At 46.8% G+C, this 122,079-nt stretch overlaps 2 protein-coding genes and 1 long non-coding RNA gene across 7 annotated transcripts; 1 reads left to right on the top strand and 2 right to left on the bottom strand.

The window, feature by feature from the left end:
• Positions 1-19,841: 19,841 nt before the first annotated feature.
• On the bottom strand, positions 19,842-21,652 carry LOC147053783 (uncharacterized). Its single transcript, XR_015066862.1, has 3 exons — positions 21,385-21,652; positions 21,204-21,313; positions 19,842-20,662 (listed from the first exon to the last, which is right to left on the bottom strand). It is a non-coding gene; the product is annotated as an uncharacterized LOC147053783 (long non-coding RNA).
• On the top strand, positions 20,598-60,800 carry pou2f2b (POU class 2 homeobox 2b). 3 transcript variants are annotated; one of them, XM_085917781.1, is made up of 16 exons: positions 21,364-21,612; positions 49,276-49,341; positions 49,572-49,606; positions 50,115-50,171; positions 51,269-51,394; positions 51,684-52,010; positions 52,195-52,300; positions 52,380-52,471; positions 52,604-52,750; positions 52,821-52,962; positions 53,044-53,192; positions 53,398-53,595; positions 53,749-53,954; positions 54,020-54,088; positions 54,995-55,068; positions 55,770-60,800. In XM_085917781.1, exons 1-16 carry the CDS (start codon positions 21,513-21,515, stop codon positions 56,063-56,065), a joined length of 2,190 nt encoding a protein of 729 aa, XP_085773907.1. In that variant the 5' UTR covers positions 21,364-21,512; the 3' UTR covers positions 56,066-60,800. The 3 variants fall into 3 exon arrangements, with proteins under 3 accessions (XP_085773908.1, XP_085773909.1, XP_085773907.1); XM_085917782.1 differs by lacking the exons at positions 51,269-51,394; positions 51,684-52,010 and adding an exon at positions 20,598-20,744 and having other exon boundaries at positions 20,818-21,612; positions 50,156-50,171; XM_085917783.1 differs by lacking the exons at positions 51,269-51,394; positions 51,684-52,010 and having other exon boundaries at positions 20,598-21,612; positions 50,156-50,171.
• Positions 60,801-61,361: 561 nt separating this feature from the next.
• Positions 61,362-106,429, bottom strand: erfl3 (Ets2 repressor factor like 3). Of its 3 annotated transcripts, none has more exons than XM_085917784.1 (5): positions 105,852-106,429; positions 76,737-76,971; positions 66,046-66,161; positions 64,804-65,909; positions 61,362-64,578 (listed from the first exon to the last, which is right to left on the bottom strand). In XM_085917784.1, exons 1-5 carry the CDS (start codon positions 105,871-105,873, stop codon positions 63,943-63,945), a joined length of 2,115 nt encoding a protein of 704 aa, XP_085773910.1. In that variant the 5' UTR covers positions 105,874-106,429; the 3' UTR covers positions 61,362-63,942. The 3 variants fall into 3 exon arrangements, with proteins under 3 accessions (XP_085773910.1, XP_085773912.1, XP_085773913.1); XM_085917786.1 differs by lacking the exon at positions 105,852-106,429 and adding an exon at positions 95,445-101,922; XM_085917787.1 differs by lacking the exon at positions 105,852-106,429 and adding an exon at positions 77,512-78,498.
• Between the last annotated feature and the right edge of the window lie 15,650 nt (positions 106,430-122,079).

Below are 122,079 nucleotides of genomic sequence, written 5' to 3'. Positions count from 1 at the left end.
CTCTATCATACTCAACGATGTTGGGGCTGGAGCACAGAGGTCTGCCACTCGAGACTCTGATTCTTAAGTGACAAGCTGAATGAATACCAGTAACGCTAAAGTGCAGGGTGCCAGAAACACTTCAGGAATGAGTAGGTGAGTTTTAATCAAGTAGAAGAATGTGGGTGGTAAAGTGTGACTAATCAACGTGAAACATGAAACTCGTAACTTGTCTCCACAATCTAGAGGAGGATGTTAGGCCCTGAAGAGAATGAAAACCAGTCACGTGAAAGCGCAGGCAGTCGGCTATTTTGGTTTGTAGGTGCCAGAAACACTCTTCAGGAATGAGATTGTGAGTTTTCATCAAGTAGACGAATGTGGCGGTAGTGTGACTAATCAATGTGAAACATGAAACTCGTAACCTGTCTTCACAATCTTGAGGAGGATGTTAGGCCCTGAAGAGATTTACGTACATTTGACTGGATGGACGCGGACTACCTCTGAGGTCTGTTCTTTGACTATTGTTTTTTTTATTGCCCCTTCCCCTCTCCACCCCTCCTGGACAAAAGCTTGGTTGGTGGCAACAGGTGAAGCGAGCTGTTCCTGGAGAGGATTATGTATCGACCAACTGGGACAACAGCCACTGAACGGTGGGCCTGTGAAGACTATTTTGTGATTGCTTTGACAAAGAAAAACAAACTTATCGAGTACATGACTAGTGCCTTGCTCTCCCTCTGCTGTGATGTCTTCATCTTTGCCTGTTTTACATGCTGCTTCTGAAGTGGTATTGTAAATTTATGAGCTACTCTGGCTGGCTGTACAGCCGCTCGACCAGCCCGGTCAAGGAGCTGGCACAATTGTCAAATCGTACAGGGAAGAACCTTGAGTGCATTACGTGAAACATATACGCACACTTGGCTTCATTGTCCTCAAACACCATCAGAGGTGTTCTGCTGTGTGCAAATGACAAACGGACCCGGCGTGAAGCCTTCCACTTGATTCTGCCGTCCGCAGGTGTTCCTCTCACCTCTTTGATTGGATGGACACGTGGCCATCTCGCGGCGTCTCGGGCGCCCAAATCAGCGCGCTATTGAAATGTGTCATCCAAAGCCGATAGACACGATAGGACCCACCGGGACTGGCGTTATTGTGTGTATAATCCGCCGGCCGGGTTTGGTGCTTCTCGTTGATAGCGTCCTGTACCGCCGCTGCGGCTTATTGACGCGCTCCAGTGAAAAGAGCGTGCAGTAGGACAACCTCAAACGACTTCATTATTCCACTTCCCTGAGGGTGCTTGTCAAAAACAGATGTCAGTAAGAAAACTGCATTAGGTTTTGGATGGATTTGGAGTGCTTTTTTAAACAATGCAAGACGGCGGGTGTTTTTGGTTTTTATCGCAAAAAACAAACACATTTTTTTTTCCTTCTGTATTGTTTTTTGTAGATGCTTAATCGATTCTGTATGAAACTTAGAGATATATACTGTGGTGGGCAAACAATAACTGTAAAAAATATAAAAGAACCAACAAAATTGTATGGCGTCCACTTCACGCCTCTTTATATTCTGGTCTCTTTGATGAATAATTCCACTTGTCTGCTACAGGGGGCGCCAAAGGGCAACCACCCCTATCGGCTACAACGGAAGGCCTGCTATTCAAAACTGGAACTCACGTGGCAGGTAGCAGGAAGATCCACGCTGAGTGTGTGACGTCACAAACAGGCGAAAGTTAAATAAGTTTTGTCATGTGTACAAACCACCAACCCCTCCATCCACCTACCTTTTTTCTTTCCTTTCTCTTTGGCCTCCTCAGCACCACAGCCACTGGGTCGCCATAGCAACCGCTGGGCGCCATCCACGTTGAGGATGAGGGATGGAGAAAGAATGGAAGAAGAGGAGGGAGGGGGGTTATAAAAGGATGGGGAGTTACCAATTTCCCCCCCTCTCTGACTACACCCCCTCGCTTTATTGCTGAGCCCCCTATCCAAGCTACACCCCCCCCCCCACACACACACACACACTCACACACCTCTCCTGCCTCCCCATGTACCCCATCATCCTCTCCATCCCCACTGTTGTCCAGACAAGCTGGCTCGCGAGGTGTGGATGGAGACGTACGCCGATTGAAGCACAGGTAGTGTTCTTTTATCATTATTATCATTTAAAAAGTGCCAAAAATGGGAGCATGGGGGGGTGCATGGAATTTCTCCTCTTTTGTCAATGCACCGTTGCAGTGCTCCTCTTCCACGCGGGACCCGTGGGGAGCCCGTGCGTGTTTTTATGCGTGTTACATTGACTCGATAAACGTTGAAAAGCCCACTTTTTCATATGCGCTCCCCACGTGCACCTGTGTAGCCCCCTCAAACCTAGCCCCTGCAAATTACCTGCCATGCACGTGATTGTGCAGGTGCGCGATTTTGCACGCTGCGCATCCTCTTCTCGCGTGATGAGCGCAGCATGCGTGGTCGATATTGCCTCCGAGTTGTAGTAGCAGTGCTGCTGGTGTCTACAATAACACAGCGCGCGTGGAGGGGAAATCAATGGACACACTGAGTTAATTATGGGAAAATCAATTAAAAGGAGGAGGCAAACGTACCATACAAACAGGCCGGCCAGGCGGCTCTCTCTCCCGGGCAGAGGAGAGGAGAAGTGCGGCTGGGCTGCTGCTGCTGCTGCTGCTGCTGCTGCAGCAGCTGGTGGTGGTGGTGGTGGTGGTGGTGGTGGTGGTGGTGGTGGTGGTGGTGGTGGAGACCTCGACCCACTGGGGCTGCGGCCTCGCTCCAGGTGGACTGGCAAAATGCAGTGGTTGTGTCTAATTGTATGTTAAGCCTTAAAAGCTGTTTATTTATCTATTCATTGAAGTGTGAGTGCATGGGACTCTCCGTGTAGTGTCATTTTTGCTCAACTTTGTAGTGTAACTCGGTCTTTGTGTGTTTTCTTTGGGAGGGGGGGTATTCATGTAAACAACGTACGTTCAATAACGAAAAGAGAAGTAGAAAAATATTATTATTAGACACTTTACATACACCGGCACCTTCCAATACGAGTTCTGACTTGTTACAAAGACGAATGCTCCTTAAGTACAACTACTTAATTGATAAATGAGATTTTTTTTTGGGGGGGGGTTGTGCGTTTGTCTCACTAAAGTTGTGAATGGTGCTCATAGTGGAGTCCAGTTATAGAATGTTAATAAACTCGTGCGCGTGTGTGCACGTTTTCATTAGCATTATTAACAACGACATTTTTGCTCGTTTGCTGCAAAAAAGAGAACTATAAAGAATCCACTCATTGGAGCATTCAGCTGCGTCGTCCCACCGTCAACAAATGTGCCTTTACAAACGCTTATTTGAATGGAGTGCATATTAACGTATACGTATTGGTAATTAAATGACACATAATTGAGCTTTATAACGTTTTAAGGCTCATTTTATAGATTGGACCCAATTCGACAATTTGCAGGTGTACCTAATAAAGTGGCTTGTTATCGTATTTTATTTTACAAGCTGGATCATCAATTCCTAAAAAAACAAAATCGCATTTATAATAATAGTAATATTTAGACTGAGAATATTATCAACATTGAGCCGTAGTTGTTTTATGTGCAACAGATCTTTTAAAGGCCAATACGCGTAATATTTAAAAGCACTCGCAAATGAAGGCTCAATTAATTAATTTGCCATACAACCCAAGAGTAAATAATAATATTCCATGTTTGAATATATATATTTTAATATAACTTTCCCCCGTGTTTAAGTGTTACATACCTTTCTAAATTTGCATAAAATATTTAAATAGATGAAAATATATTTCACCAATTTTTGTCGTGTTTTTATAATTGCTTGTTATCCCAATTAAGCAATCACATTTGGACATGACCATTCATTTAAAATGTCAAGCTTGTAACTATTAACTTGTAGAATTGAGTTCGCATTAATATTAGCTTCATTCAGTTGCATTAATTCAACATTTCGTTGTTGTTGAAATTTAAGTGCACTACCATGTAGCAAAAATTTAAAACTAAATTTGTGGATTCAAAACCATTAAAATGCACGGAGCGTTTAGAATTTCACGTTCACTTGCAATCCTGCGCTCGTACGGTTTGAAAATGGAAATGTGCAAAATTAATGACAATTAAAAAAAAACACGTTTGCCAATTACGTCGTTAAATGTCGTCGGGAAAGTCACCCAAAACGGATTTTGTGACGTGAAGCTTTGCGCGTTGACCCTTCCTGTAACCAATACTTGAAACATCAATAGGCTCTGTGAGGTGATGCTATTTGTGCTCCACTTTAGCAATCGTTGCACGGATTATAAGGAAAAAAAAAACAATAGCATAAAAACAACTTAAGCAGACTGCAAATGTTGGACCTTATCACACGTGTACACAATGCATTTTTTTTTGAGATTCTTAAACGTTTTTCTACGTGGGATTAATACAGAAAAAAACATTTACTCCATAAATCCTTTCACATTTATTTTTCCAAATAGTACAACAAGGAACAAAATGAATCTATTTTGTGTGCACGACGACCCCCACCTTCCAAATGTCCCCTAGCCCTTTCTAGCCCGCTGCACAATGCGGTAATGACCTGCGGGGTTCAAAGTTCGCTCGGCCAGCTTCTCAATTAATACGAGAGATTGCGCGTGCGAGAAAGCCAGCAGTGGCCGCCAACCTGCTGTATGGCTAAAACACACTAGTCGCGTTATTAGGTTCACTTGCACAACAACGCGCGCACACGCACGCACGCTCACGCACATACACACACTCACACACACACACACACACACACACACACACACACACACACACACACACACACACACACACACACACATATACAAACCTTTGATAATTAAGGTACAGTGGTTATTATCAAAATACATTTCACTCCCTCAATAAACATTTGAACTACTTCTGTTTTAGCCTCCTGGCCATGCAGTAGCTATGCGCAAACAATATGTTAGTTGATCTGGCTAAAAAGAAAAATATTCAAAAAAGTTAAAGCACACCCCAACTCCCTCAACATTTTTAGACTCACCCCTGGTACCATATGCAAATGCATAAATGATTAATGAAATAAATAAACGCTTCCTCCTTAATGATGCAGATACTTCCCCCATTTCATCTTGTTAAAAAAAATATTTGCAAAATTTAAAGATTAGCAGACTCTTTGATTAAGTCAATAAACGCCTTCTGGCTACCATATAAGGAAATACATGTTACTCGACATAATCCATTTGCAACATTTACAACCCTCCCCCCTAATAAACACAACAAATGACTAATTGATGCTTAGTAACTTCCTGTAGTTTCCTAATAAACACCTTCTTACTGAATGAGAAAAACGTTATTTAACGTTGGTATGAAAATGCATCAATTAAAGGCCTCGCATCCTGAACCAAGTGGACACCTGCTCTCCTCTGCAGCCACTATTTGAGAAAGTGCGCTGGTCGCAGCTTTGTGCCACATAGTGGCTACTGAATAGAATCAACAATCAATTTCTGATCATGGCCGTATTGATTAGCTGATAAATGGCGCTCGAATCTGCGCCGGGTCAAGATGGCCGAGTGTGGCTGCAAGGCAAAATGGCGGCGGTCAAGCCTGCGACGGCGGTCAGTGCTTTGGCCGAGCCACGCCGACGAGGTGATAAATTGATCCCAAACAGCGGCGGTGCATGGCCATTATGGAATAGTGTCTGCCGCCTTTGTGCTCGGAATACATTGAGGCCTGGGGGGTGTCAGAGGTCGGGCTTCATCCCAGACTGATGACCCCGCAGACGGGACGACCTTTTTGGGGTCCGCGAGCCACTGTGGTGTGAAAAGGGGGAGGGAAGACAAGAAAAGAGGGGTGATGATGTAGGCTCAATCGGAAAGGAATAAAAGATGCGCAACGGGGAGCTTGAGGTCCACATCGGTCTGGACGGAAAGACATTTTGGGGCATTTTCCGAGACCCAATTGTGGGATTTGTTGATCCCATCTGAGAGATTATTCTGAGCAATTAGCACGTCAAGTGAGCTGTGGTATTGTTACGTTGCTGTTTCTGATCACCGTTTGTGATCAAAACCTGTTGCTTAAAGCGTTCTAAAGAACACAATTGTCAATGCCTACCTCTAGCATGATTGTTAGCATTGACCTAAGCGGCCTTTTCCTAGTATTTGCTCGTTTTTAAAGGCACCGCTGTTCTGACACTGTAGTTGGCCAATCAATACAACTATACTAACCTCCCCCCACTTTCTTCACAGTCCAGACTTTCACGCTGCACCCACACTCGCCAGATTAGCAAGCATCCTATCTATTTTACCCGCACACAAATGCAACCTACCGCACGACCTGTCCCAAGTGTGTGTGTGTGTGTGTGTGTGTGTATGCGCGTGCGTGCAACTGTAACACTGACTTGACTAACGCAAGCAAAGGCTCACAGCATAACCTAATACCACAAGTATAAAATACTGTGTTTTATTTGAATAATTTTTTAATTGTATTATATTTTTTAATAGATAAAACTACCACTTTGTAGTAGTGATAATAATGAATTATCACTAAAATTAAGTACAACATAAATATTTACAAAATATCTCATACATATTAATTAACTCCCTCCCCACCTGTTTTATAATATAAACCTCACGTTAACAAATAATTCCTTTAAAATATTAATGGCCACTTCTATTTTTTTAATAATGTCATTGAATATTATAATTATTGGAGCGTCCTTTGGTTCCACAAATACCAGTTGGCTGTTCTTATGGGAGTGAGTCACCAACATGGCGCAGCTCAAAATTATTGATGAAGACAACCTGCTTCTCTCCTTTACATTTTTCCCTCTGAATGCCCGGCAGCGCGTCAACTCTTAATTCCGTCTGCTGTTCTCGTGCGACGAACAAGACAATTGGAGGACCATTTTAGTCCCCCCACCAATGGATTGGCCTGCGTGCAGTGATCTGCTGTCCACCTGCGGAGGGCAGCAAAGAGCAATGGACGCTCTTGCTGTTCATGAGGGGACACATACCGTTTTGTCACATTGAGGACGGGTGTGGACAAAACTCAGTTGAATTTTGTGTCATGGACGGTTCCCACCTTTCACTTTGTGGCACGGCCGCTCTCGCAGCAGTAGCGGCAATAGCAGCAGCGGCGGCAGCATCAGCAGCAGCACCTCTAATCCTGCTCTGCTTCTTTTTTAGCCCACACTCATTGCCTAATCCCAAATCTCTTCCTCGATTTTTTTGGGTGCACCTGGTTCTCTCCCTCCGACTCTTTCTTCCTCTATCGCTTCTGAACAGGCCACCTTTATGTCTAACCCTTTTATACTTAATTTTCTACGCCATCATCTCAATTTTAATGGCTCTCTCCAATGCTAATTTTGTTTAATGTTATTTGTGATTTGTTATACTGTTTATATATATATATATATATATATATATATATATATATATATATATATATATACATACATACATACATACATGTATATTATTATTTATATATATTATATATTTTTATATATAATATATTGCATTTGTATATATATATATATATATATATATATATATATATATATATATATATATATTAGGGTTGTGTGTTGGTGAATTATTTCAAAATAATACAATAAATGCAAATATGATCTTGGTCATGAATTCATAACTATTATGTTATTTGATCAGGGTTCTTTAGGTTTCTCAAAATAGCTTTAGATATTTGGGGGGTATTATTTATTTATTGATCTATTTATTTATGTTTTTGTTATAATTTAACATTTTTTTTGTTTCAACACAGATGCTATGCACAGATCAATGCAAAATGAGGGCAGATTATTTTTAAACGTTATGTTTTATTTATTCTAATACCGATATTACATTTTACATTTTTCATACTTATGATCCTAGTAGGTATTATTCTTTATCTGTTTTTGGAAAAATGTAAAATAATCTGTAAATTTAAAAGATATATTGAGTACATGACTGAAAATATTCTATATGTATATTGATTCTGTATTTTATCAAGCACATGACCATTTCATAGGGACGGAGGATATAATGAAATACAAAGAAATACATACAAGCGTAAATGAATAAGTGGAGGGTCTTGGAAAGTAGGAGGCTTTTGGCAGGGCAGTAATGTGTTGCTAAGTGCTTGGTGCAGAATCATTTGTCACAAGTGCAGCATTTTCATCCATCCATCCATCCATTCATCCATTCATCCATCCCTTTACACCTGCTGTTTATCGTCTTGTGTCTCAAGCTAGCTCGCCGTTTGTTTTTTCTCCTGCTTTTGTCACCGCAGCCGTTTTGTGGGATGCGATCAATTTTCTGTGATTTTCCACCCGTCATTGTGAGGTGCCACTGATGCCACATTGCTCCTCGATTATTTTTGTGTGTGGCTTAAGGAGGAATATGATGTAGACACCCCCCCCCCCCACACACACACACACACAATCAAACCTTTTTTTTTCTTTTCAATCAATTCTCTTGTTCATTACGGTGGTGGTGGGGAAACTGTTGGTTGTGGCAGATCAGGGCTCTAATTTCAGGCACGCCTGGTGACAAACGGCGCCTCCTCGGCGGCTCCTATTATTCGTCGTATCAAGAAAGCTGCAAAATATGATATGTTTTCCTAATCTGCCAATAGTCGCGTGGTCTTGAAAGGCTTCATTTCGGATGAGCCGTGAAAGGCTCAAAAAAGAAGGAGCTTGGGGGTGGGCGGGGGATGGCGCATCAATATGGCTGAGCGGGATAAGAGGGAAAAGAGCCGTATTCCGAGGCCGTATCACACTGCCGCCGCCCATATCCTCCCCATTTGCGCGCATATTGGCTTTAGAGAGGCGAGAAATCGGGACTCGCCCCTCCAATAGGAAGGTTATCCGGAACCCGAGCGACCCGGCCCGGCCTCGGCCATAAAGCCCATTGCTCAACTTTTCCGGCGTGAGGTGTCGATTATGGGCCCACATGCAGAGTCGAAGTGTGACTCATTGCGTGGAAATGAAGTGCATGTTGCACGACCGAGAGAAGATGGCCACAAATCCACTCAGCTGCCCTTTTTTCCCATTTTGGGGATCGGACACGCTATGATGCGCATGGAAACAAAACACATGCATGCGCTTTTCCGCGGTCTGACAGGATTTGAAGGCTTTTCTACAGTCACTCAAACATCTTTGGGGAGTACATTGTGCTATTGCTGCCATCTTTGTAGAGTGTTGCCGCCATCTTGGCGGAATATATTCCATTGTGGCTCGCATGTTGGTGCAGTGGATGTCTCAGCAAGCGTAATTGCGGCGTGTTGTCCGCCATCTTTGTGGACGCTGCTGCATGACGCTGTCTTTGTGAAGTGTTTTTGTATCCGCCAGAGTGAGCTCCAACTTGTCCGTTAGCCAGTTGTTTGTGTGGCGGTGTGTCTGCCACCATCTTCTGCGGCTGCCATGTTTGTAGGCTTTTTATCTGTGCATCACAGTCCCACGAAAGGAGCCTTGGGCTTTTTGCACAAGCCGAGGGGATTTTAAAGCTGTTTGCAGCTTTACATGACTGCACTGCTGCCCGGAGTAACTGTCAGACAAAAAGATTCACATTTCCAGGCCTTTCATTTTTTTCGTTACACAAGGGGAGGAAATGAGGAAGAACGAACCTAACGTATGAAAAGTCAAACATGAGAGAGCCAGCGGAGAGAGGGGGTGGAAACAGAGGAAGTAGCAAAAACAAGGCGGCTTTCAAAAGTGCAGGATGAAAGCTGCAGTCTGGCACCTCCTAATAATTATTTTATCTTCTCGGCAAGGCAGTACAAGCTCTTTTAATTTTGTCTACACTACAAAGATGTTTGCTTGAACCAAAGAGCACTGATTTTCCTATTGTGGCGATTTCAGCGGCCCGCACGCATGTGGACAAGCAGGTGAAATTTGGAGTCAGCAAAAGCCTGATGAGTGGCCGTCTCTGAAAGATGATCCTGTGCCGCATCATGGCTTGATGTCGCGCTCACCGACACATTTGTGCACTGCCATGTATGCAGTTTGCTGTTAAATGAAACCAACAGTCAGATCTATTTCCAAATTGGCCACTACTAGGCCACGTCCCTCAAAGGCACACACCAAGACTGCCATCCTTTTTGGGCGCCAAGGAGCCAAATGCTTCCTCCCATTTTTAGTGAGATGTCTGGAGCATCCCTCCGATTTTTGTATCGGAATGCGTCTTCAACACGTGTCCCCCGTATCAATAGGTTAATAGCCCAGATGTCAGTTTCACTGACTGGCTGATTAGTTGTGTGTTCACTAATCCACACTGGGGCGGGGAACTATTGGCTTTGTCATTGATTTTTAGCCTTGTGAGCAGCAAGAAGATAGAGAGAGGGGAGATCTATTGATTGACCCCAAATTAGCCCCCCCCACCCGCCTCTACACACACACACACACACACACACACACACACACACACACACACACACACCACCCACCGAGCATCCAATCAATGATGTTGTTTCCCTCCAGCCCTCAGCTGGAGCATTCTCATTGGCTGCTGACGAACGTCACGTATGATCGCAAAGGCGAAACGTGTTGATGTGATGGAATTTCTGGATGGCTTTGAAATGAGCGGTTAGTCACTAAGTAATAAGTCACAACATCAGGAACCTTTTTAGAAATTCGGTTATGATCTTTTTTTCATTTTTCTTTCAAAAAAAGACCTGACCTGATAAAAGGTTTTTATCAAATTTGCGGCAATGTTTACGTTTTCTTTTGTTTTACCTTTTGGCTTTGATGACTGGCTAATAAGCAAATTTGTCGAGGCAAATATGTGCTGCCGAGGGTGGCCTCGTCGGAATGATTTTTGTTGGTGATGACGTTCTCCCATGCAGGATAGAACGGCTTTCCCTTTTCCCCGTGACCGTCCCGCTATTGCTCCTTCATCTCCCTCCCTCCCTCCCTCCCTCCCTCCCTCCCTCCCTCCCTCCCTCCCTCCCTCCCTCCCTCCCTCCCTCCCTCCCTCCCTCCCCCTTTAATTCCTCTTGGGTCGGTTAAGCCAGGGAGCTTTCCCCTGCTGAGCCCTTTCCTTCCCATACATCACTCCATCTCATCCCTCTCCCGCTCTCCGTATAGCTCCTTCAGGTTCAGCCTGGCTCCCCCCTCCTCTTGGCCCTCTTTGGTGCGTCTGCGAGGTTGTTAAACATTTTTCTTGCCTCTTAATTGTTTTGACTGGTCCGATTGGCATCCCGATTAGGCCCATTGATTTCCTGGCGCTAAGTGCATTGATTTTTAAATTTCGTATTGATTCCTCGCTCTAAATCACCTGCACTCTCACTCACAGTCTGACTGTTTTGCCGCGGCGGGAAAAAGGGCTGAGGGAAGACTGCGGCGAACAGGGAAGGCTGGCGGCGGCAGGGAAATCAAACTATGGCCATACAAACGTGTTTGGCACATGTCCCACTTGATTGCGTCTTACAAATCATGCACTTGCGTACATGCTCAGAACGCAAGTGGAAGTACCAAACAACCTGATTTGGGAGGTTTTTAAAATAAATACTGCAAGAAAGGGATGCGAGAAGCCACTTAGGCAATTAAAGAACCAAGAAAAAAAACAGTGCTAAGCTTATTTACTTTGGGGCGTTGAAATATTTTCCATGAATGTGAGTTCAAGAACAAGAAAGCTGACAAAACATACTATGGCGTCAATTGGACCAATTTATTGACACATTTTGCGGTGGGATCGCCACAGTGTATTGGTAAATCTAAAACCTATTGCCAGGGAGACATGGCTTGTCACCATGGTGAGAAAAATGCAAAACTGTGTACTGTGTACACTTTTACTTGCACACATCTCTGGATAACATACAAAACATGTACGTACTGTGGCAAATTGTACACAGTATAATAAGAATGTCCTGGCGTTACTTCCAGGAATCCGTCAGGCCCAATTTTCAAAATGTCTGCTGCTGATTTGAGAGGATTGTGGCGGCGGATCAATAATTGAGTAATTATGAGCCGGATCAACGGGGGAGGGGTGGGGGGGGGGGGGGGGGTCTGATAGCGGGCAGCGTGATGCGGCCATGTTGATGGAGCGCATGTTTATGTGTGCGGCCCTGCAATGAGTCACTTGATGGCTGACGCTGGTTTTATCAGGGATGGACAGAGATTGGAAATGTCAGAGATGGAATGCGCTGTTTTGTCTTTGTCTTATTATTTCGCATGCTGTGTGCATGTGTGCGTGTGTGCACGTGTGCGTGTGTTGTTTCTGCCTCATGACTGTTAGGTTTTGGAGACCCGCTGGACTCCAAGTCTTACATGCCCACTGGTGTTTCTCTGAAGGTTGTGCATGGGCCTAATTGGCTATATCCTCTTGTGTGTGTGCATGTGTGCGCGTGAGCTTGTGTGCGTGTGTCCGTGTGTGCGTGCGTGCAAGTGTGTGCGTGTACGATCGTGTGACTGTTTTCATGCATGCATGAACAGCATCATAAAGTGCTGCCGTGTGAGCAAAAGTGTGCATGAAACCCAAACTTTGCTCTGATATAGCCAGCATGATGTTAGTGTGTTTCAGCGAGCATAAAGCTGTGAGAGCGGCGACATGTTTCTTGATGTTAGCCCAACATTTGTAGTTAGTTATCCGTTACTTCGAAAAAACGCGCCTGTCGATGCTAACCATTAGCATTTCTGTGGCATTTTACGTCTACATTACCATACCAGGGCATCCTAAGGCTTTCGTTTATTTTTTTTATTTTTTTTTTAGTATATTCAGTGTTGGATTTGTTAAAACAAAAATTGGGGGGCACATCAACACACTAAGACGGAGATACTCGAGTTTCAACTCACGATTGGTTTTAGTGTTGGAAAAACGTTTCAATGGTTTTGCAAGTGCTTTAATGAGTTACAAGCATGTGGGCAGGTCGCAAGTACAAAATCTTCAGCAACTTTATCATCTTCATTCTTTATCACCTGCTGTACAACAAATGGGGCTTCACTGTGAGCGACGGTACCGTCATCTGTACTGGCCGACCGTCATTGGCTTGCGCAGGTGCGCCTCATGTATTGTCCAGTAAGTTTTTGCGCAAATGTGACAACGTCTCTCAACGCGTCGTACAAGTGTGCTGAGGTGTTGACGAGTGTCAAGGCGTGTATTCCTATTATTGTTCCTCCGCTGACCAAATTGCCCTAACCTTTTCCCCAAGTCATTTGCTGCCCACCATTGTTTGACTATTGTGCAGTGGAGCGCCGCTGCCACCGCACAATGGACCGTGCGTCCGGTGGCCCCACACTGCCATTACAATATACACTCTTGTGCGAACGGCCTCTTAAGATGAGTGCTTTTAAATGGCCCCGCAGATGAGAGCGAGGAGAAGAAGGGAGCACGAGCGACAAACCCATCGGTTGGCTTTTTCAAACACTTGCTGAGACGCACAGGCTGTTCTTGGCTCCTGTCCGTGCTGGCTGCAGCACAGAGGCCATATCAAATACGCTATTCACCCGGGGATAGCAAGTGAGCACGACAGCAAATGGTAAACCTCCAGGAATAATTGACCAAAATGATTACGAGTGCCTCGACATGAAAATCCCAATTGGCTCCTAAATCATGTGTTACGAATACAGCGGTGCTTTGAAATGCAATGAAAGTGACTCTGATGCAAGCCATCATTTGGCCCGTCCTTCACAAGTCGAGATTTTTAACATTCATTCAGCTTGTCCTCACAAGGGTGGCAAACGTGTTGGAGTTGGAATGGACACTGTTTAGGTCCTGAATACATGAAAGCAATTACAATGGAATCTAAAACAATATATCTATATATGTCTGCTGGTTCGGCTTGATGAGTTAGTTGAGTCCAGAGACGGGGAAGCAGCACTTAGCAGTTGTGCTGCAGGCAAATGGGAGAAGCTGCCAACAGAAGTGAAGTCAGCCCCAAGTGTAAATACTCGGAAAGCCAGATGAAAAAAAAAAACGCCTTCCCGTTCCATCCTGTTGCCCTTGATTTCCCTCCAAAAAAACATGTTATACAAAAAACAACAAAGAAAAGGGAAAGAGAATCTACTTTTTATTTTTTCCTTCAACTCTTTTGTCTGCAAATCTGTTGAAATGTTGCACACGTTGATGCGTATCGAATTATCTTGCGTATGAAAGGTGCCATGTAAAGCGGCCTTGCCTCACCTCACTTTTAATTCACCTCTCAATGGCGTCTCAAACGCCTACCCGTTATAGAAGCCATTGAATAACACAATAAAAGGCAGCGGTGCACACCATACATCATCTGCGGCGCTTTATGATCAATATTTATGGATTAACATGACAAAAGCATAAAATAATCCAATCAAATGTCACTCTGTTCAGGAACGTGTATGGTTCGCTACAGACGTGTGGCGCTCGCCAAGGTTGGCCGTAGCAAGTTTTGTTGTGATGAACCAAGCGGAGGATGTCAAGGGCCAGTCATCCGGCCCTGTGAGGATGAATTTCAAATTTGACCGCTTAAAGAAACACTCCTGTCGCAAAAGTGGTCTCAGTCTAAGCGTGCCCAATTGTGACAGCAATGCATCAAAATGCGATGGAGGCGGCAGAGCAAATACGCAAGAGGTTTCAAGTTCAATTCACGGTTACGAGGTCATTTGGGACTTCATCTTCAACAAATTGGTGTAAAGTTTGAAGGTGTTAATTAAATAATCAGCTTTGAAGTGAATGAATCCTCATTTGGATTTTCAACCTCTCTCCCTTTGTTTTTCCGTCATGTGTGTCTCCCACTTTTACGACATTTTGACTGTTTTGTGAGCAGCCCAGGAGCTCCGCACGCAGAAATCACCTAATTTGGCTTTTCCTGACTGAACAGCAGGCTTCTAACCTGCTAATGTTCGGTCCTGTTATTGCGCTTGGTGCTTGAAAGATTTTGAAAGGAAGTCAGTGCACCCAAACAGCACTACGAACATCGGCGTAGCTTGTCCTTGGACGGATCCGAGGCGTCCGGCTTTGCCTCGACCCACTCACCTTCTCTCTGCCTCATTCATCCTTAATTCCTCATCCTCATCATCATTAATTAAGAGCCCCCCACACCAATCCCCAATTAACTTGTCGGGCAGGTGCAATGTGGAGCAAAAGCAGACGACAGTAGCGGCGGCAGCAGCGGCCGGATGATGAATTTCTCTGTCAAAGACAAATTCGAAATAAATCTTTTGCCTCGGACTTCCAGCGCATGTCGCACTCTGATAATTTCCACAATATCCTCTGCAACCCCCCGAGAGCCGATATTTTTATTTATTTATTTTATTTCCCATATTCCCACTACCCCCCTTTCCTCCACATCTCTGTCTCTTCGTCTCTCCGCCCTGTTTGTTTCCATCCTTGTAAAATGCTGCTTGCTTTGCTGAAATACTGCAGTGCTTTATCAGCCCACTTTTTTAGCCCCTTCTCCTGGACAAGCCGCCTTCCCCCCCTCTCTTTTTTTTTTAGTTGTTGTGTAGTACGCTTGCTTGTTGGAGGGTGGAGTGTGTGTGTGTGTGTGTGTGTGTGTGTGTGTGTGTGTGTGTGTGTGTGTGTGTGTGTGCGTGCGTGTGTGTGAGGGGGTAAAGGGTGAGGCAGTGGGAGGGGTCGCGAGCAGACGTGGGTGCGACATGTAACCGCGGCGCAGGAGAGGAAATCAATACGTGAAAGGATGAGGAGCACTGGGGTGGATTACCGTCTGGAGGGAGATAGGGGGGGCTGTAGATGAGGCCTGGGGGGTTGCCGTGCACTAGTGTGTGTCTATGTGGAGGCCAAGCGCATTGTCCACTCCCGTCCCCACCCTCCCTCCCCACACTGACTTGAATCTTGACCCCCCCCCGTCAGCTCACATACACACAGCGTAAACACACATTACCAGGCACAAATGGAGTGAATGTGTGGACGCTTATGGCCGCCGTGCGCTGATAACCTTAGACTATCTGGACGGGCGAATAATGGCCAGATATTACCAGTGTAAATTAAAGAGCTCCGGTGAGACTGCGCCTGTGCGGATGTGTGTGTGTTTATGTGCATCTGCCACCTAGCCCGATAATAAATATCTATAATAAATATCATCATTATTGGGACAAACGCTACCCCCACCCCCAATAAGCCAGCTGTTGTGAAAGATGGCACAGGGGACTTAGGTGGATATTGGCAATATATCAGCATTGATTATTGAGAGTGCTGACAAAAGAGAGGCAAAGTTAATAAAAACTAATAAAAGAACAAAAAAAAACAGATAGAAGACTGCCTCCCATTCAGCGGGATCCAATGTTTGTAAAGGAACGACCAAGCGTGCGTACATATGATGTGTCACTATGATTTGTTAGGGAGGCGATGTGATTGGCCGTTCGAGATGTCACGGTCGCAATCGAGCAAAACCCGATTTGCTCTCACGTACCCCTTTCTACGCTTCAGGACGCGGCACCGTCAGCTAAATATTTCGTTTTACTTCATCTTGACGGCACTAATTTGAGATATGATTGCCGTTTGGCGACAGTAACCAGAAGAAAAATATTTGAACAAAAAGGGTACAGTGATACATGTAGACGGACAATATGAGTACTCATACTTCTTTATCCTGTCAGAAGAAAGACGAAATGACCCCCACTAAAGCTCTTGGTGGGAAACACCCCACTGCATCATGATTGGTTGCTGCATCCATGTAGGAAAGCAAGTGTGAAGCATGAATTGGCCTCTATAGTGCCTCCAGGTGGCCAAGGTTGCCATACCCGAATACAAGGTGTTATGAATTCCATGTGAAAATGGAAGGGAAAGTCACAGACCTCCAAGTTTTCCCCTTCATGTAAGGTGGCCTGAGAGTGACCTGGGGTGGCCACCTCTTGCCACCACCAAGTTCCACTTCTAAGCGATGACTGGTTTGTCCTAGGCGTGGTAACACTTATGGGGACCTGCTTCAGTGTATCGTCTTGACAAACGTATACATCATGTCGCCATGTGTCTTTGTGTGAGAATTGCACCGTACTGCGTTCTTGTCGTGCATGCAACCAGAATATGACAGTGGGGGGGGGGGGGTTCATTGTAATGGGGTTAGGCCACCCCAGCTATCGATTGACGAGCGGCGGTGTTATTGATGAGCGACAATTTAATTCCGCCGCCTCGTTTGTCAGCGTGACGCGACCGTTTAACGAGCGAGCGTGCCACTGACATGCGGTGACAGCAATGGTGTCGACTTGAGTGCTAGCTTTCGCGAGTAGTCAAATGCAAGCAGGGCCGGCGAGCGCACGTGACTTTGGTGCAAGGCCTTGTTTATAACTAATGGGTGGCCTGAAGAAACTTCAACCTCCTTCTGATTGGATAAATATTTCATGCCACACTCTGACCTGCTGCACATGCAGCGTAAACACGCAGCAGCGCTCGACAAATTTTCCTCCGTGAATAACGTTGTTTTATTTTGTGGTCCTATAACGTAAGAAAAGCACTTAAAGAGCCATCGTTCGCCGGCTGAGGATAAAACAGCGTGTGGCGAACTTGCATTTAACTTTTATATTAACTTCCATATTCTCACTAGGAACCATACATATTAGCTAAAACAAAAGAGCAAAGAGGATAAATCATCATTTGCAGTGAGCTTTCGTTGTTGAATAATAAAGAATTAAATCTACGTTTACTACAATGACTCAAGTTTGTGTGTGTGTGTGGGGGGGTGAAAGGTTGAAAAGCAACCTGACGGCGATTGTGACTTCAATCCAAATCAGTTTAGCATGCCCAATGTATTGAGAGAAGACAAGCACGATCCTTTCCGTTGACTGAAATCGTTTATTTTGTGTGAAGTTGGGATGAGACGGGGCTCTGGAACCTGCGATGCCGCTCGTTATGCTTTGTGGACGCGTGCTTCCGGGTCATTTTACCGTAATCATCTGTAATCGCCGGTGAGCCACCATTACGTCCATTAGCGCTAGCAAAGGTGCGCTGGTCTATTTGCGGCAGCCTCGCTTGCACCGTATTGAGGCTTTGGCCGTTGCCTTGGTCCCCGCTGACAGCGGCCGTTGTTGCTTGCTCGCTGGCTGGGTCTGACTGTCAGTTGGTCTGTGCACAGGCCCTTGGGTCTTGCACGTTCCCCAGAGAGCAGAAACCTCTGTTGGGGCAAACATACACTGTGGGGGCCCTTTTGGCAGCAATTTTGCTGGACAACATCAAGGCACGAGAAGGCTTTCTTTCCAAGTTTGGATGTGTTGCCGAGACACGTGAGGGTCCTTGTTTTAGTTTGACAACCCCCGGAAAAAGAAATCGGCAGCTCATATACGTGTCTGATTCCCATATGGAAGAGCAAGGTGGGCGGCCTGCTCCCTATTCCCTATCTGCTGTGTCTGGAGCGCCAATTACAGTTAAAGTCCCAATGATTATTGTCACACACACTTTTGGGTGTGGTGAAATTTGTCCTCTGCATTTAACTTATCCCCATGTGATTTTAATCCATCCCCTGGGGGAGAGAGGAGCAGTGAGCAGCAGCGGTGCCACGCTCGGGAATCATTTGGTAAACTAACCCCCCAATTCCAACACTTAATGCTGAGTGCCAAGCAGGGAGGGAATGGGTCCCATTTTTATAGTTTTTGGTATGACATGGCCGGGGTTTGAACCCACAACCATCCAGTCTCAGGACGGACACTTTACTACTAGACCACTGAGCTACCCTGAACAGGATCTCGAAAATAGAAGAATATTTTCTGCAGAAAAATAGGGCCTTTTTATTCCAACGGGGAGCCAGGCAGCGGCCACCCGTCACCCTCGCCGCCGTTTATTTACATTCACCCAAAGTCAAACGTAGTTCAATGTTCTCAAGGTGTGGGTGGATGCTGTAAAGGTGTAGACCGCACCACCTCCCGAACCGCTTGTGTGCCCCCTCCCCCCAATCTTGCCATCCCTCCCTCACACACACGCACAAGCCACTACATTCTTCAAGAAATAATTGCTTTTGTCTGGAAGGAGTGCACGAGGGAGGGAGGGAGGGAGGGATGGAAAGGGGGTGCTCGCACTCCCCCTGTGGAGGAAAAAGGGGGCCTTTGAAGGACAACCGGTCACTTACACCCCCCCCCCCCCTCCCGTCCTCATTGGATGTCATATGTCATACATGACGCTCGGGGAGAGCCGCCATCAAGCCCGCTTGTCCACTGCGGGACATTTTTCTTCATTAAGGCCGCTTTAGCTCGCAGCGCATCCGCAGCGGCCTTGATGAGGAAATGCGGCGAGCGCGGGCTCGCTAGCTCTTCTTTTGGTAGAGTCCTCCTCCATGATGTTTTTGTGAAAAGCGTACCATTATCACCCTGAAGCGTCGTTGAAGGTAGAAATCGGAAGCCTGCGGGAAGGACACCGTTGGACCGGACGGGCACTCGCGGGGTTCGGGCCGCAGCGCGCTGCCTCATTCCTATTGATTCTCCCCGTATTGACTGCCATGTTTAAAGTATCGATTTTTCTATTTAAAAATCTATACGGACAATAATCTGCCGTGTAAGCGCCTGGCGTTGACTGATGCTGGCCAGTAATTGATGGCGCGTAAGGTGGCAGGCGAGGGCAGAAGGAGGGAAGGAGAAGGCTGCCGATGCAAGAGGAGACGATTCGGGTGGTGACCTCCATCGAGGAACAGCGTTTTTGGGGCGTTCGACCGACACAGATTTTTTGGAGGTGGTTTGGCGGGATGAAATTATGATTACTGATTAATCAGCCGATTCATTTCAAAATAAATAATGACTGAAATAGCGTAAATTAGCCAATTTTTGTTGATTTTTAAATATTGCCAGTCAAATATTTTATAACGGTAAAATATATAATAATATAAAAAATAATGAAATCCAATTTTGTGCATATGTTAAATATATAATCAATTTGTCAATAAAATACAGGTTAGAACTTTTATAGTTCATAAAAAGAATCTGACATGATTGGAGCAATTTCTTTTATTTCAACCTAAAAATTCAAATTAAAAGATAATTTATAAAATCTATACATACAGTCTACACAAACAGATGTAGTGTATATATGAATCTTTTTTTAATCCATTCATGATCTAATGCACATTTATGGTGATTCAAATTTGTCTAACCTACATCTCTTTATTACAAATAATGATGCATTTGCATGAAAAAAAATTGTTAGTTGGCAAGCACATTTCAGTCCTTATTACATGTACTATTTTAAAAAATATATGCCATTTTATACATTAAATAAAGGTTGGCAAACCTGTGGTCCATCCATATACCTTTCCACCTTAACTCACAAATACGCCAAACAAATAATTATCATCATCATCATAAATGCTGCATCCACTGACTCAATGTCTCCCAGCCTGCCTCTCTGGTGGCTTATTATACAGCGGCGGCGATGAGATGAGTTAATTGCGCCGCATGCTGTGGTTTTAGCCCTGAAGCATCACCATGAATTCCCTGTTCCGGGCTAGCCTATCCTCTTTTTTCCCCTTTCCAAATGCACTGATCAGGGCTGGCATCATTATAGCCTGTATTATTAAGAGTCGTAGAGAGAGAGGGGGGGGGGGGGCAAAAATCGATACAGGATACCTTTTGCAGCGCTAGTCAAAACGAGGGAGATGGAGGGGAGGGGTGGTGGTGGGTGGGGGTGTGGAGGAGGGTAAGGGGGTGGTGGTGGTGGGTGGTGATGTGTGAGTAGTAGCGGCTCCTGAGCTGCCTCAATGTTGCAGGCAGCCTGGTGTGGCAGATCGCTACAATCGTGCGAGGGAGGCGGGTCGGGTGAGCTGGCTGCTGCATACCGGGGTGGGGGGCTTCCCAAAAAAGAAACAAAAAGAGAAAAAAAACTAAACAAATAAGACCCGAAAGAGACATACACAGGCGGATGGACGAAGTGTAAGTTGTTTTTCCCTCGGGTCGATCTGCCCGTTGTTTGTTTATCTATCGATTGATTGCGTTTTAATTACAGGAGAAGTGGGGCGGAGAGTCGGATACGAGCGCGCGGCTGTGTGTGTGTGTGTAAGTGTATGTTTATGCGCGCCTGCGTACGGACGCGCTCTCGAGTGCGTGCCTTTTAATTAACCAACTCGTGCGTTTCTCTACGTTTGTCTTTTTATTCTTAAAGCAAGCTTGTTATTACCGAAGGTATTTTGATGCAAATGTACGTACGCCATAAATAGCGCCAAACCAAATATAACCAACAAGACATTTCCCCCCAGTTGTAATTATTACCCTTTCGAATGCTGTTTTCGTGCCGTCTTTCGTCTTTATTCAAGCTAATAACCAAAGCTAACCCCTTAAGCACGGTAGCGACTGTTCACGCTCTTTTTGTAATATTAGCGTGACGGTATTCACCTCCAGGGGCCTCCATGTTATCTTATTTCTTCCCCCAGAAAGAGCAGTCCTCGTCGTCTCGACCTAACTTTTCCACTCGTCAATCCGTCTGTGTGGGGTCGTAACAGGTTCTATGCACATTCACGCCGGTTAAAGTCAATAAAAGTGCCGAAACGGGGGCGGGGGCTACATGTGTACGCACCAAGCGGCGAGCTGTCCACGCCGAACCGCCTCCCGAAGAACAAGCGCCGAGACTCCGGCGGGGACCGCGCTCGCCCCGGCTCCTGCTCATTCGCACCCGAAGCCAAAGAAAGAAGCCGGAGGAAGATCATGTTTGTTCCCTTGCCGGTGCCGTTCGTCTTTCAGAGAGCTGCCCCTGACCTCAGCGCCTGGCGTATCAAGTCCCCCCTGGCTCTCCGCTCCAACTCCGGTAAGACGTGTTCACTTGTTTCCCTCAACCGCAAGCCAGCCCAGCCCTCCCCGCGGTTGAGACCTGCGCCCCGCCTCGGTGGCTCTTCCTTCCTTCCTTCCTTCCTTCCTTCCTTCCTTCCTTCCTTCCTTCCTTCCTTCCTTCCTTCCTTCCTTCCTTCCTTCCTTCCTTCCTTCCTTCCTTCCTTCCTTCCTTCCTTGTCCGGGCGTCGCTTTGTTTCCGTTCGCCTCTCCTGGAGAAGCGTGTCCGTCCTTTCCCTCTCCTCCACTGCCTCAGCCTGCGCGTCTCTCCCCGACTAGACTCTCGGCAGGCAGGGAATATTCATGCCAACTTATCGATCCTCGCGGAGATCGATTCCTCGGGCCGCTGGAAGCGAGCGCGAGGGGGAGATGGGAAAGGGGAGCGCGGAGGAGTAAGGCAGGGGAGCAAATGTCTTCTTTGCCTCTTCTGATGTGTTTCATGTAACTCTGGTAACGTTGTGTGCAAGCTGTAATCGACTTTTCGGCTCGATGGCTGACGGCATCATTGCTCAGCTACCCGGATGCGACGCCGGGGATGAGAGCTTGAAGGCTGGAGTCAGGCTGTTGGTATGCTGGTGTTTGTAGGCTGGAGCTCCATGAAAGGCACATGGGGGAAGAGGTCACAGAGCGTGTCCCTCAACTGGGGATGCTTAAGTGTTTTTTTTTTTTTTTAATGTATGCCAAAAACGTTTGAATGCATTCTGAGCATTTTTGACTGATAAATGGTCTGTAAATGATCCAATGGTGTGTTTATGAGAGTTTCTTGTCTCAAGTGTACCCCGCCTCCTCCCATTATGTGCCTCCGGCTTACCTGTGACCCCGAACGAGGATGTTGGAAAAGGGAAGTTGTTATTTATAAAGAATTGATGGTTGGGCCGGATCTAATGCTCTGATGGTCGTCTTTGGCCCGCACGTTGAAGGTTGCGCATCATTCACCTTAGTGTTAGCGTCACGGGTGGTCCTTGGTTTACGACAGTCCAAACATTCCGAGGTTCCAAAGGGTGCTCGAATATGTCGTCATGCGGCACAAGAAGGCACACTCGGTGACTGCCGTACTTGCCACTCTCTGAGACATAGCGTTTTTTACCGTAATCAGGATATTTTGAGGTGATGAAGGATGCAGTCATAATACGTGCTCACGTGGCAGAAGGCACGCGCAGTTACTGCCGTACTTTGTGTTTTTATATACCGTAATTTTCGGACTATAAGTCGCTTCGGAGTATAAGTTGCACCAGCCATAAAATGCACAATAAAGTGAAAAAAAAACATATATAAGTCGCACCGGAGTATAAGTCGCACTTTTGGGGCAAATTTATTTGTCAAAATCCAACACCAAAAACAGACCTGAACCAGCAACAACAGGCTAAACGATACGGTATGCTAATGTGACATACACACTAACGAGGAGCTGAGAACGGGCCTGACGTAACATTCAGAGTTATTCAAGTAAGTATTACATAAGTAACACGTTTATCAAACCATCTGTGTCACTCCAATTCATTAAATCCATCGATCGTGCTTTATGTAAACAATGCCGCGTATGCGCCGCATATGCTGACGTCGGACCCGTTGTAAGTTGCATTTCTAATTATTCCACTGACCCATATAACGATATATAAAGTATCTTTCAAATAACTATCACATTATAACAGTATTATCAAACCATCTGTGTCACTCCAAATCATTAAATCCATCGATCAAATTCCTCGTTCTTTATGTCAACAACGCCGCGCGTGCGCTGCAGAGATCTAGTATATAACTATATTGTAGCGTTAACAAAGTACCTGGAAAGACGTGGGTTTGGTAAACGGCTCTTTATTTAACAAAACAATAGTTCAACGAGCCAACAACTACTGAACTTCCAGCCACGGAGGCGGAAGAGAGCTCCATAGAATAGGAGCGGGCGTGCGTAAAAGCCATGTCCGAGCCCCATCCACCGTCCCCCGACAGCCACCCGGTCGAGCGCCGGCCCCCGACTTCCATCCACGGAGGTGAAAGAGAGCTCCCGTTGAGAAGGACCGGGCGTGGGTAAAAGCCATAATAGTTTTTCAAACCTTCTGTGTCACTCCGAATCATTAAATCCTTCAAACTCTTCGTCCTCCGTGTCACTTACAAACAAAGCCGCTAATGATGCCGGTAGTACGTGGGGCCCTTGGTCATCTTCGTCATCCCGTGATCGAATCCTTTGCCCTTTATGTAAACAACCGCCGCGCAGCACGGGTGACGTCACTTGCAGTTCAAATGACAGTAATCCCTTGCTACATCGCGGTTCGTTTATCGCGGTTTCACTACATCGCGGATTCTTGAATTTTGAAAATTTGTGAAAAAATCACATATAAGTCGCGCCTGAGTATAAGTCGCCCCCCCCACCCAAACTATGACAAAAACCGCAACTTATAGTCAGAAAATTACGCTATTTATGTCCCACAACTGAATTTTACACCAATAGTTTCAGTAGTTCTGACAATTTACTGTAGTTTGTGCAGCAGGCTAAGAATACTGTGGAGACAAGCTCAGTCACAGCCGTACTTGCTGCGTTTTTGTTTGATTGTTTCATGGTAACTGTCTGACCCAGTAGCAGGAGCATAAGAACATGCTGTGACGAGGCGCAAGAAAATCTCACTAAGCGCTCTCCTCTGGGTTTTTCATTTGCTGCTTTGTATTTATGGCCACGGGTTGTTGCATATTTATGACAGGTCAAGGAAGAACTTTTTTGAACAGTGGCGTAAGAGCAGGTCATTAAGTGCCACAAGGAGGCCTGTCTGCTTAATTTCCAATTTTATCTTTGGGTTTGCATGCCCGAGATGTACCATACCATATTACCATAATTTGGTCTTTACTAACTGTGTTAACATGGCCACGTGTAACATACACTTTTATAGTAGCGTGGTGTCAAATAAATGTTAGCTAGAGATGCTGGGCTCTTAAAGGCACCCAGCTGAATCCTGCCTCCGGCGCCGAACCCCACCTCTCATTTTCAAATCACTTCAAGCATATTTGATCGGTAGCGCAGCGGGCATCACTGCTGTTCCCGCATGCGACAGTGATGAAATCGCTCGCCGGGGCCTGGTGGTTCCATAGCTGGGGCCATACGAATGGGGGGGGGGGGCATACACGATCAGGCGAAAGGCGCAATAACCGGCCGAGCAGGAGGAATTTTGCTGCTGAAAAATTACAAATGTCAGAAGCAGATAAAAAATATGCGGGCCAAGAGAGAAGAGGAGCGGGAGAAAGTACGAGCGTGTGACAAGGCGAAAACGAGGAAGGGCGGAAAACTCGCCTTGAGGTGGGGAGGGAAGCGCCGGGTGAAGCGTTCCGTCTGGCCCGCCATTGGAACAAGGGGGCCAAGTGACGCGTCGACGACGGGATAACGGAGGCGTGCGAGCTATGCCAATTTGGGAACGCACAACAAGTTCGACTTTGGCGCCAGAAAACGCAGGCCAAAAGTGGCTCCTCCCGTTTGTCGCCGTCTTCCCTCAGCTGAACTTGATTTAATAGCAGCCACAGCTGCCTATCAAGAGAAACAATAAAAATATCTCTAAAGAAAAGTTTTAAGGATGGACAGAGATGTTTCGAGGTAGGTCCTGCTTTGGCGAAACAGCTTTGCAATTCAGTCTCACTTGTCTGTCCAAAAACATGCCACCCACAAATGCTCAGCATGTCCATTTGTGGCAGCCTTGTCCTTCCGAAATACAGTTCGGCCCTCGGAGGACTTTGCGCCCCTTCCCCACTTTTGGACAGAGGATCAATTCCATTTCTCTGTGATGCACCTGTGCCCACTTTAGCGGCTATTTGTGTACAAGCGACAGCCCACGTGGCCAATGAACAAGGATCACTCCATCGGGGGTGGGGGGGTCCATGCCAGTTGCAGTGTTAACATGATTGCAAATGACAGAATGTCAACCTGGGTTTGTTAGCGACATAATGGTGAATCAATAGACGTGAGAAAGATGTCAATACTACATGCTTTATTGCATTAAGCTACCTCTCTCCTTCTGTGTAGGCCCCCCCACCCCTCCGCCCTCGCTCACCCCAGTCTCGCTCGCTGTCACAATACGATTCTCTCCCTGCTAGAATTAGATTGTGGAATATGACTACGGGAGCGGAGCGATGGCGGAACGCTCTGGTGGCTAACGAGCTTTTGGTTCTGCTCTTTGCGTACATTAGGATGCGATATCGATGTACTGCTTGAGGCCGGACTTGCTGATGTGGACTTTAGCTTCTGCCTGCCCTGTATCCATCTTCCATTTGCAAGATGTGCTCGAGCATACATTAGGACACAAATTAAGATTGAAACATTTTGGGGGAAGGGGGCGGGGTCAAGTTAACATTGGGGAAAATACCCTCAGCATCGAATATGTAGTCTGGTCTCTGGAATTTGCCCCTTGCTTGAAAGTGGCTCTGTCATTGGCGGCAGAGAGATCTGGAAATGGTTTGTACCACTGTTTGCGTTCACATCATTTGACTCTTGTGTGGTCTAAGTGCATTTTTGGTGGCTGGGGTCCATTTCATTGTCAACGGCTTATACGAATGATGATTTTCTTTCTTTCTTTCTTTCTTTCTTTCTTTCTTTCTTTCTTTCTTTCTTTCTTTCTTTCTTTCTTTCTTTCTTTCTTTCTTTCTTCATGCATGTATAATTATTCCTCAGGCCTGGCTGGATTGATTGGATATTATTTTTATTTGTTTGATGCCCATATTGATTAGGAGATTTGGTAGAATCAAATGCCAATAACCGATTGATTAGCCGATTAGTCCCAAAAAAATAAGGTCCGCTTCTGCCCGCACAATATGTCGCCTGTGTGTTGATATGTAATTGACAGTCTGTTGATTGAATCGATTCACGTGTGGTGCTGTGTCGGTGGACAGTTACTCGCTCTTGCTGCCGCGCTGTTTGCGTTCACTTGGGTATGTATACGCATGGTGGGACATATATGGAAATGGAATGCTTGCGCCGCAGTGTGTGGCTAATGTAGTATTCATGGTGATGAGGTCCCGCGGCTCATTAGCCCAGGACGCCATTATCGAGTCTCTTCAGACCACATCAACCACGCGCATATGAATAACCATTAGCAAGCGCTGACCTTTTGCACAAATACTTGACAGTGGCAAAGAGAGCCGCACAGAATCCCAATTGGGCAAACATTGCAATGGATTTGCTTAGCTTCATCCATTGAAATACGGGCCGCCATTAGTCCTAATCATGGCCCACTTCATCAGACCTCTCACCTGTAGAGCGCACGCACAGGGCCCCAAATGGACTCTGTGTGTGTGTGTGTGTGTGTGTGTGTGTGTGTGTGTGTGTGTGTGTGTGTGTGTGTAGTTGCAGGCAGTTAATCAACACATCAGCGGGAATCAACACATTCAAAGCGCTTGGCCGGCTGGCTCCATTGCACGTATTGATTGATAGCGTTTCCTTCCCTCGCAGTCTCTCGTCTTCACTCGTCCAGATGACGTGGACGTACGGAGAACTGGAGCGTCCTTGACCTCTGCGGGGGGGACATCATGTTATGTTGTGCGTGTGCGCGTGGACGCGTGGACGCCTGGTCGGCAATGACCCGGCCTGATCAGGACCTTGAGTGGTCTTCGCCCCTGGCAATCAGCAGCTGCAAAAACAGGTTGTGAGCTCCTGTTGATTATTGACCAGTCCCGTAGTTGATTTTGTCACTTCTTTCCGCCACTGCGAGAAGGCTTTGCTTGCTGGTTAGCAGGATCACGCCACAACAAATGCTTGATGCTACTTCTATGGACAAACAGCGAGGAAGTTTTTTTTCATGGTACAATATTTCCTTGTAGCATTTTGCTTGTCCACAGTCTCGCCTTTCTCAACTTTTTTGACATATGACAAACTTCTGTCTCTTTATTCTCGACCTAATTGCAGCGGGGTAGGTTTTGGATGGTTTTGTTTCGAACTCCAAGTTCCAGAATTTGACTTTGGCCCAGATTTGATCATCTGCACACAAACTAGTGTGTGTATTATTTCCCATCGAGTGATTCTCTTGCTGTATACGACTTTCAGTAGCATCCACATTCTTCCCGTCTATGGGACTTGATTCGTTTGTTGCTAACAAAAGCTGAAGGTCCCGGACGCCGAATTTGCCGACAGCGCGCTCATAAACGTGCCAACAATCAGTTTTACTGGCCTCATGTCTTTTTTTTTTAATCTTTTTTTTTAAGTTGTTGATTGCAGGAGGCTGTCACCTCTGGCATCAAGCTCATGTGCAAGTACATTTAGCTAATAAAAAAGACCAATAAAAAGCAGAGGTTTGATTGGGTGTCTCCCCTTAGCCCGGCAGAGCGGACGGCTAAATCAAGGGTCCTTCGCCGACAGCCCCCCAACCCCATTTCATTTAGCTGATAAGATTTATGGTAATGAAGGCGTTCTATTAACCTCTGCTTTCCACCGCTGTCCTTCACGCCGACGGTGGATGAGTCATGTTTGGCCATCGTAGCGAAGCCAGCTAACATGTCCTCTCTTGAGACGCACAATGTGCGCGTGCGCGTGCGCACACACACACGCACGCACGCATGCGCACACTCACACACACACACACACACACACACACACACACACACACACACACACACACACACACACACAAATAACCGCCAAAAGCAGCTCAGGCCTTTTGAGAGGGTTGAATACATGTTTAATCTCCTTGCGCTGGTCATTCAATCCGTTTCTTTATCCCCTCGATCCTTCCTGCTCTCCATCCTCCTTTGCGGTAGGAGGCCTCTGTTCTGAAATTAATCTGCTGTACTCGACCTACTAATTCTCTTGTTCGGGCTCCATCACGGCCTTTTGTTGGCCGTCGCCGCCCTCGCTTAGAAAAAAAATCCGACTTCAGCAGGGTGCGTCCCAAAACATTTTGAAGATCTTAACAGACTGCATAAGATAACCGAATGTGTGTCCTCAATAGCCTCGAAGATGACCGCGTACATTTCTGACCCAAAATCGAGAAGGCACAGTTTGGCCTAGTACCTGCATTGATCAGTGAGACATAGCAGTGGCACCCAGATTGGCGAGAAAAAAAAAAAGCCGAGCCATAAGTTTTCCTTTATGTTTACGCGACGGTTAATTTTTTTTTGTAAAAATGCAAATGTTGCCAATTTAGTTTGAATGCTGAAAACAAATTCTGCACATAGCAGGTATTGGGCCATATTTGAAGGTATATCGTACTCGCGGAGCCCGCCCATACTAGACATGGATAATTGAGGCAAAAAGAAAACGTGACAGGAAGTCCTCATCAGCAGTAGTTGGCGCTATACTGTGACAGAATGACTCCTCAGAAACTCATCTGTGTCAGACAGAAAGGACTTTGTCATTGGCAAAAAAATAAATTTTATCCATCAAAATCATTAGCTATTGTAGGAGTGCAACTATGTTGTTGACAATTGTTTTTCGTGCTTCACAACTTTTCTTTCACTGTTTCATCCAACCCAACAACACCATATTGACACGTTACATTTATGTACAAAAATAGGGAGGGGGGGTGGACAACCCTCCCACTTTTGTACAAGGGCTGCAACCCTCTGTCCCTTTGTGTGCTTGTAAAGAGGGACAAGAGAAGGAATGATGGAATGACTTAGTGACCCCTCTCTCCCCACTTTTGACGCGCGCATGTTTTGTCCATTTCACTGTAGCGCCTCCCCTTCTTACTCCTTCTTTCATCCTATTCGGTTGGCCCTTTTTTCAGGCTGGTTAAGTTGCCATGGCTGTTGGCCTCACACGTCCTGCCCCCTCCCTCCCGCCCTCCTCCATAGCCTCCTCGCGTCCTCCACAGTAGCTGTCTGCTTGCCAAAGTATCTGTAAGATGCATTAAGGCCCATAAAAGCCTAGTTTGCCGTGGCACCAGTCAGAGGTAGTGTACAAAAGTGACTTTAAATGAGCCGGTGATTACCCGGGACCATGGCAGAGAGACGACCAAGTGGCCTGGAGAGTGTGAGACAAGGCCACAGTGGCTTCTTCTCGCCAGTCTCTTCAAGGAAAATGGACCAAGAACTAATATTTGTTTGTCTCTCCCTAAGAGCTAAAAAGCCGACTTGAGTGCAGGCGTGGCGACGCAAAAGTTGCAAACCTAAATTTGCTGCGACACCCGCCACCCTCCCCTTGCTGTCACCCCTCCGCCTAATTGGCCACATGCTGCCTTGAGTGACATGTGTAATCATCAGTCAAATTATAAGAGGGCGGGTGGGGGAGGCAGCAGAAGGTGGTGTCTGAAAGGAAGTGCTTTGATCAAAGCTAAAGATGGAGGAGTGGGAGTCCAAACAAACGGACAGAGCTACATGGAAACCCGCTGTCCACACACCTGCTGCAACATTAGCGGCACGTCGCTGGCACCGTGCTCGCTGCTAATGGCGCAAAATCCATCGATTGGCTTTCTCATGGAAATGGCATTGAAGTTGCTTTGCTCCACCCCTTTCGCAAGGCGGCCCATCGGCGCAAGTAAATAAAATATGGCACATAGAATCACTTGACAAAATTTGGTGGAGTTCTTTATTATATCCTGGATAAAAACGGTTCTATATTAATATCAAGCTTCCTATTTTGTCACGCGACTTGCCTTCTTTGGGTCATTGCCAAGATTGGTCAAATTGGCCAATTTCGGCTGAATTGTTGCTACGATGCCATTCTTTTTTTTTTTTTTTGCAGATTGCATAATTGTCTGCAAAAATATCTGTGAAAATATCTCCGTACCTAAAATTGCGCTATGTTTCTATTTGGACACACATTGTTAACGAGAGCAGACGCTATAGTTTGCTGGCGTGCTAACGAGGTTTACAGTAATTAGTAGCGTTGATGAAGAAGTGCTTTGATTCCCCGGCTGTGGCGGCGCGCTCATTAGCGGCGGGCTAGCCGCAGCCCCAGTCACATCCCATTAGGCGGCTCAGTGTACACTCTGAATCGGGAGCGGGAGATTAAGCCCAGATGAAAACGTGCACGCACGCACACACACGCACACGCACACGCACACAGATAAAGAAGGTATAGTCCAAATGCTCTCACTACTATAATAAAGTTTGTAAAAGTTTAACCATAGCTTTGAAAAAACAAAAGAAATATCCTAATTAGCGTGTTACATGGAGTGTGATGTTTCTCCCAAGAAATAGTAATTTCCAATTCACTTTTCAGCAGAGTAAAGCTGTTCACCTCATGACGCCCAGGGGCCAGCCCATCAGGCCCTGCCTCTTAAAGGCTCACACATCAATGCAGACGTTTTGTGCTTGTGGTTTGTTAGTGTACAAAATACATTTTTCACGGGTGAAGGATGGGTAAAAAACGAACACTACTACTGTAGCGAGAGCTGTGCCCAACCAGGATTTTGTTCTATTTTGTTGATTATTTTTGAGGAAAAAAAAAAAGCTTATTTTTGTTAAACCTGTAACGTTTTTCCACTTTTGTGTCATTACCTGTCTCTCTCGCTCTCGTTCTCTGTCTTGAGCCATCTTTTGCGTGATGGAGTGATAATTGAGGACGTGGCTTCCGTGTTTAGTGCCGCTTGATGAAGTCCGCTTTTGTCCGTCTGCGCTAACCTGTCGCATCCGGGACAGCGCTTATAGCAAAATCAATACGCGCAAGTCGAAGAGTGAGCCAACCTGGAAAAGGACAAGACACGAAGAAGACTGTGTGTCTGCGTGTGCGTGTGTGCGTATGTGTGTATATGAATGTGTGTGTGTGTGTATGTGCGTGTGTAAAAAAATCGAGAATCAGAATTTCATTCTGCCAAATATTAGAATTGGCATTGGCTTTAAAATAATGTATCGCTCAGACTGTCGTGTACATTTGACACACTACAGAGACGAGTGTTGTTCGCGACGAGAAAGTCAAATTTGCTCTCCGATGCTGCGGCCGTTGCTACTGAACTCTCAATCAAATACAACCTGGAAAAACCCATGCCACATTTATACGTTTCACTTTTACAGGGTCTTTAGAAATGAGTGTGGACTCAATCATGGAGAAACACTGGTCTAAGAGTGTAAAGTGGTGCCAAGATGACTGGCAGCAGAAGGTGGGACACGGGGAAGGAGTCGAGTAGTAGAGGGGGTTGGTTGTATGAGAGAAGCACAGCTGGGAAATGAGAAATGCAAACCTCGGCACCCCCCCCCCCCCCCCCCCACCTCACCATCCAGCCTTCTATCCATCCGTGCACCTCACACACACACACACACACACACACACACACACACAATCCCCACCTCTTTATCCTCCCCTCAGGAAAGAAGGGGTGGCGGTGGGATAGGAAGAGACGAAGAAGGGGACAGATAGCTGCATTAAAATTCATGTTTTGCCCCCCCCCCCCCCCTCTCTCCCTGACTTTTTTTTTTTTTTTCCCTGCTGAAAATCAATAGTGTTTACTATGAATGAGTGCAAGAGTGGACAACAGCGGTGCCAGGGGACAGAGAGACAGTCGGAAGAAGAGGAGATGCAGCAGCAGAAGGAGGATGGGCGAATTTATTGCAACGGGCAGAAGCACCAGAGGCCAAGGTTAAAGACCAGCTGGGCCAGTGAGACAGAACAAGAGACGCACTAAGTAAATTCAGCTGTCTTATAAAACAGACATAGTACCCCTGTAAATGCATATCACGCCATTGGCCTATCATCACAACGGAATATCAATGTCAGTCCAACCCGCCTCGTAATTACCCGCACCGTTAATAGCCCAACTTTTCCGCCTCTCAGGAGAGACGTGGCCCTATTTTGAAAATAAGAAACAAACGCCACGCGTTTTTTAGATTTCACACTTGGTTACATGCGGAATGTGTGCTGAACCCCCCCGCCTCTGTATTGTGTTCACCACCCAAGTACCAGTGAGTAGTTTTGCTCTCCCGCCGTCACACGCTCATTGTTGAGCTCCGTGTTTGTGACGCTCATGAGCAGGCAAGCAGGCTCGGGCCTTGTCCTTGCGCGTGGTAAGCTACATATGCGAGCGAGCAGCTCATGCATTATGGAGAGCGCAGGTGAGCGAGAGCGAGCGGCCGCTACGAGCCAAGGGTGCGGGGCCAATCTGGGCTGCGGCCCTTTATTTTTTTATTAGCATAGTATCTCCATTTCAAATCGGCCCGTCAAAAGCCAACGGCATGTTTTATTCAGCGGCTGATATTGATCATGTTATGCATACGTACAAATCCATCGTGCATACCCCGAGCCGAACCTTTGTTATGCTAATCGTGCCACTCGCGTAACCGCGGCCGAGCCGCTTTAGGAAGCGTCTTGATGTCAAAATATTTCCATATATACTAAAGAGTTCTGAAAAGTGACGTTCAGAATTGTGTGACAATTGTATGAAGAAGCAACCAGTGGCGCCACAATCGGCAACGGTGACATTTCACCTGGGCCTGGGCAATTTGTCCAAATTTGATTGTGATCATTCAAAATAAAAAACATTGTGTGCATGCATATGCAAGTTCCTGCGTTGTGAAAGGACCCTTACTGAGGTCAAGCCCCCTCAAATCGATCTTTGAGCGTCTCGTCCATAGATGACCTCCTCCTGCCTCTGCCCGTTAAGAGCCGATGCTTCACTTTAAGAGCTTTTCTTGGCCATCGACATGTTTTCAGCCATCAATATTTCTCACTGTGTTAACTGAAAGCCGAGGTCGACTCCGCTTATGCCTCCCTTTTTTTGTTGGCATTGTTGTTAACTGGAGCCGATGTGCTAAATCTCCTGGAGTCCTTGAGAGGTCGCAGCATCCGTGTGGGGGAGGACTGCATGCAATGTGGATGTGAAGGAGCGCCCTTTTTCGTCCCATCTTTCCCCAATGGGACACCAGTAAGGGAAGAAAATGACTTGCCCTTCCGATTTCGGTTTTGATCAGCCCTTCATCAACAGTCTTAAGTCTCAGATTTCCCCCGCTCCTGTCTAGCCATCTCCCACTAGAGCTGTTCCCTGACGACCATTTCCAAGGTGCCCATTCCCAAGGCCACAAGGGTCCGGCGATGTCACGCGTGCATAACTCCACACCTGTAATTCATCCTTCCCCCCTCCTGTGTCCCCCAAAACCCCCAAGCCTTTTTTGAAAATGGAGCCCCCAAAATATGTTTCACTTCACCGCATGAAATTTGGTAGGCGTGTCCACATTGAGCAGCTCCACCAAAAAGTAATTCCAGAAAGACCTTGTGTGTTTTGCTTGAAAGCGGCCATTTTAGAATAATTTGGGCTATTTCCTGCCAGGGGTCCTACATAAGCAAACTTGCCTGAGAGAGTTTAGCTACCAAACTAACTTGAGACTTTTTTTAATAGAAAATAAAAAAACGTTGACAAAACCATAGGGAGCAGGCACAGAAAGTCTGCCGTTTTGGTCCGAAGCGACTGTTTTAGGGTCACTTTGGCCATTTCCAGGTGTACTGTGCCACAAAGACCAAGTCGTCCTACAGATTCACTTCAGTTATGATCTTAGTTTCAAGTTTAGTTTGTTTTGGAGGCCCCCCCCCCCCCCCCCTCGGCCCTCCTCGTCACGGAGGAGCGACGCTTATCTTCTCCCCGGCAGTGTAAGCTTCCCGTGTCCACAGTGTACATGACGCTCTACATCTGCTCCATGTCAAGGTCATTTGTCAATTGTAGCATTTTCTGCCCTTACCAAAGGTTTCCTCAACATCCCTCATCTCCCCATAATTCTGTTTCTCATCTGTTTGTTTGACTTTTGTATCAATCTCGCATCTGTGCCACAACATATAGGGAGAAATGTTGCTGGCTCGATTCGATCGTTGTGTAATGTCCAACACACACAACATGCACACAATATGACGTGCGCCGGGTGCACTGTGCCTTTGTCCGCCTGCCATGAGGTTGCCCGGGTAGCTGACTTCCAGAAATGTCACTTTCAACTGGGAGAGTGCGCACACTCATTGTAGTCAGACTTTGCTAATAATGCATGTTTGTTCTCTTTCTGTGTGGAGGTGGTAATGAAAAATTTAGATGGATTCTGTATGGATAAAGAGAGACACACTCGCTTAGTTTTTTGTTGTTGTTTCATCCATCCATTCAGAGTCCAGCTAGACCCGAAACAGCACAAATGCATAGCGTGGATCAGTTGAACTGTGCAGATCGTCATCATATAGTATGGCGCTCAGCGGTCCTTTTCAATGTTGCAGACAACTGAATGATGAAGACTGACGTCATTTCGTACTAGCTTTCGCGAACGTTTCGTTGGCACCTTCCCCAATGTTGCGTTCAGCATCATGTGGCCCGATTCTGTTTCTTTTGTTGTTACAATACGCGTATTTTGTTTCTCTCACCTCTTTCTTCCTATTGGTCTGTCTCTTCGCTAACTCCGCCCCCCCAACCCTCCCCTGCCCCGCTATTGATCCAGTCATAGTTTTCTCAGTCTTCACAGCGCAGGGCCGCTCTAATCAATACAGATAATTGTCTGCTCTCTGCCCATGCCAAACAGCATCTCTCCCCTTCTCCCCTAGCCCTCCCTTTTTATCAATGAACCCCGGTCTTTTCCTCCTCTGCCCCGCCCTCACGGATGGGAATTCCCCCTCCGCTAATGACGGGAGATAACCTGCTTTCTTTACAGACCCCCACGCCTCACACCTCCCTTTCCTTCCTTGTTCATCGATTAGCGTGAGAATCTGGGACCGGCCCGACTGCCCTACACATGTAAACATGCTCACTGCTCGTGTTGCGGTTTAGTTGCGGTTTGGCTGATCCCCGCCGCCCACATGGCAGCTGTCACTGTCCGCCAAAGACGAACAAACGCCTCGCCTCAAATATGATGAATATTCTCATTGATCCTCTCATTCTCTGAATCAATCGCAGCTGGACGGTTGTGGTTGACTTAGACTTTGGCCTCTGGTGTGAGTGGGCCACATCAGTTCATGCTGCGGGGCTTGGTTAGGAAACTGAGGCAGACGTCCTAACGCTGCATTACTCTTAGGTCACATGATCAAACGCTTTAGAAAACAAAAAACAATCGTGCGGTCCTGAACTACTGGAGGAGATGACAAATTTGCCCAATTCCTGTAAAAGACCAAATTGTGAGCTGCAGTGAATGAAAGCGTTTCAAGAAGCGACTCGAATAAACCCCACACCCGATTGCACTGTAAAGTCGGATTGCATGTGTACGTGTATAATCCTGTGTGTTTAATAATGTATCAGGCCCACAAGGGCCTCCAGGTATTGCGTGTGCGCATGTGTCTTTGTTAGTCTCTGATGTATACGCTATCACTCAAGCCAATGTGGAGCTGCGAGTTAAACCGCCCAAGCAATATCAATGCTGATAGATATGAAGAAAAAAGAGCCCGTGTGCGCACGTGTGTGGTGTGTTTACACAAATATCTCGCATCCCGTATTCACACGTGCTGCAAGTGATGTTTGGTCTTTTCCACAAGGGAAGTAAAGTGAGATGGAAAGAGCCAAGTACTTATCAGCCGCTATGTCGCTCACAATGGAATGATTTGCTCTTGTATGAACAAACGTAAGGGAGGGCGACTGCCAATCATTTGTGGTTCAACTCGGCGCTAGGCTGAGGGCTTCTTTTTGGGTCACCGTCGCCTCTTTCACGCCGGGACCTCGCAAAATTGCCAATTGGTAATAGAAGACCCTGTGTTATCAGCGTAGGCTTTTTTTTTTTAATATAGTTTCAGATTCAAACATCTCGCCGATTGTGGAAAATTGCCTGGTAAACTTTGTCCCCCACATTCCTAGTCGGTGCCGACGTGGGTGGAGGGGAAAAGGTGCAAGTGTGTCATCTGTTGCCTAATGCATGCAGAAAATTGCTCTAACTAAAAGTACCGCGTTGTCTTTGCTTTGTTCATTTATTTTTTTTACCACAGCACTTTTCAAAGACAGACCCTGCAAATTTTCTAGACATTGCTGGCATCAAAGAGACAAAGTGGACCTGGCAATTTCCCACCTCTGGAAGTGATATCAGAGCCGTAACGTGATTTCGGATACGTGTGGTTGCTGCGGAGGCGTATTGTTTTATTTTTGAGACATTCTTACCATCTATTCCATGAGTATTTGAATTCTGGCCTCCGTTATACGGTTCCATCCAGACTCCCATTGTGTGTGATGTTCCACGCAAGCACCTTTCTTTATTAGTTGTACCTTGTTCATTTTGTTTTACTTGTAAATCACTTCACTGGTTCCTTTATCTCAAACAATGTATTTTAGGTTGCATTATCTGACATGTTTCGGCGTGTACTTCCGCCTTCATCAGAGTGTCACTGGTGTGGTTGTGACGCGTCTTTATCAGCTGATGGATGAAGGCGTGGCTCCCCTGTCAGATTTGACAGGTGAGTCACGCCCTCTGCTGAAGAAAATAAACATCAGCGGTGGATCAGGGAGGCCATTGAGATCTGTAAGCGGGGCCCAAGGACCATCAACAGGGACGAGGGAGCCTACATGCTCTCTACCACCTGGAGCAGCATTTTGGAGAGGTGAATGGACAGCAGAGGGCGTGACTCACCTGTCAAATCTGACAGGTGAGCCACACCTTCCTCCATCAGCTGATAAAGACGCGTCACAACCACACCAGTGACACTCTGATGAAGGCGGAAGTACACGCCGAAACATGTCAGGTAATGCAACCTAAAATACATTGTTTGAGATAAAGGAACCAGTGAAGTGACCTTTCTTTAGTGTTTGGCTATTCTGCCTTTCATATTAGCTTAGCAGTTAGCATGGCTTTCGGTTTTCTTTACATACCAACTCCTCATTTTCACTCAGTAATAACGATCTTTGTCACAAGTGCGTTGCATTTGTTGCTATGAAAGTGGAGGAGCAAGTTAGGTTAGCGTCTAGCATTTCCCCAGTCGTCCTCAGATAGTGAGGAAAGCAAGAAGAATGCCTGGTGACCTTGACCTGGTTGAAGAAATGTCAGACTTGCTTGAAGCCATTTTCACACCCAAAGCCGTGCAATGATGTCATCAATAGGCCTGATAGGGATTGATCAATCAAGGAGCTGAAATCTAAACCGGAGGCCAAACATTTACCATCTTCTACACGGCGTGGACGAAATGATGTCATTGATGGGCTCTGTAAAAAAGGATTCTGCTAGCTGGGTGACAGACTGTTGTTATCTGGAGAGTTTTTCAAAGCGAAATCCTGCAGAATTGCACTCACGGATGATATCGCCATATTCATCCGCCTTTGCCTTTTATCCAGCAAAGCAGGATAGACCGCAGATAACAAACATTATCCCCTTTTAGCCAGCCAATGACAACATTTGTCCGCTGTTTTTCTTCTCTTATGCAAAAGGGTAGAAAAGTGGAATAAAGTCAGATTCAGTCTTCAAAGAAACAAAACTGTGAATGAATACAATTTCATCAAACACACACATTCAAACACAAATTTAGCCTGTAAACTTCCGATAGTGTTTTAGGCCAGCAAAGAATTTGTGACCACCCACTGCTGACCCTTTGGCGCCCGCCTTTCTTACTCCGATATTACTGCTGAAGGCAGAAAATTGGAAGTAAGGCGGAAGATTCCGTCTCACCCAGCCAGGCCTTCTCATGTTTGTCGGCGATAGTGTGTTGTTATCTATGTGATTGCCCGCGTCGCACGTACGTGTTTGTTTAAGGAACAAAGGTTTACCCAAGCACTCAAAGGGGGCCGACAGTTGGATGGGCAGTGAAGGGTGGGGGTGAGGCCTCTGGGTGTATTATTGGCGTTCTCCTCCGCCGGGAGACAGAAGGGCTCTTCTCCAGTTCCCCCCTCCATCCCTCTTGGGAGTTGAACCGTCAACCCCCTCACCTTCCTCTCGCCCTCTGGTCGTGGACTTGAACCCTGTCATTGGCCCCACCCTCTCGCCCCCTGATGGACAATCTGTTCTCCTCCTTGGCTCCAGTGCTGTGCATGCCATTAACGGATAAACACCACCACTTTGGGTGTGTGTGTGTGTGTGTGTGTGTGTGTGTGTGTGTGTGTGTGTGTGTGTGTGTGTGTGTGTGTGTGTGTGTGTGCGCGCGTGTGCGCGCATGTGCACGTGCGTGCGTGCGCGCGCGTGTGCGACACATGAGTCAAATGTTTGGTCAGTTGGCTTTGGCGTGGGTTCATGGCCCCGCCTCCTGTTCATCTGCTCATCAAACGGAAACCAAATTTCTTGAAATCGCTGAAACAAAATCCTGGCACGTCATGAGGCAAATCAGAAAGAGCAGCCATCAGGTTGTCTGCCATTTTGTTTGAATGTAGCTACTCACCGAAGCTCTCCTCCTCGGGAATGGGAGAAGGAACGGCCACCGCCGTTTGAAAGGCTTTACTCGTCACAAGTGACGTGTCCATGCTGAGATTGTGCTTTCATTGCGCACATTTGTAACCTTGAGCGAGCAAGAGGAGTTTATTCACCCCTCCAGGTTCAACTGGGAGGCGCTTAAAAGCCCCCCCCTCTCCTTTATTCCTCATGTTTGTGTGTTGTGGCTTATCAGATCCCAGCTCCTCACTCAGAGCGAGAATCCAGACATCCTCTCTCTCGCTCTCTTTTTTTCTGCTAACCTTTGAGAATAAGAGCAATGAATTAGAATTTCTGAGCGAACGAGCGAGTGAGAGGAGGAATCGGCGGGAGGAGTGTGCGTGCAGGCGTGTGTGCACATGGGGGGGGGGGGCGGCTGGCCTGGCTTTTGTTGCGAAGCTCGCCGTCGTTGAGAAAGGCCCCGTTCAGCTCGTCCCGCGGCCTCCCCCCTCCGAGAGGCCCCGATCGATACAAACTCGGAGCAATAAAGCTTTCCCCCTGTCATCTCTGCAGAATACAAAGCAGAATAGAGGGGAGCGAGAAGGAGGGAGAGAGAGAGAGCGAGAGAGGTGAAAAGCTGTTCCGCTAGCCAGACCAATTTCCTAACCCTCCTCCTCGTCCTTCTCTTCCTCCACCACAATCACTAGCAGCACCTCCATCACCCACTTTCTCACCTCCTTCTTGCGCGCCCCCCCAAAAAATAACTGTATTCCTGCATGACTTGTATCTTGCCATAATAAATGCAGCATGAATAAAGTATGCGTAGATTCCCCTGTGCCCCAACTATGTGGGAGTAAAAGTAGCATGTGATAGGAAAGTATGAAAAGGAAGTGTAGCAGGGGGGAAAGATGGACCCGGTGACGCAGAATATTGGCGAGGGGGTCAAACACAAGTCCCGGCCGGGAATTGAAAGCCAATTAGCGTAATTGCAATCAGCATGCAATGCGACGCAGCTCGCAAAAGGCCACCGCTGCTTGACACTGTTCGTGAATTTGCACCTTTCATTCTTCTGCACTTGAATGGTGGTGCGGAAGTCCGCCCGCCTGCCACTCACCAATTGTTTAATATTTCTGAGTGCCAACTTCATATATGTGCGCATGTGTTCCTATATCTCAGACTTTCCATCTCTCACCTCTGTAAATGATGACAAAGGAGGTTCTCAACTTTTGCGTCTCTTTAATGGTGTTCACTCAGGAGCGGTCTATCTGCTCCGTGCATAAACCCCGCGGGACTTAGCAAGATCAACGCAGCATCAAATTACCGTATTGCTCCAACGCATGTGCAACACAGATTGGGAACATTATATGGCATCTCCCCCTTTTTTGTGTTATGTCAGTCATAACAAAACAAAGACTGTTATGCACAGAAAACAGCATCACTCTTCTACAAAAGTACTATGTCAACGAAATTGAGTCAACTCGCAAAATATCAACAGCATGACTTCCGGCTGCACGTGAAACAACGCCATTTGGCATTCCAACATGTCAACAGTCAAAAATCTTGTGGGAACCCCTTTCTTCACTTTCTTCACCAGCCTGTCGACCGGTTTGCACACTCGTCCAAAACGGGTTGGGAAAGCTCACTCCGACACAAAGCAGCAGTATCGTCCTTGTCGTGTTGGTGGAGTGATCGCCTGTCGTCGCGCACTGTTTCTGCTCTGCTAGAACAGACTGGGAAGCTGGTCCCGGCTGTAGGTTCTGTCTAAGCTCAGTCCCATGCAGCGTCCGGATAATGAAAGATCTGGGCGTAGCACTCTCACGTGAAACCATGGCTGGCAGACACCATGACTTCTCGTGATCCAGCTTGGAAAGCACTCGATCTCCCGACTGCAGAGCGGGCAATGTCCTGGCTCAATGGCGACAGTTGAAATAGTGTGCCTGTTTAGCCTTATCTTTCTTGTCCGTTTCCTCCACAGCCGTCCTGCTTAGAAATCAAGTTGCCTAGCGAACTCCTGGAATTCAGCACTTGCAAACTGAGGACCATTGTCACTCTCCACCTCACTTGGGATGCCAAACCTGGCAAAAACTGATTTCAGCTTTTCCACCACCTGCGCACTTGTTGTAGATAGCAGGTGCAATATCTCGATGAATCTCGAGTAGTAATCCAAAACGACCAGGTCTTGTTGTCGGTTGAATTCACAAAGGTCCATAGCTAACCTCTTCCAAGGTTGCTCGGGAAGCAGTGTGGATAAGAGTGGCTCCTTTTGCTGTGTTCTCTTCATTTTGTGGCAAATGTGGCAAATGCTCTCCTTACGGGACGCACCTAAGTCACAATGTTCAGACAGTTCGTATAGAACCCTAATGAATGTTTCCGCATTCTCACCCGGCTGTTGTGTACGCTGGTGGAAGCACTCATGTTCGTGTATAACATTCCTTCGCGGCATGAAATACTCATCAGACTTGCCAAGCACTTGATCAAAGTAATTCCTGTGCCCATCCTCGGCGAAGGTGAACGACCGGTAAATGTTCTCGGACTCATTGCCCATGGCGTAAATCAAGCTGCTCACTTGCACCGCGTCGTCCTCCCCATTGAGCGTTGTAGCTGTCCTAAACCTCACAAAGCACTGCTTCCAGTCAGGCCACTCAGCAGGCTTATCGAAGGGAAAGCTTGTTGGAGGGTTAAACACGCCATCGGCCCAAGTTTACTTCTGACACCACGTAAATGATGACAAAAGGGGTTCTCGACGTTTGGGTCTCTTTTTAATGGCGTTCACTCACATTCACTCAGGAGCAGTCTATCTTCTCCGTGCATAAACTCTGCGGGACTTAGAGAGATCTATGCAACATCAAACTACTGTATTGCTCTAACGCAGGGGTGTCAAACTCATTTGTGTCGCGGGCCGCATCATAGTCATAGTTTCCTTTGGAGTGCCATTACGACTGTCAACACCTTATATTATATACAGAATAGGCTACACACCAAATTGATGAATAACAAGTTTTAAAATTATAGACTCGTAAAAACTATTAAAAAAATAAATAAAAAGATGAATAGTAATACAAATTGATAGCAATTTCATTTTTTTTTCAAAGTGAATACAATTTCTAATTTTAGTATTGACACATGTAGTCAAAAGTCAAAAGTCAAAGTCCGCTTTATTGTCAATTCCTTCACATGCCAGGCACACAAAGAGATCGAAATTACGTTTCCCACCATCCCACGGTGACTAGACAGTACACAACACTCACATCAAATAGCACAAAGAGTAAAAACGAACAGACACGAGCAACGAATAAGTAATAAGCAAATAACCCAAATAATAAACAATAAATAAATAAATAAATAGACAAATAAGAGCAGCAAAATGGAGCAAGCGCGCTAATAGCAGACAGCCAGATCATAGCGCAAAAGAACAGGACGTCATGTAGCAGAGGGTGGAGGGGGGAAGGAATTCAGGATCCGGACAGCTTGGAGCACGAAGCTGTCCCTGAGTCTGGTGGTGCGGGAGCGCAGGCATCTGTATCTCTTCTTAGAGGGCAGAAGTACAAACAAAGAGTGAGCGGGGTGACTCTCATCACACGCAATCGCAGCCGCTTTGCGGGTGAGACGGGAGGCGTAAACTTCCTTCAGGGAGTGGAGCCCCGATGATTTTACTCGCAGTGGACCACATGAAATGATGTGGCGGGCCATAACTGGCCCCCGGGCCATGATTTTGACACCTGTGCTCTAATGCATGCACAACACAGATTGGCAACATTATATGACAACCTTTAACAACCCCCCCCCTCCCTCCGTCTTGGTCTTTCATTCGCTCAGCCAGCAAATCATCCACCTCCCCTCATTACTATCGGTTATGTGGCGCATTCAACGGACATTTGCCTTTTAGGCAGGAACTCCGTTTTCAGAGTCTCAGGATGCTCACAATTGAGATGCAAAAAAAGTCTCGGTTGAGGATAATTTCATCAGTTGGGCCAGTAATCGCCAATCGCCCATTTCAGGTCGATTATGTGACCGCCCGTGAGCATATTTTCTCCATCGGACGCAATCGAGAACATCTCCAGAGTGCTTGGCCGCTTCCCTGTGACAAGATACTCTGAGCATCCGACACTTCCTGGCCGAGAAAAGCACAGTGCTGGAGCCTGGCTTTGTTTCCCATGCCCCCATGGCTCCCAGTTGGCCTGGGATATCTTCCAAAGACACGGACAGACAGATGGATGGACTGTCCCATATAGTTCCTTGTTGCAAAGTGGATATTTCCCACTTTGCTTCGCGTCCTTCGCACCTTAGCCTAGCCTTGCCTCGCCTCGCCTCGCTCCATTCGTCTCTTGCGTCCCCTTTTTTTCGTCCCGTCTCCCTTTCGACATTGTCCCCTCTTGCTTTTTCATCATCATAGGCTCATTTTGTCAACTCGGTGTCTCCCTCCCATCCCTCACCCTTCCTCCCTGCCTCCCCTCACCCCCACCCTGCCGGCTCCCCGGGGAGGTCAGTAATAATGGTAGTGATGGAGCGAGAGAGGGAGGTGCGATTATTGTCTTGTCGGGAGTCAGAGGAATCGATCGGCCCAGAAATATGAGGCGCGAGAAAGAGCCGCTGTGTCAGATACAATAACCACCCACTCCCGGGGGCTTACGCACACACACACAATGAGAACACGTTTATTTGTGGAGACGTTGCAGACAGACATTGGTTTGATTCTTTTTTTATTTTCTTATGACCAAGATACGCTCTTATCCCTCTTGCAAGCAGCCGGCCAATCATCTGCATGCTTTGATCGGAGCTAAACCTCGGGATGCCCGCCGATCATTGCTCATGCACAGATAAAGGGCAAGGCGTGGAAAATGGCTCGTGCACCTTTCACTTGCTATAAACAGTCACACGCACACACACACACACACACATGCACACACACACACACACACACACACACAAACACACACACACACACACCGCAGAGGCATGCACAATCACACTGAGAGACCTTTCACTGCTGTTGCCTGGCAACATGGCCGAATGTCCAATTGGAGGCGAGGAGAGTGGCCGCTGATGTCACAGCTGCTGCTGACCAACATGGTCGAGAGAGGAAGACAGAGCGAGGAGAAGAGAAAGTTTGAATGAGAGGAAGAAAAGGGCAAGATCGCCACAAAAGAAAGATGGGACGCTTGGCCACAAAGCACAGCAAACTCCCAGAAGCCCCATTTTCAGACTTTTTAGTTCAGGCTTCTTTCGGCAGATCGGGATTCTTATATGTATCTTGCTTCTGTTGTAAATCGCTTCAGAGTAATGGGAGAGGAGAACATCCATCTGGAATCAAATATCATTTAGATTATTGAAACTGATATTATGCTGCCATGACTATATGTTTGGAACCAAGCTCCTTCTGTGTTTCCTCTCCTTTTTAAACTTCAGCCGATTTGACATTTTCCCACAAGCCCACCTGGGGTTGTCCACCGTTGTGGTGACGGAAGCTAATGGCCGAGAGTGAAAGTGAACCTCGAGGACACTTGTCACTCACTGGCGCGATTTTATTTTATTTTATTTTTTTTTTTTTCCTGACCTCAACGTATCGCGCCGCGGGGAGATGGCGCGAGGGTCGCTGGGACCCGGCTCCTTGTCGGCCGGCCGCATCAGACATGTAGGTGAGATGTTTGTGTTTCCCGCCACAATATGCTCGTTTCTAAACCTGCCACGACACCCTTGCCCACCCCCTTGACCACCCACCCGCCCGCCGCAACAACACCGGACTGGATTTTTAATCTCTCACCTTGCAGCCTTGCGACTCAGACGATGTAGAGGACTTGGCGGCTCCATCGAAGAGCGCCAATGTGATGGATTAGATGAATTAACGGCCGCGTGCGCACGCGTGTGTGTGCGTGTGGAAATGGGAAGGCTGCGCCAGAGTGAAAGAAGGCCTCCTCTTAAGAGCTCACAGTAGGCCCGACAATGAGCCATTGCGTACGCACCTTCCTTTTCTTCCTCTGTCTATCGTCACCTTGGCTTCCATCGTGTGTTGACCTCCCCTTCTTTTTACGATTCTCCTGCGCTTTGTAAACCCCCCCCCCCAACGACCCCCGCTCCTCCTTGTGACAGTCTGGTGATTGATGGCGCTCGAGAGGCCTCAGCCTCCCCCATCTTCCTCCCTGGGGGTCACACTATCGCATCGTGTGTGTGCGTGCGAGTGTGTGTTGTATCAACACAACTTAAAGTAATCACGAGATCACATCTTAATAGTGTGTGTTTGAATCACAATTGGGCTGGTCCAAATCGAAGCTCTCCAAGCAAGGGCTGTAAGTGAAATGTGTTTGTCTTTATGATGCAGGCGCATTCAAATCAGGAAGGATTGGCAATGTTCAAAGAATTCTCACATTGTCCCAACATTTTCTCACATTCCCAGAATTCGCACTTTCTGCAGCAGACTAAATAAAATGGGTTTCAATTTTTAACACACTTTCTCAAGCAATCTAAACACGCAAATTAATTTCCGAATCCTTCCACATACCTCAACTTATTTAAACCATGGCAGCGACAAATTAAAACACTATCAAAGTAGAAAAAAAATCAAAACGTAAAAATAACAAACATTCAAACCATTCTAACTTAAGTTGTACTTTTTTAAATACCACATTTGCCCTAATAATTTGACATTTGCCAAACTGACCAGTTCTCAGCTAATTGAAGTCGTTTCAACTTGTTAAGAATTCCAAACATTTGCATGAACGTTTTTAGCAAGGGGGGGTTGTCGCTCATTGTCTGACCACGCGTCAATTGAGACCCGAGCCATCTAAGTGGCCTGACTGGCTGTGGTGTTGCTAGGACTGGTCTCCATGGTAACCAAGGTTGAGACCTCCCCCCCAGGGTGCAGCAAGACCCTCCGTGGCTGTCAACTGTAGCACAAATGGCCATTTGCTATAATTTTTCTCTTTTTCTTAACTAACGGTGCCAATACGCACGCGCGTGCACACGCACACACAGCTTATTATGTGGATAAACTGGACCGCGGACAAAGGTCATGGCCAAAGACAGGGCTGCCCAGACAACCTCTGACCCCCAGATGCTCCCCCTCCCCTGTCTGTCAGCGGGGGTCTGCACACGTTACATACAAAAACACCCGCTGCTTGTCACGTACGATCACACAAACGCATCTGCCGCCCAACATCGCTAGCATGGAAATCGCACTTGACGTCAATCAATCGATAAGTAACCCCCCCCCATTCACACTAAATTTCAATTTCACCACAGCTGTATTTTCTCACATAATGGTGCTGACTTATTAGGCTGGTGGATGCAAAACTGGACAAAATGTGATTTTCGCAGCAAATTTCAGTGTTGCTAATATGACATTTTCTCAAATAATGCCCCCCTTCTGTCATAGATTTTGCTAACCAAACAGAAGTGCCACCATGAATGCCAGCTGACATGTCTTTTGTCATCTTGCTACATTTTGTGTGTAAGTCAAAAGTATCTTTTGACAAATAAAATGTTAAAAGAAACTGGATTAAACATCATTTCTTGGCTTGTGGCCATTTTGAGTGACAAAGCTAAGTCGTTGGCCGCATCCATTTGTGGCTCAACAGTGCAATCTAGTGGCCGCTCGAACATCCTGTCACAGTGGAGCAAAGTGAAAACAAACAATTATGTGCTCTCCATATTTTCTATATGGGAGTTTATCCTGTTGCAGTTGGTCCTCCGCACCACTCAATTGGTTCACAGTTTTAAGTGTGTCGATCTTGTCATTATTATTTCTGCTTACTTAATTACTTACATAGGCCTTTTCATTCCTTTCGAACATAGGCCATCGATGAAGAGTTTCCACCCTCATCTGTCTTGTGCCATTTTCTCCAGCTGTTTCCACGACAGTCCCATCTTCTTGATATCCAGCTCTATGCTCCTTCTCCAGTTGATTTTGGGTCTCCCTCTGCTTCTTTTGCCTTGTGGGTTCCATGGGAACGCCTGTTTGGTTATAGCCGTATTTTTTCTCAGGGTATGTCCTATCCAGCTCCAATTCCTCCTCATAATCTGTATCTCTATTGTTTCTTGTTTGGTGCGGTCCCATAGGCTGGTGTTGCTGATGCGGTTGGGCCAGAAGATCCTGTGGATGCGTGTTAGACAGTGATTTGTGAAGGTTTGCAGTTTAGCTGTGATGTGTTTGGTGGTCCTCCATGTTTCTGATCCATATAGCAGCACTGTTTTGACGTTGGAGTTGAAGATTTTGAGTTTAGTATTGAGTAAAATGTTTTTGGTTTTCCAGATCTTATCTAATATGTTGAATGCTGTTCTTGCTTTCCCTATTCTTGATTTCACATCTTGCTCCGTTCCACCGTCCACTGCAATTACACTTCCTAGGTATGTGAATTTGTCTACCTCTTCCATTGGGCAGCCCCTGAGGTTAATGGGATTTGTGTTATTTGTGTTATAATACCACAATTATTTCTGCTTGGGGAGGAAAAAAAACATCCATCTCCAGCCTAATTCTGTTTTTAGAAGCAGTGGGTGTCGTTGAAAATTTCCTCCACGTTGTGTGTGTGTTGTGCAATCGCGCGTGTCAGCGTGTGAGCGGCTCTTTCCAGCTGCACTGTCACTTTCCACCGCAGTCAGTCAGTAAGCCAGCCAGCCAGCTCACTTCTGCCCCTTCCACTCTGTCACATACTCACCTAACCCTCCCTCCCTTCTTTTTCTCTCATTCTCTTCTTTCACTGCCATCTTCCTGCCTTACCTTTGGGCCCACTTCCCACTCTTTTGAACTTCACTTCCTGTCGCGTTGCAGGATGTGGTGATGAAGGAGGCGTGGCTTAGTGAGAGTGAGTGAGTGAGTGAGTGAGTGAGTGAGTGAGTGAGTGAGTGAGTGAGTGAGTGAGTGAGTGAGTGAGTGAGTGAGTGAGTGAGTGAAAGAAAGAGAAAGAGAGAGAGGCTGTCCTGCGTGCGCGTGTACGTGCATGCTGCAGTGACTTATTCTTTGCTGACTTTTTGAGTGAGGCGGCAGCAATTGCTTAACATTGCAAGGACTCGTTCGTCGCAACTATGTGGTTGCCAGGTGAGTGTGCACTACTTGACCGGGTAACCAATGACGCGCGTGCACGGCAGCAATGTATGTGCGTGCGAGTCTAATTGGAGAGCAAGGGCTGGCCTACCTGCCTATGGGTGGGGGAGTTAAGGTGGACAGGAAAGGTCAGCACTTGTTTCGAGTGGATCACATTTTGCCTTTTTTTTTATTTATTTTTTAATATTATCTATTTTGTCTTTATGCTCAGCTGACAGCTTAAGTTACCCAATCATTTGGCGTATCGGCAACACTGCATCATGTCCTGGTTAAATTTTGTCCGATAATTCTTGTTTAAAATGCGGGGCTTAACCTTGTGTGGGTCAGCCGGAGGTCGAGCGCGCTCGCTAGTCCACCCGGCCAATTATCTCCAAAACGTCTCTGTTGTCCCTCCCTCAGTAGTCTTTTCCTGTTATTAATAATTTCCCGTGTGACCTGGATAAATTGACCCCCCGACGGTGATGCGACTCAAAGTAACACAACCAACTCGAAATTCACCAGACTTCAAGTGGCCCCACTCTAACTGCAGACTTTTTTGTCCATTCAAAATCCATCAGAGTTTCATTTTTCATTTGTACAGCTACATTGTACAATCTTTGAATTTTATCTTGAAGAATTTTATTATAACAGTTTTTTTATTGATTGTTCTTGATTTTACATCACGTTGGATTATATAGCGCCAAATGTTGCCAGATTGGAGTGTGTCACGGGCCAAAGAAGCCCATATTTGAAAAAGTTTTCTTGATCATGACACCAGAAGGCAGCACTCTTCTTTGTCATGTCTGCGTGGAATGTTTGAACATGCTAATGTTACCGGTAAGTAACACACACCGCTAATCTTATAATGGGGAAGTAATGTGGGGAAGTGAGAGAACGCCATTGCATCTTGTTGCACTTCTTTGTCATCAATGTATCAATATGGTATGGGACTTCTGTCCACTGTCTGTCCACATCATGGTGGTTTTCTAGCATTCTTCTTTCCACCAATCCATTGTGTCAAACATCATCTAACATGCTGTTGCTTCAAAAAAAATGAGCAGTGTGTGGCTTAGTGAGTCGATTCTGCAGGTGGCATGACACAATTAGTCGGTGGTTGGGGAGGATTTGCATATTTTCACAAAAGGGAAGTGGCTCACAAGAAGGCCTCACAAATTACCGCAAGCCGACTTCATCTCGCGGTTCATTGGCCAGGAAAAAAAAAATTGTTGAAAAAGAGCAGAAAAATGTGAAGCGTTGCACCACGACTAATGACACGCGAGAGACCTTTAGAGCTTCCAAAGGCGCCCACGGTCAAAACATCTCGAGTTAAATTTAGCCTGAGCCCGGCCTACTCGCTTTAATTGGAAAGTATGAATGGATACCAGCAAGCAAGCGACTCACCTACGCTGTCTGTACAGTGTGTGTTTGGGGGGGGGGGGGGCACTGTGGTCTGACAGCACTCCCAACCTTCACCTCAAGGCTCTTCTCTTTCTCGTCAACACGTGTCTTTGTGTTTTGCAGATAGCAGGATGCCAAGGCCGGCTGAGCTTGACAAACTTGGATCTGACTCACCGCTGGACAGCACAGGTGACAATCACACACGAACACACACACAGGCATGAGTAGAACACGTATTGTCTTTATTTTGTTATGCATTTTTCTCAAATGCGTATTTTCAAATCTATATTTAAATGAGCACAATTTCAATTCTTTGCAATTTTGTCAGTTGACTAAAATGCACCTGCGTCAGCTTCTTGTTTCCTTTTGATGCATCGCCCACTTTGAAAACCATCTTAGCCCTCTTTCTTTCCGTGCAGATTCCGAGCGCAACGGCTCCGACTCCAATCACCAGGTACGTCCAAGTTAATCTGGCAGACTTTTGGGGCCACCCTGCACTCGTAGCACGTTCCCCTTGTTCCTCCAGTGCCATTCCACAGTCCCGCCAAGATCAGTATGATGAGGCTTGTGCCGATCAGGCTAGCCCAAGCTAACCGCACGAGGCCGACCTCAATTTGATTTTTTTTGCATCACTGCAACATCCCGGTGGCTTCAGTGATGAGTCTCTTCTTCCAAATCCAAAAATGCACTTATGGGTCCAGTTCTGGGCGTCTTTCCCCTCCGCCGCAACACATATCCCTTGCCCAAAGTCAGTCGGAAGCACCTCCAGCACACAACCCATCCCCGGTGAGGACAAGCGCTGTCGAAAGTGGATGGGCGTTTGCTAGCTGGGTTCGAATCCCCTCTGCAGTGAGCATGATGTCCCAGAACATGTCAGCAGAAAAACGTGTTTGCTCTCCTTGGAAATGAAAAATGACTTCTTCAGCCAATCCTCCAATTCTGTCCTTTTTCTCTCCATCAAGGCTCAGTCAATAAAGGTCAATCCCTTTTCCCTTTCACCCAGCCTGAGCAGCAGCAAGGTAAGTGACTATTCTGCCTGCCTGCCTGCCTGCCTGCCTGCCTGCCTGCCTGCCTGCCTGCCTGCCTGCCTGCCTGCCTGCCTGCCTGCCTGCCTGCCTGCCTGCCTGCCCATGCCTTCATGTTTACTCATCTTTTGTGTTTTAGCGTCCCACAGAAAATTGCTTGACAGCAAGCGGGAGAGCTCTGACTTGCTCCTTTTGTGTCCCTGCCCTTAGTAAACAAGCAAGCCACTAAGACTAATGTCTAAATAAAGTTGGAGTGCTTCAAATCCTTGCATATGCCGGTGAAGAGATGCAGATGAGTGGCCTAGCATAGTCTTGTCTTTCCCATTTGGGAGATGCTCCATCCTGGAAGGATCGCAAACAAAGCCGCCACTGTTTTGTCACACAAAATGCCCCCCAAATTTGACAGAAAAAAGAAAACCAAGAATAGTAGAGTCCTCAAGTGCCAAATTAAGTCCACTGTAAAATATGATTGCGTCTCAGATTTTTTTTTGATTGCGTCTCATTTGAGACTGTCTTCTCCTGTGTCATTAAATCTTCGTTTGTATGTATTCTACTGCCCCCTTGTGGCCATAACGCGTACACCGAAGTGAGCAGCAAAAATCCCGTTGAATTGTCAAAATAGTATCATAAATGTTGTCGTGGTTAACATTTCCATTCATTTGAGTAGGAGGATTACATGCCAAAAACAGTCCAACCAATTGCGATCTTGTGGGCGGTAAAAGGATAAACCCTCGGCCCACTAATAACATGAATATTTGTGTGAGTGTGGAGAGGGCGCCCAGACCATCGAGCATATCCTCCGAGTGTGCAGAACACCCTATAATGGTTGGCTGTTTGGCGTGACAACCTAAAAAAAAAAAAAAAGTAGGAAAATTAAGGATCCATACATTGTGCCATTAAAATATCGTTACAAATTCGCTTCAAAAGTAAAAAGTACAGGGTAAATGTTGTTTCTTGAATTAAAATACAATGAAAACAGTTGTTGGCATGACGCTTGTTCTCTCTTGTGTGGACCTCGCAGAGGTGTGTTCTCCCCACCAGCGAGGTCACCTACTCACTTTTCTCCTTCCTGTCGTCCTCGTTTCCTCTAGAATAAGATGGAAGAGTGTGGCCAGATGTCCCCGGCACTGCCTCCCTCTCACGGGCCCACCCCCTCCCCCTCCCAGACGACACTGCAACACACCCAACTCATGCTTACTGGCTCCCAGCTGGCAGGGGTGAGACACACACTCACACTCACATGCACTTTGTTTTGTTTTTTTGTACTGTGGTAATTTGTTTTTAAAAACAAGCAAAAGTATAATATCATTAGTCTAAAAAGAGCAAATATAGGCCAATTGGAGTACCACTCGCTACATATATTTGAGCAAAATGTCAAACTCACCATATCAGGCAGGATACAGTGCCTACAATGCATCAGTCGACTCGCAGGGCCTCTCTTGTGCTCACTCTGCTTTTGCTTGCAACTTCATAACGCTTGCTCTCCCAATATGGCGCCGCTCGCAGCTCACAGCTCTGTTGCCAGCGCAACAGCAGCTCCTGTTGCAGCAGGCCCAGGCTCAGCTGCTGGCCGCCGCTGTGCAGCAGTCCAATGCTGCTCACGCTGCCCACGCTGCTCACGCCGCCGCCCAGGCCACACAGCAAGCTCAGGCCGCTGCAGCCAATCAGCAGGCCCACAAGCAGCAGCAGCAGCAACACCTGCAGCATGAGGCGGGACAAACAGGCCAGCAGGTGCAGGGACAGAGCACACAGGAACACACTGCCCAAAACGTCCCTGCTCCACCTCCTCCGCCCCAGCTTGCTCTCTCTCAGCCAATCCAGCTCACCGCCCAGGTACTGACTGGCTATAATCTCTTTTTGGGGTATTTCTGTTGAATTGGCGTGAGAAATTGTAGAATGTTTCCTGCCCAAAGTTTGAAATCCCCTGCCTGACAATTCCTCGTTCCACCCGGCATGCCCTTTCTCTCCACTCCTGCCGCTGACTTCTTATCGCACCTCGTGCTCTGGCCTTTCTCAGGACATCCAGCAGTTGCTGCAGCTCCAGCAGCTGGTGTTGGTGCCGGGCCACTCGCTGCCGTCGCCTGGCTCGTTCCTCCTCCCGCAAGCGCAGCAGAGCCAGCAAGGTAGCGCAAGTGGCAGCAAAACGTTCCCTTCTCAAAGGTTTTCCAAAAGCTTTACTTTGATGTTTTTTATTTATTTCAGGACTCCTGTCGACACCAAATCTTATTCCGCTACCTCAAGCCAACCAAGGGAGCCTGCTGTCCGCTCAGAGTCGAATGGGACTGCAAGCACAGGTAGGGGACAGGAAATCATTTCGGGACCTCGCATTGGATAGCGCCATAGAAGAGCACTTGGGCTTCAGCACGCCTTTGACCCAAATAAGGATGAGGAAATGAAAAGATTTGAAATCTTGTTTCCTCTTTCAGCGAGACAAGAGCCTGGAGGCGAGCGGCGGCGGCTTGAGCTCGGCGGCTGCCGTGCCCTCTCACCCCGAGGAGCCCAGTGACCTGGAGGAGCTGGAACAGTTTGCTCGCACCTTCAAACAGAGACGCATCAAGCTGGGCTTCACGCAGGTAAGGAGGCCCGACGTCGTTACCACAGCATGTCCGTCGTGTGGACTCAACGTGGCGGCCATCCGCGCAGGGCGATGTGGGCCTGGCCATGGGGAAACTGTATGGCAATGACTTCAGCCAGACCACCATCTCCCGCTTCGAGGCCCTCAACCTGAGCTTCAAGAACATGTGCAAGCTGAAGCCGCTGCTGGAGAAGTGGCTCAACGATGCAGGTTACTCTTTCATAGTGCCTGCATGACGAAGATGATGGTGAGCGACAGGGATTGTGACTGTGTCCCCCCCCCCCGCTCCAGAGACCATGTCCATTGACAGCACACTTCCCAGCCCCAGCTCGCTGTCGTCGTCCTCGCTGGGCTTCGACGGCATGCCCGGTCGCCGCAGGAAGAAGAGAACCAGCATCGAGACCAACGTACGCGTTGCCCTGGAGCGCGCCTTCTTGACGGTAAGATGCCCGACGACGCCTTTTGCAGAAATGGACTCCCATTTCAGTACCTTCATGTTTCGCGGATACCTGGAGAGAGGGAAAAATCCTTGCTCTGAAACTCTGCGGCCTATTCATCCTGAACTTTTTCAGTTTGCCTCACCACGCGCTGAATTTGTGAAGGAAGATTGCAATTTGGTCTGAACGAGCTGAACTGCCGTTGCAGAACCAGAAGCCTACCTCAGAGGAGATCCTGCTGATCGCCGAGCAGCTCAACATGGAGAAGGAGGTGATCCGCGTGTGGTTCTGCAACCGCCGGCAGAAGGAGAAGCGCATCAACCCCAGCAGCTCCACCCCACCCCTGCCCAGCCAACCCGCCAGCGCCCCGTCCGCCCACAAGCCCGCCTGCTACAGCCCCCACATGGTGCGACCCGCGACAGGCATTACCGCCGTCTAGAGGCACCCTGTCGGACGGCTGGACATCCGCTTGCACTAAAAGCGTGAATGCATGATGTGTCCCCACCTATTTTCCTCAGCAATGATTAAGAAATCAAAATATATCTTGCGCTACTGACAGATGAGCAACCAGCTGTCCCAGGCCGCGAGCGGTCTCGGAAGTGTGACGGCCACCGCCGTGTCCCCTGTCTGCCCCCTGACCTCCAGCCTGACCTCCAGCCTCACCTCTAGCTCCGCCCTCTCCCCGGTCACGCCTCCTCCGGCTCCTCCGCGCAGCACGGCCAGCCCGGCCACCCCCGGCCACAGCGCCATCAATCTCAATGCCAGGTAAGCCAAGAAACACAACTTATTGGTCCAAACTGTGCATTCTCACTCTGCGTTTGCGTCCACAGCTTGTGGCGTGTGGGCAAGAAGAACGGCGAGGTTTCGAGCTACATCAGTGACTTTGCCGCCAACTTGAGGTGAGTTGCGCGAAGAGGCCGTTCTCGCAAGAATTGAGGAGGCAGCTTTTGCTTTGCTCTTGATGCACGGCACTGCAGCTCGAGTGTCTGGCGCTTGTTGAACTTGTTCTGCGCTGAACCAAACAAAATGCCCTTTATTCTTTTTGGTTTCATTTTCACACATGAGCAAATGTCTTTGTGAACGTGCATGTACAGCGGAACCTTCCCAAGTGAAGCTGAGACCTTTTTTCCCCATTAGTTCGCAATTCTAAGGGTGCATCCAGACCTGAACGTTTGGTCTGCTTTAAACGGACCAGGATTCAATTGGAACGCTGGTCTGGACCTTTTGTGCAGGTGTGAATCCTGGTGCGGATTAAAGAATATTTTATACGGACCGAGACCCAATTTTTCGCTTCCAAACAAACTCTGGTGCGGTTTGCCTCAGGTGTGAACACGAATAACATACGTAGATCCAAACCAACAGCACAAATATGCAGAGCAAGAACGCAGCGCGTAGGACTCGCATGTTTTCCTCCGTGTGTCGCCCTGGTCATTGCAAAATATACTTCACTTGTAAAATCTACTGTCTGAATAGGAACCGCATCAAACAAAAAAAATTAATTCCACTTTTGGTCTGGACCAAACAAATGGACTTTTCTGGTCTGAATATACCCTAAAGGACTTTTCTGGTCTGAATACACCCTAAGCGACATTGGAAATCGATGCTATTCATGTCGATAAGTTCACTGCTTGATCTGGCCTTTGAGCATGAAGGATAGAGGTAGAGCGTACAGTATACACACACAAGCCAACAAGAAAGTTTCCTCTTTACATTCTGCTTTTCTGCTAACCTTGCCTCTTCATCTTTTCTCTTCTGCCTGGATGCCTGTCTTGATATGTGCTTCATGCCTGCGTGCGTCACAACAGGAACACTGTGATGGGCGTTAACACTGGAATGAACCAAGCCCTCCTCGCTAACAATCCCCTGGCCACTATTCAAGGTGTGTGCTTGCCAGAATAGAATTCGGGTTCCTTTTAGACTTCAGCGCATTTGCTATGTTTTACTGACGTGTTTCACGGCCATGAAAAGAAATCATTATATGGCTGCAAGAAACAATAGCGTTTAGCGACGCAGCACAGCTTTCATTATCCAAACTATTAGGCCTGTCACAAAGGAATGTTTTTACAATCCATCAGCCCATCAATTATTCCATCGATTATTTGAGTATCCCCCACATCTTCTTCTTAAAAATTCTTTTTAAAAGGTATGTTATGTATGCAATTCTTTTCACATCAATGTGTTCAAAATTTGTTGAAATTATGCAGCAATGTATAATTTGTCTGAAATTCAAATGTTGATTTTTTTTTTTTTTTTTGCTAGCTTGCATAGTAAGATGATGGGTCCTGATTTTGTTTTCACTGTGGCCCTAATGCTCCTTTGTCGCATTTCCAATCAAAATCCATCGAGTTGTTGTCGCGTGAACGTATATTTGCGTGTGCGTGCGTGCCTGTATATCTTGCTCATGTGATTCCTTTCCCCTCTGCGTCATCATCATCAAACAGTCCAAGCATGAGCTTGCTGTTTGATTCTGAGCACAAGCCACGTTTGCAAATTATTGGGCTGCTTCAAAGTGGAATACATTTTCTACGCACCAGGTGATGTATTTTTCTAAACATGTTCTGCTGTGTGTGTGCCCCTCAGCCCTGGCGGCCAGTGGTGGCCAGCTGCCCCTTTCCAGTCTTGAGGGCGGCGGCAAGATGATGCTGGGGGCGTCGGGCGGCCAGGGCGGCGGCCTGGCTGCCTCGCTCTTCCTCAACCACCCAGCGCTCCTCCACATGGGCCAGAGCCTGGGCGCCGGCCTGCTGAACACGGCCTCGCGTCCTTCTCCCTTCGCCCCCTCGACCAGCAGCATCAGCCCGACCCTCTGCTCGCCCTGCTCCAGCCCCGCCTCCTCCTGCTCGTCCAGCGAAATGGCACACAGCCCCAAGATGGAGTGACGGCGGCGGGCGGGCGGGCAGCCAATCAGAAAGAAGCAAGGAAGCGGGCAACTCTAGCCTTTCACACCAAAGCTAGCTCTTCCTCTCTCTTGCACTCTCCTTCTTCTCCCGGCCCTCTTTGTCCTTCCCTCCCGTACTTTCCAATGCCAAAAACCCCCACAGAATGGAAGAGGAGGGAAGGGAGGGTGCAGGAAGGGGAAGACCAAAACCAAAAATATTTTTTGTTTGTTTGTTTGTTTGTTTGTTTGTTTGTTTGTTTTTTGTTTGTTTGTTTCGTCAGCATCAGCATGGCACCTCAAGACTCTGAGCAAGAGAAGATAAGCGGCGAGGCCTGCCAACCGGTGTCTAAACCAAAAATGACAAAAGAAGACCAAGGAGAACTTTCAAAAGTATTTATTTTGCGGGTCTAACGAGGAAAGCGAAAGAGGAGTGTTTGAAACCAAAAATATACCCAAGGAGGAGGAGGAACACACAAAAAGTGACAACCATACCAAAATCTCAAATACCAAAAAGTACGGAGAGAAAAGCTTTATTTCACGGACATGTAAATAAATCGTCAAGCTATCCAGGACCAGGACTCCACTGCAACGATTGCATTCTATGTCATCCATTTCATGAAGATGCTGCAGTTACCTTGTTGCGCATTTACATGGAGACCACCACCACCATCATCATCTTCACTACCACCACCGGTGGTATGCTCCAAACGTAAGAACCAAGGCACCTCTCGGATGGGGAGCCGCAATCGGATGCAGCCGCCGCCCTTTCATCAATCAACTCTGCGCGTTTTGTCCATGTCTTCGTCCGCCACCGCCATCCGTCCACGTCCCATTGCCATTAAACGCTCAAAATGGAAACCAAAGCATTTTTGCCAAGGCCTCAAGGAGGTCTTCTTCAAGAGCCTCGTCCAAGACACTTGACACCCTGACGGGTCGGCGGCGGGTTCAAAGCGAGACTGGATATTCATCCCCTGCCTGCCACAAACCGTTCACTACTGGGGTCATCAACTCGAAATCCCCACAAGGAAAATTTGCCTGTCAAATAACAAACGGGTTGAGTCAGGTTTGTTGAATCATCTGTGGGGGAACTTGGGTTTGTTTAGCCCAATGGACCGCTAAGCAGGCAAAGGGTGGGACACACAGCTGTGACATCACACCTTTTTTGAAAAGGATACCAAAAATAAACCCAAACCAAAAAGAGACAAACGACCCGAGGACTGAGTGAAGCAAACCAAAAATTATGGGTGAGGGGGGCTTAGGGCCGCTGCCCTCAAAGTGTGTAGCACAGCCAGGTGGAGCACCCAAAGTCCGGCAGGCAGCCCCCCCACACCCAGCCTCCACCCCAGCGCACGGAAGCAAATGTAAACAAGCTCACTGAAGTGAATCTTCTCAAAGAAATCCTTCGTTTGTCGGGTCGCTGCCATGCCCTTTTATTGTTCTGTATCTTTAACTGCTCTCCCCACTCGCTTACCACAAAAAGCTCCTTCTTTTCATTTCGTTTTTTAGACGTGCTAGAAATTTTTATTAAATGGATGGGTGGGAAAAAAACCCTGAATATTTTGCTTCCAGATTTTTCCAAAAAGCAAACAAACCAAATAGACATCAAGTGACAGTCTGGCAAAATGGAGCAATTTTGTGTTTGGGCTGTTGGTGGGCACCCAATCGAAGATGTTCTTTGTTACCACTTTGCAGGCTCGCTTTCGTCCCCAAAGTGGCGGGCGGGCGTTTACCCAAAGATGACTGGGCTTCAACGTGGAGGTTGACGCCTCAAAGGTGAAGCCTTTAGTCCACGTGGACTCTTTAGACGGAATGTATCTGTTAGTGCTTCTATAGATTTTTGTAGTACCAAAAAAAAAAAGATCTATGTTCTACTACTGCTTACTTATTGCCAATGTATTGAAAAAAAAAGAGATCCTTAAAAACATTGACTTGATTTTAGACCAAATATTTAAACTATCTCTCTTTTTTTAATTTTAAAGTTAGACTTTTGATTGTACTATTTATTCAGGGTAGGTTTGAGTTGCTATTTATTTGGTAATTTATTTAGTTTGAATATTCTGGGATGGATGTGATGTTGTGCCCCTCCCCTCAACTTTCTTCTTGAAACCAAATAACCCCACCGAGGTTACGAGGACACGCTTGCTTCCCCGTGATGTTGCCATCGCTGGTGGTCCTCGGTTTACAACCGTTCCGGCGCACAAGCTTTCCACAGACTGAACGAGGTCACACGGCACAAGATTTTGCGCAGTCATCCCTGTGCTTTGTGTTTTGCGTTTCTTTTCTAGTGATGGCCTCCAAGTGTACTTTACAGAAATATTCACTGTCATTTGCCATTACGGTGTTAGCATTAAATTTTGTGATTGCCCACTGCGTAAGGTTTTCGGTTGTTGTCGTAAACCAAGGACCACCCCCCCCCCACCCCCACTGTAAATTTTGAATCTTTTTGTACAGCTGAGCAAAAAGTTGACTTAGACAGGTTAAACGATTTTCTCCAAAGGGAGAAACTTTGAAAGATTCACTGCTGCGTGACCAAAAAGAAGCAAAGCACGACAAAGGAAGCTTTTTTAAAATAATGTTTGTTACTCAGTTTTGTCTTTCAACCTTCTGTTTTGCTTTCTTGAACCTTTGTTGTTTTCATTCATCCAGTGTTGGATGTCTAAGAGAGATAGTTCATCATATACCTCATATTCTCTGATGATAAACCAAATAGGTGAATGCTTTAAACATAACGTGCACAGGGATATGTGGTGGGAGAGGTGAGCAGCATGTTGCGCTGGTGCAAGTTTAAGAGTCCGACGTGATCACGTGCCTCTTTCACACTGAGATCCTGAAAAACCGGCTCATCGGAGGCTCCGGTATTTAAAAAAAAAAAATTGACAATGGCAAATTGTTTATAGCATAAAAGTGAGTGTTGGTAGTAGGGCATTCCCCTTTCTTAAAATTGGAAGTTTGCTGAAATGAGTGAAGTTGTACTCCAGTCCCGGAGGAAGTGCGTTTTACTTCGCAGCCAGCAAAGACACGATCCGAATGCTGTCAAGCATCTCTCAATCAGATTAGGACGCCAGTGACGTATGTGACACTTGACAGACGCAATTGCTGGGATACGTGCATGGTCGGTGTTAGCCTTTATTTCGGCATTGCCCAAACCGCCTGTAATCCCGCACCCGATCCTTTTTCGCAAGGGTATCTCCCTGCTCTGATACTACCTACCAGCACTTGCGTCCCCCCATTCAAAAAGTATTCTGTCGCCAAAAATGTCTTTTCAAATTTTGTTTATTTCTGCCTCGGTGTGAGAGGGGCTTGGACTGATCCAGGCTCTCGTCAGCAACTCGTGCGAGCCCAGGCACCTCCTCCCTTGAAAAATCCCTTTGCACCATTGCTGTCTGCGTTGAGTTTTGAAGGCCGCCCTCTTCTCTTACCCGGGACGCTTCCATCCTTTCAGACATGGCTGCAATTTGCTTGCCAATCTGGTCCAAAAAGAATCACAACTTCCATAGCTTCCGGAATCAGAAAGCGACACGGGGAACCGGGGAAGGGCGGCCGAGCGGTCGCCAGGTGACACGTCCCCGCAGAATCCCCGTCGGGGGCGATTGTCCAGGTGGAGGCGCAGCGGCGTGGAGGTGCACTTCGGGCCACCTCGGGGTGGGGATACCCCCCTTAGCGAATGATACCAAAGTCTACGCCCCGCCCCAGAGAACGCGGCGCTTCCGCTTCCTGACGTCCATCTGACGCCGCTTCACCTCCGCCGGACTCCGGCAGTTTCAGTCCCAGATTAAATACTTTCTGCCTCTCACTATTGTGTGCCGTTATTTTAGCAAAGCACAATCCCCTCCACCCCCAATTTCTTTTACAACTTGAACTGTTGCTGAATATCTTTTGTTTTAGGCTAGCTTCAGCCTATTGCTACTGCTCTTATGCTAAAATAATGGTTTCTTTAAATTTTAATCCTGTAAAATCTTAGACCCTTGAAAAAGTAGATGCTTTTAACATGATTAAAAATGTTTCAGACAATGAAAAGGAATGAAACTGCTGGGAGAAAGCGAGATTTGCTGACTCGCACGTTGCGGTTTCTCTCTGACTTCTATAATGGCTTTTCTGTTCTTTCTGTCTTCTCCCAGTGCAGCTTTTGTCCACATATTTTTCACAAACGTGCATCCCTAAACGAGTCCCACGTTTTAAAGTATCAAACCAAAGAGCTCTGACTTTCTTGATTTTTCTCTCAAAACGTCTCACCTAGCGACCTGCCACTCATTTACAACCTCTGCTATCCAAAGGGAAATACTAATGATGCTAATGAAGATAATGATGAAATGTATATTTTTGACTATTTGTCATCATCTGAATTATGATGATCTTGACGACGATGATAATGAAGTTTCTCTTGGTATCTTTGTAGCTGTTCTGATTCTTGAGTTCTCATCTTTTATCTGCCCCATCCCACCCTCCGCCCCCTATATCTGTGTGAGTGTTTGCGAGGGGTTTCTCTGGGAGTGGTCATTTGCCAACTTCCTCGTTCATGTAGCTTTAATTGCCCCTTTCAATTGATGTGTGTAGATGGATGGATGACATCGTCCCCCCCAACATCCTATTGTGTCTTCCATCATGTCAGCCCAAATCCTTGTAGTAGCAAATTTGAGTGTTTATCTTGAAAAGAAAAACAAAAAAAGAGTAACTCTGCTTGTTCATTGTACAGTGTTGTTCATTTTAAGTCATTTTTGTAACTGAACGTGTTTAATTCGTGCAAATAAAAACAGGAAACAAAAACTGTACAGATGACCTCTGCTGCCCGCCGACTCTTGCCTTCTGCTTCTTCAGACTGCACCAAAAGCTGTAGGGCCACAATCGGATCACCAGAAGGCGCTAGAAGACTTAAAATAGGTAAATTTAGATTGTATTTTTAATCCTGTGCAAATTTAATTTAAAAATATGAAAGTTTTTTTATTAGTTTTATGAATTGCGTAATATTTATGGCAAAGCAAAATTTATTAAATTGGATTTAATATAGATATTTTGCATTTTTGATTTAATTTAAGACACCTCAGCAAAATAGTGAGATAAATCTTATTTTTATGGTTACATTAACTCCACAAATGTTCTGTAACGCTTATGTCAATATACTCAAAGGGAACCGTTCTCAGAAATGTGTTAACTTCAGTTTACATGTCTATCAAATCAAAAAGTGGGTTCTCAAAAATTAAACTTTTGTTATTGACAAACAAGCTGGTAATTAAAACTCAGTCTGCCTGGCAGCTGAAGACCGCTATTTGCATACAAGACAAACAAACGCACACATGAGCTTTTGTTTTGTCTTTTAACTGGTTTTAATTATCCCTGATTACATCTTAATTACAACTTTTTGGGGAGGCAGGGAAAAAAACAACCCACAGGGAAGGGCGGGGTAGGGGGTAGTGAGGACGATGACATTACATCATGGCATCAACTCAGCTCATCTTATCTCCGTCAAAAGTGTTACGTAACAAGCTGGTAACATTTACACAAACAATAGTCCAAACGTTTTTTTTTTGTCCTCAATTGACACAACCTCCCCCGAGGTAAAAACTAGAAAATAAAAATAACTTTTTGGGGACGGGGTAAAAAACAGAGATAAAATAGGTAAGATTGGACTCATTTGAGTCATAATACACCAGTTAAATCTCAAAACCGTAAAAGAGGCTTTTGATGTACAGGGCAAAAAAGCTATGGAATAATAATAATAATGCCAAGTGGAGGGGACTTTAGGAACAATATTAACATCAGAAAAATAAACTTTAATCCTCTTGATTGAGAATCTTTGTGCTGCGTTATTTATTGTTTTGTTTAAAAGCGAGGAGAAAATGCTTTGGGTTAGGAAAAGTCAAGAGTAAGGCGGCAGCGGTTACTTGCGACGTTGTGTGTGCATGTACTGTATGTGCGTGTGACATGCTCTCGTGCAGACACAGAGTACGCCAAAGGAATTCAATCACAGCGCTGCCTGGAGCTCTTATGGATCCGTCTGATCCCGCGCACGTGCCCCACGATTGAGAGAGGCCATTTGAGGACATGCGTCAGATGCTAATAATTAACCTCCTCAACACTTCACTTGCTGTCCTTTTGCCCTGAGCGGCACCACACACTTAGCTGCAGAGGTGACGCAGAACCCATCGACGGGTGTGGTCAAAAAATAAAGTAAAAGTCCAAGCACGATTAAGTAATCCTACGTAAACTTGGTTTAGTCCCACACACCAGTGCAGTCATGGGAACAGGACAGTAGAGGTGATGCTGAAGAGCACAAAGTTGAAAGGGACTGTAAGTAGCAACAAGATCAAGCGTTTCACTAATAATCCAACACCAAATTATCTTGCTCTCACTCAAGTGGCCTTGAAGTGTTAAAAAAATGACTGAAAATTGAAGAAAACAAGATTAACAGTTTCACGAGTTGCCCTAATCTAATTCTCTCTCTAGTCCAGTGGTTCTTAACCTTTATGGAGGTACCGAACCGCACCAGTTTCATATGCGCTTCATCGAACCTCTCTTTAGTGAAAAAAAAAATATATATTTTTTTAAATTCAAGACTGGAGCACAAAATGAGCCAAGCATGGATATTACCTTGTTCAAAGAACAAAACCAACACAATACATGAACTCACAACAAATTGTATACCTGCAAATCAGCATGACTTCTGCTGTGTTGCGAGACCAGTTCAGAAATGCATCATCACAAATTTACATGATAAGTCAGGTGTGTTCGGACCTCTGCAGTGGAGGCTCTGCCGAAGCCCTGAGACCGACTCACCGAACCCCTCGGGTATGATCGAACCCAGGTTAAGAACTACTGCTCTAGTCTGTGAGAGCATGTCAGTGTTTGTGTGTGTGTGCGCGCGCTGAGTTGAGCACAAGTGCATTTGTGTATGTTTTTTGATTTTTATAGGAGCTCAGGCTGGTAAAGTGTGTTGAGCAAAGTCGTTATTGGTCGTCAACGTGTAGGCCGGCCGGGGTAGGTGTTAAGCTTTCTCCGAGAGTGGACTGTCAGCAGAAGAAGGAAAGTCAGGCGGGACACAAGGAATTTCTGAGAGGACGGACGCCCGTTCTGTTTGGACGACCGGCTTCCCTGATGAGAGCGGGCCACTTTGAAGAACCACGACACCATGCGCTCCTGAAAAAAACCCTTTGCCTGTCTTTTCCTCGTTATCCTGCCAAGAGAGGCAGTAAATGCAGGCACTTGTCATCAGCGCCTATATGTATACAGTGTGGTCGAGAGAGCAGGTTGGGAGAGAAAAAAGCCCTGAGGAACATGTGACAAGAGGTGTGAGCTGCGCTTTGGAGTGTGACTGGCCTTGGGAGAGATAACCTTCCACGAGTGTGTCTGAAAGCAGTCCACGCACAGCCCGTTTCCACCCGACGGTTCTTTTCCGTATGTCCGCTTTTTCTCTGCATTAGCACCTATTTGTCAGTTTTCTGCTGCGCTCTCCCTCATCACGTCAATCACAGGGCAACCAAAAAGTGACGCGTTAACCACAAGGACACCGCGCAATCTTAAAAGATTTACGGCGGCCAACCGTTGGCATAACGGGAATTGGAACAAAACCGGTTTGAATGTGAGAGGTACTCATCCCTAACACAAAGGGACAAAAAGGCTTTTCCGGTATGATATTCATGTCGGTTTGGCCATCCCACTTATCGGCTTTTATTAGGCATACCGCAGAACAAAATCGCTGGGTGGAAACGTGGGTTCCTGCGCTTTTGGAAGTACCTACTCCCAAATAATGTGTCCCAGAAGAATCCTAATAGCGAACTTGTCGGTGGGGGCTCTGTCAGAGTAAGGCAGTGTTTGGGGTGGCCGGGCACAGAGGCTTTGGGGCGTACAGAGGAACCATTTGCACACCTCCGGCATCCAATCCCATCAGCAGTCTTTGTTTTCCAGGGACAGTTGCGCCGTGGCACGATGCAGCTCGGCGCTGGCCTGCCCATGCACTGGCAAGGGCGGCGCTATGGACCTCTGGTACGTCGACAGAGGGGAGCTGTCCCGGTGCCCGGGCCCTTCCTCCTCCGTGTCCATCTGGCCGTTGCCCCGACAGTCCCTTTGCTCCTGAGGCCGGACTTTCTTGTCGTCCGACTCCTCCTGTGAGGCCTCCAGGCGCTGGTCTTCGCTCCAGCGCCTCTTGAAGCGCAGCTTGAGGGGGATGCACTTGGTCTGAGGCGGTGCGTGCGGGGGAGGGCTGGCGTCCACCGGCTCGCCAGGCTCCATCTTGAGGGCGGGCGGCCCGCGTTGTGAGGCCAAAAAGGGCATGAGGCCAGGCGGGGGAGGAGCGGGGGCTTTGAACACGTCTTCGTCAAGATCTTCGTCAGGAAGAGGCAGGTGGGTGGCCGAGCCGTTTGAGATGAGCTGCTGCTGTTGGAGGTGGCGGCGGTGGTTTGTGGCTCCAGAGAGGCGCTGTGCAAACAGCTCAAAGTATTCGCTTCGCTCGTCGAGGTCTTCGTCACTAATGTCAGTCACCTCCACCTCCTCTTCTGACTCGACGTCTGAAATTGGCTCCACCTGTAAAAAGAGGCAACGCAATATTCAAGGTTCCTAGCCACATTACACATTTAAAGTTCTCTGAACACAATACATTGTAATCATGAACTATCAGTAGCAGCGTGACAAGATGACATTCTGTCAAAAGGGATTTCATTTTATGGGAGACGTACGTATGAGGTCTTTGAAGTGTGGGGATGGGTTGGTGGTGTGTTGTGGTAACTAAATCAAACAAAGGCCTCTCACCTTGATTTTAGGAAGGCCTGCACTGTTGAGGGACTGTGTTGAGGATGAGGCAGAGATGAGGCCCGAACCGCTGGCTGAGCTCAGGTCACTGCCAAAGGACAGCGAGGAGCCCAGGCCGGACATGGACGACATGGAACCCGAGCCGGACGACAGCGAGCTCTGCCGGGCTTTGCTTTGGCCGTCTCTCTGTTTGCGGCCCAGCGGCGGCGGCTGCAGCTTAAACTTGAAAGGGGACACGTCCTCACCCAGGTGGAGCGTGTGGTGCAAGGGGTGAGAATGGGGGTGCGGGTGGGCCGAGTGAGGTGGGTGCGGATGGTGCTGGGCCAAGTGAGTTGGGTGCGGACGGTGCTGGGCCGAGTGAGACAGTGAGGCGTGGTGGTGGTGCCGCTCACCTCCCCGTTCTCGCTCAGCTGCTCCTTGGTCACCGCCCGGGTCCACCTTATCGGCGGACGGCCGGTGAGGCTGCGGGATGACGATGTTGGGGTACTGCAGGAAAGCCCGGGGACTCAGCCCGTAGTTGTACACCGACTGGGTGTGAGCCTGAAGGTAGCGTTTCATGTCCTCGGGGTTGAAGGAGAAGTGGGAGGCCAGCATGGGCGAGAGAGTGGGCGAGGGAGTGTAAGGGAGGTGCGATACGGGAGTCATGTTGAGAGCCGGTGACAGGGGCGGGGCCAGGAGGCCCGCCGCTCCTGGCCCGGGCAGGGGCGATACGGGGAAGGGGGACAAAGGCTCCGGGTGGATACGGTGCCCGGCGGGGCCACGGGAGGCCAAGTGAGCGCCGGGATTGCCAGCTCCTCCGTAGATGCGGAACAGAGACTCATGAGAGATGCGGGGGTGGATGATGCTCCTGTAGCCGCTACTCCGCTCCAGCCTGTCCTCCCCGCCGCCCGGACCGCCATCCTCTATCTCCGAATTGACAGAGGTTCCGTCGCTGCAGTCGCTGACGGAGCCGCGGGCCACCCGGCGGGCCACCGAGCCGTACAAGCCTCCGGGGCTGCGTAGGTCTTCGTTTGGGGAAAGAACCTCTGAGGGCGTGGAGGGAGGGAACCGGAAGTGGGTCCCCGCACCAGAGGGCACGGGCGGGGCGCTCTGAGGGACGCCATTTCCTGGATACAACCGAGATGAGGATATTAAAAAAAAAAACTGAGCTTTTCCGTCGAATCCGTTATCATCATGCCATCATATTGTGGAATTAGGAGGCACGTAAACAAGGGCACACAGCGCTCGGCTTTCCAGGCTTACCAGTGGACCCCATGTCGATGAAGGGATAGTTGACCAACACCAGCTTGTTGAAGTTGAATTTGTAGGTGAATCGCTTGCCTTTAGTCTTGTGCAGGATTCGCTTGTTGTAGTAGTATCTGGTGTCAAACGGCAGCACACGGAAGATTAGCCACAGTAAAGATACCAAAGTATCAACATAGGGCAGTAGGAACACCAATACATGTAAAGATACCAAAGTATCAACATAGGGCAGTAGGAACACCGATACATGTAAAGATACCAAAGTATCAACATAGGGCAGTAGGAACACCAATACATGTTGAACAAAAGAATTTCAAACTCATCGGAAAGCAATTTCTACGTGGAGAGTTAAGCAACATTTTGGTGGAAATACAACAAGGGTAGCAATGCAAAGTGGTGCTTCAAGGCCAGATAACCACACAACAGTGCGTGCATCAGGTTTGTTTATTTCTTGGCCCTAAGTTGCAGTCAAGCGGCCTCCACACCAGCAGAGGAAGACCACATACCAAAGTACAATTTATCAAGAACAATTGTCAGGACACACTCCAATCAGACACAGCCAGTGGAACCAAAAATCCCAGGAAGAGTCCCAAAAGGGACCACATTGGCCTGCGCACCGCATTTGGGAGCAGCTCAGCCAGCCTTCAACTGAAACGAGGCCTGAGCACACCTTTTGATGAATCCAAAGACACAGCTGCTAGGAAAACAAAGTTGAGAAGCGATTCCAACTTATTCTACTTCAAATTATTTTACTACGGCCTGTCAAGAATCTTCGAGGAAATCAGGAAGCACCGAATAAGAAGACTTGAGTTGTCCTTTGCATTGTTCAACAATTCATCGGGCAGTTGCCGTCTTCATGGACACGTGCGCGTTTGTTGGTTCAGGAAATGGGCCGAGGGACGTACGGATGCTGTTGTTGAGCATGTAGCACTGGCTTTTTTTGAAATTTCATCCGCTTGCGTTTCATCTCTCCCCACCTGCCAGTGAAAGACAACCTTTGTCTTGCACAGCACGCAATCAAACACATAAGCGCGCATATGAGCGAGTGTTGCGTGACACCCGCAAAAGGGAAGGCAGCGCTGACAATAGGGTGCAATAGCAACAGGTTGATGAGAAGCAGCCGACGGACGCAGCCCGAGGCCCTCCGAGGCGTGTGCGTGTTGCTCGTGGGATGCAAACATTCCGCTCTTCGTGTTGCGGCACGGAGTCAGCTCTTTATGTAACGCCCAAGCAAAGCCACTCATAATTTGGCCCATCTTTCTTTGTTTACATAACCTCCATTCGCTGTTGTTGTTTTTCTTCCCCCCCTGTAATCTGCGAGCTGTCCCTCTCCCGTGGCCAGTGCGGGCATTTTTATTAACCTTTGTGCAGCTCCATCTCTTTATGTAACACCACTTGCTTTCTCCGTCTGCTTTATGTAAGCTTTCTGCCGGGGACGGCTTTGAGTGAAGCCTCCGTGCGGCGCTGCACATCTGCCCCCTTTGCTGTGTCAGAGCAAGACGTCTGGCTCAGTTCAGTCTAGCCTTTGGGGGATGCAGGTGAGCTAATGACAGCCTGGCGTCGCATCTGTCATGACACCATCTTCAGTCTGTCACTTTTTCAAGCCCGACCAAACGCGTGCTACAGCCCATCGATTCGCTCGCCCACACTTAGGCGTGCGGTAAAACTCCACCTCTTCCGCTGGTTTAAAGTTTGGATTTTTGAATGAGTGGAAATCTTGGAAGCGGGGACCCTTGTTTTGTTCAAAATAGATCAGCGCAGCCAGTACTTGGGTGCACAAGGAAGTGCATCAGTCACCAACCAAAGTGCTAAGTCCTCTTATTGTTTTATTTATTGCAGTTTGGAAAGACAATGAAACCGGTCGTGAAGTCTGAAAGGCGTTTAGTGCGGTCAGAAAGGCGCCGGCGTCAATGTAGACTTTGATGTGGCTAACGGGCCAACCCTTTTCATCAATTTATAGCGTCATAAGCGAGCATTTTTGTAATTGGATGAATTAGTGATTTGAACATGATGGGTGCATGGCATTATATTGTATGATAACATCTGTTTAGTAGCAAGAGAGCTTTTTCCTAGTTTGCCCCCACCCCCAAAAACGCTGCTATGGTGGGGGGAAACACAATCCAAAAGGCAGTGTCTTTGCCATCTCGGTTGCATCGGAGCGAGACGACTTATATGAAGCTGCAGCACTGGAGGCTGCGTAGCAAGCACGTGGTCAATCGCTGGCTTCCTGCCCCCCCCCTCCATCACGTGGGCAGACACTCTTTGAAGAGCATTTGAACTCACTTCAAAAGAGAAGAAAGAGATTCTTGGAGTGCTCGCCGCTCGAGTCGCCACCCCGATCCATCGGAACGGATCCACAGGTGTTCTTGGCCCCTGACCCAAACGTCATCTGAGAAAATGTCTTTTGTTATTGTCACCAAAATTCTGGCCTAAAGTCAACTCTGGCAGATGCGCCATTTTCCCTTTTTCGTTCTTTTTTACACGTAACAAACCACAGTTCATGTTGAACCTCCAGTCCTGTTATCAAGAGTTGTAATGATTTCAAATTTTATTGATTGGGAACTTAGTTTGTCAGTACAAAAAAATCAGAGGCTGATCGGCATCCGGTAAAAGGTGTTGCACCTTCAGTGATATTCCGGAATAACTGCCTGACTCACAACTGCACGTTTCCTCAAAGTGGTTGGGCTTGCGCTGCGGGCCGATCGCTGCCTCTCAATTCTGCTCCGGTTTTTAAACATGCCAGAATACCTCTTCAGCAAAGTTCCATTTTCCAGCAACATGCTACTGAGCTCACCACAAACGCACACACACAAAAGGTCTTGTGGAAGCCACCGGCCAGTGAGCGAGCGTCTGCGCCGGCTCGGCCTTTGCCCATTGTTGCGCCAACTATAACAGAAAGTCCCGATTACAAGAGCAGGCCAACTTAAATTATGCTGCTTTCGCACGCACGCCAAACTCAGGTATGTGCGTGAGATGAACGCGTGAGCTTTTTGTCTGAGTCATCAACAAACGCTGAGTTTTTCACCTGAAACATGGGGCGATGCAGGCTTGCTGTGTGTGGGGTGTCACATGTGCTTTCTGTGTGAGTGAAGGGTGTTTGTAGCCATAGCCTTGGGTGTTTCCTTGCCCTTGAATGGACTGCGAAAATGATTCCTAACACTTGCTAACCAAGTCCTAACAAACCTCAGTAAGTCCTGACCAGTTCTTAACCAGTTCTTAACAATTCCTAACAAGTTCCTAACAGAACAAGGATGGGGCAAAGGAGACCGGGGGGGCAGAGAAACCAATCAGATGGCCCGGACCCACGCACTGTGGATGACGGCAAGCGAGATAGCTTATCTCGTTGCAGCACTTGCGTTTACTAGCGGCTCATCGCCATCTCCATAAGTACAAACTACAAAAGTATTAAAAGTAAGCGGACTTACATTGTATGTTTGTATGTTTTGGAATACTCGCGACGTCGTCCGGATGATAGATTACATGCAGAACTGCAATGTGACACAAAGGTCGAACGTAGCTCTTAGCTGACATGCAGAAGGTAGTGCGCTCTCAACTTTAAGGCAGGCGTAAACGAACCGAACCAGCAGATCACCCCATTTCAAACCTGTTTTAGAAACTTTTACAGACTGTAGAAATCCACATAATAGTTACGTGCACGTGTATTCCGTGTGTGTGTGTGTGTGTGTGTGTGTGTGTGTGTGTGTGTGTGTGTGCGCGCGTGCGTGCGTGGGTGGGAGTAGTGTGGGTAGATCACTTCTTCACAACTGTTCAGTGAGTTTAATAACCATAATTGTGCAACAGGATTCCTACTGGGCCGGTGTAACATCCCTGTTTGCTCAGGCAAAATAATAATTTTCAAGTGGACGGAAAGCTGGAGCCAGAAGATGGAGATCAACGCTGGACAACCTTAAACAATGTCCTCTGACAGCGCTTCCTGATCAAAGTGTCTGCAACCTGGACATAACTGAGAAAAGATCCCGTCCAAATGCGTCTACCATGGGGTAACCTATGACATCCCCCTGCATCCTCCCAGACTTGGTCCCCCTCCGGCCCTCATGGACCCTCCCAGGTTGGTTTGTCACCACCACGCACCTTCGTGCAATTCCAGGGCTGGTCCTCTCCACTCATCAGGCACCCCCAGCACATTATTAGAAGAGATCACCTCCACCACCCTCACCATAGAGTTGGCTTCCCCACCAGGCAGGCTCAGAAGCACTGGAGCCCCTCAACAGTTTCCATCAATGAAGGCTACGGAAAGCAATCCTTGCGGACCAAGAGTGAGATCGAAGAGGTAAGCCACAAAAGAAACGACAGCGGAAAGAGGTTGACCGCTATAAGTTGCGTGGTAAGCCAAAAAGCAAACCAACTGGAGATTCACAACTGCGTCTGGACAGAGCTTTGAAGAGTGGAAAAGCTCTTTGCAAGTGTTTGTGTTCAATACATGTGTTGGTTTGTATTCTGTATAGAAATCTGTATTTACTGATTGTTGATAGTTTTTCTCTCTGTGTTGCTTTATAAAAATAACTATTTTTGTTTATCAAAGTGCTAAACTTGTTTTAGGTTATTATTATTATTATTATTATAAATATGTTTATTCATCTTAATATATTATTCATTATTTATATACTAAAAGGTTATTCATGTTTTTTTTAAGTTGGGTTTACTAGGTTTATTCAAATTATTTGATTGTTTATAATTGTTCATGACATCCCCTCCGTGAGTCGTCACCTTATCGTGGTGGAGGGGTTTGCGTGCCCCTATGATCCTAGGAGCCATGTTGTCTGGAGCTTCATGCCCCTGGTAGGGTCACCCATGGCAAAAGGGTCCTAGGTGAGGGGCCAGACAAAGCACGGCTCAGAAGACCCCTTATGATGAAGAAGATATATGGATGTCGTTTTCCCTCCCCCGGACGCGGGTCACCGGGGCCCCTCTCTGGAGCCAGGCCTGGAGGTGGGGCTCGAAGGTGAGCGCCTGGCGGCCGGGCCTTCGCTCATGGGGTCCGGTCGGGCATAGCCCGAAAAGAAGACGTGGGTCCCCCTTCCAATGGGCTCACCACCTATAGGAGGGGCCAAAGGGGTCGGGTGCATAGTGAGCTGGGCGGCGGCCAAAGGCGGGGACCTTGGCGGTCCGATCCCCGGCTGCAGAGGCTGGCTCTAGGGACATGGAATGTCACCTCTCTGGCTGGAAAGGAGGAAAGGTGTGTGAGGCAGAAAGGTTCCGACTAGACATAGTCGGACTTGCCTCCAAACATAGTTTGGGCTCTGGTACAAGCCCTCTCGAGAGGGGCTGGACTCTCTTCCACTCTGGAGTTGCCCACGGTGAGAGGCGTCGACCAGGTGTTGCCATACTTATTGCCCCCCGGCTGGGCCCCTGCACATTGGGGTTCACCCCGGTGAGCGAGAGGGTAGCCTACCTCCGCCTTCGGGTGGGGGGACGGGTCCTGACTGTTGTTTGTGTCTATGCACCGAACGGCAGCTCAGAGTCCCTGGAGGAAGTGCTGGAGAGCGCTCCTTCTGGGGACTCCATCGTTCTACTGGGTGACTTCAATGCTCACGTGGGCAATGACAGTGAGACCTGGAAGGGCGTGATTGGGAGGAACGGCCCCCCCGATCTGAACCCGAGCGGTGTTCTATTATTGGACTTCTGTGCTCGACACGGATTTTCTATAATGAACACCATGTTCAAGCATAAGGGTGTCCATGTGTGCACTTGGCACCAGGACACCCTAGGCCGCAGTTCGTTGATCGACCTTGTAGTCATGTCATCGGATTTGCGGCCGCATGTTTTGGACACTTGGGTAAAGAGAGGGGCGGAGCTGTTAACTGATCAGCACCTGGTGGTGGGTTGGCTCCGATGGTGGGGGAAGATGCCGGTCCGACCTGGCAGACCCAAACGCTCTGTGAGTGTCTGCTGGGAACGTCTGGTAGAATCCCCTGTCTGGAAGAGCTTCAACCGGCAATGCTTTTCCCACGTCCCGGGGGAGGCGGGGGACATTGAGTCCGAGTGGACCTTGTTCCGCGCCTCCATTGTTGAGGCAGCCGACCGGAGCTGTGGCCGTAAGGTTGTTGGTGCCTGTCATGGCGGCAATCCCCAAACCCGCTGGTGGACACCGGCGGTAAGGGATGCCGTCAAGCTGAAGGAGTCCTATAGGGCCTTTTTGGCCTGCGGGACTCCGGAGGGAGCTGACAGGTACCGGATGGCCAAGCGGAACGCGGCTTCGGCGGTTGCTGAGGCAAAAACTCGGGCGTGGGAGGAGTTTGGCGAGGCCATGGAGAATGACTTCCGGACGGCTTCGAGGAAATTCTGGTCCACCATCCGGCGTCTCAGGAGGGGGAAGCAGTGCACGATCAACACTGTTTACAGTGGAGATGGTGTGCTGCTGACCTCGACTCGGGATGTCGTGAGTCGGTGGGGGGAATACTTCGAAGACCTCCTCAATTCCACCAACACGCCTTCCTTTGTGGAAGCAGGGCCTGAGGACTCTGAGGCGGACTCTTCAATCTCGGAGGTCGAAGTCACTGAGGTAGTTAAAAAACCCCTTGGTGGCAAGGCCCCGGGGGTGGATGAGATCCGCCCGGAGTTCTTAAAGGCTCTGGATGTTGTGGGGCTGTCTTGGCTGACACGCCTCTACAGCATTACGTGGACATCGGGGACGGTGCCTCTGGATTGGCAGACTGGGGTGGTGGTTCCCCTCTTTAAGAAGGGGGACCGGAGGGTGTGTTCCAATTACAGGGGAATCACACTCCTCAGCCTCCCTGGTAAGGTCTATTCAGGGGTGCTGGAGAGGAGGATCCATCGGGAGATCGAACCTCGGATTCAGGAGGAGCAGTGTGGCTTTCGTCCTGGCCGTGGAACAGTGGACCAGCTCTACACCCTCGGCAGGATCCTCGAGGGTGCATGGGAGTTCGCCCAACCAGTCCACATGTGCTTTGTGGACTTGGAGAAGGCGTTCGACCGTGTCCCTCGGGAGGTTCTCTGGAGGGTGCTTCGGGAGTACGGGGTGCCGAGCCAACTGATAAGGGCGGTTCGGTCCCTGTATCACCGATGCCAGAGTTTGGTACGCATTTCCGGCAGTAAGTCGGATTCGTTCCCAGTGAGGGTTGGACTCCGCCAAGGCTGCCCTTTGTCACCGATTCTGTTCATAATTTTTATGGACAGAATTTCTAGGCGCAGCCGAGGCGTTGAGGGGGTCCGGTTTGGGGACCTCAGCATCGCGTCACTGCTTTTTGCAGATGACGTGGTGCTGTTGGCTTCTTCAGTCCGTGATCTTCAGCTCTCACTGGAGCGGTTCGCAGCCGAGTGTGAAGCGGTCGGGATGAGGGTCAGCACCTCCAAATCCGAGTCCATGGTCCTCGGTTGGAAAAGGGTGGAATGCCCTCTCCGGATCGGGAATGAGATCCTGCCCCAAGTGGAGGAGTTCAAGTATCTTGGGGTCTTGTTCACGAGTGAGGGCAGGATGGAGAGTGAGATCGACAGGCGGATCGGTGCAGCGTCGGCAGTAATGCGGACTCTGTACCGGTTTGTCGTGGTGAAGAGAGAGCTGAGCCAAATGGCAAAACTCTCGATTTACCGGTCGATCTACGCTCCTACCCTCACCTATGGTCACAAGCTATGGGTCGTGACCAAAAGAACGAGGTCCAGGATACAAGCGGCTGAAATGAGTTTCCTCCGCAGGAAGTCCGGGCTCTCCCTTAGAGATAGGGTGAGAAGCTCGATCTTCCGGGAGAGACTCGGAGTAGAGCCGCTGCTCCTCCACGTTGAGAGGAGCCAGATGAGGTGGCTCGGGCATCTCATCAGGATTTCTCCTCGACGCCTCCCCGGGGAGGTGTTCCGGGCATGTCCCACCGGTAGGAGACCCCGGGGACGACCCAGAACGCGCTGGAGAGACTACGTCTCTCGCCTGGCCTGGGAACGCCTTGGGATCCCCCGGGATGAGCTGGAGGAAGTGGCTGGGGAGAGGAAGGTCTGGGAGTCCCTCCTAAAGCTGCTGCCCCCGCGACCCGACCCCGGATAAGCGGAAGAAGATGAAGGTGAAGAAGGTGTTCATGACATATATGCTATTTAAAAAGTGATTTGTACTTTTGATTTATTTTAAGTTAAACTAAACTAAAGGGGGAAACGTTAAGTATAACTAAAAAAAATCTATTATCTATATATCTAAACTATTGTGGTGAAAGAGTAATATGCTCATTCTTTGGGATGGTGGATACCAGGTGCAAATCCTGGCAAGAATATGCAATTTGTTGATTAGACTCATACTTTATTTAAACAGTATTTGATTCTTTCAAAATAAAAAAAAACATGATAGACATACAATGTCACATGGGGACAACATTGCGAACTCCCAACTGAGGATCAAAACCTGCCTGCGCCGGGCCTCGAACCCTGACCTCTCTCTGTCTTTGTTTCTCTTGGTGACCGTTAGGTTATGCTGATCACATGGCCTGCAAATCCTAACATGTACTCTGGCGTGTATGTAAGTGAGGACCACAGAAAAGCCGTATTCAGTCAGGATAATGCAGCGCGCACACACACAATGGGAAGCTCTCATGCACGTGGGCCGCCAACTTTGAACTTTGCTGCCACATTGGCCTCGTGACCCGCAACTGGCTGGATGAGTTGGAGTGGGTGCGTTTCCTGTAGTCCATTGCGCGGACGCAGTCGCTGGGCTGACGTGGACGCACGCTTCTGTTGCGACGTCTTTTCGTAAAGTGCCAACTTCAAAAGTTGCAAAAGCAGAGTGAGTCATCTTGAAAAATTGGCTTTCTGAAGATAAGGGATATATATTTTTTCCCACTCCAAAAACGTTTCAATGCTACTTGACACGATTTCTTACAGGAAAATGTATCTCGTCCTCAACCTTCGGGGTTACACTCACCATTTTCTATTTTACTTGATTCCGCTTTTGCGTGTATAGTTTTTTTTTATCAAGTGGCGGCCGGTCGATTCCACTTGGCAATGACGCCGACGAGAGCCAGCTGGCTGCCACAATGGCGCGCTTGTGCACATGCGTTGCCTTGTTAATCTTTTCCAGCTGTGTGCGGCAGGCGGGCTGGCCCCTCTGACCTCTGATCGGCGCATAGGGAACCCATGCGCCGCTACTGAACGTTAGACGGGACAACCGAGGGGGCTGGGAACTGTACAAAGCGGGAGGGAGGAAAATGAGGGGCAGGTGCTTTACCGTTAACGGCGGACCTTGGTTCCATTCTAAAAACTCTTAATAGCGGTACTACATCCGTCCTTAGTTGAAATGATCAGCTGCCCACACAGCAGTCAAAGCCAATCAAAAGCAAACGTGTGGGAACAGATATTCCGGCATGTGTTCAGCAGGCAGGCATGGTATGGTATGAAAATCAAAAGGTGCGCAATGATGAAAAGGAACCCTTGAAAACACTCGAAGATGTGAGGATGCTAATTGCCACATAACAATAGCAGACGGCAGCTCTCTTCCATACGACGGCCGGCCGGGCCCCCGACAGACATCGCGCCGCTTCGCTAACAAGCACACCTGTGCGCTTGTTGCCTTTTAATCTTTCGGGGCGCTACATTCCTACTGATGCGCATCTGCTCGGACTCTGAGGACAGATTGGGTGTCACGTCAGGTGGCCACACCCACCCGCTTGATTGTGGCTGAAAGGTGCCTTAGCTCTATTCATCCATCCTCAGAACAAACAAGAATGGAGAAAAGTGACGGGCGGATGCTAAGACTGGCTATATTTAAGCACTTGGCTGCACTTAAGCATGCAATCTGTCACAGCTCCAGAGCATGGATGCGGATGTGCTAAAAATAATCAGCATGACGGTCCGAGCACGCATTCTTTGTCTGTCTAATGCTAAATGACAACTCATGACTTTGCGTGGCTTGTAATCTCAAAGCTAAATAGCAAGTCAACGAAAGCCCCTTCTATTTCAAACAAAGTAATGCCTCTAACCTCTATTTGTGTTGGAACATGTAGCTTTCTTTAAACGGATTTAGTCTAAGTTTGGATACGAACAACGAGTGGACTCGAGGTCATTCCCAGGAAGAAGAGTTGAACAAGAGTTGAACACATACACGATCATCAACATCTCGAGACCTCGTCTCTCACCTCAGTAATCGATCAATACAAACATCAATCTAATAAGACGAACGTGGAGCCACAAACAACGTAGCACTACAAATGGGCAGGACAAGGTACCAACAGTCTCGGCCCCGCGGTGGCAAATTAAAAGTCCAAACAAAAGGCAGTGAGTGTTTTACTTGGCACAAGGGGCGCCGACCCGCTACGGGTCGATTGTGAGCATGAGGGCACGTGGCCAGGGTTGGCTCGTTGCTATTTGGACGAAAACAGACATGACGGACGGAATGTCTGGCACCAAAGAGTGCCAAAGTGTACGCTATTGATTCTCCTCGTAGAACCCAAAAATAAGTTATTTGATTCATTCAACATATTTTTTAATGAAGTGGCCAATTAATTAGGTGATCTGAATTTTTACCATCTCACCGGTGAGAGCAATATGGGGGGCGACGCAGTGGCCGGGACCTCCTGGGAAGACTAAAGGCGCAACTCACGACACGTATACACGCATACAGTACACACACACACACACACACACACACACACGGGCCGGCGTTTTCACACCGGAACGACGCAGCTAAAAAGAGCACAAGCTGTTGGTCGTTGGAACTGACAAAGACAAGAATATTTTACCTGAGTGCCCTACTGAGTTTGTCGTAGTTCATTTGGGGTTTGCACTTCCTGGCCCCCCAGAGGCGGGCCACCTCGTCGGGGTCCTTGATGACAAACTCGCCGTAGTCGCCCTGCCAGGCGATGACGTCGTGGTACTCCTCCTTCCTCAGCAGCTCCAGGATGAAGTGCCACAGCTGGATCTGCCGCGAGCCCGGGCTTGACTCGGGCTTGTAGGCCCAGTCCGGGAAGGCGAAACCTATCGTGGCCAAAAGCAGGAGTGACAAAATTGAGAATCAGAAGATCAATTTGGTTTGAGCGATTCGTTGGGACCTTGCTGTCAATTGTGGTTTCCAATTTGACAGTTTGCAGTCACTTCATTTTTCTTTGCAAGTTTTTTTTTTAGCATTCTAAAAAAGCCTAAGCCTTCTATTTGCCAGAAGTCTTTTGTTGTAAGGCAACCCACAAGCGCTCCACCTTGGTAGAGGTCTGCATTTTACCGAATTTTCTTGTTGCTCTTGGATTGCAAAGTCATCACACGTTGTGCTATTCAAACTATGACCATCAGCAAACTGAATCTTTTAGTTACTTCCAGCCCTGGCACCTTCAAAGCTCTCAAAACGCTCGAGCTCCTGAGGCCCATGACGCTCGCCGCCACTTTTCCTTGACTTGTGATCTTAACACGATTCGCTAAATGAGCGTCTGAGACCAGTTTGACATCAAGGACGGTAAAGGCCTTCACATCGTTTAGCCCAAAAAAATGCAGACGCAAAAACGGGAAGCACCCTGATTGCTTCACCTGCTGTCCTGGTCTCGGGACGACCAATTCGGGTCTTTTTATGAAGCCCATTCCTGTGTTAACAGCCACCGCCTGCTCCTCACAGGAAGCACAGTGAGCGCACTGTGCTCAAAGTTGTGTTAGCGGCCATTGCGGGGCATTCGGCCCACTGCGCCTCGTTCCTGCCACTCACACTCGCTCTTTCCTATGAACGGAAAAAAAGACAAACCGCTCATCTCTCATCTCCAACCACCTGCCGCTCAGACAGAACAAGAGGCACATAGTCAGACTGCAGAAACACGGCCGCTTTGCAAGTTGGGTTGGAGACGGTGAGACGAGCAGGTCAAAATCGTCAGATTATACATGTCACTGGATTTAGCAGCCTGAGGCGAGACGGATGACTCGGATAATCTGCTCCCAGAACCATTTGGTGGCTTGCGTAACGCAATCATGTTGGTGGCTCTTGTGAATCTCATTTTTCTCATTTTTGGGCGCTTACGCAATGTAAACAGAAGCGCGGCGCTTTGGAGCGCTTCTTTGCTCACATTCGCGCAGTCTTTTCATTTGCGTTGCCAGCGTACTTTCTTCAGACAGTCAGACAGTTTCAAAGCTCTTATGTCTTTCGCCCGATGTTGCCGGATACTCAAGTGGAGAGCTTGCTGCTCCAATTTCCAATCAGGTTGAGAGGGAGAAATAAGCAACGTTCTCAAATGCTGACTTGCAGGTTTCTGCTGTCGGCTTAATAAAGCTTTTATGACCGCAACATTCGATCGCATGCACGTCAGTCCACATTTTGTGAGCGAGCTCTTGCATCCTTAGCCAGAAGTTGTGCGGTGACAATTGCCAGCTCACATTTGAATCCCCAAGTCTCTCCTTTTCTAACCCCCCCACTGAGAAAGAGAGGCATCCACACTCCAGGAGAGGAGGACTTGGGTGGGGGTTGTTGTTGGTTGCGGGGGGGGGCGGGCAATCTGACCTGGATGACAACAGACTAGCAGACGAGCTATGATCTCATCGCTCTTTAATCCCCCTCACCCCCCCCCCCCACCTCGACCATTGTCCCACACTCTTCCCACTTGTTTTCCCAAATGACCCTCCCCCGCTGTTGCCCACCCCACTATTTCTTTTTCTATTTTCTGCCTGTTTTGCTGCTCGCCCCATCTCATCTTCCCTTGGACTGCTCCCCCTCCCTGCCTCCCACTCCTTATCCCCCTTTTGCATCACTTTCGACCACCTGCCCCTCGTGATGCTCTTGCACTCTCTCCGCCCGTCCCAGGGCAGAGATTAGACTCGGCCCTTTCGTCAGGGCTGCGCACACGCTCGCTTCTGCATTATTGATGCAGATTGTGCGCGTATAGTGTAATGTCTATCTGGTATCTCCCCCCGGGAGGAAAGGAGGCAGCTGAAAGAGGGAGAGAAGAGGTCAAAGACAAGACGAGGGGGGGTTAGGTCACTAGCTCTCACCTCATCCTCTTGGCTCATATGCGTCCCATATAGTATGTGAAAGAATATATGCGAGCAAGTCAAAAACATGAACATCTTTTGAACCGCTTTCTGAAATCCGAACGTGAAGATTCCATGCGACAATATTATGTTCTTCCCGAACAGTGAATTGATTTTGCGTATTTTGGCATGCCTGTAGCTAAATCCTCTGCGAAGGCCATAAAGGCCTTTTGACTGTTCCAACAGTGATGCCAAAATAGTTTTGGGAGACGCTTGAGAAAAGTTTTAATCGGCCATTTGATTGCAGGTAGAAATATTTGCAACTTGGCGTGTTTTGTACTAAGCACCTTGAACAGCCTTGTGACAGAATGGTGCCATGTACATAAAGCCTCCTGGCAGGTCATTCAAAGGAGGGGGGGGGGACTGTCCGGAACGCAGATGCTAAAGTGCCAAAATGCTGTCGAGAAAAAGAGGAGAGTGCGATAGGCCAGCAGACGTGAGAATCCCGGGGGCAAATCAACAGAGAAATTCACGGCGCTCTTGCGCAATGGCTGCTTGCTTAACTACGGTGTGTGAAGACGCCGAAGGTCACCGCCGGTTCAGCGAGTCGCTAAAAAGCATTCTAAAGTGCCAGACACGCATTCGTAGCCCGTAGCCTTCGTTTTCATTCAAACCAGTCGAGACGTTTTTGGCTGAGCGGAAAAGCTCCCCAAGGGGAAAGTGGAGAGGCAAGAGATGAGGGCACAATGAAAAGGCAGCGACGAGCCGAGGTGGGCTCGCCAGCACTCGCCGCGGCGCCGAGGTCGTCTGAGCTCATCGACGTCAATACCTTGGCGCTCCGACTCCGCCCACCCCACTGAGAGCATTCCAAGCAAAGGTGCGCTGCATTGACGCAAGTCATTGGACTTGGAAGAGTCACTTACACAACATACAATACTTGTTTGGGTTTTAATTCATCATCCAAAATTACACAGCAGTTGTCTTTTCACTCAATACTCAAGCCACTTTTTGGATGACTACTTTTTTCAATTTCACACAGTGCTGTGAATGTAAAGTAATAAGAAATGTGGAGAAATGTGCTGGAGTCTCATCGAGTGAATTAGCATTGGTTCCAACTCATGACATACAACTTTAGAGGTGCATTTTTCCAAAAAGCTAATCTAAGGGATTTTTTTGTCACCAATGTTAGTTTCTATCGGACTCTTTGAAATTCGACAAAACTTGGAATGATATACCCTATAGCATGTCCATTTTTAAATAATTCAGAAAAAAGGGGAGTAGGTCCGGTTCAACGCACATCAGGAAGTAAAAACATGGAAGCCGCTCAGCCGTTCCTCGAGGTCATCCACATCTATAGGCTTTTACTGGCTGCCGCAGAAGAGCCAGCGGCCCACAGAGAACACAAGTCTTTGTGGCCTGGGAAGGGACAAAAATAGCTTGATGCACACACAGTGGCATTTTTGTTCTGAGGAGGACGAGCAAAAGAGGGAAGGGAAGATTTAGGACGGCAACGCTGTAAGATGTGGTCGCTCTCTGGACAGTGACACTTCCAGCCGGCGGGAATTAAAGGGCAGAGAAAAAAAGCCTAAAAAGGATCGTCTCTTCCCGAACATTCAGCCCTTGTATCCGACTGGGAACCGCACTTGGAGTAGCCGTTGGTTGACACACTTGTTTCAAAGCCTGCCAAGTTCACTTTGGAATCGACAATTGGGACAAATTTGGCCATTTTCTCTCCCTTGTGATCAAAGTCAGCAAACGCTCGACTGTCACACAATCGGGCTTGACTAATTAATCATTCCGCCCTTTAAATTGGGCGATTTCAAAATTAGCACAAACCAGAAGATAGTTTCCTGTTTTTTAAATGCATTACAACATAAAACAAAGACAATGGCAAACGTTCACAACCTCTGGAAATGAAATGAGGCAATTGCTCGACTTGTATGACCTTGTTTTGACAATCATATCGTCTGTAACTCATCTTGTAAGCGTCAAGGGACCCAAAAATAAGTTATTGATTCATTCAACATATTTTTTAATGAAGTGGCCAATTAGTTAGGTGATCTGAATTTTTACCTGTCAATGGAGCTGAATATCTCTTTTTTTTTTTTTTTTTTACACGCGTACCAATAATCAGTTAAACCTACTTTGAGCATTTTCAAAGGCCCAAATTTTGGATTGTCCTGCATTGCGTGACTATTATTTGAAGCGGGTTGTGATTTATTTTCCTCACGTTTGCTGTGTTGGTCACACACTGAAAGAACAGTATGAAGATTTTCCTTCTCATGTGTCTGAAATGTTAAAAAGCGACCAGAAAAAATCAATATGAACACTTAACGAGTGCAGTCAAAATGAGTGAATATTTAAACTGCTGTTTTGATGCACCATCTCACCGGTGAGAGCAAAATGGGTGGCGACGCAGTGGCCGGGACCTCCTGGGAAGACTAAAGGCCCAACTCACAAAACGTACACACGCATACAGTACACACACACACACACACACACACACACACACACACGGGCCAGCGTTTTCACACGGGAACGACGCAGCTAAAAAGAGCACAAGCGGACAGAAGAAAAAAAACATGCGAGCAAACACGCTCTGTGTCCCCGCGGCATCGCACCTGAGACGGCACTCAGGTGCGTCGGACCACTACTTTTTTTAGGCGCATAATCACGCTCCTAAACAAGCCTGGTGGGAGTGCGTGTTTGTGTGCCAATGCGCTCCCCAGAGTGTCTTAAGAAGAACAGAACAATATTGTGTCAGTGGCACAAGAGCCTTTTTTGCTCTCGAGGCACAACGGCTGCAGTGTCGTCCCATTTTGCCAACTTGTAACATCGGAAGCACAATTTGGTTTTCTCTCACATTGAGTCAAGTGTGACTATCGGCCACAGAAATGAGAAACGATTTCACAAACACTACACTTGACTTGATAGCTACATAGCTAAGTCTTAAAAAATCCCCAAAAATTAAGTAATCAAGCAAAATGAAGCCATTTCAAGAATGCCTACTAAAAAAAATCTTTCTTTTTTTGTGGCGGGCTTCTAATTTCCTTCCAAGTCAGTTTTAGGGCAACGCTGTTAAGGCCTAACAGGAGCACGTTATAAGACACAGGCGCCATAATTCCCCCCCGGCCCCGTCGCTTTGAGTGGCTCTACCGAGCTGGCGTCCGGGTGTTAATGCACTTCTCCAGCCAGCAGCTTGAGAACTGCCAGTTAACACTTCACCTCTGGTTCAACAACACGCTGCCTACACTTGCCACCGTGGTCCAACTGCGGAGGAGCACGTAAGGACGCTGCTGAGCACTCTGCACTGCTATCATTTTGATCCATGTGGACTCATCACGTTGACAAAAGTGATGAACAGCATCAGCCATTCAAATCAAATCAAAATCGCCCGATGAATTATAAATGGCGGACGTGCTGTACATTGGATATGTGACATTTCAATGTTGATTCATCACTGTTAAATTGTAGTACTCAAATCTTTACGTTCATAGCAGTTCAGTATTTAGCTGAAAATTGCTGGTACGGTGACAGAACAGATGATTTGTATTGTTTCCGTGAGCAGCAGTTGTCAATTAGATGATGCTGGAGGGTAGGTACCGACCAAGGTTAACGTGCAGGCTAAACCAAGTTTGGGGGAGGCTCCGAGGCTTCCTGGAATGCGCCGCTCCTACCAGATGGACGGGAAGCGAGCCACTGCAGTACAGCGGCACATCCATTTCCCGAGTCGTGACGCATTTGCTCAAATCAGTGTGATGACAAAGCAAGCGCAATCACCAAGTCCAGACAACACACGTTGATTGCTTAAAAGCACCGACCTCAACAATAATCTTATTCTACTTGTCTTGACATGACTTGTTCTCATTACTTAACTGAATGACAGTTTCATTATTTTTAATTGTATTACTAAATTATGCCAAACGTGTGCTCTTATGAAGTGCAGTATTATGGACTATATTTACTATATTATGGACTATTAAATGCTATTTTTTTTGCAAACATGGGGGGAAGCAGATTAATGGATTCCCCATTCAATCTTAAGGGAAAAGATATTAAATATGAATGTTCTGAGCGAGCGTAACCATGGAACGAATTTGATTCAGACTTTAGCGTATGAATATTACCGTTTTGGCCTGAATATAAGACGATGTTTTTTTGCATTGAAATAAGACAGAAAAAGTGGGGGTCGTCTTATATTCGAGGTATAGACATTATACCCATTTTCACTTGTGCGCAGCAGTAAGTTAAAGGTTGCTGGTATTGATTGAGTATGTTGCTGTGATCGTGTGCGTCTTTGACACAAAGTGAGTATATACATTTCATTGTTACTACTGTCCACTGTTGTGCCGTTTGTCCGATCGCGGTTTGCTTCGTGTGCGCGCCATTTGATTGAAAGCTCCGGCGCGCTCCTTTAAGTTTGCCTCGCATCGTACGAGTAGCCGTTATGCAGCGGCACGGCAACTAACGGTCACCAGCAAATGTATTTTGGTGTCTCGATCGATGACTTAGGTTTGGTGTGTTGCCGAGAGTATTTCATTTATGGTTATTTATGATTATTTTTTGCCAATAACTCAGTAAAACAATCAAAAGTGAACCACGTCTTCCCTCCTGTGTTCTGACCGACACCCGGGGGTTAAAAGAGCAAAACCAACCGAGCCAACCCCCTATACAGTCCTCAGGCTCCCCAACAATAGCGGTAGAAGTTTGCATTATTTTATTGCAATGTTTTTCCTTATTCAGATTTGTTTCAAGATGGTTAATGCAGTTATTGCAAATGTTGTTGTTTTATCACAGTAGATTGGTTTATTTACATTTCAAAAACCAGAAGCCATTCATTTACAAATGTGATTTGCACTTACATATTTAAATGTTCAGATATTAAGATGTGATCGAGTTTTTGCATGATTTGAATGAGGCAAAATAACATGCTTTTTTTCTCCAATATATTGTTAGAATCATTTGTTTCAGATGTAATTATTGGTCTAGTCTTTTTTCAAACTTGAGTCTTGAAAAAGAGAGGGTCGTCTTATATTCGGGCCAATACGGTATTTCTCCAACTCCTGGCAATGTTTTTTGCATTTTTGCCTCTATATTCATTGGGCCCTGGGATTTGATCTGTCCACTCTTGCTCCTTTTTGTGTTAATTCACTAACATGCTCCAAAGGTCTAGCGGCATTTCACCCGCCTCGTCTTCAGGCGCCAGACTGCGCCTGTGATTCTGTTGTCTTGTTCAATCATGTTACGTTTTGTAACATCGGGTCGGTCAGAGGGAAAAAAAAGAGTCCAGCGTGTTGAAAGAGAAAGCAAGAGGCCTTGTCGAGCTCGCCTTCGTTCACATTGTTGCTAGCCTGTTGCACGCTCACTCGCTCACTCGCTCAGACTTGTTTGCCTTGAGCAGCGCCAGCATTGAGAGTGAACACATACACACAAAAGCACGCACTGTAGTATGTTTGCGTATGTAGCGCAGAACTGTCTCCTGACAACGACCTTTCCCATCCGCTTTGTGAAATGCCGCTCCCACGGGGACAAATGGTCTTTAGCGTTTATTTTGTTATTGTTGTTCAATGCGTTTCTTTGGCAAGAGAGGGCTTTATTTTTAGGCCTTAAGTGTCCGGTTGCTAGGAGACCAGACCGCGCCGGTCGAGAGCGCCAAGCGGAGTCGAGCGAACGGGGGAGAGTTTGCGTCGTCAAGAGCGAAATTTCAAACGCATCGGCGCCCTGAGTCAGCGCTGACGCAAATTGACGTTTGATAGCATTTTGTTTGAAAGCGTTGCCAGCCAGCAACTCGTTTTTCTTGTTCTCGTTCTTTTTATTCTGCCCCAGCTCATTGTCACTCAAGTTGGGTGCTGCTGTCACGCCAAAAAAACACCGTCTGCTTTGAAGAGGGAGCAACAGCAATGTGGACATGTTCTATTAGGGGAGACAATCTCTGTACAATGTGATGCTCATATGTACAATTCTTTTATTATTTTATGCAAACATAACTGCTCAATCAGAACACGAATACAACACACATAACTGTATGAACACACACACACACACAGGGGGGTGACGCCTTCCACACTCAGGTGCGAAATGGTCATGTGACAAGTTCCCGCCTTTCCGGGCAGTATAAAAGAAGCTGACCTGGAGACAGAAGCTGTTGTTTCATCTGCTGCCGTGCCTTGTGTATTGCATTAAACAACCCAAGATCTTGCCAATAAAGAACCAACTCTAAACTCCACACCTTTGCTTTCCTGGCTCAACAACGGACATCCCGCACAACACGCAACAGCTTCAACAGGAGCATGCGTCTCGCTCTCCATCAATCATTTCTATGCCAAATTGCCCACTTATTTGGAAGACAGCGGACCCGACCCCCTTGTTTGTTTTTTGTTCATTACCAACTGATCAGCCGTTAACTTCCAGCGTTGCCAACAGCCATCTGGGCTTTTCTCTGCAGCGTCTTGAGAAGTTTATAGCGCCGCTTTCTCTGGCATCAAGCCCACAAAGTGCTTCCGCATCATAAACGAAATGTAGCGTTTGGTTGAGCGCTCCAGCTGATTCACGTGCATTGCCTCACGGGAGGTCTAATTTATTTGCAGCGTGTTCTTTTCACATCTTTTACACGTAACAAGTGGCATCCACTAAGTGGCGAGACATTAGTGCAAATTTGCAGAAATAACTTCACTCGCTAATGGATCGAATGCATCCGTTTCCACAAGACTGTGAAAATTGTCTTTTTCGCTTGGATGTCGCAGCAAAGCGCTCTTGTACGGGAGCGTGATGCGGGGCCAACGGGAAAGCTTTCTTAGCACGGTAGAGCTGTTCTCAGACCAGAGCAAGTGGACACAAAATGGCCGTTTACCTCTGAAGTGTATGGATGACAGAATGCAGTCTTGAGCATACATACATCTATGTTGTGTGTGTACCTTGGAGGGGCATGGCCCAGTGGCTTAAATGTGAACGTCTTGCGTCCTTGTTTTCCATTTGTGCGTTTGTTGCGGTCAGTAAGCGCATCGGTGAGCGTGGCTCTCCTTGCCCAAATGTGAGTTGCGCGAGCAACACCTGTGCCATCTTCAATTAATGAAAATGTCTTTCTGCCTAATGACCCACTTTTTTCTGTCTTGTTGCAAAAGTTGATGACGACATTCCGGACAGCTGTAGGACACATGACACACTTGGCTTTTGCATGTGCATCTTGTTATGAGCCTTGCACTATTGTGAGCAGAACAGTTGGCCGGCTCTGGGGAGCCTGGAGTGTTTCTTTCGAAGAAAAAAAAACAGCACAAGCACGTGACAAAACAATGACGGGAAACAAGGTGGCGATAAGACTTGTTGCGATGCTCCCGGCCATCATCAAGGGGGACAGATGTGGCTAAGTTAGAAATGGGGGCTTTGCACTCAGGGCCCCTTGGGACATCCGCCAGCACTGTTGTCCCAACGCTTGGGGAAAGACGGCGGGCATGCGGCATTAATGGCGCTGATGGAAACACAATTAGAAAAATGACTTTCTGGCAACAGCTTTACATCACCACCGTGGTGGGAGAAGAAAACAAGCCACGTGGCTGTTGGCCATAGAAAAGTCAGAGCAAGCCACAAGCTTTGAAATTGTTTGAAAAAAATTGTCTCCTGAACATATGATTGTGACACCTATCGAACTGCCTCGATCTGACTTGTATATTGGCTCAAATGATGATAGCGCACACGATGAAGCGCTTCACAGGCATGGTGGCACACTGACTCAAATGAGACGTTTTGTTTTTATGACAAACAATAGGCAATAAACGGGGAGTTGCGCCTGTGCCCACCACGCTTCCTGTGCGTCAGCAGCATGTGTCAACAGCGCCCAAAATACACGCGGGCTATTTCCACTGGTCCCATCAACCTGTTCCTTCCTCCAGTTCTCAAGCTTCTGTCCATCACTTGTGTTAGTGCACTTTCCTGCCATTCTTTTATTGCAGCTAATTTTAGAAGAGGGAGAAGGCTCTGGCCACATCTGTTGGGAAAGGTGTGTGTCTGTGTGTTTTATAGGGGCATGTGGTGCGGGTGTGGGCGCTAAAAGGAGAGAAGTGACAAAAGGTCACGCTGAAAAAGAGAGAAACTTAGCAGCACCTCGACTTGTGTCACAAATAATTAATTGGCAATGTCAAAGTTTCATCCAAGTGAAAACTGAAATGTTGGACTTGACTTTTTCCAGCTGGGCATAGCGAGCTTAATGCAAACATAAAATTGAAAATGACATTGATGAGCTAACAATTAGCATCGTGTAGCCATTGACGTGCTAGTACCGATGTGTTTTACAATTGAGCCATGGATATTTGAACCAGGGATGAGAACGGCAAATGTGAAAAACCACTGAAAAGTAGCCGGGGTCTGGGGGCCACATGGCCCCATTGGGGGGCCGCATGCCCCCATTTGGAGGGCTGCAGGGGGCCTGGGGCAAAGCCCCTGGATTTTAGCAGTATAGCAACCCCAAAACCATTAATTTCATCACTCAATTTCAACAGTTTTGTTAAAAAAAAATACTCCTGCTTGGTGGGCTACAAAGGTGAATATAATACATCAAAATGGCCCAATCAATTTTGGAGTTTTTCCTTTTAATGAAAACTGTTAATTTTTGCAACATATATCTATAACCACATATCTTGTTATCAAACAGTGATGAGAATGGCAAATGTGAAAAAACACAGAAAAGTAGCCGGGGGTCTGGGGGGGACCGATGATATGTATATCCCTAGATCTATCAAACTAAATAACTCATCTACAAGTGATGAAAACCCAATCGCAAATTCACATTGTGGCGGTGTAAAAACACTTAGTTCTCCGCGTAAGTTAAGTTAACAAATGGAAATGATGTGACGAAAGTAGCGCCAAAATGCTGCCAAAACTAAGGCGGATGTTTTCGCATCACTGCTAACAGTTAGTTATGTTTACAGAGACACCGTCGCGGCGGGTGGGCGAATGCTCGCGAGTCGCCGAGGCTAACGTTACCCGGCCGCTTCCCTACACCCCTCCGCCCGATATATAAACAACATTTTCTCAACGGATTTACACGATTCATGATAATGATACTTTTGACGGAAAAAAACATGAAAATCCGCGGATCCGAGAATTCTCATCCCTGTTGAACGCAAATTGCGGAGCAACACAAGTAGACAGACGCAAGCGTCTAGTCTTAAAAAATATTCATGACAGCATCTTACTGAGCCACTCGGACACAGGTGTCAAACTCAAGGCCCGGGGGCCAGACACAGCCCGCCACATAATTTTATGTGGCCTGCGAAGACAAATTGTGCATCAAATGCATGTGTCATTACTAGAATTGCAAATTGTCTTCACTTTAAATATCTTATATTTGATCAGTTTTTACTCGTCTGATTTGAAAACGAGTTATTTGTCAGTTGGTTTTGTAGCTTTTACTGTATATAATATGAGGTGCGCATACATTTATTTGGGTTGACAGTCATAATTGCCCTCTAAATGAAGCTATGACTACAATGTGGCCTGCGAAAAAAATGAGTTTGACACCCCTGCTCTACCGTGTGGCGCTTCATGGCAAATGTTCAAAGGATTTTGCGTTTTCTTGTCGTCGTCACTCGCGATAGGGCAGTTCACTTTTTTGCTATTTCTCCCAATGTCACAGATACTACAGTACAAGTGGACAAAAGTATTATGTACCTCATGTGCAGATATGTTCATATGATGCATGGAACCTTCGAATATATACTGTATGGAAGTATTAAACTAAATGTGCGGCCATTGTTGATCTGGTCTGGCAGGTCGATGAAAGCGTCGTGACGGGGCACGGTACCCGAAGGGACAGCCCTCACTTGTCTGCTCCCTCCATTGAGTGTCTTCTACGCGATGGTTACGTCACGCTTAGCCTTTCAATCGCGTTCTTTCTCTCGGTCACTTGCTTGTTCCGTTGAGCTCTTGCATAACACCCAGCTTTATTTTCCTCCATTGGACGAATTTAATCTTGTTCATGAGTCAGAGCGGTGCTGACCTGCCGCTGCTTATTGAGCTCGGGGTGGGATAACCGGTTGATAAAGATACTGAAGTTGCCGTAGGCGCACTTGATTATAAGGCGCACCCTCATTGAATTTTTTATTTTAGAAATTATTTCATATATAGGGCGCACCGGAGTAAAAGGTGCATAAAATAGAAGCTAGACTGCAACAAACTGAGGTTGACTAGGGTCGCGGTATGCATCCACTAGCCAATAACCAATGAGCCCTCTGTAAACAATTGTGTTTCTCAAACTATCTCCTATAAAATGATCAGAAGTGACTAAAGTTCGATCTAACGCATTGGTACTGCTTACCTATGTTTCCCTTCCATATCGATCCGTAAATGTACTCAAAACATTAACAGAGCAGCCTATTTTGAAATGAAATAGCCTCACGAGTACAACAGCTATTCAACGACGCCCCCTGACCACGGTTGCTGTAATGCTGGGAAGCAATGTGACCTTGTAATTTACTAGTCGTACTAAAACGTACTGAAACATTTTGGCAGAGCACTGTGTACAACCAGTATGGATCAACAAATACATCAATTGATCCATATATAAGGCGCACCGGACTATAAGTCGCACTGTCGGCTTTTGAGAAAATTTTAGGTTTTTAGATGCGCCTTATAGTCTAGAAAATACGGTAATCAATGATTGAAAAGAAAATATTTTCACAGTCAAATGTCACAATTTGAGTAATCTCAAGATTAAAATAAACACATTTATCTTGCACGTTATCTTGCAATAATGTATTGAATTTACCGTAATTTTCGGACAATAAACCGCTCCGGAGTATAAGTCGCACCAGCCATAAAATGCACAATAAAGTGAAAAAAAACATATATGAGTCACACCGAAGTACAAGTCGCACTTTTGGGGCAAATCTATTTGTCAAAATCCAACACCAAAAACGGACATGAACCAGCAACAACAGGCTAAACGATACGGTATGCTAACGTGACATATACACAAACGAGGAGCTGAGAACGGCCCTGACGTAACATTCAGAGTTATTCAAGTAAGTATTACATAAATAACACGTTTATCAAACCATCTGTGTCACTCCAATTCATTAAATCCATCGATCGTGCTTTATGTATACGCCGCATATGCTGACGTCGGACCCGTTGTAAGTTGCATTTCTAATTATTCAACAGACCCATAGAACGATATATAAAGTATATTTCAAATAACTATCATATTACAACAATATTATCAAACCATCTGTGTCACTCCAAATCATTAAATCCATCAAATTCTTCGTTCTTTATGTCAACAACGCCGCGCGTGCGCTGCAGAGCTCTAGTACAGAACTATGTTGTAGCGTTAACAAAGTACCAGGAATGACGTGGGGTTATATAACAACAATATTATCAAACCATCTGTGTCACTCCAAATCATCAAATCCATCGATCAAATTCCTCGTTCTTTATGTCAACGGCTCTTTATTTAACAAAACAAGAGTTCAACGAGCCAACAACTACTGAACTTCCAGCCACGGAGGTGGAAGAGAGCTCCAAAGAATAGGACCGGGCGTGCGTAAAAGCCATGTCCGAGCCCCATCCACCGTCCCCGGACAGCCACCCGGCCCCGCGCCGGCCCCCGACTTGCATCCACGGAGGTGAAAGAGAGCTCCCGTCGAGAAATATCGGGCGTGCGTAAAAGCCATAATAGTTTTTCAAACCTTCTGTGTCACTCCAAATCATTAAATCCTTCAAACTCTTCGTCCTCCGTGTCACTTACAAACAAAGCCGCTAATGATGCCGGTAGTATGTGGGGCCCTTCGTCATCTTCGTCATCCCGTGATCGAATCCTTTGCCCTTTATGTAAACAACCGCCGCGCGGCACGGGTGACGTCACTTGCAGTTCAAATGACAGTAATCCCTTGCTACATTGCGGTTCGTTTATCGCGGTTTCACTACATCGCGTATTTTTTAATTTTGAAAATTTGTGAAAATAAATCACATATAAGTCGCTCTTGAGTATAAGTCGCCCCTCCACCCAAACTATGACAAAAACCGCGACTTATAGTCCGCAAATTACGGTAATTATTTTTCTGAATATGATACACTCTCAGCTACATGATGACAAAGATAAATATTTCATATGACATATGACGGTGCGCTTGCTTAAAAATATAGTTTGATGAGTTATTAGTTTGGCATAAAATTGACACGGCGGCTTGTCACATGGCAAGATCAGTCAGTCGAATTGTGTTTTCCAATCTGTCGTGCATTTAAAACTAGTTATGGTGAGCGTGCCTTCTGTCATGTATGGAAAAATTGTCATTGTTCTTCCTGGCACAACACAGCTCTGGCATGGAAAGATGAACAAAGAAATTACTTGCAGCAAATAAATAATTGAGCCAATTAAAGGTAATTGGGTCATTGGGCCGGCACATCTGACGGATGATTAGTCTTTTGCCGCAGCATAGCGGTTGGGAATCGGCGTTCTTTGACACGTTTCCAAATTGAATTCTCGTCTCAAATGGAAATCTTGACTTGTTTCTGACGCACCTTTGTGGTTTCAGTGAAGGTCTTTGGCTGGTCCCGGGAGAGAAGATCAGCTCTCAGACCGCATATGCCGCACGCAGCTGCACGAGAGAGCAATTCGCTACATTTTGTTGTGTTCAAAGGGATCTAAGCTGTGACGGCCATGGCAGTTCTTTGACAAAATCTGTCCGGGCTTCCACGGCAATCACAATCCTGTCGTGGCAGCCTTTATGTCAACGGTAACTTGAAATGTGATTTCCGCGGCGTCCGAAAACGGGATGTTAACCTAGTAATAAACTTGTGGAGTGAATCAACAGTCAGCTAGCGCACGTTCCAAATGCAGTTGCTTAGTGTGTGTGTGCTCCAAACACTGACGCCTTCATTCATGCCTCCGATTTCCTTTCAAAGCTTTCACACACAGACAAGAGAGTGTTGTGGCTGACACGCTGGAAGGCTGGCAGCGATGTCTGTGCGAGGTGAGTATTGCATAAGGCCGATCAACACTACTTAGTCGTCCCCCTAAAGCTGCTTAACGACGCGGCCGAGCAAGGGAACGCGGTGGCAGGCAGCGACACTGAGTGTTTAAGACGGACGCATAAACACGCGGCGCTCTGGCCCTTTGTGGCGCTCGGTGCGCACTCTAAAATGCGTCCACTTGAGTATTCTGCTGTATGGCAGCAACGGGTAAGCAGTAGATACTGCACTCATCAAGAAAACCAATATAGTGCACATTTGTTTTTTAGCTATCATTTTGAGAACAATTTGATAACAGTGCCCAGAGACGTGATTGCAGTGTAGTCATGCAGATGCAAACCAAGAATAGAGCTCCTAGTGCAGGGGTGTCAAACTCATTTTTTTCGCGGGCCACATTGTAGTCATAGCTTCTTTCGGAGGGCCATTATGACTGTCCACCCAAATAAATATATGAGCACCTCATATTATATATAGTAAAAGCTACAAAAGAAACTGACAAATAACTCTTTTTCAAATCAGACGAGTAAAAACTGGTCAAATATAAAAAAAAAAGATATTAAAAGGGATGAGGCGGTAAGAGATGCCGTCAAGCTGAAGAAGGAGTCCTATCGGGCCGTTTAGGCCTGCGGGACTACGGAGGCAGTTGACAGGTACCGGATGGCCAAGCGGAACGCGGCTTCGGCGGTTGCTGAGGCAAAAACCCAGGCGTGGGAGGAGTTTGGCGAGGCCATGGAGAATGACCTCCGGACGGCTTCAAGGAAATTTTGGTCCACCATTTGGCGTCTCCGGAGAGGGACGCAGTACACAGTCAACACTGTTTACAGTGGAGATGGCGTGGTGCTGACCTCTACTCAGGACGTCGTGAGTCGGTGGGGAGAATACTTCGAAGACCTCCTCAATTCCACCGACACGCCTGCCATTGTGGAAGCAGGGCCTGGAGACTCCGAGGTGGACTCTCCAATCTCTGGGGTCGAAGTCACTGAGGTAGTGACTCCTCTGTGGCAAGGCCCCGGGGGTGGATGAGATCCGCCCGGAGTTCTTAAAGGCTCCGGATGTTGTGGGGTTGTCATGGCTGACACGCCTCTACGGCATTGCGTGGACATCAGGGACGGTGCCTCTGGATTAGAAGACTGGGGTGGTGGTTCCCCTCTTTATGAAGGAGAACCGGCGGATGTGGTTCAATTACAGGGGAATGACACTCCTCAGTCTCCCTGGTAAGGTCTTTTCGGAGTGCTGGAGAGGCGGATCCGTCGGGAGGTCGAACCTCGGATTCAGGAGGAGCAGTGTGGCTTTTGCCCTGGCCGTGGAAAAGTGGACCAGCTCTACACCCTTAGCAGGATCCTCGAGGGTGCATCGGAGTTCGCCCAACCAGTCCACATGTGTTTTGTGTCCCTCGAGAGGTTCTGTGGAGGGTGCTTTGGGAGTACATTGTTCCGAGCCAACTGATAAGGACGGTTCGGTCCCTGTATCACCAATGCCAGAGTTTGGTCTGCATTTCCGGCAGTAAGTCAGATTTGTTTCCAGTGAGGGTTGGACTCCACCAAGGCTGCTCTTTGTCACCGATTCTGTTCATAATTTTTATGGACAAAATTTCTAGGTGCAGCCTAGGCGTTGAGGGGGTCCGGTTTGGGGACCTCAGCATCGCGTCTCTGCTTTTTGCAGATGACGTGGTGCTGTTGGCTTCTTCAGGCCGTGATTTCCAGCTCTCACTGGAGCGGTTCGCAGACGACTGTGAAGCAGTCGGGATGATGGTCAGCACCTCAAAATCCGAGTCCATGGTCCTCGGTCGGAAAAGGGTGGAATACCCTCTCCGTATCAGGGATGAGATCCTGCCCCAAGTGGAGGAGTTCAAGTATCTTGGGGTCTTGTTCACGAGTGAGGGCAGGATGGAGCACGGGATCGACAGGCGGATTGGTGCAGCGTCGGCAGTAATGCAGACTCTGTACCGCTCCGTCGTGGTGAAGAGAGAGCTGAGCCAAAAGACAAATCTCTCGATTTACCGGTCGATCTATGTTCCTACCCTCACCTATAGTCACAAGCTATGGGTCGTGACCAAAAGAACGAGATCCAGGATACAAGCGGCCGAAATGAGTTTCCTCCGCAGGGTATCCGGGCTCTACCTTTGCTCGGTCATCTCTCGGAGTGAGACTCGGAGTAGAGTCGCTGCTCCTCTACATTGAAGGGAGCCAGATGAGGTGGCTCGGGCATCTCATCAGGATGCCTCCTGGACGCCTCCCTGGGGAGGTGTTCCGGGCATGTCCCACCGATAGGCGACCCCGGGGACGACCCAGGATGCGCTGGAGAGACTATGTCTCTCAGCTGGCCTGGGAACACCTTGGGATCCCCCGGGATGAGCTGGATGAAGTGGCTGGGGAGAGGGAAGTCTGGGAGTCCCTCCTAAAGCTGATGCCCCCGCGACCTGACCCCGGATAAGCGGAAGAAGATGGATGGATGGATGGATGGATGGATGGATGGATGGATGGATGGATGGATATTAAAAGTGAAGACAATTTGCAATTCTAGTAATGACACACAAATTTGATGCACAATTTGTCTTTGTGGGCCACCTAAAATGATGTGGCGGGCCGTGTATGCCCCCCGGGCCTTGAGTTTGACATCTGTGCGGTAGAGGAACCCTACAAAATGGTTACAATATGTATTCTAAAAAAAAAAAATAAAAAAAAAAAAGCACAGGTGTGAGCCGATAAGAGGAGGAACCAAACGAGAGGAAGGAAGTTGACGGAGATAAAAGCTTGACTGGCAAAAATGGAGGGGGGGAGAGGAGATAGCGAGAAATGAACGTTCAACCCCTCTGTCGGGGGGGGGGGGCTCTTATGTAACAGTCCAGCGGAGTAGGGCAGAGCCGAGCGGAGCAATTACCTCGGCATGGAATCCCGACCAACATGTGGCACGACCTCGCTTGTGCGTGTTTGATGTATATTGTGCAGACTTTGGAACAAATGTGACACTGGCTTTGCTCTGGCCGTTGACACGTGTCCGACTTTATTGGATGCAGTGGGTCGGTAGTCTGAACGCAGCTCATCAAAGGATGACGCAAGTGAGAGCCATTTTAATCTTCAAGCGCTCCAGCGGAAACAGCCAACAGGTTGCTGGTGCAACGTAATGCGTTGTCCCAGAGCGTTTTAAGTCAAGTCAAGTTTATTTGTATAGCCCTAAATCACAAGCAGTCTCAAAGGGCTTCACATAGACAATCAATTGACAATTATTCTCAAAGCATCCCCTGATCTTGGGCTCCCAAAAGGGCAAGGAAAAACAAAAAAAAACCCTACCAGGGGAAAAATGAAAAACCTTGAGAAGGGACCACAGATAGAAGGATCCCCCTTTCAAGATCACCAGGCTGCAATGGATGCAAAGTTCTAATAGTTTCCAGGCTTGTTCTCCTGGCATCGTCGCTCGGGCAGAAACGGCACGAGACTTTCTTTCTATTTGTTCGTCGGGAGCTTTTGTTAGTCGAGCGTGCTTTAGCTTCCAGTATAAACTTGATTGGCAGTGTTTCTAATATGGTGAAAAGCAGAGATCCCACACACCTTCATGCCGGCCGGCGTGACTCACTCAATTGTATGCGAGGCCTCATTCATTTCCTTGTTCTCTGAAAGAACACGACGCGCTGCGCTTAGGACTCGTTTCCACGACGACGTGTACACAAACTGCGTCGTGCCGTTCACCGCTTCCACTGAGTAGTCAAAGCGTGAAAGCTTTTCCTTAGAATTGCACATTTGGTCAGTTACGCCGCGATTGCTCCTTTTTATTAATGAGCGGCGCCCGACACGGATTTTACTAATGGAGTGCTTGTCGACATGTCAACGGTCTCTTACGAAGATGCTTGATCATGCTCAATTCGTTGCCTCCTCCTACGTCCTTACACGGCCGTGCCTCTCGCCTTTCACACTGGCAGCAAAATATTTTTCCAACTTTTTGGGTGTATTGCCGGTCTATATCAAGAACTTGTTGAAGTTGACGCAAAGATTTTCTTCATATATCTAAAAATATAATCCTGAATTTATCAAAAGGGCAAAGTAAGTGTTAGAACATTTTCCGGACTATTAGGCACAGTCTAAGTGTAAGGGTCTATTTTTGGAAATTTGCAACCATAGGGAGCATTACGAACGACTGTATTCAACTTTTAAGAAAATGAAAGTATGATAGGTGTCTCAAAAAACATGCAAGACGGCACATATACCCAAAAGGTTGCAAGCTAAATGTGAGACACATGTAGTGAAAATTTGTCTTTTTCCAGCAGTCCTGTTGCCTCCCTTGCAACTGCTCAGGACATAAAACACTCGCTCTGTTCGCTTGATGAAATGACGACCTGGCATCTTAATGACTTTGCGTGTGCGTCCGCTTAGCCAGCACTGTGCGCGCCGTATGCGATTGTCGGGCAGTTACGTAATTCATCAGGCCGCGTTCGATGCTAAAAATGGAAGTGGTCAAAACAATTGTGATGGAGGCCAGTGCTACTGGACGAAGGTGGCAGGACAAACAAAAAGTAATTGGCCCCGCCTGCCCTATGCGTCCAGCAAAGTGTACATTCAAAAGTCAAAGCTCATTAATTTTAGACAGGTTTTTTTGACACTTAAGGAATGCAAAAAAAATAAAAATGGAGAAATATGAATTTATAAAATCCTGTCCTGAAATCAACATTTCCGCAACGGCCGTGGTAGCGAGTGACTTAGCAGTTATGTCCAGACTCCCAGAGATGTTTGTACAAGGCTCGTCCATTCGTGTCTTAGCTTGCCGACACGATGCTCGCCGCCGATGGCCGGCACGCTCGTTAAACTTTAATCGCTCTGCTTTCCTATAAATATCTTTGCAATGATCTGATGCATTATTCAGCTTGTCTTAGGCCGGTGCGCACGCAAATATGCTAACGCATTAAGGCACACCTGAAAAGCAAAAGATGTCGAGCAAAAACAAAACCAGCATTTTTAAAAGGAGGACTGTCTTGTAAAAAGATTCAAACAGGCATGCGGAGCTGCTACCAGCTGGAGGACCACAACATGGAGTGGACTCAGGCTTTACCTTTGAGTTCGAGAGGCTGCCAAAGTCCCCTTGATGCTGCCTGGAATTTTTATTTATTTATTTATTTATTTATTTATTTATTTATTTATTTATTTATTTTTACTCTTTAACCTCTGTTGTGTAGAAATGCCACCGACAAGGAATATGAAGGACAAAGGCATGCTAGGAGTGCTGGGCATGCTAGCCATGCGGTGATACCGATATAGGTGCCAGCCAGTACATCACGTCTGGACTCAAAATCATTACAAATAAAAATGCTTAGTTTTAAGCCTAAGCGAAGGTGCGATAACATAGAACTTCAGTTGTTTTGCCTCTGTTTTATTTCACACCTCGCATTCTAGGCTATATTTACGTCAAAGTGGGAGAACAAAACAAGTAGTAGCATGTTCAATTGGCATTAATGACAAACTGCCACTGTAAAGTTTTGTATTTGAGGGAAAACCAAGGATCAAAGGTGTGGCCAAAAATAGTTTTTGAACAATATTTGATGCAAAAAAAAAAAAAAACATTGATCACAATTCCGAGACGTAACAGCATTATCAAATAGCGGCGCTCAAGACTGGCCAAGAGTTTTGGAACTCAACTTATCGCTCTACCCCTGCATCCTTTGTTGCGAGTGACGAGCCAATACTAACAGATAGTGTTGGCTCGTGAGTGAACGATTTTTTCAAAAGAACGAATCTTTTCAGTGAACGAGAGTGAACGAATCACTTCCTAAAGTGATTCGTTCTTTTTTCAATTCATATGACTACAACCAGTAGGTGTCGGTAATGCCCATTGAAGATGGTGCCACCTTGGCGTAAAACAAAACGAAGAAGAAAATTACGTAACTTCCCGTTCACGAACGAGTCATGAATTGCATTTCCCGTTCACCAACGAACGAATCTGTGAATGAACGAATCAGTGAGTGGGTGATTCGCATTTCCAGTTCATCGTGAGAACGGATCAGTGAGGGAACGAATCCTGACATTCCTGTTCGCGAACGAGTCAATGGGAGAACTGGCTTTCCGTGCATCAACGGATCAGTCAGTGAATGTGTTGCGTGTCCTGGCGTGAACTATGTAAGACAGAATGTCTTAGATTTACGATTTACATTATCAATAACGTGTATGCATAAATATGCATAAATATTGTTGTCCAATATATCGACTGCAGTTTCACATTAGATTGCTGGTTTGAGATGTACTTTTATTATTATTATAATTTATTTTTTAATAAACATTTATGTTATAACTTGTCTAGTGTTTTATTCCTTGTTTTTATATTCGCCAATCAAAACAAAAATCTGACATTTGTTTAACTGCTTTATATGAAAATATGTATGTTTTACGTTATATGAGTTGGTGTCCCCAAAATTGACAAATGTTTTTTTTTCAACCATTTATTCAAACACAAACACATGCGATATAACATCTCCATCAACTACAAGCCAACAAATACAAAATTAAAACATTAATGTCAGCATAACATGTGTCGGCTGGCAATGGCATAGCGGTAATGCTGTCTGTCACTCATTCGTGAGTCTTAGCGAATGACCAATCAGCAGCGAGTGATAGATGGCGGAGGGACTTTACAAGTCAGTGACGTAATTTCCCATTCACGAACGAGTCAGAGACGCAACTTCTCGTTCACGACCGGGTGCGAGACTTTTGCCCACGGATCAGTGTGTAGGTGTTGTATTATAGAAAGAAATGTGTTAATTATCCGAGCCAATTATTATTATATATAATAATTTGTGTACTAGGATTGTTAGATGTGTATGGGTTGTTTCCACGGGATGAAAAAAATTGTCAGTGTGTGTGTGTGTGTGTGGGGGGGGGTATGGGGGGGACGATTCGTTGAACGATTCGTTGAACGAATCTTTTGAGTGAACTGATTCTAAAGATTCACTTCAACTAAAACAACTGGAATGCACACCACTACTAACACACAACAACAAGTGTGTAAATCAGCACTCGTGGACGAGACCAGACATGCAACAAGAGGGGGCGCTGCCGGCGCTCCCCCCTCCAGAGGGAGGGGGGGGGAGCACCGGAAAAAGGAGGAGGTTGATGCAAGAGGAGCTGCCACTGGGGGATTCCCGCGCGGATTGGTGACACGCGGGCGGCTACGGAGGATGGCGGGACGGGAAGGTCAATCGATGCTTAAAAGGGTTTCACTCCCCTCCCGAGATGAGCGCGCACAAACGCAGCAGACTGGCTTCCAGAACTGCAGCTCGCGCACCCCAACGGCTCTGTCAGCTCTGTCAGCCACGGCGAGTTGGAGGGTCACGGGATTAGGTTTTAGTTGGCACATTCCCAGCAAGACTTGCTTTGACATTCAACAAATTGTCTTAGAGTTGATGTGTGGCTCTGAATAGTTGAACGGGGCGTGCAAATATTAAGAAAATTCCAGCTGACCAATTTACCAGGAAGGCTCTGAACTCCTATTTCCACACCATTATTTGACCGTTTCTAACTGGAATGGTTGTGGCACGGATGTTGTTCTGACAGCAAACTCGTTGAGAGGAATCGACCGTTGTAAATCAATTAGTAGGCCTCATCGAGCGATGCATGAAAAAGAACCGTCTGCTTTCAGTTAGAGCCGCCGATGACGCAGTTGTGGCCGTTCCGCCTCCCCGCAGTGGAAACTCAGATCAGGTTCATCAAGCCAGATCAGAGTTTAGCGTTCCAAATCATACCAAGGCAACATGCAACATGCAATCCAGCGGACCCTGACACGGGTGGAAATGTGGCTATAAATACAGTTTTAGAACAGGAGCAGTCCAGCCGGCCCAGCGGCATTTTTACGCACGGTGTCTGCACCTGAACTCACACAAATGGCCCGGCTTTCATTTGCAAAAGCCGCCGGCTAGCTCGCTCTTAATCTTTTTGTAGTTACCTTTGACATAGCGGCGGAGCCTTTGAGAACACGCAGCACGTTGAGCTGCGAGCTTCAACCGAGGGAGGGGACGGGTCTGAACACGGAGGTTCAGACAGAAAGCTGAGAAAAGTACAAACGTGAGCTCGCATTCCTTGCGCGCGGCGGCGGGGGAGGGTAGGGGTCGGCGGACAAGGAAAAGTGAGGCTGACAGGAGAGAAAGTTGAACTTGGTGCCGGACAGCATTTTGTTACCCCGACAGCCAAGCACACAAATACACACAAAGTGTTGCCACTATGCAAGCGTTCTTTTAGTGACTTCCCATCGGCCAAAATTACATTGAGATATATTTGTCCTACACACATGCACACACATACATTGGCGGGCCAGCACAGGGGCAGATTCCCAGATAAAAATAGCCAGGGGAACAATTCCGACAGCACTGTCTTTTGCATGGGGTGCACTTGAGGGGTGAGAGACGGGTTAGGAGCGCCACTCGCAACCGTGATGGCCAACAGTGGCTCGGGTGGATTGTCATCTGACATAAAGTTTTTTTTAGCTGTTCAATTATTGGCCGGAAGTTGACTGCCGTATAAAAAGCCTGTCAACAAAACAAAGCCAAAGAAAATTGTTGCTTTTATTTTTGCCCGCTTTTCAAACTGTTCAATCATAAATGCCTTTAAATCTCATTTCCCAGCAAGCAGCTTCTCTTTTATCTTCTCGAGGGTGCCGGACTGCTTGGATTGCACGTGATCGTTCAGGCCTCGCCATCAGGCCTCGCCATCGAGCCGCGGCCTCGGCGTGACCGGCATTATTGGGCCTAATCCAAGAAGATTAGGAGTATACATTACAACAGCGCCGGCGCAGCGGCCCTGGCTACTGGGGCAGGATTGGGAGCACCCGAGGCACTGTGATGTCATTAGGGATGGTGTGACAAACACCTTCTTTGTTGATTGTCAAGAAGTCTTCGGGCCAGATTATTGTCTTGTTGCTATACACAATAAAAGCGCTCATCATCGCAGGGCTACGCTGTGCTAGCTGTGTGATAATGCCCAGATCGCTTTCAGTGGCCCCTTGCTCACCTGTGGCACACACACACACGTTGTGCTAGCTTTCACACGCACTGCTTGGCGCATGTCCCAGCTGCCCAGCCAGAAAAACACGGCCTCCTTTGTGTCCACACCCCATCTACGTTTACAAAAACAAGCCGCCAGAAAGTCACCTCCGCGACAACGTAAAAAAGCCCCCGTGTTACATTACACGCCAACGCGCAAACGCACACGGGCAGGCGGCTGCGGGTTCATCTTGCAATATTGCAGACAGAAGAATAACTTTCTGCATGCAACATTTTTTATTTTGCAAACAACTGTCAAATTAGTCGACCACAAAAAAATGTCGATCTGCTGGTGGAAACTTTATACTGCGGACAACGGCATCTCCCAATTCTCATTGACGTTGTGGAGACGCCACATGGGAGGGACGTCGCCCGTTTGGGAGAACACAGTCGAGCGTCTTGCTCTCATCTCCGGGAGGCAGCTGGAACACAAACGCACGCCTCCTGTGATTCAACTGCGAGTGGGTCCTGGAACGGCTAGCGGATATCCCGACCGTTGCATTTCCCCTCATGCGTGATGCAAGACCGGCAACTATTAACCTTCCAAGCGGGAATGTGGTAGGCCAGAGAACTGCAACCAAAAGAATTAAGCAAATGGGACTGTGGGTGCGTGTGCGCTATTACTGTGTGTGTTGGCCAAAAGTTATATCTGTCAACAGCAGCGTCCCATGCTGTCGGCCGATTAGCGGCCAATATGGAGGTCGCGCTGCACTTGCAATCAATGGAGGCGCAGGCCCGAGGACACTTTCAGCTATGATGCGCAAAATGTTTTGCTTTGGAGGCACGAGAAGCATGAGAACATAGTCCATAAGACTTCAATAGCAAGATGGGATCTTAATGTGGTTCTGTCAAGGGTGACGCCACCTTGTTGGTCATTGGGTACGTACCCCCGCCTCCCCCCCACACACACACAGTGGTCCCGATGGTCAAGGGCAACTAATAGCAGGGAGGTCCATTAGTGTCGATTGGCTGAGCACATTGTTCCCTTTGGCCACATTCCTGGCTAAATACAGACATTTTCACAACCACCAAACCCCTCCCCACCTCCCGCGCCAAACCCCTCTCCACCCCCCACGCCAACCCCCACAAGCCCCCATTCTCTCTTCCGGAAGTCATTTGTCGATTTGCTAGAACACACAGGTTTGGTTTCAAACTTGGTTTTGTACATGTTTTTTACATGTAAAGTGCGTTTTTGCCCAATGAAATAATGAAATAATGAAATAATAAGGATTTTGCTTATCAAAATGGGCATCTTGAACTGGACAATCATGGGGAAAGAAAACACTGTCAATGACTCACAGCTGATTGACCCACTCGCCGCAAAAGGAAAAACTGCCTTGCTGTTTGGGGGGGTTAAAAGTATTTGGGGCCTCACGCATACTTTTTATTTTCACTGGTGAGCTATTTTTAGTCACCTTCAAACATCATCATGTCATCATTCATAAATGCTCCGGATAAAATATGTCGCTCAAAGCTTCTAAGCATGGAAACATCAATTGCTTTGCGTTTCCATTTTGCGTCGCTTGACTTTTAGTCACCTCGCTACTCGTCACATTCCTGCAAGAGTACGTTTCCCATTGACCATCGTTTGGAGTATCACTCGAGTTCATCTGGCTTTGCGTTGAATTGTTAAATGTCTCGTGAAGGCAACAGGAATTATTTTTTTTATCTTTTCTTCTGTGAGCGGTGAAGATGATATTATCTTTGTTTTGTAAAGCGCCCTTGTACTTGGGCGAGCATAACTGACTCGCAAGACCATATTTTGATGAAAAACCGTTATTGAAAGTAGCGCTTGCAGGCGTTTGTCTTCCAATTCCATAAAACACATGCTTTTGTGTACAATAGAAGGAGATAAAAACACAAGATGACACCCCGAGGCGGTTTTGCGTGTTGCCGGCTGCTGATCAAACACAAGATACCGTATTTTTCGCACCAAAAGGTGCACCCTCATTGAATTTTTTATTTTAGAAATTATTTCATATATAGGGCGCACCGGAGTAAAAGGCGCATAAAATAGAAGCGATACTGCAACAAACTGAGGTTGACTAGGGTTGCGGTATACATCTACTAGCCAATAACCAATGAGCCCTTTGTAAACAATCGGGTTTCTGAAACTATGTCCAATAAAATGATCAGAACTGACTAAAGTTTGATCTAACGCATTGGTACTGCTTACCTATGTTTCCCTTCCATATCGATCCGTAAATTTACTCGAAACATTAACAGAGCAGCCTATTTTGACATAAAATAGCCTCGTGCGTATAGCAGCTATCACTATAGCATTAGCCATCCGCAAACTCCCATGAGCCTCAGCTCGCAGATTCCCATGAGCCTCAGCAAAGTGCAAGCAATCGAGTTTCTCAAACGATCTCCTATAAAATGATGGGAACTGACCAAAGTTCGATCTAACACATTGGTACTGCTTACCTATGTTTCCCTTCCATATCGATCCGTGAATTTACTCAAAACATTAACGGAGCAGCCTATTTTGAAATGAAATAGCCTCACGGGTACAACAACTATTCAGTGACACTCCTTGACCACAGTTGCAGTAATGCTGGGAAGCGATCCGACCATGTAATTTACTAGTCGTTACTAAAACATACTGAAACATTTTGGCAGAGCACTGTGTACAACCAGTATGGATCAACAAATTCATCAATTGATCCATATATAAGGTGCACTGGACTATAAGGCGCACTGTCGGCTTTTGAGAAAATTTTCGGTTTTTAGGTGCGGTTTAAGTCCGGAAAATATGGTAAGTGTTTTTATTTCCCAAGGCTCCATCTATTTTAGCTGCATTGGCCGAGTCGGATCGCGGCAGGGCTTCCCGTCCCGTAAATCGGGCAATAAAACTATATCTAGATAATGTCTGGCCGAGTTTCTTTTGTTTTTTGTCGTGGTCAGCAATACGTACATATGATCAACAAGCCTTGCCTTAACGTTCCACCTGAGGTGCCGTTAATCGTTGAACAACCGGAATTAGTCGGGGATGCCCCTCTTGGCCACGCACGCCGCTCACCCCGCAGGCAAGGACAATAAGAGGTCCCCAGCCCCCGCGAGTCCCCTCACAATCGGCCTCAGGGGCCACCCCAGCTCCCGCCATTGTCCCGGGCACACAATGGTCCGGCGACCATGCCATCCGAAAGACCAACACGGGTCCCGTGAGTGGAAGAGATGAGGGAGGAGGAGGAAAACGGGGAGGAGACCCGACAAATACAGTAGGCGGCTTTTAAACGCATGAATGTGGTGGGGAACCGCTTTACTACCAGGAGCCACGTCCGTTTTGTCGGCCAGGGCCAAGCAACACGTTTATTATTTGGATGCTTTATGGATTATTTACTTCCACCGCCTTGTTCATGATGTGCAGTGGAACCATGAAGTTGGACAATCATTGGGAAAGAAAACACTGTCAGTGAACCATGAAGTCGGATTTGCAACACTTCACGCAAGAAGCGCCGTCATCATTTTTGACGAGAGAAGGCCGGGGTCAAGGGTTAAAACTTGCCTTCTTATTCAAACGAGGGAGACGGTAAAGATCAGCGGGATCAGACTGGATGAAATCGTTCAATAAAGGTCGCAATTGTTTGCCAATGCCTCCAAGATGCACCCACGCGAGATTCATCAATTAAGCGACCTAAAGATATGCAACATTGACATGTGATGACACGAGATCAGAAAAGTGCAAACAATTTCTAGAGGAACAAAAAAGGAATAACGCCTTCCAGGGTTGCAATGAGAACATCTTTACACTTATCTGCAAATAGGCTTTTTGTATCAGTTTTTTAATTGAATCTTGAATTAAGTTTTTAACTTTTTTTAACGTTGAATTTAAGTTATAACCCAAGTATCGATACCACTAGTACTTAAGACACATAAAATCTCAAAAAACTCAGGCCAATCATTCTCCAAAAACACCTTCCTGATGTTTTCCTGATGCACATGATGACGCCCTGATGTCAAAAGACTTTTTTTTTTGCTTTAAGTGTACAGTACGACACACACACGTCCGCTGTACACATCAGACCTCTAAACACAATCAATATTTAATCGTTTCCCAAAAGACCACACGAACAGAGTTCCTTGTAATAAAAGGTCTACAAGTTCACCATGAGGATGTCCTGTTAGCCTCGTCTTGCTCCAGTGTGTGTGCGTGCGTGTGTAGGAATGTGGAGGGTCGGGGGGGGGGCTTAATCATGGGTGCAAGGGGAGTCAGAAGGGGCCATGGTGTGTGTGTGTGTGTGTGGGGGGGGGGGGGGGGGCAGAAAGTGGTCCCACTACTGCAGAGAAAAATGTGTTAAGTATGCACGCGCTGCCGCCCTGAAAATGCTCTGCCTCCACCTGAAAGGACTTTGTCAATTTAGCGGGATGGGGCCAAATTGATGAGCGTAATAAATTCGTAATAACACCACTGGCACAAATGCTCACGCTTGCTCGTGGACTTTGTGAAGGGGGTAAGTCGCATTTGTTTGGGCATTTCAGGAATTAGAGCAACACGTGCACTCCAACATACAGCTAACATACAGGAAAGCTCAGCTGACTATTGGCAAGCCCTATTGCGCTCACTCCGTCAATATTAGTCTCGATACGTGAAGCAATTCAAGCACCAGCAGGAGACAACAACACGATCCACTTCCGCGTCTTGTCAAAACGGTACAGCAATAAATACTGTAGTAAATGTGTAGTAACGTTCTAGACAAGAAGCAAGCTGTCACGTGCTGGGAAATTATTTGTCATGCCGCATGTTTAATGCTCAAAACAGACAAAAGAAGTTGCAAAGTGTAGACAAGAAAGAGGAAAATGGTAGATGGTTATTATAAGTTTTATCTGTTGGAATTTGTGTATTTTTGTAACATTTTAGAATTGTATAGTGTCACAATATAACATGGAGGGGAAGTCGATTTACATAAACAAACAGTAAGAGTGGAAAAATTGCACTTGCCATTGTCTCCGGGGGTCTTCATTTTGTCCGTAAAAGTTGACCAAACTCCGCCGACTTGGAGTGCGCTTTTCTCGGCCACTTCCTCACCCCGCTATGTGGGGGAGAACTTGGCCTCTCCCTCCGAGCCCGACCGGGGGGCTCGCTGTCCGATGAGCGAAGCGCCTAAAGTCCAGTAGTGCTCGTCGCTGCTTCTTAAAGTTCGTCTCAGACTCGACAAGCCAACAAAAGGGTCAGGCCGAGCTGTGAAGCGCTTTCACTCTTGCAGGAACCTGTTTGGCGAACTCTCCGGCGAGTGCTTACTGCGCCTCGGCCGGATCTTCGTCGCCGTTCGACATGTCTCCGAGCTTTGACGTGACTTCTCCACGCTAGGACTTAGTTCTTGTCGGACTCCCCCCCCCCCCTAACGTCTCTTGCCCGCCCGCTTCTCCGGCGCTCACGCCACTCGCGGTACTCTACTTGTTCTTCCTACTCGTCAGTCCCGCCCCCTCTTGTCTTTTTCTTCTACCCTCTCGCCTCGCTCTGTCCTCTGGGTGTCGTGTTTCGCCTTGCGCGCGAAGCCCGCCTACACTGACTGGGAGCCGGGGAGGGAGGGGATGCCGAGGGCGGAGGGCTACGTAACCTGGCTGAGGGGTACGTGTGGCTAATCTCTCTCTCTCTCTCTCTCTCTCTTCTCTCTCTCTCTCTCTCTCTCTCTCTCTCTCTCTCTCTCTCTCTCTCTCTCTCTCTCTCTCTCTCTCTCTCTCTCTCTCGTTTTCTCTCCCTAGGTGGCGCAATGGGCTTCAAGCACGCGGACGCCGTTGTCATGGTCACGAGGCCAAGCGCGCCAACGTAATTGCGTCACATGCGATGTTGGACCTCGCTTTGACGTCATCATGCCTCTTGTTTGTGACAGCGCGAGTGGACTAACGTACCAGGATGTTCACGTTGAATTATTGTAATATAACTAAATTAAAATAATCCAATTACTTACTTACCAATATACTTAATACATGATTTGTTTACACAGGTTTAAAGGTGAAAATCTTGTATTTCAATTAATCAGTTCAGAAGCTAATTTTTAAATGAGTAATATATGTTTGTATCTTAAACAATGACTGGGGTGATTATGCTTTTAAAATAATGATTTTGCAAAAATAATTAAGAAAATATAACTTAAATATCCTGTCAGCATTTATTTCAATAAATAGTAGAAATTTCATCGGCAACTGCAGCTTACTTGCCCACCTGTGAGGGCATTGCGCTACCTTAATTGTTTTTCTTCATGTCACGTGTTCCCCCTAAGGGTACATATACCACCAAAGGGTACATGTTATATAATATGTAAATCCCCTCAGCCTTGATGGACGCACTTTGAGAGTCACGTCAAGCAAATGTTTCATGGAGCACTTGGGTCCGTCCTGCCACTGCAAAAAAAAAAAAGGAAATTCATTTTCCGTATTTATGATGACGTGTTAGGGTGTTAAACACTAAAGGGTGGGCGTCCTGCACAAGAGGTGAAGTACGTGTGGGCCTCCTCGTGGAGTGCAGCACTTGCCCTGTGGCCCCTGTTGACAGCATGAGATGCTGCTAGTAAAATCAACTAGTGCCCCTGCAGTGTGATTTACAAATAGGATTACTTCTTCCCCGTTCACTTCTCTAGTCTCTGGCGCCGGAAACGAGCTCTGCGCCACATGTTTGTTGTATTGCATTTTTATGTAGTATTGATAGTTTCAGATACCTCTGAAGCATTGGAGTCATCCAGAGAGACTCTCACTGAAGGCCCGAGCACCAAACGTACAGCCCGCCACTGGTTGGCGACCATGTGTCCCAATACTTTTGTCCATATTGTGTATTCACATGTTCAAAAGAGTTTATCCCCGGGAGAGGAAATAATTAAAAAAAAAAAAAAAAAAAGAACACGAGGATATGCTGCAAAATTGAGGAGGAAGTAAGTCATGGTGATGAAACTATTAAGTGCGCACGTGTGCGTTTGTGTGCCTGTGTGCGGAAGTCGATGACATTTTCAGGTAACATTACAAGCACAGAACATTCTGAACGCTGATAAACAAGCTGCCTCCCCGCTATTCCACCTCCTCCCCCGCGTCCTCTTTTAGCTGCTCACATTTGCGCTCAACCCGCTCGCACAGATGTGCGTTACCCTGTTAGGATTGATGTTGAGTGACGATGGGTGATTTTTTTTTTTCTAGTCAACGAAAGTCACGTTGAAGCTAATGGTATATAGCGCCGGCTACCATATATACCGTATTTATAATAAGTCTCTCCGGAGTACAAGCCGCACCAGCCATAAAATCAAATTCAAAGTCTGCTTTATTGTCAATTTCTACACATGTCAAGACACACAAAGAGATCGAAATTTCGTTTCCTACTATTCCACGGTATATATATATATATATATATATATATATATATATATATATATATATATATATATATATATATATATATATATATATATATATATATATATATATATATTGTCCACGGACAAACAAAACATTCAAGTAAACAACACAAAAAGTAAAAACAAGAAGGCACGTTCAATGAATAAATAAGAGCAATGAATAATAAACAAATAAATAAAGAAATAAATAAAGAAATAAATAAATAAATAAGAGGAGCAAAAATGGAGCAAGTAAACCTTTTTTGCATACTGCAGACAGTCAGAATATACCACAAAAGTACAGGAGTAGTGCAAGGCATCCAACGTGGCCCAAAAGGCCAGGACGTTATGCAGCCGAGGGTGGAGGGGGAGAGAGATTAGGATCCTAACAGCCTGGAGTATGAAGCTGTTGGTGAGTCTGGTGGTGCGGGAGCGCAGGCTTCTCTACCTCTTCCCAGAGGGCAGTAGATCAAACAAAGTGTGAGCGGTGTGACTCAAATCACAGACAATCGTGGTCACCTTGCGGGTGAAATGGGAGGTGTAATTGTCCTTCAGGGAGGGGAGTGAAGCACCAATAATCCTACCAGCTGTGTTCACTATGCGCTGCAGGGCCTTCATGTTGTATTCAGTGCAGCTACCTTCCCACACAGCGATACAACTGGAGAGGACGCTCTCAATGGTGCCACGGTAGAATATGGTCATGATGGCTGGTGGAGCACTTGCTCGCTTGAGTTTCCGCAGGAAGTACAGGTGGCGCTGAGCTTTCTTCGCCAGTGATGCAGTGTTGGTGGTCCAGGAGAGGTCTTCACTGATGTGCTCCCCCAGGAATCACTCTCTCCACCACAGCACCGTCGATGGTCAGTGGCAGGTGTTGGGTGTGACCCTTCCGGAGGTCAACAACAATAAAGAAGAAAAAAAGCATATAAGTCGCATTTTTGGGGGAACTTTATTTGACAAAATACAACACCAAGAACAGACATGAATAGGCAACAACAGGCTAAATGATACGGTATGCTAACGTTACATAAACACAAACAAGGAACTGAGAACGTGCCTGACGTCACATATTAACAGTTATTCAAATAACTATAACATAAATAACAAGTTTATCGAACCATCCGTGTCACTCCAAATCATTAAATCCATCGAAATCTTCGTCCTCTGTGGCACTTATAAACAACTCTGCTGCTGATTCCGGAAGTACATGCGGCGCTCATCGTCAGTTGCAGTTCCAATTATTCCACAGGCCTATATAACTACTCATAAACACTCAGTCATAAACAACTCCGGAAGTCAGTGGATGTAATCAGACTCATTGTCACTTGCAGTTCCAATTATTCCATAGGCCTAGGGCGCCTTCATGCGGTTTAGTGTGAAAATAACATGTGAAGTGATATACTACTAGTAAGTACGTAAGTAATGTGTCAATGATCAAATCATGTTAATCATTTCACATATAAGTCACTCCTGAGTATAGGTTGCAACCCCAGCCAAACTATGAAAAAAACTGTGACTTATAGTCAGGAAAATACGGTATATGTCCCACCCCACCGGGCACCGCCTCTTAAAAGTACACAGACTTTACAATACATGTATATTATATACATTTAATACTCACAGGTTGTTTAACTTAAAATACATGCTTAAAAAGTGTGATCATACTGTACTGGAGGTTCAACTCTTCTCCCGGCTTCACAATACGGCACTAATATTAGTTGTTACACACCTGTGTTAAACACGTGTAAATAAAATAGTATTGCCTCCAATGAATGGGGCTTTACCGTATGATGTTTATTGAGTCATTTCCTTGGGATACGTTTTTTTTAAAGCCTGTTTGTGCAACAACAGTGTAGAATCCCAAGATATTCAGGGTTGATCGGCACCCGCCTCAAGTGTGATTATCTGACAAAGTCTTTTCGGCTCCTTTTCATTGGCTGCGTCTTTCTGCGGCCAGCGTCTGCCTGTCATGCCGATTAGGGACGGGTGGCGGCTGCATGAAAAGAGCGAGATGGGATGACACAGGCGGAACAAGGGCGCGCCTTGTGATACAATCTGCCTGCCAAGCGCGTCATCTACTTCACTCAGCGCTCCGACTCAGGGCGATTTAATGGTCCGACTCATGTGACACCCCCGCACCACCAGCCCAAAAAATAATAACAATCCAAAAAAAAGTTCAAATCCAACTTGCAAATGGAATAGGGTTATCATCGGTGTCACCAAAGAGACACATTCCTCAAGATTGGTTTTCTCACTACATTTGCGTCATATCTTAGATATGTTTTGAACAAGATTATAAGTATACATTTAAATAAAATAAATAAATCCCATTTGTATGATGCAAATCCGATGCACATTCCACATATTTGCATAAAATATCAGCTGTTAGTTTATGAGAATTTTGTATTTTTGACTCACTTCCACCTTTGCGTTTTACACAAAACTTCACAACCCTGTCCGGGCATCCGATGACGCACGCAAACGTCAGAGCTCGCCTCCCTCCCCGAAGGAAGGACATCCTATAGCCTACTTGAGAACAACACAGAAGGTCAAGAACCATCCTTACGACACAGATGGCTCAGAGTAGGTGCAATTAGCGTGGCCGCCGGGTGTGGTGGACTCCACGATGCAGCCGCACCACAGGCGACACACACACACACACATGCACATACACACACACACCATCACAATGTGTTTGTGTTAGCAGAGCCAAGGCAGGAAACAGCACAAGTGTAACGTGCACTGATGCTGACGACTCAGGCTTTGAGAAACTTTCCCTTTTGAAACTGGCCTCTCCAAACAAAATGAACTGAGAAAAAAATAGTCCCCTATAAACTTTTTAAAAACACCCAGAATTCCCAGAATTTGCAAATGTATTGTACAAGTAAAGACGTTTTGGATTGAAAAGAAAGTGTTGAGGGACAGAGAGTTTGGGTAGCAGCTGAGGGGATAACAAGTGTGGCGAGGTGGCGGTTAATGACCGCCCCCCCTTCAGCCTTAGTGAAACCACGACTGGAGTGGGGGGGGGGGGGGGGGGGGGGGGGGGGGGGGGGCACAAGAAGGAGCAGGAGAGAGTCAATGGCGGCTTTGTCATCGGAGAACTTGTTTATTTTCAAGCTCGCTCACGTCCAATTGCCTGAAGACAGACAAGGCCTCATGTCATCCTTGCCCTCCCTTTCTCTCTTTCACACTCCTCCCCAGATTCAATAGATGAAGACATTCAACAAGAATGGCACAAACCTACAAGCAAGAACAAATATACCAATGACATCTCATAAAACATGAGCAGTGAAAATGATTTATTCATACAAATAATGTAATTTGTGCATCAATCTATATCAGTGACCTATAGTGACAAGCAGAACAATGATAGGCTGTTCCGCTAGATGGTAGAAGGTCCAATTTCCTTATGTATCCAACCCCCATTGCGGGGTTTATGTTCAAACAAGTCAAAGCCACAATACAAAAAAAAAACCAACGATTGCCATGTTTTTATATTATCACGACACTAAGCACGCTTTTAAAGTAATGTGGGCACATTTAAACTAACAAACTTAACTTTTACATCAATAATAATGGCCGAAGTGTTCCATTATGAAATCAACCTTTCTTCAGGTGTAAAAAGCAGGATTAAAGCAGATTTATCATTCAATAAGCAAACAGTAGGCCCAGCTAAAGTCTTCATTCAGATAAAAAAAACGAGTATACCCTCTAGTGATCAATAGAGAAAATGCACCCAAAATAAATGGGCGGAAGAACAAAACCGTCAGAAACTGTACCAAAAAATTGCCAATTGGTATAACGGCGACCCCAAAATTGTTTCACAAAAATGTGTACCCTTGTCAAAAAGAGTTTGAGTTTTTTCCCTAATCCCCCCCCCAAAAAAGAATCAACTTGGCAGAGGTCATTATTATCGCTGTTCTTCTTCCATCTTGTTTGTATTTCAGTGTCCAAGCATTTGTTGAGCCCTAAAGGCCTCCACACACAGTCATCCTCTGTCCGTGCTTTCCCTGCTGCTCCCGCTTCTCCCCGAGGCCGCCTCCCGCTCTTCCCCAGCTGGTATTCACACATGAGTAATGGGATTATCACAGAGACTGCCATTGTGGCCGTGGTGGATGTGGAGGGCCTGGTGGCAGAGGGGCTGACACTGGGGGACGAGCGAGATTGGCGGCAGGAGGAGGTCCACCTGGTAGAGGGAAGTCAGGCGTCGGTGGGGAAAGTGTTGTAAATGTTGTGGCTGCTTACGGTTGTTGATTTTTGTCCGCTTCAAAAGCTATCGTGTTAGACGGATGAACCGCACTCTCTCTCGTTCTCTCTTTCTCTCTCTCTTTCTCTCTCTCTTTCTCTCTCTCTCTCTCTCTCTCTCGCTCGCTCTCTCGCTCTCTCGCTCTCTGTCGGATCACCATGGCAATGATAGAGTTGTTCAAGAACTCTGAGGCACAAAATATTTTTCCAACTCCTAAATCCCTAAAATTCACTTTAACTGCCAAAGCCCAGAATCTACAGCCTGTTATTTAGAACCCCATGAACTTAACCCTAGCGCGTCTTAATAACCTAATTTTCCTGTAATTTTAAATTTCTGGACCACAGTCTGACAGCTTACCTCGAGAACCGAACTCTAACCACTCCTCCCCTAATTTGCATACTGACTCACTATCGATGACAAAGGTCTGACTCACACTAACTCCAGGACCCCGTAATACCGCATTGGCCCGAATATAAGACGACCCTGATTATAAGACGACCCCCTCTTTTTCAAAACTCAAGTTTGAAAAAAGACTTTTTGAACACCAAATGTAATTTTTATACAGAAAATAATTACAGTACATCTGAAACAAATGATCCTGTCGAGCTCTTGAAAGCGGCTGCTCTGAGGACCACGGAAAGCTTTTCTCTGATTGTGAGCATTTTTTAGGAGATCTTTTTGAGCTCTCCATCTCCGTACATTCCACTCTGTGACACCATATTTGACAGCCGCTTTGCAATTGTTTGAAGACTCTGCCTCATTTATCATCATCTTGAAATTTGCATCATAACGTCTCCTCAGCTGCCGGTTAACCTGGCCGATCTTCGACCAACTTTTCTCCAGATTGTTGCTACATTTCTGTTGGGGAGCCTGAGGACTGTATCGGGGGTTGGTTCGGAAGGTTATGCTCTTTTTGCCCCCGGGTGTCGTCAGAACACAGGAGGGAAGAAGTGGTTCAGTTTTGATTGCTTTACTGAATTATTGGCAAAAAAGTAACTGGCACTGTGGCTCATAGGAGCATACAGGCAAACTGGCAAAAGGGTATAGGCACGCGTTGGGTCGTAAGGATCTGAGAGCAGGTGTGTGTAGTGTACATGGGTGAGTCTTTGGGTGTGTGAATGTGATTCTTGTGTGATTATTGTATGAAGGGTGTGTGGAGTGTGTGTGGTGTGTGTGTGTGTGTGTGTGTATGTGTGTGGTGTGTGTGTGTGTGTGTGTGTGTGTGTGTGTGTGTGTGTGTGTGTGTGTGTGTGTGTGTGTGTGTGTGTGTGTGTGTGTGTGTGTGTGTGTGTGTGTGTGGTGTGTGAGGTTCTGCAACAGACAGAAACGCTCAACTTCTGATGTCACACAACGTAACGGCTACTCGTACGATGCGAGGAAAACTTAAAGGAGCACGCCGAAGCTATCAATCAAACGGCGCACACACAAAACAAACCGCGATCAGACAAACGGCACAACACTAGACAGTCGTAAAAATGAAATGTATATACCGTAATTTTCAGACTACAAGTTGCGTTTTTTGTCATAGTTTGGGTGGGGGGTGACTTATACTTAGGAGCGACTTATATGTGATTTTTTTCACAAATTTTGAAAATTCAAAAATCCGCGATGTAGTGAAACCACGATAAACGAACCGCCATGTAGCAAGGGATTACTGTCATTTGAACTGCAAGTGACGTCACCCGTGCCGCGCGGCGGTTGTTGGCATAAAGGACAAAGGATTCGATCACGGGATGACGAAGGGCCCCACGTACTACCGGCATCATTAGCGGCTTTGTTTGTAAGTGACACGGAGGATGAAGAGTTTGAAGGATTTAATGATTTGGAGTGACACAGGTTTGAAAAACTATTATGGCTTTTACGCACGCCCGATCCTTCTCGACGGGAGCTCTCTTTCACCTCCGTGGATGGAAGTCGGGGGCCGGCGCTCGGCCGGGTGGCTGTCCGGGGACGGTGGATGGGGCTCGGACATGCCTTTTACGCACGCCCGGTCCTATTCTTTGGAGCTCTCTTCCACTTCCGTGGCTGGAAGTTCAGTACTTGTTGGCTCGTTGAACTCTTGTTTTGTTTAATAAAGAGCCGTTTACCAAACCCACGTCTTTCCTGGTACTTTGTTAACGCTACAATATAGTTATATACTAGATCTGTGCAGCGCGCGGCGTTGTTGACATAAAGGAGAGGAGTTTGATCGATGGATTCACTGATTTGGAGTGACACAGATGGTTTGATAATATTGTTGTAATATGATAGTTATTTGAAATATACTTTATATATTGTTATATGGGTCTGTGGAATAATTAGAAGTGCAACTTACAACGGGTCCGACGTCAGCATATGCAGCGCATCCGCGGCATTGTTTACATAAAGCACGTTCGATGGATTTAATGAATTGGAGTGACACAGATGGTTTGATAAACGTGTTATTTATGTAATACTTACTTGAATAACTCTGAATGTTACGTCAGGCCCGTTCTCAGCTCCTCCTTTGTGTATAGGTCATGTTAGCATGCCGTATTGTTTAGCCTGTTGTTGCTGGTTCATGTCTGTTTTTAGTGTTGGATTTTGACAAATAAATTTGCCCCAAAAGTGCGAATTATACTCCGGTGAGACTTATATATGTTTTTTTTTCACTTTATTGTGCATTTTATGGCTGGTGCGACTTATACTCCAGAGCAACATATAGTCTGAAACTTACGGTACTCACTTTGTGTCAATGACACACATGATCACATTAACACAGTCGATACCAGCAACCTTTAATTTACAACCGCGATAAACTGAGGTAACTCACAGGAGACTTAAGGCGCTGTCCAACATTTTAACATCAACATAGGAACCTTTCAAACAGTTTCTCCATTGTCTGTTATCTCTTCTCTTATTTTCTTCTCTTTTCTATCTTACCGCTATTTTTTATTTTTCATCTTCGTGCTACTGCTATTTTTATTCTTTGTGACAGGGGTTAGGGTTCAGTTCAGCATTTGCTTTAAATATATCTGGCGCCATCTAGCGTTTTAAATGGGTATAATGTCTCGACCCCGAATGTAAGACGACCCCCACTTTTTCAGTCTTATTTCAAAGCAAAAAACACTGTCTTATATTCGGGCCAATACGGTACTACCAGCCGAACCCTAAACTTTACCCTCGCTCCCTAACATGAGGATGGAGGCACATGGTTGGCATTGAAGGACAAGTTCCACCTAGTAGAGCGCCGAGGTCGACGCGGGGAGCACGCTAAACTTTACAGCTTCTCAGACGACAAGTGCAAATTAACAGTGCTTGCTTTTGTCGGATTCTAGGCCACTCAAACAAAACCCATCATGACTTACTATTTCCAGACAGACAGACAAACGCAACTCTCTTTCTTTCTAATCACCATGGCAATGAGGGAGCTATTCAAGAAGGCACAGAGGCTAAAAAAGCCACTCGCAACGGCAGCTAAAGTAAGTGGCGGGTAACGTGAGAGCGGATGGACACGTTATATTAAAAGTCTTGGCCCGCTGACAAGGGGGGGCAGAAAGGGATCAGTTCTTAAACACCCTGAGCGACGTGACATTGATGGATGGGACCATGGCGCAGAGGTTCGCTCGGCTCGGCCCGCTCGGCTCGGCCCGCTCGGCTCGGCCCGCTCGGCTCGGCCCGCTCGGCTCGGTCCGCTCGGCTTGGCCCGCTCGGCTCGGCCCGCTCGGCTCGCTCGGCTCGGCTCAGGGGGGGAAATGTGTCGGGGAAGTTGAACCAGGAAGTGTCGGCATGGAAAAGGGGGAGAACGGTATGCTGGCCGGGTGACAGTTGCTATATTGAGCTCAGCGTGAGTGTTGACACAATCTGCTGCATCGCACCCAGGAACAAAGTCTTCCTCGCCTGCTGGCACAGAGCGCGGCTTCCTCTTCCAATCGTCTCCGGGCCCTCATTCCAATACATCCCGCCGCTTGTACCATTGCTTGTACCATCGCTTGTACCATTGCTCTTTTTTCTAATCTCTTTTCTTATACTCATATGCTTCAAATTTGCCAGTGTTTTTTACACACTCATCTCTGTGGTGTATCAGAATTAGAAGACCATTTTATTTTCATTTTCAGGTCATTCTGACCCAAACCATTTGGGGTAAAATGTTAGAATATATTGGACTGGTAACATATCCTCCACAATAATCGACCTCTACGAAATGCTAATTCCTTGGTAAAAAGCAGAACTGTTCCATAAATTGCGGCAAGTGATGTGAGTAAACGCAAAACAACTGCTTCATGTCATACTGCTTGACTTTTCTTGCAGCATGCTAAGTGCAGTGTTTTCTTGTCCATGTGTGTCAGTGTGTCACAGTCAATCCTCGCTTAGACTCCCATATAATATATACATACATAGCCTGTGTATGCGGTCAGCCTCGCCCTATCAAATAACAGGCACCCGTCAATATATGAGCGAGTTACATCCGAGCCCTCTCGAAGCTGCGACAGCGTCTGTGAGAATGCGAACAGTCGCCAAGTGTGTGACACATGTCCCTGCTGCCGCATGACACCGGCGCAAAACATGAAGTCACATGCGTGACGAGGACACAGCAGATGTGCACTCGTTGAACCGCAAACGTGCAAGCGTGCAGCCGTGCTTGCGCCGACCGAGCGGTCCGATGCTAACGCTAACACAATTCGGTGTCGTTGAACTTGTTGCTACAACTCCCTAGCTACCAGAAAGTCGCCCATTTAGAACCTTAGCTCCCTAACCTTGTCACCTGAAACCGGACAACATAACCCAAACACCCAAATACGTGAAGGCTATCTCCTAACCCAGCTATACACATAACCTTGAACCAAACACAATCAACCAACCATAACATTGAGCCTACCTCCCAGACCCACTAAGGCCCAAGCATAACAGCTCGAACCATTCAATTGAATTCCTGAGCACTCCTTTCCTGACCTCTCGAAACTACCCGTCCTTAACTTGCTAACTCTAACTGCCAATCCTAACGCCAAAGCCTAATCGAAAGCCCAGATACTAAACTCCAACTCTGTGGTAAACGCCCAACTTTAAGTCCCACAAACCTAAGCCAAGTCTAACCCCTCCTCCAAATCATTTTTCATGTAAAAAAAGACTTTTCTGGTCACTTGAATGTCGTAATAATCCAAATGTTGTTCTTTGCCGGCAACCTCTTTACCCCCCACCACCATCATCATTACAGTTCAAGACAGCTGGCCTGTAGGTGTCTCAGCTATGCGTCACGCTTCACATGCCAGCGTAGCGGAGGCCGGGGCGGGCGGACACAGAGCATGTGTTACACCGCCGCGTCTGATGTGTGCTGCCTTCGCACACAGGCACGGGCGCCGTGGGTGGCATAGTTATGTGTCATAATTACCATCAACCATGGCTTTGTTCCAGCATGTAAACCGTCACCTCGGCGCGGCAGAGGATCTTGACCACTGTGTGGCTGCCACCCTTGGCCGTCGTAATATCCAACAGAACTTTAGTCTTCAAAACGGTGGAACCTTTATGGGGTCAGATGAATTAATTTCTTATATAAATGAAAGTCTCAAATCGGGACTGGCACAATTGAACACGGGTGCATTTACTGGTACTGGAAGGAGCCAAGGAAAGGTGCAAATTGATGAGAATCAGGCCTCAGTGCGGGATCAAGTTAGGAATGTTCTCGTCGTGACCCTGTTAATCCGTAAGGAGAGCAATCCTACATTACACGCCAAAACAGTCCAACCAATTGCGATCTTGTGGGTGGTAAAAGGTTAAGGGCCCTGGGGACGTGTGGAGAGGGCGCCCAGGCCATCGAGCATATCCTCCGAGCGTGCCCCTTATCATGCAGCCTGAACAACGCTGACTTGCTCAATGTGAATCCGAACACCCAAGAATGGCTGGCTGTTTGGCATGACAAGCTATGATGATGAGGCCTCAGTGTGTCACTGGTAGCAGACGTCAATGTGCCAGCTGTCGCTTTAACTAGGATGGCTGCGTGCGTATTAGATTGGTGCCAATGAGAGATGCTGATGAAGTGCCACTAGACAGATCTGGTTTCCCTCCCCCGGAACACAAGTGAATGTGTTTCAAAGTTGTGTTTGTGTGTTTGCCGCTGACTCACCCTTTGACCTGTTGTTGCCTTCCTAACAAAGTGGTACATAGAAGACGTGCTTGTGGATTTTAATCAAGCCGCAACCCTGGTGTCTGACCACAGGAGATGTTCAAAAACTGCGGTGTCTCGATATATATATATATATATATATATATATATATATATATATATATATATATATATATATATATATATATATATATATATATATATATATATATATATATATATATATATATATATATATATATATATATATATATATATATATATATATATATATATATATATATATATATATATATATATAAATTATTCACACACACTATATATATATGAGTGTGTGTGAATATTGTTTTGGTGTGTTGCAGCATTATTTGTATTCAGACATCCCCTGCTTAGAGTGTTACACCATTGCCAACGAGATGCTAGCTATTAGCCCGTGTGCTCATGGAGTTTTCCTTTGTATGTTAGCATTCAGGTGATAGAGGCTACATGGTTGCTTTAAATGCACATTGTATCTCTTGCCTTTATGTTTGGTTTGACAGTAAACTTTTATTATTTATTTTCATGTCATTTACTGTAGGAAAAAAAGGTGCACGGAACCACTTGTTGTTATTCAGAAAACTAAATTCTGCTCCTCCTGTCCACAAAACCAAGTCAAACATTTTAGTGCCACTTGATTTTGGAAGAGACAAGGCCAGATCTACCTACCCAAGTCGCCGTGGTGATAAGATCACATGATGGCCACGATTGGTGCATGAGTCAACGTGGAGGTGGCTGTGCGCGTGCTGTCACACTAAAATGCACACACTCCAGCATCATCCTACCTCATCATCCACCTACTGTGACATGCGTGGAGGGAAAGAGGAGGAGGAGGTAAAAGAAGAGGAGGAAAGATATTTAACAAGTGAGCGATGAGTTGGGGAGGGATGAAAAAAGCAAGGTCACAAGTATTCGGGTTAGGATGAGAAAATGTTCGATGGCGGTCTAGTCGATAGCTCATGTTTGCAAGATACTATGTGGTTGAAAGGTTTGCAGCCCTGCTTCGAGCATAAACTATGCTCAGATGATGTGCGTGTGCGAATGTGTGTGTGTGTGTGTGCCCCTATACTAGAGCACACGAGCTTTGTTCGCCGCCACTTCCTGCAGCCTACAGAGAAAAGCAACATCTGTGCTCACTTGCAACCTGATAACCACAACTTTGACAGTCTGCTACTCACGTTTTCATTTTCTTCTCTACTGACCTCATCAGGTTTATATATATATATAAGGGGTGTGATAAAATGTATATTTTGCTGGTATCTAACATAAAATTCAGACCTTAATACTTGAACTCAGCCATGTGTGCATGATTACTGTACTGGTCAAGTTTATGGTCATGGGGATGTTGTTGGTACAGCGGAGGCATGCGAGAAGGGAGTGAAATGAGCGTTCTGTCATGGATGTGAAGGTGGAGCTGGTATAGGGAGCAGCTGAGCGGTGTAACGTTACAAGAATGCGGCGAGCACACAAGGAGCAACTGTTCCGCTCGATGTGGCTGGCCGTACCTTTTCTGCACCCACTTTATTATGCTTTAATTAAACTCTGCCGTCTCCTCTTGAGCTTTTAAGTTTTGCAAAATGCCAAGTTGTCATCCACGTGTTACAAGTACTAACAGTCAACCACTAGATGTCAACTAGTAGAAAGTCACGAGTAGCGCAAGTACTGCTCTTTGTCCTCACTCACCTGTAAGACAACATTTTTGAATGTCCTTAGGTTTCTTTTGTGAATGTTTTTGTAAATGTTGTCGTATTTATAAGTATGTGAAGAACATTTAAGTTAGCTTCCTTGCCTATGAAATGGGCTATATAAAGTTGCTTTGCCTCACTAGTCGGGTGTGTGACGCATGCCCACTATTTGGGTTTAGCCATGTTAATAACGCAGTGTCTTAGTTTGCCAGTGAATTTTAATTGCGTATTAGTCTGACAAATGTGGCACTAGTAGTGGACAATAATTCCAGCGTTGTGCCAGTGTGTTGAAGTAGTCCACGGACTTTAAACTGGATATCAAGATTACGGGATAAGCGCTCAAATGTTTTTCCATATTGGAAAGAGTTTCACCACAGGTGCTTCTTCTAAATCTTTAACCCTTAAGAAGTGGCACCACAGTGTGAAATATGGGGGGACACTTCCTCTTCCTTCATTCCTTCATTAACTTGATTGGCAGCCTAAAGCTCAGGTTAAAGGTACTAAACATAAACGTGATATTTCTTAGGAAATCATTTAAAGGGAATTAATTCAACCCAGGCTCAAACTGTGAAAACCTTTTTGAATTGTACGGGTGAAGTTTTTAAGTTACATGCTAATGGCAATGATTTGAGAAAGAAAAAAAATCCAGCAATACTGTCACTAAGTGGCCTTTTATGTGTATTGTTAGAACGTATACAAAGTATTTAACCACTGTGGATTATGTATGATTGAAAGAAGGCTTCAATTAAAACTAGTAATAGAGGGGGTGAAGGTTTATGCAGAGCGATACTGGCATCTAGCGGCGTTTCATAAATATATTTGGAATTTTAAACACTTATTTACCTAATTATGTGACCATATCCATGACTCAATGAGCATCACACACACACACACACACACACACACACACACACACACACACACACACACACACACACGCACGCACGCACGCACGCACGCACGCGCGCGCGCGCGCGCACGCACGCACGCACACACAGGCACACTCACGCGCGCACTAGTTTTGAGCGACATTTTCTTCAAATTAAAAAAGGGGATATAGGGGGAAAGTGTATTTGGTGTTTGATTAACAACCAAGAGTGAGGTCACCGGGGTGAGGGGTGAAGGTCCAAGTTCAGTGTCCTAGTGAGGGTTAGGATGAGGGCTTGTTAACGAGATGAGACAATTGGAGGGGGTGACTTTTTGAAGACATGTAAAGAAGGTTTGACAAAGACGGACACGCAATATGAGGAATATATTTTTATTTTTAGACTTTTTTTTATGTTAAATGGCATTCATTCCAATAAGAGCTACTATTTAGATTGTAGACTCTTGAGATAAGTGTGTAACGATGAAGTGATAAGTGTGTAACGATGAAGGTAAAGACAGAAAATGTTGTGCGTTACAATTTATTGAGTAAACTGATCCCTGAGAATAACTCGTGCCAGGCTTCTGTACACAACCAACCAATATAGGGCACACAACCAACGAAAGCAACTGACTCTTACTATGTGCAATTTTGCTAGATGGCCAGTAGATGTTGCCCCAAAACAACATTTAAACACTGGCAGACAGCCTCGCCTACTAGTCATGGAAATAAGTCACGTCTTCTTAAATTAAAATCTTAGAATGAGCATTGTGTTAATCGATAGATGGATTGATGCATAGAGAGATTGATATATATTTTTTTATTTTACACTTTTTAACTTTTACTTAATGGACTTGAATCAGTACTTTTTTTTGCAAAACTGTTTCTACACATGTGTCTGTACAACCAAAGAAACATTGAGTGTAGAAATTGTGATTGT

Source organism: Syngnathus leptorhynchus, chromosome 8 (genome assembly GCF_054491065.1).
Source record: "Syngnathus leptorhynchus isolate UIUO chromosome 8, UIUO_Slep, whole genome shotgun sequence".
NCBI lineage: Eukaryota > Metazoa > Chordata > Actinopteri > Syngnathiformes > Syngnathidae > Syngnathus > Syngnathus leptorhynchus.
Note: the sequence above shows the minus strand (reverse complement) of the source record. Positions and strands in the feature narration are given on the sequence as shown.

What these genes read in the sequence shown, in the direction of transcription:
- erfl3 (XM_085917784.1), bottom strand. Translation starts at nt 105,873, where the DNA reads ATGAAGACCCCCGGAGACAATG. An exon ending in AAACTCAGTAGGGCACTCAG is followed by an intron (nt 66,162 to 76,736) that starts GTAAAATATTCT and finishes GTTTGACACCAG; the next exon opens with ATACTACTACAACAAGCGAA. An exon ending in CAGGCCTTCCTAAAATCAAG is followed by an intron (nt 64,579 to 64,803) that starts GTGAGAGGCCTT and finishes CTCTTTTTACAG; the next exon opens with GTGGAGCCAATTTCAGACGT.
- pou2f2b (XM_085917781.1), top strand. Translation starts at nt 21,513, where the DNA reads ATGTTTGTTCCCTTGCCGGTGCCGTTCGTCTTTCAGAGAGCTGCCCCT. An exon ending in GGCTCTCCGCTCCAACTCCG is followed by an intron (nt 21,613 to 49,275) that starts GTAAGACGTGTT and finishes TGTGTTTTGCAG; the next exon opens with ATAGCAGGATGCCAAGGCCG. An exon ending in GAATGGGACTGCAAGCACAG is followed by an intron (nt 52,472 to 52,603) that starts GTAGGGGACAGG and finishes TTCCTCTTTCAG; the next exon opens with CGAGACAAGAGCCTGGAGGC.